General features: G+C 47.2%; 3 protein-coding genes across 11 annotated transcripts; 1 reads left to right on the top strand and 2 right to left on the bottom strand.

The window, feature by feature from the left end:
- Nucleotides 1-6173: 6173 nt before the first annotated feature.
- On the bottom strand, nt 6174-35124 carry nkd1 (NKD inhibitor of WNT signaling pathway 1). The gene is made up of 10 exons (XM_070833311.1): nt 34983-35124; nt 34849-34881; nt 34566-34705; nt 14827-14884; nt 11121-11227; nt 10889-10984; nt 8907-9054; nt 7915-7996; nt 7351-7478; nt 6174-6851 (listed from the first exon to the last, which is right to left on the bottom strand). Exons 1-10 carry the CDS (start codon nt 35005-35007, stop codon nt 6316-6318), a joined length of 1353 nt encoding a protein of 450 aa, XP_070689412.1. The 5' UTR covers nt 35008-35124; the 3' UTR covers nt 6174-6315.
- A 49190-nt stretch (nt 35125-84314) lies between these two features.
- Nucleotides 84315-93864, top strand: brd7 (bromodomain containing 7). 5 transcript variants are annotated; one of them, XM_070835596.1, is made up of 17 exons: nt 84315-84388; nt 84780-84967; nt 85063-85156; nt 85249-85306; nt 85444-85588; nt 86064-86174; nt 86534-86703; nt 87670-87784; nt 88205-88280; nt 88999-89106; nt 89210-89345; nt 90595-90718; nt 90803-90850; nt 91488-91560; nt 92547-92690; nt 93311-93451; nt 93708-93864. In XM_070835596.1, exons 1-17 carry the CDS (start codon nt 84340-84342, stop codon nt 93776-93778), a joined length of 1851 nt encoding a protein of 616 aa, XP_070691697.1. In that variant the 5' UTR covers nt 84315-84339; the 3' UTR covers nt 93779-93864. The 5 variants fall into 5 exon arrangements, with proteins under 5 accessions (XP_070691697.1, XP_070691713.1, XP_070691688.1 ...); XM_070835612.1 differs by having other exon boundaries at nt 85246-85306; nt 90607-90718; XM_070835587.1 differs by having other exon boundaries at nt 85246-85306; nt 90598-90718.
- A 42-nt stretch (nt 93865-93906) lies between these two features.
- On the bottom strand, nt 93907-143598 carry adcy7 (adenylate cyclase 7). 5 transcript variants are annotated; one of them, XM_070834765.1, is made up of 27 exons: nt 143520-143598; nt 118988-119694; nt 114320-114517; nt 113108-113278; nt 112849-112998; nt 108778-108938; nt 106833-106944; nt 106121-106248; nt 105118-105276; nt 104633-104765; nt 104174-104362; nt 103835-103878; nt 101943-102002; nt 101117-101194; nt 100199-100268; nt 99999-100096; nt 99828-99912; nt 98965-99102; nt 98725-98832; nt 98234-98424; nt 97995-98106; nt 97631-97789; nt 96857-97003; nt 96527-96634; nt 96319-96433; nt 95140-95264; nt 93907-94790 (listed from the first exon to the last, which is right to left on the bottom strand). In XM_070834765.1, the coding sequence occupies exons 2-27, from the start codon at nt 119150-119152 to the stop codon at nt 94644-94646; spliced, it is 3351 nt and encodes a 1116-aa protein (XP_070690866.1). In that variant the 5' UTR covers nt 119153-119694; nt 143520-143598; the 3' UTR covers nt 93907-94643. The 5 variants fall into 5 exon arrangements, with proteins under 5 accessions (XP_070690866.1, XP_070690873.1, XP_070690880.1 ...); XM_070834772.1 differs by having other exon boundaries at nt 97995-98103; XM_070834779.1 differs by having other exon boundaries at nt 99828-99909.
- Nucleotides 143599-143871: the final 273 nt, after the last annotated feature.

Raw genomic sequence — 143871 nt, 5'->3', positions numbered from 1 at the left:
TTCTGCAGTTCCCAATAGCAGTTTTATTCAAGTCACAGAAGTCACAGGTAAAGTACATACAGCGCTGGGCTCGGAGTGACAGAGGCCTCATGGACCTCTGGCAGTGAGCCCCGACTCTTTCATGCATATGCTTTTTAAAGGGTTGGCTGGACCGAGTACTATACGTAACTGTCTCTAACTGGCCATTTCGGTGTGTGCGTCACAGATAGTGCATCCCTGGTGTGGTCATATAATATTCAAACACTTGTGGATGTTGTTTGCGTAGGCATGTATCTCTAATCATAACTTTAGAGTATGATTAGCACAACAAAATTATTACAATCAAGGTCCGTCTGGTACATTCTGTCTATCTTCTTAACAAAACGATACAGAAGAAGCCACGTCTGTGAAGGTCAGATTGACATATTCTGTTCACTCTCATGAGGAGAGAGTAACTTTATTTGAGAAGGCCTGAAACATTCTATGGTCATATTAAATTCAAATTCAACACTGTCATGGCTTTCATTAGGCAACACAGCACAGCAGTTTTCTGCAGAGCGAGCGGGAATCTACCAGACCTGCCAAGTGCTCGTGAAGGAGCACTACAGTATATCTTCTTGTTCCGAGTGTCACTGAGAACATTTCATCTCCATCTACTTTCAGCAGAGCTAACAAAAAGCTGTTGGTGAACAGACGATGAAGCCGAATGATTTATTTCTTGTTTCTGACTGATTTATTTCTTTGCAAGGCCCAGAGTAGAGACTGGGTCCCTTTATTAACCATCAACCAGCTCCTGTTTGTCAGCAGAATCACAGATAAACTATCTGCCCAACGCAGAGGAAGAACCCACAAAGGTTTGATGGTGCAAATGAACCAAAGATCTGGGATACTTTGGCTTCAGCAGGAGGAAGAATCTTTATATTCAGTCTGAGAACTATTCAACTGAAGCTTTTTTCATCTATTTTTCATTCGTATAGTTTTGGAGATAAATCCAGACGTGCATGAGGTCCTGTTTGCAGATTTGCAGATGATGGAGGACTGTTGGCCTCTGCTTCATCTACATATTATTCTGATGGGCAGCAGGACTCTGCAGGAGATCCTGTGCTGTATAACAGACCCGATACTTCGGGGCCATTTCTTTATTGTTTGCAATTTGTATGCGACGGTACGAGCCAGGACTATACTTCCTCTTATGTCTTTGAAAAAGAAGAATCTCCAGGATAAGCACAAGTAAGCCTTCCTCATCAGGGGGAGGGGGGCACTTTAGAAGTGCACATCACAGTTTAAAGGCCTCGGCATCTCTGATTGGCTTGTTGATTGAAAAAAAAAAAAGGTTTCAGGCAGAAAAATGTCCTTTGACAGTCAATCATTTGACTTGTTTTACCAGACATGACACGCTTACCATGTAGTGTATTTAAAGAATGTAATATTGCACACAAAGGTATTTCTCTGTAAAGTGAAAACTAGCTGTATTAAATACTTCCCCATAATCTTACTTGCTATTATAATCCCAGCGGTTTACTTCACACGTCGGAGGCTTTGAGCGGCTGAAATGTGTAAAGCAGCAGTAATAATAACCTGGTAAGCTGCGTTAGGATACAAACCATTTGTAATGATGATACAAGTTCTGCCTCGCTCACACAAATAGCCGTGTTCGTGAGAGGAAGGCGTATCACGTTGCCAAGAGGCAGACGGAGATAAGCTGCTAAGCTGCACATGAAAGTGTGTGTGCGTGTAGAGAGCGTGGCGTGGGGAGCAGCTGTGGTCAGCCAGATCTGGGAGCCCTGTGTGACACCACGGCCAAGATACAGAGGAGCCACACACACACACACACACACACACACACACACACACACACACACACACACACACACACACACACACACACACACACACAGCTGACTTCTTGGACATTTTAGAATAACACAGGAGATAAAAGGGAAAGCATAAAGAGTGAAAGGTGCATGAGAAACACTGGAGCTCCAGTCTGCTCACAGATCAGTGACGTCTGCTTTAGACAGAAGTTTTAAGCAGAAGTTTGACAGTAAACATGGCGTCCAGGCGGAGCAGGGCCTCTCATGGCTCCTGTTCTGAAGACGAAGGTCCCGCTCGGCGACGGCGGACAGAGGATGACATTTGTCGTGGCTGAAGTCTGCAGCGTGAGTTCAGACATGTGGTGATTAACAGCCGGAGAGTGAAGGAAACGAGCGTCAGACGCTGATTGGTGCAAACACAACCTGCTGTGTGGCCACAGCTGCAATTACATTAAAGGGGCAGTTCGGCATTTTGGGAGAAGATCAATGGGGCACACGTTATATCTCACCCTAAAATCATCAAAATATACTCAAGTAAAAAGACTAGATTATGTTTCTGGGTTCAAACTAGTGATCATTAATCACTTTAATGTTGCAGCTGGTGAAGGTGGAGCTCATTTTATTGACTTTATACTGTTTAATATGTGATAACACATCATTTATCATCAATTTATAATGTGCATTAATGATTTAAATGTGAATAGTAACCAGTGACTGAAGCACATACAGTGGAGTAAAAAGCACAAGTAGACGTAGCAGTAGAAGTAAACTCCAGACATGAGGGGGGTGAGGGTCGTCCCCTCTGACTGTCAGACACCCAGTTCTGTACTGGTTAGTGTATACTGGTTAGTACTGGTTAGTACTGGTTGGTAAATACTAATATAGCAGCGGTGGAGGTTCAACATGTGGTCACAGTAAAAACGAGGCGTGAGCTCCGTGGGGTTATAAGGAACGGGTTCATACTTTAATAAAAGGGTATTTTCCCTTGGCACAGATCTGCTATCAAATAAATAAAGCAATTAATCAAATACAATCTATATAAACTAAACAAAGTCATGAAAAACCATCAGGGAGGGGGGAGGGAGAAGGGAACAGCTAGTGCTAAACACTGTGTGTGTGTGTGTGTGTGTGTGTGTGTGAGTGTGTGTGTGTGTGTGTGTGTGTGGCGTGAGGAGGACTAGCTGACAGGAGGTGGGTGAGACAGCTCGACAGTTATTTCATTATAAATAAGCCTACATGATGCTGGCTGTTTCCTGTCTGCAGTCCACTATATACATCAGAGTTTTAACAATGTGGACACGAGGTCTAACGAAGCAGATTAGTGGTGGCGAACGTGCTGCGATGAGCTGGAGGAGAAACTCAGCACGACGGGACAGGAGGTGGTTTGTACAACGTGGTCTGAACATTTTGGCTTTCGTGGTTCAGAATAAAATCAAAAGGAGGAAAAAACAAACACTGTGGCAGATTTACATGAGTAGCTTACAACCTTTTGATCCCCAGACGTACTGCCACACTCCCCCTCCTCGGGGGGGCAAAGGTTACTCCCCCCGGACATCTGGTGAGCTCTGCCTACCCAACTCTCAACAGACACTGCCGGGGTGCTCTTGAGCAAGGCACCCCCCTCCCGGTTGCTCCGGCTGCTTTGAAGCGAACAGTACGAGTGTTTGTGGAGGGGAGCTGTGACTTCAGGTGATCGTCTCTGTGGGTGCAGCCTGGCTCCGGGTCTGACGGAGCCTTTCAGCCACATTCCTCCCCCTCAGCGTGTCCAATCGGACCACCCTGCAGGACCCACCGTGGCCTGCTCGCTGTCTGTCCACACAGCCAGACCCCCGTTTCCACACTTCTGACATGTGCAGTCACACTGGTATCAGCAGAGTTTTGGGTGGGGGGGGGGGGAAACCACCCACAAAGGAGTCACAGTGTCAGGAGGGCTGCAGCAGCGAGGACTCCAGTCCAGGAAAAGCAGCGTGAGGTGAGGAAGCTGAGGTATGGAGCACAGCTGTGACCCCCCTCGGGGAATGACGCCGTTTCCCCCCAGCGGCTCCATGAGATGAGCCGCCTGACTGGTGCCTCCTGCTGAAGGACGGCCTGCAGCTGTGAGAGGACGCCGCAGGGCCACGCTGGCATACACTGCATTCCTGTTCGTCGCAAACACACACGAACACTTATGGCAAACTGACGATCACACAGGGGGGGTGCAGTTTGAACGGTGGAGAGAAAACTACTGTCCAGGAGAACCTGAGAGGAGAACTCTGGTCCCTCTGTGTCCTCATCCTGGTGTCTGAGTGACTGGTAGGTAGTGAAAGTGTTGGAACTGGTCCAGTAGATCACCTCAGCCAGCAGCCACCAAACGTTATATCGCTCTCTGCACACACACCAGACTCCATTCACTAAAACAGGGATTTTAGAGCTGCTGCTCTGCTGCTGCCTCCATCAGTCAGTGTGACTTTGGTGTTTTTAAGAGTTACTTCAGTAACACAAAGAAACAAACTAATTCAGGCAGCAGCTTCACATCTGCAGCTCTCAGCCTCACATGTCGGTGGCATAAACATCTGCATGTTTATAGCGGTGCCCGCAGAGCATCATGGGACAGGATGGACAGACTGCTGGCAGGACAGCAGCAGTGGTGAGTTATGGGTCTGGTGGAGACCGCGGGCCGGGCCCAGTGTCATCCAGCACCAGAGGAATGGGACAGCTGAAAGAGCCGCACCACAAACAGAGCCTTGTTGGCGGAGCTCAGAGGCCACATGGCGGCACGGTGAAAGACCCGCTGACAGCTGGGGGACAGGAAGCTGCCGTGGAAACAGAGGGAGAAGCCACGCAACCCTCGGCCAGTCTGAGGGCCGGACGGCGAGACGAGAGAGCTGAGAAAAGGAGAGTCCGGAGAGTGAAGCAGTGGATGTGAAGCAGGGCGGGGGTGAACACATTTCCTGCATAAATAACTGTCTCCTTGAAAAGGTCAGACTCCATACCGGTGAATGACCACACCAACCGATTTATGCAAATACGGCAAAAGGCCGGAGTGAGGATCAACATGACAGCATCTCTGACGGTGCTGTAGCAGTGCATCATGGGACAGAGGCCATGTGATGTCACTGCTGACAAATAAAAACAACAAAGGAAGCGTCTGAGTGTCCAGGAGCAACACACGAACATCTGCAGAGATGAGTTTCATGTTGTTTCTCCTGCAGAACAGAGCGACAGACACTCGGCTCCGTTTACAGGAACTGAACTCCAGTAACTTCCTCTGAAATGTATTTTACACTACAGCCTGCTGTCTTAAAATAATTTCCACGTTTCCATGGCATCAGCATGTAGGACGCGCTGTGTAAAACGCTCGGCGGAGCTACCGAGCAGCACTGCTGAGAGTTGGGATCATTCAGTTGTAATTATTAGATCACAGCTACGTATGGAACCACACAGACGAACCGGAGGAGAGAGCGACACTCACGTCAGCGAGAGGCTGCTAGTGGTCTTAGAAAACGCAGGTGTGAAGGAAAAGAAACACAAAAGCTTCAGATAGTGAATACAAAGATATCACATTATCAATAAAGCTTATAAAATTGATACCAATATATACCGTATGTACAGTAAATGTTAGTTCATAAAAGTAAGGAGCTTTTCCACACTTCAGATTGTGACACAATTTCTCTTCTGTCAGAAAAGTTTCAAAGTAATTTGAAAATAACCTCTGAACGCTTCGTCAAAGTCACCATTACAACAACAATTAGGATAAAATTAGAGGTAGCAGCGGATGTGGGAGCTCTGTTCTTCTCTACTTCAACATTTTCCTTCCCAGTTTTGCTGACGGGGTTCTGAGCGCTAGAATCACAATCTTCATCTTCATCTTCAAAAACCTGCCTGACAGCCTGCTTTAAATACTCACGCACCCATGAGCGCACTTCAAGTGGTTTTCAACAGACACCAGTGTCGTGACACTCACACACACTCTCTCACACACACACTCACACACACACACTCACACACACACACACACACTCTCACACACACACACACACACACACACTCTATGCCCTGCTCTCCTATCGTCTATATTCCTTCATATATTTTCTTCTTTACATCAAAGTCTGTCTTCCTCCTTTTCCTTGAAACCCTTGTGGCTTAGTGGTCTGGGAAGGTCGTGGTGCTGCTGTGGAGCCGCACACGTCATCATCAGGTGGAGGATTGCCGGGGAGGGGGGGGGGGTCCCTCTGCGCCTCCTCTCTGACCCCCGCCGCGTCCCTCAGGCCTGCCGTGCTGTGGCCCCGAGTCACCGTCCTGCTGCATACCGAGCTCCCCCCCCCCTCCCCGAGTCTGACCAACCCTGTAAAACACTGATTAATAACCTCTCAGCACCCCCCATTATCCTCCCGCCCCCCCAGTGTCCACTACAGAGCCACTGCAGTGCTGCACAGCGTCGGGCGGCCGGTGTTAGACGGGGACGCTCCCTGCAGTGAGTCAGTGTCTGCTGTCCTGGGGGGGGCCTGCAGCAGTGCTGAGCCGTCCCAGGCCGGGTGGGGATTCATGACTGGTAGAAGTGATGGTAGTGGTGATGGTGTTCGTGGTGGTGGTGGTGCTCGTGGCGCTGCACCACTTGTGCCAGCCCCCCCTCGTAGAGCAGCACGCTGGGCAGGTCCCTCACCTGCTCCTTCTCCACCACCGTTCCTGGAGCCGCCAGAGAGCCCAGGGCCCTGTAGCCCTGGCTCTCCTTGGACCTCTGCTTGTGCTTGCGGTAGGGGGCTGTGGACTGGTGAGGGGGGGTCTGGCTGGGCAGCGCCGGAGGAGGGGGGACACCGCGGCTTCTCATCACCCTGCCGCCGACCTGCGCGGGAGGTGTGCGGCTGTGGGTCTTTGGAGACCGGAGGGCGTGTTTCCCTGAGTCCTGGCCTCGCGTGCGGGCGGGGGGGAGGCTGTCTGCGGCAACGGTGTCCACGACAGTCTGCAAGCGGCGGTGGTGGGGGGCGTGGGAGTGGCCGTTTTCTGGTTCGTGGGAGCGAGAGCGAGTCTGGTTGGATGGCCGGGTCTGAGGCTCTGCCTTCGCTGGCTCTGCGGCCGGGGCTGTGGGAGAGGGGGGGGGCAGACGACAGGATTTATTTAAGCTGAGAAAGAAGTTTGAAAAACAGGGAAGAGAAATAACCCATTATGTGCAAATGATTGTGCCAACAGGCGACTAACGAAGCCCCCCGATAAGACTGTGGCAGCGTTCCTTCAGCTTCTCTCCTCATGCTGATGGAGACACAGAGCACATCTCTGTTAGCCAACATTAAAATCATCTCATGTCATCACTGACCATCAGATCAAGGCTGCTGCTTATTAGACCCAATATTTCACTTCTCTGTGTGGACGGGCTTCAGCCTGAACACTTGATGTATTGTGCTTTCTGGAGCCCAGATGTTTGTGCTGGCGAGTGGCGCAGTGGGCTGGTAGTTACACCTAATGGCTCCAAGCAGGTGCCGCAGTAATGAGGGCCCCTGGATGCGGCTTCAAAGGGCCGCGCTCTGCGTCCCTCCCTCCCTCCCCTCTCCACCCCCTCCACCCCTGGCCTCAGTCCACTCACCGGCTCCGAAGCGGGATGTGTAGTTCTCTATGCCTGCCAGGTCCAAGTAGTGGTTCCTGCGTTCCAGGTTCTCATCCACACAGTGGCGCTGGCAGCCCGGCTGGGTGTGGTGGTCACTGTGGTGGCGCCTGTGGACACAAGCGGCACCTCTCATTAGGTAGCAGTTTGGGCCAGAGAGGTTCAGCGTGGTGGTGTTTGGAGAAAGTAAAACAAGTGCTCCTTATGATCAGGCAGTAATTGTTAGAGAAGTGAGATTGTGACTGGAAAATCACAGGTTTAAACCTCCGCTGGGAGGATTTGAACAGTTCAGTACGAGGGCCGACTCCCCCCACACTGGTGACTCCTCCTTAGTACAGTGGAGCTACTTTTGGGCAGCACTGATTAGAGGGTGGAGGATTATTACAGCTCCCAAGTGTGAATCCTTCCTCCAACAGACGGTACAATCAGTGACATAAGAGGAAACGTGGTAGTAATGAAGCTCACGCTCTTCTCCTGGACACAGAAGGTGGGGGTGGGGGTGGGGGTGGGGGTGGGGGTGGGGGTGTGCAGGGGAGGCGGGTTTACCTGAGGAGTGCTCGAGTCTTCTTGTCTGCACTCTTGGGGTCTTCTATGCACTTGTCACTTTTCTCTCTGGGGTGGGACATGTCTGTGTATGTGTGAAAGACAGGAGGCTATTATCAAAGAGAGCTACACAGAGCAGCCACACACACACACACACACACACAGAGACACACACTCACACACACACACACACACAGAGACACACACACACACACACACACGACAGTCACACAAGCCTTAGAAGAAAGCAACCTTTGTTTTGGGGTTTTACTTTGAAGATCTATAGAAAAGGAAAAACAACAATGCTTCATTTATTCTATTTTCAACTCCCAGCCTCTTATAAGACGTGGAATGAAATAAAAAACATGGAGACTTCAGAAATAGTTTATTAAGGACGCGAGATCTGATGCAGTTTCAAATTAGCATGAAGGCAATATTTTCAAAGCTCGCTCCGTTTGAATCTCAGCGGATATTTATAGTGGAAACAATAGGACCCAAACACACAGGAATATATACTTTTTGAGTTATTTTTCCCTGACTACTTGTTTACCAAGTCGTCTGTGAGAAAAGTTAAGTTGAACGTAGCTATATTTTCCCGGCAGCTCTGAGAAGGGGGGAGGAAGGGGAGAGGAGGGGGGAGGAGGGGAAAAAAGGGAACTTTGGAGAAAAGAAAAATGGCTGTGGTTATCAAAAGGACTCGGCACATCTCTTAAGGTTTCTTTCAGAGTATTTGAAGGCGCTGAGGGAGGGGGCCCTCTCATAGCTCTGTCACTCCCCCCATCATTAAAAATGAACCCCATTGAGTGGGAGAGATGGAGCGACGCCGAGACTGTGAGGAACAAAGCTCTGACAGGCCTGAAGCAGCCGCCTTTCTGCATGACAACAAACACAAGTCTGGGTGAGCTGACAGCAGGCAGCACAAGGGGGACCCCAAAATGCCCTCTCTTCTCCCCGCCCCCCCGCCCCCCCACCCACTGAGGTAATGCGAGCTTTACCTGCCGCACCCTGCGTGCAGCTCCTCCACCGCTGGCTGCAGTCGGGGGCCACCGAGAGCTTGACCCGCAGCGTTTTGCTGCTGCTGGGAGAGTGGTTGACGGAGGAGTCCACGACCTCGTAGATGGTGTGCAGCAGGCTGGTGATGTCCTGCAGGACGGAGGAGGAGGAGGAGGAGGAGGAGGAGGAGGAGGAGGAGGAGGAGGAGGAGGAAGAGGAGGCGTTAACACTTTTAGACCCACAGCTTCCATCCAACAAAGAATCATTTGATCACCAAGTTAAAAAAAGTCTTGTAGATTCTTGGTGACACAGATTTTCAGAACAAAAACACAAAGAAAAATGAACATAAGAGACTTTTCTCACCACTCCACTGTTTGAATTCAGAGCAGCTTTGTGCATTAAATCTAAAAACATAAACTTCATGCTAGCGAGGAATTTAAAGAAGTGACAACAGCGAACAGAGAAACACACTGATGTCAGTTGTTTTAGTTCAGCTTTCCAAGTGAGGAGATCAGACGGTGCAACGACAAGTTAGAAATTCATGAAGAGAAACGTCTTGGCGGAAGCAGACGAGACCGACGGGGATGTCGGGCCTGATACGAGCGGCGTTACAGCACCTCGCTCGCTCTGTTTAATTCCTCAACGTCTCTTAAAATTACATCTGCAAAGACGCCGACACCCCCGAACGCTTTGAAAGAAAACGCACAAGAGCAAGTGTGCATAAACTCAAACGGCACATGCAAAGTGCAGCAGACGTTTCCATGTAGCTGAGGAGAGGAGAATCATGGGAGGAGTGATAGAGTGATGACTTCAGCACAGGGTGACCACGTCTGCACATACAATAACCTACATCGTCTCTAGTGGCTCTTTAGGAGCTACATTTTGCACCGGTGAGCGTTTCTGTGCACCACGCTGAGCTAATGACTCCAGCTGTAGCTGGATGTTTTCATGGAGAACCCACTTCTAATTGTCCATAAAGGATTTCACCTGCTATGGATGTGAAATAAACTAGCTCACACACACACGCACACACACACTCATTAGGGTTCCACCTCAGAAGGTAAGACAGCTTCAACATTACAGCTGCTTTGAGAATGAAGCCACACAGACGCTGCAGCAGCATGGTTTCCACTCACTGTAGGACTCTGACTCATAACAAAGAGGACTATCGTGAATTCTTCAGGGACCGGTTCCACATACTGCTTTCAGACATAGAAAAATAAAAGGAAATAAAATAAAAGCTTCCTGTGTCATTTTTGGTTTCCTTCTGTTTTTTATTTGTGCGAAGGGATAAAAAAGGAGTTGGAGAAGAAAGCGTTTCTTTCCCCCTCCAAGCCGCCGCCTGCCGTCTCATGAGCCATGGAGCCACAGGCGATGCCAAAAAAGCTGCACAGCCAACCACACGGAGGACAGCTCCAGTCTCTTTGCGCCGTTTCAAGTTGTTTTCAAAAAACACGGGCCTTTCTGGATGTTCCCTCAGATCTGTACCAGGCAGACGCACGCCACGAGGTACCTCGCAGGAGCGGAATCACACAGATGTCGCCGGATTTGGTTCTCGAGGAGTCAGACTGGGTTAGAGCCTTTTTTCAGGGCGTACAAGGGGGGTGATGATACCATTAGATGTGAAGTTTACAGGGAAGTTGTCGAGTCATTCCCCAAACACAAGCAGGAAGGTGTTTTGTATCTGTGAGCTGCTGACCAGGACGTTTTGTGACACTTAAAATCTGTGGATTAAAAACTGTCCATGAGGAAGGACGGCGACTTTTACTGTAGTTTGTTTCTCCTCCTTTTGTGTTGGTGACTCTGTGTTTTGTGTGCATTTACTCAAAAACAAGAGTTTAATTAATAAAATGTTAAAACTCCTGCGAGTCAAATAAATGAACAAATAGAATAAGTGCTGCCTGTAACACTGGCGTGTAAAACACCTTCCTGCTGCAGCTCCTGTGGGATTCATGTGTGTCTGTGCCGGGTTACAGGACGTTACCTCTCTGGTGACTTTGCCGTTGTTGTCGAAGTCGTAGAGAGTGAAGGTCCACTCCTGCCTGTTGTCCTCCTCCACAGACACGGCACACTCCAGCTCCTGAAACAGACAGTCACTATCATCCAGTGTGCTTGTGTGTGTGTGTGTGTCAGCGTGTATTAGTGTGTGTCCTGCCACTGCCCTAGTTCCACCCAGAGGGGAGGTGATAAACGTCCCGTTCGCTGCCGACACTCACTTCAAACTGGAGCTGTTTCTGTGGCCCTGCGGGAGATTGGCTGCCCCTCTCCTGCATCATCTTCTCCTCCACGCAGCAGCTGTCTGTCTTCTCTGGGGGTAAAGCCACTGCAATGACACACACACACACAAAGATAAAAGAGAGCGCCTGAGGACGGAGACGTTGGGTGCAGTCATAACCTGAGGATATGTCGTCGCCTTCAAGTGCTCCTTGTAAGCTCCTACTTCCCAGTTTGGCATCCGCAATTAAGATGTGACACATTGAAGAGCTCCAGGTTGGAAAGAAAAGCTCCTCACAGTTATTGTCTCACTGCCTGTACTCAGAAACAGTAGTTTTATATTAACATCCACATATTCGTTGGTACATTACTAACGGCCTTTAACTCTACAAACCAGAAGGAATCATTTCACTTTTGTTTGGCTGCTCACACACACGGAGCTCACAGGGTGTATGTGATGATCATTTGTGATAAAGGTGACAGAAAACTGTCCATCAGCCCATCGTTGGCGGAGTGTGTGTGTGTGTGTGTGTGTGTGTGTGTGTGTGTGTGGTCCAGTCACAACAGCATTCGGCACATCTCACCGTGTTTCTGACTGAAAACACACTCGTGCTACCAGACGCAGGAGCAGAGGCTCTCACTGGACTCTTAGATGAGTGCCTTATCTTGCCGTGCGAACAGCTGCATCAGCACCGAGAGCAGAAGCTCTGCCGAATCAAAGCAGCGACATCAAGACTGAAACTGGGATCCAAAATGTCAATCCAGTGCAGAAAGAATAAATGTTGAAGCCGTGACGGCTCTCTAATTCTCCAAACGCTGCTCCGCCACTCACACATACAGTAAGAGTCTTTAAGCTCTTTGCTCCAGTATATCTGTCCCAACGGGTTCACGCTGGGAGGCGATGTCAGACATGACGCTGAATGACACCAACATGTCGGAAACATGGTGGAATATTAGGTGGCGCTCGGATATAAACGGTGGATGCGAACATCAGAGGGCCTACGGGAGACCCCCCCCGAGTCCCCGGCTCGGCGCAGCACAGCTCATCATTTCATGGGCTGACATTCGCCGTACATTACCATCCAGACATCGAGTCCAGAGGGAGCGCTAATCCGTCATGTGCACTTAAACTGACGGTTCCTACCACACAGACGACGGTGTGAAGCACAGGACGTCCAGGTGAGGAGGCAGGTGAGCCATCACGCCTGTGTTCTGCTTCATCGGTGTTAACTGAACGCTGTGGTAATGTGTGCTGGTGTATTCTGGGATCGCACCGTGTTGTGAGGTGAACCAGCCCGCTGCACCGAAATAACACGACTGTCTCTGTCTGCTTCAGTTTCAGCCTTGGACACGGGCCCAGCACTGATGCTACCGGATATCCTCCTCTGCTTTGAAATCCAGCATTTGTTTGACACATGAGGCAGCAGACAGACGCTCCATGTAACTGGGGGGGGGGGTGTTTGTCGGCTCCTTTGTGAGCCTCTGTGAGCTACAGTCACCAGGACGCCTCCTCGCTTCTTCTTCGTTATGTTAATGAGGGCTTCTGCAGAAGTCTGTCACAGCCCCCGTACGTTTTCACCTCTGTGCACCCAATCATAGTCCTCGCACACACCCACAAACCCTCACAGACCACACCCCTCTCCCCCGCCCGCCCCTCTCTCCTCCCGCCACACTTTGAAGTCCCATTCTCAAACCTTTTGGAAGAGGATCAGACCGGCTGTAAAACAGAATCAGTAATTAATTAAGCCAAGTCAAATCTGAAACACTGTTTGTTTGCTCGCCAACGGAGCAGACACAACAGCCCAATTTCTTTCCTCCTGATCCAAAGCAGATCAAAGCGGACCTGTCTCATCCCTGGGTGGGGGAAAATGCCAGAAATGAAAGGCATCATCCCAGGGAGCTTTTACCAACTTTTTGGAGGGGAGCAGCATTTGGGGTCCCGCTGTTTGATCATCTGAGGTGCTCAAAGGGAACATTGTGTGCGAGGGCAAATCTGTTCCGTAGCAGGCTCAATATGGTGGTGAGATGCTTATCTCGGAGCTAATGAAATGCCGGGAGGAGTAACAGTAATCTGCTATCACCCTCCTCCCCCTCTGACACCCCCCACCACAGACATAAGCCGTCTCTTTATGAGAGGAGCTGAGCCAGGGGATTGGCTGCACATCAGATCTGAGGGGCAAAACGAGGGCACCCTCCAAGCCGAGCCTGTTCCAGCAGCCACACACACACACACACACACACACACACACAGACACACACACACACACACACCAAGGCAGGTCGGGAACGCTGCCACACACTGTGAGCAATCACACCCAGCTTAGCCAGGCTACTGTATTACACTAAACTGGGCCCGCCACGCCTCGCACAGTCAGACAGCTGGGTGCTGAGGTGATGTGGAGATACCCAGGATGGAGGGGTGTGTGGGGGGGTAACCACCGGAGTACTCATAAGCAAGGCACTTGATCACGTTGTGTCGTTTAGCTGCTGGGTAATAAACAACCCCCCCACCCTCAACAGAAGGTTCAGCAGAAGCCACTGCAGGATGTTTTCTTCCTGCATGTTTGCAGTAGCGATGTAAAGTATCCAAGTATTTCTTTGGAAGTGCTTCCTCACACCCGGAGGACGGGAGGCTTTCATGTGTGCTGCTCTCACTGATATTTCTCTCTCCCTCGTCTTTGTTGGATGTGTGGACACCGGGTCTGATGCTGGGGACATCAGAAGTCCTCCACGGCTGTCTGTACGTGGGTGTGAGTGGGCCCGAGGAGGTACAACATGGCCGGCTATGTGAACGTGAGGACAGTTTATTCCAAACTAACATGAAGATAACAAAATGTTTTCATTAGAGGACATTAACTCAGCGGCTGCATTGGACAAAGCAAAAGTCTAAACTCTCTTTAAAGTGGGAAGCTGGACAAAAGCCTGCTGGTGTGAAACAAAAAACTGCTGAGCAGGGCAGCAGATCTGTGCCCCCCCCCTCTGCTGAAAGTCAGGCTTTGTGACATTTCTGCACCCGGTCGCTTCTCTTTGCTGACTGTCAGCGGATGACTAGTTCTGTTGTTCCATCATTCTGTATGACGGGAACCAAGGAGGGTTTTGCTGAAACAAATCCTTCAGACCTTTTGATCGCTGATTGCGAACAGAGCAGCACGTTCTAATCAGCTCCATCTGCAGAGGAGCCTCGGCCCCCCGACCTCAGGCTCAGAATCATTTCATACTCCATTCATCTCTCGTCTCTCTGATTCGTCTGTTATCCAGTGAAACAGAGACGGAATAAAAGCTTCCGATTCCTGAGCTGCTCTCGCTCCACTCTTCATTCGGGCCTCCACCTCACGTCCAGTCCGATCTTTAAATGGGAGGGGGAGACGTTCTCCTCCCGGAGCTCTTAATCCAGGATCACATCACATCGGGGAAAAAAACATGGGGGAACGGAGGCACTTTGCAGAGCACCACGGGCGGAGGGGCGGGGGAGAGATGGAGGAGGTGAGGAGGAGGGAGGGAAGGTAATGGGGACCTCATCAGCACATTGTTGGGGCTTAGAGGAAGGGTGTGGGGCAGGGGGGGGGGCAGATGAACCAAGGATATACAGAACCACACAAGCACCTGGAAGGCGACCATTCACATCAAAATAAAGGGAACACAGTCAGTCAGTCAAAGCCTTCGGTGGTGAGGAAGATGATGAAGAGCAGGGGGGGGGGGGGGGCCTACCTTCTAAGCGGTAGTGTTCGTCTCCGATCCTTTCCGCACATGCTTCATCCATGGAGTCCTGCAAAGAGCAAAAGAGGGAAGAAGACACATGCATCAACGCTTCAAGTCACATAATGGAGAAGAATCATATTTTTATCACATAAAAACAAACATGTTTAACGGTGCAAATCCACAGCACGGCCTTCCAACACTGACGGACAGGCCCGGGTCAAAATTACAGCGTTTATATGTCTATATATGAACGAGGTTTGACAACTGCGCACTGAGATTAAACGGCGGCGGAAAGTTTAAGAGGATGCTAATTGCAGGACTGAACCGAGCTGCGCAGGAGACTGGCAGTCAGGACTTCGCATCTGAATCACCGCCGCCGGCGCTGCAGGGAGTTCTGAGAAAGAGGGCTGCTAGTGGGGCTATTTCGATGCCGGGCTATCTTGCAGTGGTGCGTTCAGCGGCCTGTTTTTATCCCGGACCGTTTTTCAGCCCCCCCCCCCCCTCCTGGCAGCGCTGTCTGTTGGTGCATACCACAGAGACCGGACGACATGTGATCCCCCGGCTTCACTGTGGAAAAGTTTGGCTCAGGTATCCATGTGGCATTACAGTCATCTGGCCCAAAAACCATTACTCACGAGCTGACAAACACACACACACACGTTCACACACATACACACATGTACACACACACACACACACAAACTCACACAGCCTCATTTCAAAGTTTCCATCGCACCCAAACTACCACAAAAACATTTCTGTCTGAGATAAATCAGTAGGTGATGGTTAACCTTGATAATCAATAATTAACTAATAAAAGGCCTCCTTGGACATGAGTGTAGGAGTGTGTGTTTATTGTATACCTGCTGGTGTGTGTGTGTGTGTGTGTGAGGGGATTTCAGTGTAATCCAGAGAGGTAGAAGGTCAGACGGTGTGATCCGACCCTCCCCAGACGGGTGGCGGCCGGCCGGGCCGTGGCTCTGTGGGTGGCCTCTGGAGGAGAAGCACAGGACAGACCGCCACACTGATCACCCCGTGTTTGTTGTTGGTGTGAACGGGTCAACACACGCTCCCATCTGGACTCACGGCCCCGGGGTCCCTCCGTCATGGCTGGTCTTAACGTGGTTAAAAGCAGCCATGACGGAGGGGAACCGCAGGATTACATTCTCTATCGAATGCAGGCAGATGACAGCAGAGCCACACGGTGTGAACAGAAGCTCAGCACTTTGTGTTTCACTTTCTCACATTTCTCAGACTTTAAGGACCATTTCAGCATCACGGATCGGATCATTTTAAATGACTTAAATAACAACAAGATTCAAGGTGCTGAAATAACACGTCGCTGGTCGACTACAGAAGAGTGTTTATATTATAATTAGCTCTTTTCTGCTTTTGTCAGCATCACACACTGGGTCTGTGAGGATCACCACCATCTCTAGTCTGACGATGTCGGTGGTGTCCGGGAAGAACTACAGCCCGTTTGGATTTCTAGTCTCTACTACTGACTACTGACTCCATTTACAACAGTGAAAATGTACCATAATAAATATAAAGATGTATAAAGAGGCTGCGGAGAGGAGAGTGGAGGTCCGCAGTGCATCCTGGTACATGTAGGCACCGCCAACACGGCTCCAAAAACAGGTGAACTCAGCTTTCAATATCGCAGCACTGAGGTATCCGACCACATTTACCATAAACACTGACTGGATAGCCGCGTAATACGTGGTGAAATGTGCCTTTAAGCTCATGTATGATTTATGTGATTGCATTAAATCCAAAGGGAGAACCAGCTCTTCACATTTCACAGCCACACTGACCCTTCAGTCCATTAGTTCAACACAGTCACACTTGACGGATGATTTTCAAAGGCCACTTTGTTCATGTTAAACGGGAGATTTCTACTTCTAGCAGTCGTGTTTCTGATCCCGTTTGTGCAGTTTATGGTTCTTTAAAAACATCTGGGGAGAGGTTTTGCTTTCGTCATACGTTTTTAATGTAAACTGTGTAATAATGATCCACTGTAAAATGTTCAGTTTGTCTGAATCCAACTGTACAGTATAATAAAATAAAATAAAATACTGTGGATGTTTTACTTCCTCATACTGTGTGTGAGCCTGTGTGTGTGTGTGTGTGTGTGTGTCACTGGTCGTGTTGATCCTCTCGAACACGGGTACGACCCCGTGACAGACTGTGGTAACACTGACACTGGCCTCACTGAACAGAGAAATCACTCTCCAATCAGCAGCCTGTCCAGTTCTCTCTCTCTCTCTCACACACACACACACACTCTGATTTACTCCTGTTTTCTGATGAATGACCCAAAATTGTTCAGGGGTTAACCGAGAACATGAGAAAGACGGGGAGGAGGAATGTGCTAATTGGTTGTTGTCTGTGGTGATGGATGGCAGCCGTATTATTAGCCTGCTGGGGTTACTCTGGGGTTCAGAAAATAATATCCCATGCTTTTTTTTTTTTTACTTTACACACACTCACAAACATGCACTTCCTCCTCCTTTAGTCTCTAAACCACTAAATAGATACAGACGTCTCCTCTTCCTCCCACTGAGCAAAATGAAGCCAAATATCCCGGTGGATACAGGCGCTGCCATTTTGACCTGGTGATGTCATCTGGATCAGGCTGCGCTACGATCAGCTGTCAATCATGACGCCACGCCCCTCTCTTACAGCATCAAATTACTAATTAAAACTAAACCGATCAGAAAGATGAACACTTTTTGGGTGTCCCATCTAACATGGAGGGGGGGGCAGGGTTTATGGCCTGTGCTGCAGCAGCCACCAGGGGGCGATCCAGACGCTTTAGCTTCACTGTAGTGTAGCTGGAATGGCATCCATCTTTATGCAGTCTGTGGTTTATACAAGAAACAAGAATGTCAAAGTGCAGCCGAAAAGCCATATTTCTAACAATAAATCAGCAGATTTGCTTGTGTTTGTGTCCTCGGTCCTTCTGCGGTGATCCTGCCTCAGCAGGTCACGCTGGTCTGCTCTAAAACAGTCCCTGAGGAGCTGCTCCACGCTCACTGACCTGATGACAACACTTTGGAGCTCCTGACTTTGGCGCTGATGCCAAAAAATAACGAGTAGGAGCTCTAAAAATACGGAGTGTTTGTTTCTATGTTTCCTGTGTTCCCATCAGGCAGCTGGACTCAAGAATAATGAGCCAAATTCCTTTGGCCAGACCCAGAAAGGGCAGATTTAGAGGCAGAAGAAACTGTTCTGACCACATCGTTCAGGCCAGTGACATCAGATAAATCACCTCAACCCCCCCAGAGACGTAACGCCTCTGTCACACCCCCGAGGTCACAGGAGGAGTAATAGTAGTAACTGTAGTACTAACAGGAGTAGTTATAGTAATAACAGTAGTAGTAACAGCTGTAGTAGTATCTGTAGTAGTAACACTAGTAGTAACAGTAGTAGTAACACTAGTAGTTATGTAGTAACAGTAGTAGTAACAGCAGTAGTAATACTAGTAGTAACAGTAGTAGTAACAGCAGTAGTAACAGTAGTAGTTATGTAGTAACAGTAGTAGTAACAGCGGTAGTAATACTAGTAGTAACAGTAGTAGTAACACTAGTAGTAACAGTAGTAGTAACAGTAGTAGTAATACTAGTAGTAACAGTAGTAGTAACACTAGTAGTAACAGTAGTAGTAACAGTAGTAGTAATACTAGTAGTAACAGCAGTAGTAACAGTAGTAGTTATGTAGTAACAGTAGTAGTAACAGCGGTAGTAATACTAGTAGTAACAGTAGTAGTAATGTAGTAACAGCAGCAGTAACACTAGTAGTAACAGTAGTAGTTATGTAGTAACAGCAGTAGTAGTATTAGTAGTAGTAGTAACAGTAGTAGTAACAGCAGTAGTAACAGTAGTAGTTATGTAGTAACAGCAGTAGTAACACTAATAGTAACACTAGTAGTAACAGTAGTAGTAACAGCAGTAGTAACACTAGTAGTAACAGTAGTAGTAACAGCAGTAGTAACACTAATAGTAACACTAGTAGTAACAGTAGTAGTAACAGCAGTAGTAACACTAGTAGTAACAGTAGTAGTAACAGCAGTAGTAACACTAGTAGTAACAGTAGTAGTAACAGCAGTAGTAACAGTATGACCTGCATGTTAACGGCCCAGGCTGTGGAGCCACAGAGAGCGAAGCGTCGACCTCGCTCCCTTCAGCCTGACTTGAAATCAAAGAGCTCAAAGTGGATTTGCCAAAACTGCAATGTTGGTCACCCCCCCCCCCACATTACACCCCCCCACAGTGATTTCTGAGCTAATGAGTAAAGCCGAGGCTCAGCTGATGCAACATTTGCAGACAGTTGGTGAATCTGAAAACGGGGTCTCATTAAATTCCAGCACACGTGCGACTGGTGCACAGTGACCATGATGACGACGTGTCTGAACCGCTAACCACCAAAGAGGGGCTGCTCTCTGGGCGCTTGCTAATCCAGGGGTCAGAGGCCGCTGGGGCAGTCCCCTCGCCCTCCCACCCACAGTGGCTTAAACAATAAAGATGTGAGGAGGACCCCCCCACAGAGCCAACACTGGTGCAATAAATCACCACCGTGTGGCTCAGACGCACTGCTGGCTGCTACCGCCGCTCTGCGTTTCTGGAGCTCCGGGTCCAAACGTTTTCATACAATCTACAGCGAGGCGTCGCCTCGGGGCACAAGCAGGCCTCTCCGTCCTGCACTGGGGACCGGCTAAAACAATTTTCCAGACATGATGCTAAATGTTCTGTGGAGACGTGAAACATAAAGCATTCTGCTTTTTTCAGCCGAGTCCCTCAGAGCTTCTTCGGGGGCCTTCAGGACGGGGGCCCGCACGGCCCCTGTGTGTTTTAAAGCTGTCGGAGCGCCTGCACAGAGCGTGACTTATTAGTGGACTACAGCACAGGACGCAGCGCCCCCTGCCCCTCTACAGCAGCCGTCTGCTCCTCTCACCAGCCTGTTTGCTTTGGCCTTTGGAACCATTTGGCAAACCTCATCAATGGATCACTGTTCGAATATGAATATGGACACACCAAAGACAGATTAGCATATTTAAGAATGATAATATTTACTGAACAAACACTATAGCAAGTTATTTCTTTAAAAGTGGTGACCGCTCTCCTCCCCCCACTATGTTTTCCTTTCCAGTGAAAACATCAGCTCAAGCGTTACAGCGAGGAATGCTCATTCAGCAGCGGTCCTCTGACTGACTGATGTCAGCTACGGCTCATGAGGTGAGGAATAAAGTGCCGCCATGATTCAGGACGCAGACCAGCATCATCTCCGTTTATCAAGAACCGCAGCTCGCTGAACGTACGTTATCCCACTCTGATGAAGAATGGGACACAAAATACTGAGCTAAAAACTGTTTCATCAGGGTTCAGGTTGGTTTGGTCGAACCTGCTCTCACACACAAAGCTGGACGTCTCTCCCTTTTATCCGTTAACTATCTGAACCATTGACCTCCCTCTTTAGCTCGTTAGCTCGTTAGCACGCACTCTTGATCACATCACAGTTCAGGTGTCACAGGCTCAGTATGTGGTTATTCTGCATGTTTCTTTCTTGGATTGTAATTTCTGTTCTGTGAGAGCAGCTGAGCCACTGTAGCCCCCGGCCACAGCAGCAGTACAAACCCCCCCGGGGAACAAGCATCACTGGTAGAGAATCACTGGTGTTCCCTGAATACTATAGAAGTTAGAAGAGAGCCTGTCATTGACCCGTGCTGCGTGGCGATGTGTCTGTCTTATTGCTCTGGATGCAGAGGGCAGTGAAAAAGGCAGTGAGCACGCTGGCACAGGACCCACTTGGTGAGTTAAGACAGAAAGTTGCCTCCGGCGTCATCCCCACTCTGGCACTGCAGACACGGACCCACTGGGCCAAGTGCTTTTTCTGTTTGAAAGCAAAAGGGTACATTAAAGTGCAAATAATATGTACTTGTATGTGATTGTGGGAAAGTCCCACAAGGCCTCTTGGTCTCTGCGCTGTCTGCCTCCACGACCCGCCACACAGGCTGACAATTTATGCGGCCGACGACAGCTCCCCCTGATCGCGCGCCAGGGCTCAGTGGAGGCAGGCCTCCAGAGCAACGGCAGCGCTACTGGCACTCCATCAAAACCCAGGAAAAATCTCATTAGGGCTGCGGCTGGGTGCCTCCTGCTCTGTCCCCCACCCATCGCAAGAAAAAAACAGAAAAAAAACACCTTTAGACCACGACGTTTGGAGCAGCGGTGCCGACGTGAAGTGCAGAGCGACACACATGAAAGGCGGTTTAGCCGAGTGGGCGGGACGGGCACGGCGACAGAGACACGGGAGAATGTGTGAATAGCGGCGGTGCACGTCTGCTTCCTCTGCGCCGCTCAGCCGGGAGACGGCCGAGGTCGCTGACACTCTCTGAGGAGACGGCGAGCACCGGGGAGGCTGAAACAGCATCACACAAAGTGAGAGCGGATCATTCTCACCTGAGCCACGTGGAAATAAAATGGTACCGACGACCACAGGCGGTGAGACAGAACACAAAAGGACATGAGAGACACTCCACTCGTCACCATGTCTTTGTACTCCATCCTGCACATTTTGTGCACTTGGCAGATGAAATGATTCTGACTGACTCCCTCCAGCCTGGACAGCAGCCATTAGCTAAAATCTATGAATTACTAATGGTGAAAACAGCCGTACGACATGGGAATTTTCAAGAGCTCACACAGAGCTGGTGCTGAAAACCAAGAAGTAGAGCAACAAAAAAACTCCTATTAGTTTTAGAGCTGCAAATTAGCTTATAGGTGTAGAGTTACTCGCAGAAGAGCTCAAGAGAGGAAATACCCATCCCCCTCCGCCATCCCGAAGAGTAAACTGAGATACACCGGAGGCTGTTTCAAAGGGCCGAGCAGCACAACTCCTGGAATCTGGAGCGGTGCCTATCCTGCAGTGTGTGCCCAGTGTGATGGTGCTGCTTGGGGGAAGAAAAATAAAAACCAGCCCGGACCACCAGTCATCATCAGAAAGCAGTTTAAAGCCTGGTCCGGTTCTTTACGCTGGAGTGCCCCCCACCTTCCAGCAGCATTAAACGGCCGCATTCAAAGCCCCACGCAGCAGTAAAACATGACGCCCCGAGATGGAGCCAAGATAGAGAGTGTTGATGTGAGGTAGTGAAGCGCTGCGCTGCCTCTGAGTGAGGCTTCAAAGGGGATCGGTTTTCACACATGAAATAAAGATCTCAGATAATCATATGGCAGAGCAAAGCTGACGCGAGACAGTCCCATTTATGGAGGGAGGGGATGTGGGGCCAATTTTCATGCAACACCTACAGACTGAGAGCCATGGAAAATTAATGACTCTCTCCAGCCAAACAAGATAAAGCTCATTTCTTTCACAGGTTTTACTTTTCATCACCTGATGCGCTGAGGTAGCTTGGATCTCCTAAAATGTCAGAGCGTCATGATGAATAGAACAAATGCATAAAACTGATCTCATGAGCTGGCTGCAGTGCCAAGAGGAAGTCGTATCTGTGGCTTTTTACACCGATATGCCTCTGATAAGAACCTCAGAGAGAAACTTCCAGAGGTCATAAAGCTTTTGATGCTGAGCCCTTCACAAGCACCATTAACAAAGTATAAGCTATCTGCACCAAACAGTGGGATACATTTATCAGTGCAAATAGCACAAAGCACAAACTGCATCATTACCCACTTACAGGAGAACTCTGGGATTTTTAAACCTGGACCCTATTTTGGATATTCTGGTGTCTGAGTGACTGGTAGGTACTAAAAGTGTTGGAACTGGTCCAGTAGATCACCTCAGCCATCAGCCACCAAACGGGCTGCAACGTGATCCTTTGGGACAACTGCACCTGATCAAATCTGAATTCTTTAAAACACAACAGAGTCACAGCAGCTAGACCAGCAGCTCCTGTGTGCTGTGAGCTAAAATCCCTGTTTTAGTGAATGAAGTCTGGTGTGTATGCAGAGAGCGACATAACAAAGGATCTTCTAGGTCTCTCTCTGTAGGGATCCTTTCCATGATGCTGTCACACACTTAGAATAATGCTTTCAGTACCTACCAGTCATGGAGACACCAGGGTATGAACAGACAGGACCCGACTTTAAAAACACTGAAGTTATCCTTTAACTATGCAGCAAGAAATGAACAACAATAAGGGCAACATCAGGTGGGAAAACTGTGTAAAAGTAATGAAGTGGTCCAACATCACTACACAGGGGCCCTAAATGACCACTAAAGCTGTGTCTTCTGTGTCTCATCCTCTCTGGAGAAAGAGCAACACCTCAGTTTAGTGGATGACAAACTGGATAAATACTTGGACTAGTACGTCCTTTAACTGTGCCCACTGACGGGGGCCGACGTGTGATTTGATGTCTCAGAGGGAGCATCAAAGGCAGACACCCCCTCTCCAGACGCTGCGGCCCCAAGCCTGACACCCTTCAGTCACGGCACACCCACTTCTCTTCCTGCACCCCTGGAAGGAAATTACAGCCGTGGAGTTGGGATCCATCAGCAGGCAGGTTGGAGGAAGCCGCTCTATGATTAAAGTGTGCATGGTCAGCAGCACCGAGCCCGGGGGGGGGGGGGCTCGAAGAGGCAGCACATGCCAGAGGGCTTACCGTGTTAACTCTAGTTCACGACACAGGTCATGCAGAGATTCTCCACACACACAGAGTGAGGCTGCAGAAAAAGGAGGATGTGTGGTTCAGCAGAGTTTAGCTTTGTGTGCTATATATTAAGTCAAATTACACTGTGTGTCTGACTACATGAACTCTGTGACTCTGCTGTGGAGGAGGCTGCAGAGACACGTGTGTGAGCCCATGTGTGTGTGTGTGTGTGTGTGTGCATTCATGCGGATGTGTGAAATTGTGTACACGTGTTGTTTTGCTCTCTGAATTTATTGTTTTTCATTATTTCCTTTTTTTTTTTTATAGGACCCACGAGAGCCGCGATTGGACGCCTTCCCCTTGCCGAGCGATAGCGCTGAGCCACCACTCATTTCTCCACGTCAGATTTACATTGCAAACACTGCTGGTCACATTACCTCACCCACATCAAAGGCTGCCTCCTGAAAGGCTCGGTGGAATATTAGCAGAGATTTACAGCCCTCATCTGTACGCCTCAGAAACATGCTGATCTGAAGTAATCTCCCTCCCCCTCTCACTTTTTGTGTTTTATGTGTGAAGTTGGCCAACACTTTATGACCATTTACAAAACTTTTACACCTGCACAGATAAGCTTTTACAACTCAGCCAGCCCCTCGGGCACTGAGCCCTACCTGTTACTCAAGGTAACAACCTTCATTAGCTTTTGAAAAACATAGAGCCAATAAATAAATAATTAACGTTTATAACTCTGTTTATCGAAGCCTTATCTCACCAGAGTGGAGGAGAGGGAGAGGATACAAGGTGTCAAGATCAAGAGTCAAGCTGCACCAAATCTGCCGAGAGCGCTTTCATTTTCTACGACAGAAGCATCATTTCTCTTAAATGCTGCAACATGTAAACAGCGGCCAGAATTTTAGCTTAAAACATTGAAAAAAACTAACTAGAAATATCAACAGAATGTGAAGAAATAGCTGACAGGCGTCGAGGCATGCTAACATGCTAGCCTCAGCCCGTACCGTCATTGTAATACCACTTTGTACCTGAGGGGCAGTAGCGAGTCGCTGTAGCATCCAGTTTGTCCTCAATCCAACCGCAGAGGAAGAAGAAGCGTTGAACCAGCTGCCGCTAAACTGTACGGATCGAATTTGGTACCAAATGACGACATGTTTTCCCATACTGTCTAGTATCGAAGCAATTCTGTCCGTGCAATAAAAGTATCAGAGTTTGTTCCCGCCCCTGCTAACTGTACACAACCTGTAACAGTGTGAACGCTGCAGTGGAAGGACGAGGGGAAATGCTGCCCCCTATTTGTTTGGAACAGATGGTCACATCTTACATACTGCACCTTTAAAAACTCTGATGCCCAAAACTGCAAAACTACAGCAACCTTCAGTTTCCATGAGCCCGATGCTACGACTGTTACTACTCGTTAATTATTGTCATTTTGAGGCCTCTTTTGCCGAGCTGGCAGCAGCTGATCAAGGTAAGGGGGCTCATAAAGAAGACAACATCTGACACTTCTGTTTTTGTCCTCAAGTTTCGTTGGGAGTCCGAGAGTTAACGGGGGAATCTGAGCTAGAGGTGAATCCTTAAAACACATTCTCCACCAGCCAATGAACTCCACTTCGGGACCTTGCATTCCCAAGAGGAAGCTATGGTTTGGAGGGGAATGGAGACAGCCTGTCGCTTGGCCTTGATTTACAGGTGGTCTCCGCCTGCCAAGAGTAACAAATCACAACATTATGGCCCTCTGAATTCAGAGCAACACTCAGTTCCAAAGAATGAGAAAACGAGAGGAGAGCCGGAGAAGAGAGGGAGTCAAAATGACACACCTCATCTCCGAAAGCCTGTGCGGTTCGGGCAGCAACAGGATATCTCACCCTTCACGAAGGAAATGAGTTTGCTCTGGAGCCTTTCTACGTCCACGGCCAGCGTGTGCATGTGTGTCAATCATCACTGCAAAAAACCAGGATGGATTATACATTTGAGACGCCCCGCTGGCACCGCGCCTGCTCCCATGTGTGCTGTGTTTAAGAGCGAGAGAGCTGCACTGTGTCTAGAGGGTCTCAGTAATTAGCCAAAGCTCTCTTTGAGGAGAGACAGTCCTTCAGTCGTCTGGGTGGCTTCAGACGCCAGTCTCAAGTGCTGCACGGGGAGGGAGGAGCCCGGCTTTCACCAGGACGTCTACCTCGAGAGTGACAGGCACTTCAAGCATAACCACAGCCAGATGAGAGGAAACACTTGTGTAACTTGTCATGTCAGACGCTACAGCTTAAGGATCTCACTCTAAAATAGGACATGCTGAGACAACGGGCCCTTGATGTTTCCTCCATATTCAAAATTCAATTACCTAAAAGGGTTTTTTGCCTCTTGTAAATTATGTCAAAGTAAATTACTTTGCCCTCAAGTGCCTAATGTTTTTAACACAGGACATCAACTTTAGAATCCAAGTCCTGTCTTTAATGTGGTTTTATCATCTGATCAAGCCAAGACACGTGAGACTAAAACCAGGACGGCACAGAACACATAAACAGTTTTCTGTCTGAGTGAAGCCGTTTTGTCAGAGTGCTGCAGCCTGGGTGCGATCTCGCCCCTGAGCACAATTTAAGAGAAGCAAAGTGTAGATGAGGAGGTGTCATAAAAGCTTATCTTTATAATCAGATCTCTGCATTTCCACCAAACGGCAGTTGTCAGTAATTACTAGCCCATCATTGTTCATCCAAAGCCGGTCCCCAAATCTTCCCACTGCAATCAGCGGCGGAGCTCCGCGTGCTAGGTGGCACTTATGAAAACCTCCGACGTGTGCATGTTGACCAGATGGACCTGACCTCAACACCAAGGTGGCCATTCTTCCTCTCTGCCTATGCACACGTACTGTATATCCGCACACACACACACACACACTCACTCAGGCGGCATGTTTGGAGCAGACATCCTGCCAGCCACAAGCCACACTACCTCTAAACATCCCTCACATATGACCTTTTAACTGTGGACCTAAAATCTCTGTAATTACAGAGACCGTTTCAACTTTGCAAGTAAACACAGCAGCAGAAATAGACACTTCAACTACTATATACAAGCGTGCTGGTGCCAGGCGCAGGTTTCTATTCATAGCTGACTGGAATTAGTGGCCTGTGTCACTGCTCACCATAATGAACTGGCAGCAGAGTAGGTTACTGCTACCGATGCCATTTAACATGGCCTGTGTAATTCCATATCATGGTAACAGAGCATATATCACCACGCAATAATTGTTCTGTATATTCAATGAAGAGATGGTTTAAAATAGCCAAACTGTATTGTCCGAATGACAGAAGTCCTTTTAGCACCAAGTTCTTTTCCTTAATCTTGGCTTGGTCAGGATGCCTCCTGCTCTGTATTTATGATCATGTTACCCCGCGAGACAGCTGAATTCACGAGGTCATGCGAGAATCCAGCTCTGATTGGCTGCGTAGCTGCCCTGAATATACAGCAGGGACACTAAGGGCTCGCTCCCACTGTGGAAACGGACAAATCTCTACCGAATGACACATTTCTGTTTCAGTCTCATCACCAAAGACTCAGTGCACATGAAGCACAAGATGTAAAGACACACAAACCATCATAACAACATCATAAACATGCTCTACCCACTCATAGTGAACTGGCATGTGTCCTTAATATAAATAATCGCATCATCAGCATACAAGAAGCCACAACGACACCAAACGCCACATCTGACCAGAGACGGGGAAGCATGTCGGATTGTGTCCACAAAAGTAAACCAGCAGAGAGAGAAGGGCGTCAGCATCAACAGTGAGGACAGATGTTAAAACACACAGGACTCTTTCTAGATGTGTCTCTACTGAAGCAGGATGAATATAAGCTCTGCCCAAACACGCTGTTTTTCAAACTTGACAAAGAAACTGGGTGTGGGGGTGGCCGGTTTGACGGACAGGACAAGTGGCCCTTTGGGGAGCAGAGGGCTGGTCTGCTTCACTCAGAGTCCACGGGGGGAGGTCCTCTTTAGGCTACGGCACCTGTGGAGCATAAACACACCAGGGGAGGACAGCTTTCCTTTCAGCAGGGCCGCTCCTCTGTTTAGCTTTCCTTCCACCAAAAACATCCCCTAACAGACAATCCAGACCTCCTCCGGCCCCGACGCCACAGGAAGAGCTGAAGAGCCCTGGACCCTCTGTCTGAGGGCGGCACAATGCTCTCCCAGCTCTGTTTACCCAAATCCACTTCCTCCGTTCCCTCTGCCTCAGGTGGCCTTCCAGCCCTGCTCACAAGAGCTCCCCAACACAAGGAGGACAAACACAAGAGCAGCGCTCACGGACGCCGTGGAGCCGCCACTGGTGCTTCCCGCCGACCAGTTTGTAAGAAAAACAAGAGGAAGGGACTCATGCTGGGACTCCGTTAGCGGTGATAAATGGATTTACATATTAGGAAAACAAATGGCTGCTGTCTGGATGTATATCTGTGAGCGCCTGCCAGCGTCCTGGGACACGAGTGTGCCTGCACGGCGGAGCACGTGTTCGCTCTCCTGAGAGCTCTGTGGAAGTTTTATGCAGATGTTGATCACGTCCTGTCTGAGAGCCTCTTTGAGTGCTCAGTCAAATTATTCAGCACTTACTGCACGGGCCAGAGCACAACCCGCAGGGGGAACCTGATAAACAAACAAGAGAGAATTATTCAGGGTTTAAACACTTAAGCACCCACTTCAGCAGAGCCTTTTAAGTGGGTGATTAAAATGGGTACTGAGCTCCCACAGAAAGCTCAGAGCAGCTCAGCGCCACCACAGAGTCACCGCGATGGTCTCCCAGAGCCACGTCAACCCCTCACCTTCAACAGGCGCCTTACATCCAGGCCTGTCTTTGTCTTTTTAAATATCTGTTCAACATAAGCACGTGTCCCCGGTGTGTCCAGAGGCCCTCAGACTCTCTGTTTCTGCTCCATCTTTCACTAAATGTGCGTGAGTGCTGCTCTGGTAAAACTAAGACTTCTGTTTTAGCTTTCTTCACATCCTCCCCCCATCTGAGGAGGTGAAGATCAGAGGATTCACTTTATTTTGGAGGTAAAAGTGTCAAAAACGTCCTCCTAACAACTGGAAAACATGACCGCTGTGTCTGTGACCGGCTTCAAACTGAAGCTACAGTTTTGTTTTTTGATATTTTTGGGTTTATTCGCCGGATTAGTCTGTTGAACTTGGTGCTAACGTGCTAACGTGTTGCTGGACACGGGCTACCAAAATGTTGGCCGAGCTACCGACCTTCTCCTCACTGTTGTTTGCTGAAATAACTGAAACTGGTTGCATATTAAATGCTGGATTACATCATATTGTTGAAGTCTTAAAGTAAAGTGCTGCCTCTTTCATTTAAAACAACATTAACTTATCAGAGGAATTCTATATAAAATGTACATAGCCAGTGAAGTCTTTGATCTACCATATTATCTATCAACTAAAAGATTCATCGATGAACTGCTTCTAAATCAATATTTCAAGTCAAGAGTGGAAGCGACCACTTTTCAGGGGGCCTTTGCACGTCTACGTCATGGTTAAAGATTGGTGGGAATCTCAGCAAACAGGATGATGTCAGTAAACTGAGCTCCAGGATTTCATAATATTCATACTCATCAATAGACACATGAGTATCAGTTGTGAGGCTGAGTCCAGTTTTAGAGCAAAGGAAAACTAAATAACCCGACACACTAAAGATCTAACTATTTCTTAGAATTGTGAAGAAAGAAACACCACCCTCAAAAGTGGAACAAAACCCTGGAGCCTAAATGTAACCGTGAAAGGGTGGTGAGAGACACTTTGATCAACAGCGATCCGTTGCTCCAAACTGAGCGTATATTTGGGGAAACAAAGCACAATCTCAGCTGCTAATCCTCAGAGATTTAGAGCACATTCCCCCACAAGCCTTTGATCTCTGGAGTGCATCCGTACAGCTGACTCCAGACACGCTGCACACTCACGTGCACATGCATGAACACATTTGCTCATACATGAGTGCCATTTCTCTCATGCTATTAAGGTGCCAAACACATGGTTTTAGTCCTAACGACACCTACAAGTGACAGTCGATCACAGCTTTTGCCAACTTTGAGCATGTTGTTAAAGAATTAAGGCAGAACTGGGTCTATTTGCACATGTCCTGGTGTCTGAGTGACTGGTAGGTACAAAAAGTGTTGGAACTGGTCCAGTAGATCACCTAACGCTAGTTTCACCTCACAGAGCACAGGAGTTGCTGGTCCTCTGCTTTTCTGATCAATTCGTTTTTGCTTGTTTTATTGTGTGACTTTAGTATTTTAGTTAGTTTGGATGTGAACTAACATGTTAAAACAAAATCACTGCAACTAGAACAGCAGCTCCTGTTCTCTAAAATCCCTGTTTTAGTGAATGTAGTCTGGTGTGTGTGCTGTTTGTGGTTAAACCAAAAGGATCTTCCAGGTCTCTCTCTGTAGGGATCCTTTCCATGATGCTGTCACACACTTAGAATAACACTCTGAGCCTGTCAGTGGATCAAACAAGCTCTTTTAGTGGACCTACTGTGATCCAGTTGTCCCAAAGGATCACGTTGCAGCCATTGCAGCCCGTTTGGTGGCTGCTGGCTGAGGTGATCTACTGGACCAGTTCCAACACTTTTACTACCTACCAGTCACTCAGACACCAGGATGTGGACACAGAGGACCCAGGGGGAGAAACCTTTATCTTTAAAGACCAACCACACACACATACTAAACAAATTTGGTACTGCATTTCTTAATAAAATCAGGATTGCGGATGAACAGCTGCCGTAGTGAAATAAAGACAGAGATGCTTTAGCACACAAAGAGAGAAAGGTGGTTAAACCAGATCAAATGTCTACATGCCACTAGAGCTTTACTTTACTCTAAACCACCATCATTCTTTCACAGAAACCCTTTCCAGAAGGCACCATTCACAGCGAGCCAGAGTTATCCGCTCTGCTTTGTCACACGGGAGAAACTCTTCCAGCTTTTAGTAATCTATGTGACACACGATGCCGGATGTGACATTAAAGCCACCTGCGCCTCCTCGAACCTCCCAGTCCCCCAGCTACGCTGACGTCAGCCGTGGCTTCCACCCCATCTTCTCATGGGAAAATAAAAAAAAAACCTCGCAGAGCCCCTCTATGGCCAGGTGCTCCCCCTCCTCCCCAAAGGCTGAGGCTTTTCTTCTCTTTATGGAGTGCGGCTCCAAACTTTTCTCCCAGCCTCTTCAAAGAGCAACAACAGGCCCTCGGTCCCTCGGGAGCACAGAGGGGGTAGAGCCCGGTGGGAGAGGGGCATACGTCACACAGCACGCACAAGAGGCCAGCCGGTGGGAAAAGAAAACGCACAGGCAGAGCACAGAAAGAAGGCGAGAGAGAGGAAGAGGAGTCTGCATTTGAAAGGTGCTTTCAGCTTCCAGACAAGGGCCCTCGCTTTGTGAAGCGACGAGGAGAGAAAAAGCAGGAGCGAAAGACGAAGGGGGCGCAAAACCTGCCATGTCTTTTATCAGACTTGGAGGCTGAGGGAATGCGGTTAAAAGCTTTAGGCCTACTTCCAAAAAAAAAAAAGAAAACCTTTCTACTTTTAAAAAGTAAAAACATATCAAAGAGGTGGCAACCAGCTGCGAGACGAGGGGGTCGGGAGCCGGAGTCTCACTCTGATTCGCCTTTGAGTTGCACTCTGTCGTCAGACGCACCTTTGCTTTTTGTCTACGATCGAGAAAAGAAAATAGAAGCTGTGGAGTTGTGAGAGCAGCAGCTTGGTGGGACTGGAGGTGGCTTCTTCACTACAGAGGGGGGAGGAGGAGGGGGAGGAAGAGGGGGAGGAGGAGCCATCAGTGTCACTACAAACACCTCCCTGCGTGGCCCACTTCAAATGCAGTCTCATTTCATCAGCCCCAACCAACACAGGGCCACAGGGCAAACTGAAGAAACAGATGGAGGCCAGGATGGGTGGGTGGGGGGGGGGAGCATGAGAGTGGGGAGGGGGTCTTTGAGAAAAGAAAGGGGCAACTTTGTGAGGAATAACTATTAAAAGAGATTATCTAAGATGTTACTCTTGATGCGCCACACACATAAAGGACTTTTGTTTCATGTGACGCCAAGAGACGCAACCGAATGAGCCATCTGACAGAAATGTGACCCCCCAAGTCATGAGCTGGGAGAACCGTCCGGCCTATCGATGTCTGTGTCAGCCACATATTTCTACAGGGTGCACATGACGTATCAGATTTACACAGGGGACACTCGCATGACGTGGACCCACACATCCACCTGCCCACAGCACTCACTCACTGCCTGCCTGCCCACGCTGCGTCCCACCGCTCCACCCATGAACGGAGACATCATCCAGCCTTTACGTCTCCGTCCCTCGGCGCTCGACCGCAGTTTCAATCTGAACCCGCTAATGAAGACAGACTTCCTTTCCATCCAGGCAGCGACCTGGATGAAACCGGCATTGTTCCTGCAGGGAATATGGTTTGGAAAAGATCGGATCAAAAGAATTCCAGGCGTGGACTCCCTACCGTTGACACCCGACCCACATTCTCCTGGACCCTGGTCCAGCTGGGAGGGGGGGCTCAAAGAACAGCGGCTATAAATAACCGTCTCACCAGGTATTCTATACAACGCGGACAGCTTTTAAAGCCAGGACGGTTGACTGGCATTCTCTCACCTTGGAGGTTAGCTTCTGTTTCATCAGAGAGCACCGAGGGTCGAGCCTTTAAACTTCTTCTCCCTGAGAGGAGCAAACGGTCCCACCGGTTAGGAGACTTTACCGAACACGTCGGGCATTTTATGAGACATGTGCCGATGGTGCTAAGTATCTGTAGAGCGGCAACAATCTTTAACGTTTGGAGAGAACATAACTTCCATATCATGACGAGTAAAGCAGGACAGAAGGGTGGTTGGTGTACGTCACACACTTCAGATGCCGCCTGAAGCTCCCTGTGGTTCTGAAGTCGTCCTCTGTACAGCACCACGCCCAGAACCTGGGGGCCGTAACCCAGAGGGGGCAAAGGGGAAAGGGTTGGAGGTGGCGGACGCTTGAAGACACGCCAGCTCAGCGTGCCTTCGCTAACTTTAGCTAGCTAACCAAAGCCTCTCAGCTCTGTGTCGCTAAAGGTTGACGACTGATTGGCGGCTGAATGTCTTGATCTCACTGGTTGTTTCAAGTCGACATAAGCACACGTCATACTTTGTTCTATGTGGAGGAAGCGTCTGGATTTGGTATTTTTTGGTACATGTCGTTAAACAAGTGCACGGTGTGAGCGAGGACGTGCTGTAAGAGGGTTCATCTGAACTCTAAATCTGAAAAAGTTGACAATCAGTGATTTAGTTTTTCACAAATTCTCCACCATCATGGCGGCTCAGCTCTCCTTCCTCCAGTCACATGATCAGTGACTCCTGTGGCTCTGCTCGGTCACATCCGTCGTCACACTAAGGACTGATAACACGCCTTGCGATGCATGATTTGTAGTTTCCAGTTTGAACGTTGGTGCTGATGACGAACAGTAATAGAATCATATTTAGAGCACATCCTCTGAAGGAAGATGACTCTCACAGATGGAATTTAATCCAAACAAGCTCTGGACATTAAGTATTTGTGTAACAGCTCCCATGTGAGCAGAAACACATCAGCTGTTTGTCCTGAGACAAAGACGTGTTTGGCGTAGTGCTCACAACAACCAACACAGGATGTACTGGAGGTGCAGACGATAACCGTCCAGCTACAGGAAGAGTTTTCAGATCAGACGCTGTGTGAGAACCGACACCATTTTACTGTCCTGACTCCACCAGCCTGCCGCTCACGGCACAGCGAGGAGCTGAGAAACCAGTTTGAAGACCTCACTAATGTGTTTAAATGTGTTTTGCAACACGCACCATCAAATAAATGTCTAAGATTTCCTGATCACAAAACAAAAAGAGAAACTCCTTCCTCCTCCTCCTCCTCCTCCTCATTATTTTCCCCTCTGAGCTCTGAAAGGCTCCAGGACTGCACTGTTTACACAAAGTGAGCTCCAGCACCAACCACCGAAAGGTTTCAGAGACATCCAAGCAGCCTGCGAGCAGCCAGAGCTTCACACACACCTATTGTTAGGAGAGGAGGCTCGTGAATCCAGGAACAAAGGAATGAGTGTTTGTTTCTGTGCTAATCATGGACGCTAATAATGTGAACCACGAGCAGCCACGTCCAGCAGGTAAACACCGCTTCAGGTGCTCCTCGTGGAGACGCCCTCCGACACAGCGTGCTCCAACTACCAGGAGAAGTTCACCATCAGGTCGACATAAGTCCACCTGTACACCTGAGCTGTGGCCCACAGGGAGGAACCAGGGAACTGTGTTTGTCGCCCGCTCGTCCCTCTTCAGGCAGAGATCATTCCTCATTCTCAAGTGTGAATGTTTGCTGCTTTTCTGGCTGTTTCGCTCTCAGAAGTTGAATATTTCTGGGTGACTTGTGGACATCTGATGAGGGCTGCTGCTGTTTCACAAACCAAACCATCAATTAGCAGATTAACCTGCACCAAAACATCCCTCTGAGTCCAGACTGAAAGTCTTTTAGAGGGAAGCTGCTGCCACTCGACACCAGGCCGGCGGAGCGCAGAGGTCCTGGCGACGGGCTGCGTCCGACAGATATGTGCGTCTCCGCTCAGAGTGGGGACGGTGGGCGGAGGAGCTGCTCCTCCTTTTGTCTTGACGGGCTCCTGCTCCTCCAGCACGCCGCCTCTGAGGGAGGCATCGCTAACCAAAGAGGCTTAAGGCTCCTCTGAAGCAGCTCCAAAGGATTTCCTCAGCCGACAGCAGCAGCAGCAGCCAAAACACGAAACAGGCGTGACCTCCAACACTTCTCCCCCCCGGCCTTTACAATCCACGCCTGTCAGCAGACCGTCACCCTGCGGCGCCCTCAGACACCCACACACCTGATCCCCATCTGACCAGGTGACCCGACCAGGTGATGAGGAGCCAGAGCTTCAGTCTGACAGTCTGTGTGTGTGTGTGTGTGTGTGTGTGTGTGTGTGTGTGTGTGTGTGAAACTTTGTGCACCACAACATGAAGCTGTGAGTGTGTGAGGCAGCATCAGGGAGGCTCAGACAGACAGACAGGCAGGCAGGCAGACAGACAGACAGGCTGGGGGGGCACTCACCCGCGCGGTCAGCCCGCAGTTGTTCCTGTGGGGACAGTCCTGCTGCTCCACGCGGGAGCTCGCGCAGTAGTACTTCTGCTTCACGAGCCAGTCGTCGATGCCCTTCCTCGCCAAACAGGCGTTCACCACAAAACTGTCGCCTGCAACACAGAGGCGCGTGTCATCAGCGCAGAGTCCCGTCGGACCCCCCCCCCCCCCATCCCATCCCCGGAGCGGGGGGGCAGATAAAATGAGAAATAAAACCAGGTGCATGTGAATGAATGGAGAAGAGAGGCGCTCCTACCTTCCGGGCTCTCCCTCGGTTTACAAATAGCAGCTTGGGGGAGAAAGTGAGAGGAGACAATGAGTGCTGGAAAGTCTCAGAGCGGAGGAAGAGGAGGAAGAGGAGTGATTTCTCTCCGGAAAAACCTGCCTTACCATGTTTCGAGTGCAGTTTACCCATTTCTCTGCATCGAGGTGGAGTTTGAAACCATCCGAAGCGGTAAATCCGGGCGGAGGAGGCGGCGGCTCGCTGAGGATCCGGGCGGAGGAGCGTCCGTGGGCTCCGGCGGCAGACTGCGCTCCGAGCTCGGCCGAGCGGCTGCAGGAGCCTCGGAGCCTTTGATCCGGAGCGGCAGGCCGCACCGCGCTTCCGCCGGGCGCCTTCACAATAAAAGACCGCCTGTTAAAACTCTTCACTCTACAGCTCCTGTTGTTATTGGGGGGGGGGGGTTAAAATGTCATATCAAAGTGTCCTGTTTTAACCATGTAACCTACTTTGTAGTGCTATAAATACAGTTTATTTATGAACCAAAATATATGTGAATCTTTGGTTTATATGTAGTTTCCCTCACTTTTATACATTTTGCTCACGACGCTCATCGTTTTCTGTCATTTCATTTTATTATCTATTATTCTCAGTGTTCACATTTACAGCAGTGCCAACACGACACACTTTATTATCCTTAACCTGTATATAATTCTTCTGTTTAACTTCCTGTTCGTCTCATTCCTGTGTTTATCATGTGAATGTATTTTATGTGCAGCCCGTTGAGACGCAGCCTACTTTGACCTTTTGGCCTGTAATAAACTGGTAAACTCCTGTTTGTTCTTTCAATAAATATTTTCATTGATTTTACTCTGTGAAAGCTTTTTTTTGTGTGTGTATGATTTATGAGTCCATCAGTCATCTTGTCGCTCGTTTTAATTTTAAACCATTGAAACACACATAAACAGCAGCTCAGTTCATATCAGTGCTGTGTTTTCTTTTGATATCTCACTGTATATTGTTTATAATGTAGTTGTAATTTTTTCTTTAATTCTTTATGTTCATGTATTCAGCATTCAGAGATGAAGGAATGACATATTTAATTGTACGAAAACTTGTTTTTAGCTTCACATTTTTAGGTTTTTATTTGATCAGATTTTACTTCATTTCTACTTGAGCTCTCTCTTTGTTTTTACGATTTTATTGGAGACATTTGTTTTATTTGTTCTCTGCAAATACGATCAGCCTATTTTAATTGTCTTAATGGTGCGTTTGTGAGGAGCACATGGAGCACTTTGTGACGTGGGTTTATTATTATCATTATTAGTAGTAGTAGTAATAGTAGTATTAGTAATAGTGGTAGTGGTGGTAGTAGTAGTAGTAGTAGTAGTAGTAGTATTAGTAGTGGTGGTAGTAGTATTAGTAGTGGTGGTAGTGGTAGTAGTAGTAGTAGTAGTAGTAGTAGTAGTAGTAGTAGTGGTGGTAGTAATAGTAGTAGTAGTGGTAGTAGTATTAGTAGTGGTGGTAGTGGTGGTAGTAGTAGTAGTAGTAGTAGTAGTAGTAGTAGTGGTGGTAGTAATAGTAGTAGTAGTGGTAGTAGTATTAGTAGTGGTGGTAGTAATAGTAGTAGTAGTGGTAGTAGTATTAGTAGTGGTGGTAGTAGTAGTAGTGGTAGTAGTATTAGTAGTGGTGGTAGTAGTAGTAGTAGTATTAGTAGTGGTGGTAGTGGTAGTAGTAGTAGTAGTAGTAATAGTGGTAGTGGTGGTAGTAGTAGTAGTAGTAGTAGTATTAGTAGTGGTGGTAGTGGTAGTAGTAGTAATAGTAGTAGTAGTAGTAGTAGTAGTGGTAGTAGTGGTAATAGTGGTAGTGGTGGTAGTAGTAGTAGTAATAGTGGTAGTGGTGGTAGTAGTAGCAGTAATAGTGGTAGTGGTGGTAGTAGTAGTAGTAGTAATAGTAGTAGTAGTAGTAATAGTGGTAGTGGTGGTAGTAGTAGTAGAAGTAGTAGTGGTAATAGTAGTAGTAGTGGTAGTAGTAGTAATAGTAGTAGTAGTAGTAGTAGTAGTGGTAGTAGTGGTAATAGTAGTAGTAGTAGTAGTAGTAGTGGTAGTAGTGGTAATAGTGGTAGTGGTGGTAGTAGTAGTAGTAATAGTGGTAGTGGTGGTAGTAGTAGTAGTAATAGTGGTAGTGGTGGTAGTAGTAGCAGTAATAGTGGTAGTGGTGGTAGTAGTAGTAGTAGTAATAGTAGTAGTAGTAGTAATAGTGGTAGTGGTGGTAGTAGTAGTAGAAGTAGTAGTGGTAATAGTAGTAGTAGTGGTAGTAGTAGTAATAGTAGTAGTAGTAGTATTAGTAGTGGTGGTAGTAGTAGTAGTGGTAATAGTAGTAGTAGTAGTAGTGGTAATAGTAGTAGTAGTGGTAGTAGTAGTAGTAGTAGTAGTGGTAATAGTAGTAGTAGTGGTAGTAGTAGTAGTAGTAGTATTGCAATAAATGTCTTGCCTTTGACCTGACTGGTTTTATTGTGAAATCTACTGTCACAGCTTCCGGTGTGAGGTGCGTGTCTCTGTCAGACTTGACGCAGCCCGCTCGGCCCCACACTCCCCCCACCCTTCATGTCTCACTTCAAAGCGCAGAGGAGGCGTGAAGAAAAGCCTGATTTGAGGCGGGTTTCCGCCCCGGACCAGGCTGCGGGGGCCTGGACGCGCTCAGGCCTCAGTGTGGCCCCTCGGTGTGGCCCCTCGGTGTGGCCCCCAGAGATGAGCTCCGGGGACTTCCTGCAGGCTCCCAGCAGGACACCAGCAGCTTAATGGGGACCAATCACTCCATGTAGTTTGTGACATCTCCTATGAGAGCAGATAGAGTAAGAACCCCCCCAGAAATGAACCAGGAGTGACAGTTTGCCTCACAGGAGCACGAATCCTCCATGACTGATTAAATCACCTCCATCCGACGTCACAGTAGCTGCAGCATCTCCTCGTCGCTCCCCCCCCCCCTGTAAAGCTGTTAGTTGTAGTAACAAACCAGGGCAGTAATAATCCCGTCAGATGGGCCCACACCAGACATCATCCTGGGCTCTGTGGTCAGCGTCTGCTCGGGCCTCTGACATGAGAACGAGGTTCAGAAATCACAGTCTTATTAGAGCGAGGCAGCAGATGAAAGCAGGCCGAGATTCTTTTGAAGTCTTCAATTATATAAGAAAAGACAGAAGCTGCTGTGCCATGTGCCGTGTGCCATGCCAGGCTCAGTGTGACAGAAACACAAACTACACACCACACAAACCGCACACACTGCGGTGCTAAAGGAGACTCATGTCCAACAGTTATCAGTGCACGCTCCAAACAGGAGGCACGTTCTGGGATTTTACATCCAAGACTCAGTCTGCGACTCCAGACTGGCAACAGTGTCCCTTTTCGCTGCGCTCACGCTGTGACTTGGAAAAACAAAAAGCACATAAAAAGTTATATTTCTGCACCAGAAACAAGAGGAAACACTGATCTGTAACACAATGGTTTTCCTCTGGTTCTCAGTGGACGAGCAGCTCTGCTCCTTCGGATCATTATAAGTAACAAACAGCTGTGTTAAACATGAATATAAACTAAAAATGTTGTCAGTCAAAAGTAAAACCTGAGGTGGTTTCATAAGATGACAACACGTTCTCATACCGTTGGTTATTGAAGAGAGTGCAGGTCAGATCACTGCTGCTTAAAACATTGTTGTGTGTCAGTCAAGCTGCAGGAAAAAAAACAATGTGCTGTGCTTTTAAAATGCCTAATAGAGCAAAACTCTTCTCTTGTCATGTCTGCATTTTCCCTTTAAATCTAAAAACAGCTGATTAAAATCTAAAGAGAAGCTTTCGCACCAAACATCTGCAAAAGCAAGCGGACGAATCCAAGTGCCAAACTCCATCAGTGCTTCAGCAGACACACGAGTCAGCAGCCGACACTGTGCTTCAGTTTGCAGGCCTGGTTTTCTCCCCCACACAGAACTGTAGAAGATTCTCTGTGGTGCAAAGAGACGCACACACAGTGGGAAGGTGTAACGCTTCCTGCTGGAGGATCCGTCAGTCAGGAGAAGACGTGTCTGTGGGCAGTACAGTACGGCCTCAGTCACACTGCACCCTCTGATAGGACCATAAGATGATGTACCGCACACAGTGATGCAGAGCAGCGGTGGGCTGCACACATACGTATAGGAGTGGAGTTCATTAGTGGGCTGTTTATGTTTATGTTGTTTTATTCATGTCGACAGGGATCCATGCTGAATGTTTGCACTCTGTCTCTGACAGCATTATGGAAAGGATCCCTACAGAGAGAGACCTGGAAGATCCTTTTGGTTTAACCACAAACAGCCGTTATATCGCTCTCTGCACACACACCAGACTACATTCACTAAAACAGGGATTTTAGAGAACAGGACACAGGAGCTAGAGTGAGTTTGGATCCAAATGAACCTCCCTAAAATATGGTAGGCCCACAAAAACACATAGAAAGTAACCGACTGAGGCTGCAGGAGACCAGCAGCTCCTGTAATCTATGAGGTAAAATCCCTGTTTTAGTGAATGTAGTCTGGTGTGTGTGCTGTTTGTGGTTAAACCAAAAGGATCTTCCAGGTCTCTCTCTGTAGGGATCCTTTCCATGATGCTGTCACACACTTAGAATAACACTCTGAGCCTGTCAGTGGATCAAACAAGCTCTTTTAGTGGATCTACTTTGAGCCTGACGGCTGTTGGCAGTGGTGATCTACTGGACCAATTCCAAATCTTTTTGTACCTACCAGTCATTTAGACACCAGGATATGTAGAAATAGAGCCCGGACTTAAAAATACTGGAAGTACCCTTTAATCTCTACCCACATCAGAACCTCGTAGGAGATCATATGAGTAGCCTAAGATAATCAATCACAGTTCCTGCACGCCCTACATGGTCTCCCTGTAGCCGCCTTTGCCCAAATATGTAGTTACATCTTTAAGGAGGAGACCAGGAGCCTGGGCGCACACACCAGAGGCTACGTGACCCCTTAACGCACAACTGTAGATCCAGCCTGAGCCTTCACTGAGTTTAACACACCAACTTCCTGCAGAACAAGTCCCATAAACTCCAGCACATTGCTGAGCAGCCAGCAGCCCAAAGGGCAACACGTGACTGAGTTTTGGACGATTTCTGGCAATTTCTGAGAGCAAAAATGTAATCTGACCCCAATTTTCAGGGATAGAGTTTCAGATCTTTGGGGATGTGACTATACACAGGACACATGTCTCTAATGCAGCCCTCCGGTCGCATTTCTGCTAAACAGTGGTTTCCGCATCCTGACTCTATCATCACATGTCGTACCAAGAGGAATCAGGCTCCCCTTTGAACTAGTCTGCCACAGACACACAGATGAGCTTGTTATTATAGCAACTCGCCTGAATTTGCTGGGAAAGAGGGCCTGTCCCTCTGACACACTTCCTGTCCTTTGAAGAGGCCAACGGAGAGATGGCTTTGCGGGCCCTATTTCCAAGCTTCGCCTTTGATGCCTGCGAGAGAGGAGGTGGCGGGGGTTTAAAGCCTGAGCTCCATCTCATGGACGTGAACCCCCAAACCTCCAATCAATCCCCATTATCGTGGGATGCAGTTATTTTAGCCTGACACATCATCAAAACGGAGAATAAATGAAGTAAATATCTGTCTCCTATTGGGGCATTTGTCACATCCAGGGGAAATCTTTCTCCTCATTTCTGCGGGGCTCCTTCTTTTATGGTGGAAAAGCTTCCTGGAACAAAAGCTAAATTCTTCAGGCACCTGCCTGATTGATGTAGGTATTTATTGACCTGGGGGAGCTCCTACCTTGGTGGCCGGCTCGAGCTCATTCCACCATAAAACCCGGCACTCTCCCTGGAAACAGGCATAATGGGGGGCATTCAGACGGCCACATTTCGCGGGGATCTGATGGTTTGTCTGTGTTTATGTCCTTGTAACAATGTTAGGGGTCTGATGCCTGGAGAGCCCACCGGAGGGAATGCTGCCTGGAGGTGTGGGGGGGAGGGTGTGAGGCATATAGAGGCAGAGAAGAGCAGCTGCTGGGCGCTTAAAGCTCAGACATGTGACTGTTGCCTTTATCTCGAGGAACAAAAGGGCAAAGATGTTGTAAAGGGCAGAAGACAATCGCGACTGGAGTACAGTGTTGATTCCTGCAGCGGCGGTGACTCAGCCCATTGTGGTGGCCCAGCGTGTGATGTGTCAGGGGAAGGGTCTGCAGCCCCACATGCCACTCTGCATGCTGGAGGCAATGGAAGCAATAACCTGGACTCACAGTGCTCCTGGACACACTGGTATAGTTACAGCAGTGAGCCAAGTGGAATAAAATCAACGTCAAAGCACGTGCAACCGTACGCTGCTAATAACACTGTTGATGTGTTCGTGCAGACTCACCGGCAGGCAGGCAGGCAGGCAGGCAGCTCCTTCCTTTGAGAGCATTCGATGCCCCACGTGAGTCATTTCACATGGCTGTGTAAAGAAGAGACATAGTACGCACATGAGTATGGAAAGAAGAAAGGATGTGGTTTTAAAAACATCTGAAGTTGTTATCAGAATCTTTTTGTGAAGCGCACATAGCAAGAAAAGTCTAATTATATCATATTAGCTCACAAATTCATGAACAAAAATGATATTTTTACCTCACAGAGGACTTGACAGTGACAAACTGACCCTTTAAAACACCAAAGTGACGCGAAAGCACAAACACACCAACTGATCGAGACCAGCAGCAGCTAAAATCCCTGTTTTAGTGAATGTAGTCTGGTGTGTGTGCAGAGAGCGACAGAACGGCTGTTTGTGGTTAAACCAAAAGGATCCTCCAGGTCTGAGCTCTTTTTCTGGACCTTCTTTGATCAGGAGATCTACTGACCCAATTCCAACACTTTCTGTACACTTTAAGATGCACACAAATTACAGTGAAGGTGGTTTGACAACAATATATGCAGAGATCAGACTTAAAAAAGTCTTCCTGAGACATATGCTAATGCACTTGACATCACTGGCTCCTAGTGTGTACTAGGGGAATCCTGAGCATGCTACTCTAGTATTCCTTTTCATCTGAACGGCAGCACATAAACCAGCCATGAGAGGGTCTTAAACCCACCAACATTTCTTTTTGCAACATGTGTCCACAGCAATAGTGAACACAGCAAGTGATGATACACAAACACACACTCGTGCAGGCGCGCTGCTGAATGACTGGTAATTCTTCCAACGTCAAAAACTCTCCACATTTAGGCCTGTATAATCAATACTTTCTGCTTCTGTACTTCTCTTTACTATCTGCACTCGGCACTGGCTGCTTTTTTGAAGCGGTGGGGGTGTAGCCCCATCCAGAACGAGGACACAATTAGTGTATTCAGCCGAAAACAGTGGGGTTCCCCCTTTGATGTGAGGATCAAATGAAGGAGCTGTGTGTTTTTGTCCAAAATGACAGGCTTGCCAGGTTTACTAATGGGTAGCTAATAGAAAGAGAGGTTTATGATGCTCATTAATTACACAGTCTGTCATGTGTTGGAAGGGTAGAATAGAGGAGATAGGGGAAAAGAAAAAGAGAAAGGGGTGCAGCAGAGGGAAGAGAGTGGGGGAGGTGGTGAGAGCAGCGATGGGTGTACTCTGAAAGGGGGAAATGGGAACCGAGCAAGGGCAAGGAGAAGATGTCCTAAGAGATCCGCAAAAAACCTGAGTGGATGGAAGGCGAAAGAGAGAGAGAGAGAGAAAGAGAGAAGAAGAGAAAGAAAGAAACGGGAGGAGATAAAATAATCCTTTCCCAAGATAAGAGCAGCCACCAAGACAGGAGCTTCAAAGAGCAGGAGACACTCTCGTGGGAGCGTGCCATAAACCTTTTCCTCATCTTCAGAGGAAAATTCCCTCCCTGATCCAAACACGCCCAGGCTCTCAGCACCCACCGCTCTGCAGGTGTCCGCGGCCCGGCGACTCCCGGGGTGGCGCGCACACTTCCAAGCAACGCCGCCTTTGAACTGCTCGGAGTCATGTCGAGTGGCGATGGTGATCTGCACATAAGGTGCAAATGTGAATAGTTAATGAAGAGAGGAGAAAAAAGTCAGAGCCTGTCACTCCCACAACAGGGAGGACCAAGTGATCTCTGCTGTCGGCTGCTACCGGCACAGCTCCTACCAACCGTCTGCAGACGCAGTTTGTCATTTCAAGCTGAGCCACTAACAAAGGCCCGGCCAACAGGAGCCCGTCCTCTGTGACACAGCAGAGGTGTGACCTGTGGGATGCTGCTGGTGGATGTAACGGTGAGTTTAGGGTAAATGAGGCCGTCATCAACACTGAGCCCGTCCAGTGACCTGTGAGAAACCAGGCTGCTCGCGGCCCCACGGGGCCGGGCACCGGTGGGGCCACTCAGCCAGACGAGGTTTATTTAGCTAAGCTCTGAGTCTCCCACACTGAGGCCCGCACCGCCATGGAATTCATTATCCCGCTCCGTTAACGGGCCGCTGCTGTTTTGAATAGTTTCAGCAGGCTTTGAAATTGCACTCTGTGCTTGGGTTCAATCGCAGAGGCCACGATCGAATTGCACCGAGTGTTATATCATCTTCAGCCGGGCATTTTGAGACGCGAGGCCGAGGTCCACTCAGGAGAACAATGGCAGGCTGAAACCCAAATATTTAGCGGCACTTTCCGCAGCGAAGAGGCCTGTTTGGGAATAACACGGCACAGCGAGCCTCTGGGCTCTGGTTGCAGAAAGGCTTCCTGTGACCTTTCACCTACAGATCCACAGGAAACCCAGCAGGACACGTTCCAGCAGGACACAGTGGAAAATCTAATACTCACCATACATACAAGCATTTCACCTAATTCCCTCTGTAGAGTGTCAGGAGTCACCAGGTGAGCTGCACAACAGGTAGAAGTCAGTTGTTCACATCTGAAAGGTCTCCTTTACTGCAGCTAAGAGACTTCAGGGCAACGACACACGTGGGAGAAAGACACTTTGGAGGTTCATGCAGCTTTAAAATAGTTTTGTATATGTACCTGATTAAGAGGGAAGAAAAGGTGCATGAATGATCATACAGCGTTACACCGAGAGGTGATCAGGTAGAAGCTCAAACACTCAGCAGAAACATACAGGGATCATACGGGGCGCTTTGTGAACACAACTGTTCCAACGAGCATTTCACAACGCACCGTTCTGACATTGTTCTTTCTACGTGTTTACTTAAAAAACCCTTGTAAAGCATATCATTTAACCAGACGAGAGCTACAGAGCGCTGTCAGCAGGAGGAGGCATGCCTCAAGCAGCATTGTAAAGCAAGTACTTAAAATAATTTTTCCACAACAATAAAACATTTCTGAGTTGGCTTGTAGCCACCCCCACAGACTTCTGCCTGTAGCTGCTTGGCAAGAACGCAGCGAGGACATTTCAGAAGAAAAGCAATAAAAGCAACACTAATTCTCCACTGGCTGGTTTTTACCTCCATAAAATGCTCCAACGACTGTACGTTACAATGAACAAATAAATAATAAAGCATATTGATTCCTTTTACAGCTCTATTTCTGGCACAAGCCGAACTCGTTGAAGCTTGAACACTTGAACAGCTCCGACCGTACGACAGAGCAGAAATAGACTCTGAACAGCTTTGGCAGTTACAAACATTCATGCACTGAGGGAAAGAACCAAACAGCAACAGCAAACTTTCACTTTTCTCTCATTGCGTCGACTTTAGGGATCGTGTGATGCACTGGACGGCTCTGTGAATGCAGAGTTCTGCCTCAGAAACAACAGCCACACACGTGAACACGTGAGGGTTAAATCAGGCCGGGGACGTTTGGTAACAAACAGTTACACATTGAAACCTTCAGTGGTGGGGGCGCAACATGATTATTCCTTGAGGCCTTCTGCTGAATGAGGGTCTAATGTCCTCTTTTAGCTCTGTTTTGGTCTCTACCAACTCCTGAACCAATATGCGGCCATCTTTGCCAGCTAGTCACTCACTGTGGCCGTCTGCCGTCTGGAGTTCAGCAGGTGTTTAGAGTTTTTTATTATGAAGCCGTTGGAGTCAACCACAACAGTAAAGTTGTGGGTCTGGGGGCCAAACCTCAGCGAGCAGTGAGGGCCTTAGATTCAGGAGATAATCCTCTGGGGAGCATCATAACGAGCGCCCCCTTTGCTGATTGATCACAGTGATCACAGGACGCCGGTACGTTTAACGACATCAGGTACCACGCTGTTCAAAGAAGGAGCACAAACTTCCATTAAGACGGACCAGAGAGCGAGAACCACAGCTCCATAGAGCGTTTTTGATTATGAAAGAGACTCGTTCTCCGTATCACCAGTCAGGGCACCATGAGAGTTGATTTTAAGGTAAAGAAGAATCCTGACTATGTGCTGGTGTTGACTCGATGCCGTGTTTCCCTGCTCTGTTGACAGACGTGTGTGTGTTCAGGCTCTTGCGTGGACTGTGTCCTCCACAGGAGGAAACTGCTGCTTCCTCCAGGAGCTGATCAAACGCTCTCCGACCAACCTGACTCTTCATAACTCGTCCCACAGATGTCTGCGTGTCTACTGCCTGCTTAGCAAAAAAGGGCCGATTTTCCATTCACAGCTGATAATGTTGGCTGGGCCTGACGGTGCACATGCTTTACAAAGGAACTGTCCCTTTTCCACCGCGGTGGCGACCAAGGTCAGCTGTTAGTCTTCAAACAGAACCACCATCAAAGACGTTAAATTCTGCCTGTGCCAGGAAATGACCACCCTCACGCTCCTTTCATCACGAGAGGGGCCGTACCTGCAGGTCACACTGCAGAGTAAAACCAAAAATTCAAGAGCAGGAATTAAACAAGTGCTCACTGGTATCACCCCAGAGGAGGCAGAGCAGCAAAACAAGCAGACAAAGGAGTTAACTGACAATAACTGACATTTCTCCTACATCTAAGATGCACTAGCTGTAGAATAAGTCCTGTTTGGCGTCCACAAGTGTTCACTCATTAAATATTGTGAGAGACGTTCGGTGCAGGGATGCCTGGTGTGGCTGGGGAGGGCCCTCGGCTCAGAGGAGGGGGCGGCCATCCACTGATGCGTTACGTGAGATGCTTTTCAAACAGTGGGTGAACTGACCCCTGAAGCCGGGTCACCGCATGATGCCCCGATGTCCAGCGAGGCCCCACCCTCTCCTGCGAGAGGGGGCAGTTGGGTCCTCACAATAAGACAATTCATCTCTGTAATGAAGTCGTGTTCCCAGAGAGAGAGAAAGGCCGGCCGGACGGACGGCCAACGACTGGCTCTGAGGGTGGGGGTGGGGGAGACGGTAAGGGGGGAGGTTCCACGATGGCCGGTGATGTCATCCTGATGGAGGCTTTGGTGCCCAACACCACACGGAGGAAATACTGAGCGGAGCAGGACGAGACTTTTAGATACTTTTCTGAAATAATGATGAACCTCAGCCTCATTGAATGAAAACAATGTTGCCCAAGTCGTCCTGTGATTGATCATGAATATGATCAATTTAAATTAGATGGTAAAGGGACACCACCTGTCTGCAGTGAGTGCAGAGACTCATGTTTGTATTAAAAAATAGAAAATATTATGCTAAAAAAGCAGAGTTGGGGGTAAAAGGGGTAATAATCCAAGAAAAGAACTCCTCATTTCTGAGACTAGTGTGGTAAAAGACTGGAATATCCTCTTAGATTATAATCTGTAAAATGTGTGAGAGGGAGAGAAGTCTGGTGTTTTACAAAGTCAGCAAACAGGCAGCCAGTTTGGAGACACTGAACACAAAGTTCACATGAGACGTTACAGCAGAAGAGAGAGGGTGTAGTTTGCAGTAAATCCAGGTCCTGATGGAGACATATACGAGCTTCGGCCGCTGGAAGGAGTGTGAGCTCTCTGAACGCACTCTAAACTCCCAGATGTGTCCGACTGGTGGACGGAGCGGGGTCAGCCACGTCTCCCTTTGCATGTTGGGAAACATCTGGAGGGCGTACGGGTCACAACACAATCTCTCAGTGCGAGATTCTCAATGTCAGCGACCTCCACGGTCACCTGGATAAACAGTGTGTGTGTGTGTGTGTGTGTGTGTGTGACAACAGTAGTGGAGACACACACTCCATCCATCTGCATTATCCCACATTTCTACATTGATCTTTTCTTTCACGTTAAATTTTATTATTATACTATTTATATGATTGTAAATTATTTCAACAAATTAATACAAAAACATTTTTTCCTCCATTATTTTAAACAGATTTGACACGTTTGATCAGCCAAACACTTGTTTTACAGCTTTGTTGCACCAGCTGTTTATGAGTTCAAACTAGAACTATATAATTATCATTTAGTTATATTAAGGTCTTTACTTTAGCAGCACAGCACTGAAGACGAGAGCTTAGAGATTAGTCTTTACTAATACTAAATATGTATTTGGTGTAGCTGCTGTGTAGCGTTAGCTAACAGACAAAGTTCTGTTTTAATTCTTCTTCTAACCTTAATTAAAAAATAATAATGCTTGGTAGTTACCTTACAGATGTGACTCTTCTACACACATGAACCAGTTTACATATTAGATTCTTCATTAGCTGAAGTTTTACTGGTGGTTACTAATAACTGAAGACTTAACACACAAGCTGGTGCAGCCCTGTCCTGGAAACACAAGTATATTATTAAATATGATTATATCATATTATTGCATTGCAGCTCAGTTACATCTCAATGCGACTGCGGCCACAGCGGACTCAGAGAGGGCCTTCCACGGTGTCAGTGTTGTTTCTACTGTATCTGACTTTGATGCATGATGACTGCTCGCGGACCCCTGACCTTAAAATGGTAGTGCAGCTTAATCCAAGATTAGGCATGTTTTCTCAGTATGAAGTCCAAATCTCCCTCCATCTATCAAAGCAGAAATGCTTTTGAAAAATTGAGAAATGGCTCAGGATAAATCTGTGAGGATATAAAGATGTTGACACTGAACCAAAAACAGCAACAAATATGAAAAGGCCATTTGTGCTGCTTCGTTTCTGACCTCTCTGGATTTTTACGGCCTCCTACAGTATGTACTTGGCACGGGACACCCCCGGAGTTCAAATACAAGTCAGTCAGACCATCCGGTTTATTCTCACACTAATTCAGTGAGACCAAACACCATCACACTCTTTTACTGCACATCCAGAGTCCCACATTCCCACATCCAGAACCCTGCCTCTGGTCTCTCCTCTGAGCCCCGCTGATGCCTCCATCTGAGGCACAGTGTCGTCGGACGATCACGCCCAGGCCTCGCCAGACGTCGGCCGCGTCGCCGGTGTTTTCTGGAGGTCTCAGGTCCTTCCTCTGCGCTCCACAGCGGTTTGAAGTGTTTTCCGTGGAGGAGTTTGCGAGGCTGTAATTGGGAGCAGATGAGGAGGCCCCTGCGTGCCTCCGTGGTGATGTCAGCCCCGGTGGAGGGAAAAGCATGGCGGGATGGGGGAGGGCGGAGGGTGGGGTGGGGGCGTGCAGTCAGCCAGAATGTCTGAGAGGCGGCCGAGTCGCAGCAGGTCTACAGGTGGGCAGACTGGCAGAGCGCAGCCAAAGAGCCACACGTGTGTCAAAGGCTGTGATGGGACGGGAACACGGAGGGGAACACGACAATGAGTTGCTCGTTATCTGGTTCTGGAGACGAAGAAGAAAAGGCTCCTTTGTAACATTGAAACGCTGCTTTTCACCAGCCATTAGCTAATCAAAGAGACTTTGGGAAGCCATTTCTTATTTTAAGCACTGGTGTGGCTGCTTTTTGTTGTGCTCTGCTCGTTCACACTCTGTGATCTAAAATGTAAATTCGTTAAGCACTTTGCTCTCATCCTGGTGCACAAACTGTGCCCACCTAGCGCTGCCCTGACCCATTTCGCTGCATGCGGGATATTTGCATGAAAGGAATGAAACTCGATGCCAAAATAAACATCAATTAAAGCTGTCAAACACCACCAAAAACAGCTGCAGCTTTGAACAGCTCGACCAGCAGGCTTCAAACGCGAGCCGTCTTTAAAGGACTGCCTCGCGCGTACCAAAGGCCAGGCTGGAATTAGCACGGCCGGGGTTAAACCATCGCTGCACACAATCTTTCCTGATCTCCGTGATGTTTATGCAATAGGTGCATGGCTGCGTCTCTGCACATGTCCAAAACTCAGCATTTTTGGTCTTCTCCTCTTCCACTGCTTTTGAACGCCACTTAACCCCCGACCATGAGACGGCTTTACTCGGGGGGCTAATTTACCCCCCAGTGTCTGCACAGGCTCAGTCTACGAGGCGTGATAGTCGAAACTGTAGAAATCTGACGAGTTCTGTTTATTCTGACAGTTTGGAGCTGCTGTATCACAAAAACACCCTCTTCACAGCTACCAGACTCCATTGACTAAAACATTTCATATCAGGAGTTTCTGATCTCCGGCTACACTGACTGACTGATAGGCACCTCATACAACCACTTCAAACAACCCAAACTATCCCTCTAAGGGAATTGGTGGGGATTTTGCATATTGACAGAGTGTCTGTCGGTCCTCGGAGGGTTTCATAATGTGGAGCCTGGTGTTGCAGCACATAAAGGATCAGTAGGATTCTCCCGTCTTGGAAGAACGCACCCTTTTCCAGATGAGCAGTTAAAACAAAGAGAGTTTTGCCCTGATTTTTCTTATTGTTACTATTATTTCTTTACTTTTTTACATATTGTACTTGCATTAGAAAATTGGTACGACAAAACAAAGTCAAATGAGGAAACGTGTGCAGTTGTTTGTGGTGGGATCAGACTGTAATACAGAAACAGGTTTGTCGTTAATGTAAAGTAGAGAAAATCAAGAAGAAAGGGTTGTTTTTCATGCAGACATGCAGCACAGCTCTGACTTCTTTTTGCAGCTGTAGAGTTCAAAGGAAGTAGCACAGCTCCGGTACAGCCAACGGTGGTATTAACAGAACTGACAGGTCCTCCGGAGGAGCAGAAAGCAAACAGGTATTTGTTCCCTCCTGGTGATTCTGCTGAAAGCACAGGAAGAGCTGCGGTGATTTGTCAATACAGGTTTTTGTCTGATTTTAATCTATCGTGGCTCCTCTCCTCTTGTCCATTTGCTCATACAGAGCTCCCATTGAGTACCTGCCATGACTCATTACTGCTCCAGGACCAAACCACTTTCTGCCGGGACGAGCTGGATTAGGTTGGTCCTGAGGTCTCGCTTCTCTTCCACAAACCTCCCACTGGCGCAGACAGATGCTGTTGACCTTAAAGATTAACAAGAAAGAGCCGACATATTACTCTCTTTAAAGCAACCAGACTCCATTGATGAAAACAGTCATTTTACCTGTTCACTGACACAGGAGCCACTGCTCTACTGCTGCCTCCATCAATTAGTTTTAGAAGCATTCATCAAAGCCATAAGGATTCATCCTCTGGGCACCATGAATGTTTGTGCAAAATGTCGTGGCCATTTACGCAACAGTCAAAGATCGAAATGCAGTTTGCAATCCATAAAGCCACACAGCTAAAGGAATATCTTGGATTCAGTAGATGGTGGTCTCTTAGTTTGTATGTGATACTGTGGGACTGTTTTAAAGGGTTACAGCGAGAGACCAGCATCTCCACAGTTCTGTGAGGTAAAATGACTGTGGAGTCTGTTGCTTTGAAGAGAGCAAAGACTGAGAGAGAGAAGAGCTTCAGCTCCCCGTCAGAAAGGTCTGAAAATATTCTAAACACAGCGAACACGTAAGCTGATGTTGATTTTCTTTAGCTGGGTCTATTTTTAAGGGGTTTTCTTGCAGCAGTACATTGCTTAACATCTGTGACTCCCGCCTGCTTCCCCAAACTGCCGACCGCCATCCACTGTAGGTGAGACACTGACTATGGAGAAGCAGCCCACTGCGGCCACACTGCAGATAACATGGCTAAACAGAGGGAGAAAACAAAGCATAAACGTAGACGTTGCACTCCTTTTGCAAACTGCATGGACTGTGCCCATCTTTCTTTGGTGCTACCCGTTAAATTATGTCCCCGTCTTGTTTGTAATTTACTAACTCGGTATCTCTTCCAAATGAAAGCAGACTGCGTGCTGTCGGCAGTAATTCCTCTCAGACGTACACAGTAAAACACTTCTCGCTCTGAGAGGTTTACACCGTCACATACTGGGGGTGATATCGAGCACATTCAATCTCCCAAAGATCAAAATAAATGCTGGAAACTTTGTTGTATTTCATATGTAGAGCAAACCAAGCAGGCCCCCCGGACATTTCTCCAAACACCGCAGAGGTAAACACCTTCGGCCTGAGCGAAGCGGCAGCCAAATGACCAAATGAACACTGAGTCAGTGGAACGGCGGAGGAGAGGAAATAAAAGCTCCTCTTTGATCTGACGTCTTTGGGAGGAATCTTCTCAGCAAAATGTTAATCTACCCTCTACATTGCAGATTACCTCCAGCCGCTTTAAAATGTGACTGTTCTCAGATGGTCAAGGTAATTTTGACCCACTTAGGCTGCTTTGATCCGAAACCCCTTTTAACAGATCCTCCACACGAGAGTCCAAACTGATTTTGTCACCGCCGACCACAGCCTCTCTGCAAAGACTCAGAGTCAAAGCTAAAGCTCTTCCAAGCTGCCAGCTTTGCTGACAGCCAGCAGAGTTGAAAGCACTTTCTAATGCTGACGATCAGTGCGAGTGACTTGCTGCTAATGGGTTGCACTCCCACTTTTTTTGAGGGGTGGTGAGTGGAGGGGGGAGGGGGAGGAGGGTATGCCTGAGACTTAGTAAAAGAGCAGGTCTGTATTTCCTGTCGAGAAAATTATGAAGTTTGCAAATGATCTTGTTTGCTCCTGTGTTCCTGTGGCACTTGCTGAGCCTGCAGTGTGCGGCGCTCCCCTCTTAAAGTCGCTCCCACTCTGCTCTGAGGCGGCTTGGATTGGCGGCGGTGAGGTGACAGCAGCAGAGCTCTGTCACAGCAGCGTCACAAAGGAACACAGACGTGATTAAAGATTCAGATAACGAGACAGAAACACAGGAGCGTGTGGAGAGGCGTGTCCGTTCAGAGGTGATCTCAAAGAATGTCTGGGTTTCCTCAACTCTAGCAGCCAAGGAGCTAAAGCTTCACACTGAGGATGCTGCACGTGGTCGTCCTTCATGGCTGACGAGTCGGTCACTGAAGTACCTGTTTCAGCTTGTGGATCCATTACACTTGATGTGGAAACAAGTCGAATGAAGTCGAATTCTTCACACACAAGCACCTGGAGCAGGACTCTGCTCAACTGCCCATAAATATGTAGATTGTAGTGATATTGCATCACGGTTTTCATGTAGCTCTCCGTGCAAACGCACCATGTCGGCCCCTCTGAAGGATTCTGAGGCTTGGCCGGCTGGCGTGTTGTACGGTATCAATACTTCACATCAAACTGTCAGCGGTAACACAAGAGGCAACAAGGGCGAGGCGCTCTGCAGGCAGAGTTAAAAGGCAGTTTAGGATGTAGAGATCAGACGTAGGAGGGTCAGTGAGAGGCAGCCAGGGAGGAGCAGGGAAGAAAAACATCTCAGGAAATCGTGTCCAGCATGTAGTGAGGAGAGGCAGCGTGTGCCCGCAGGCGGAGGAGGTCTGGTGGCGGTGGACGGACCCGCCAGCATCCTCCACCCTGCAGTCACTCACATCGCATTATGAAACTAATGTACTCGACGTTCTGGCTCAATCACTCAGCTGCACCTCCTCAGAGATCTGAGAGAAGATAAAACAGAAGGTTAACCTTTTTATAGGAGGAAATGAATCTGTTTCTGTGGGCCTCTCAAATGAACTGTCTGTTTGTTAACTGCCATCACATTCATGTGACGATTAAGTTGTTCTGATTTAGCTGATTTATACCTGACATACGAGTTCATATATTTTTATTTAAAGTGCATCATTTCACTGTACTGTATAAATGGGGTTTACTGTGCATGACTGTGTGTCAATGTGACAGAAATACATGACGGTTTATTTAGCTCATGATCTTGTTGTGGTGTATATGCATGTATGTGCTGTAGAATATATTGAATACATGAATTATACTCACGGGGTTCTTTGTACACATTTATTGCGGTGCTCTGTTTTTTTATAATTCTGCTCGAGTTCACTATCTTGTAGTCACATGACCTGTCAGGTGACCCATTTGTGCAGGTACTCACAAGGTGTGTCTGCGGCTGTTGCACAACGGCAATAAACAACTCCATCTTTCACATCTAATTGTGTCCGTTACCCAGGATTCAGTGCGTAAACACTTTGGATCTCTGTCCTCTGCTAGTGTCCACAAGAAAAGACTCAAATGTGACGATCCTAATAACTCAGGGGCATTTTAATAAGAGTACAGAAGCTTTTTGTCCAGTTTTATCTCTACCACAACATGCAGGTTAGACGTAAAATGACTAGATTTTTCCCAGGCTGCCTGTAAATACACTGGAGTGAAGAGTGAAGGTGTTTGGAGGGGAAGAGAGCGAGCAGTCGTTCATCTCAAAAGGTTTATGACCGACACACTACTAATAAAACTAGTATAAAACTAGTTTTACCATTTGAATGACTGAGGAGATAAAAACACGCTCTTCTACCCGAATGTCACTCTACTTTTAAAATGTGAAAAGTCCACACACAGTTTTTGCTGTTTAGTGTACGTTCCCATCTGTTTATCATCCAGAAAACATAAATACTGGCACAATTAGGAAACAGGTGTAACTAATATCATTAGCAATGGCTCCGTTCCATTTAGGTGATCCAGCGAGCCAGCATGAATAATACCACGGCCCTGGATCTGGCAAACCTGAATGGAATACAGCCTTTATTTATTAGTCTGATTGGTTACAGCTGTGTTGGACTCCTCCAGAGACGTCTGCTGCATGGAGCATGGCGCTGCAAATTAGCTCAGGCTGTAAATCCTGCTACATACTCGTCTCTATACAAATCAACGCTCGATGAGAATAAAAACTGAGCGTTGCTACACACTGAGCATGTGTAACGTTCAAACACAATCAGAGTGATGCAGATGAGGTGTTAAAGAAATGAGTCAGTAAATGATGGCTGATATCACATTATTATAAGCAGTAATCAAACACTCTCAGTGTGACTATTATAACCTGCCATGAGCGGCTGATCCTGGTGCTGTGGGAGAGCCGGCCTGGTGAAAGTGGAACGTGTCTCGTGTTCCTCTACGAACCGTTTGCTGTGTCTGTCCACATCCTTCAGTCGGTTACCAGTTCACAGTCAGTTCAATTGTCATGTCAAGTCTCACCACACCAAGAAATTCTTCCTTTCGCCTTCAATGCTGCTTCTGGATTAAATAAAAGATGGATAAGTAGATAAATAGGAGATAAATAAAATATGCCTGTCCACCTTCCTTTGGAGTGCGGTTGTTAAAGTTGGTTGAATTTCCAGTTAATCACCTCCTACATCTGAGCTAACTAGCTTAACGAGCTAATTTAACAGTGTGTAACGACATCTAATCATGACGTAACATTGACGAACCACTTGTTACTTGAAACTATCTGAAGATGGATCACAGTGATTTAAACACAGACGTCTGCTGGTCATATCTATGTTGGTAGAAAACAGCTAGCGTTACTCTACAATGACAGTAGCTGCTCTCTCATTCACAGCGTTTGTGGTGGATACTGAATAATTTGCCGTACATGTCGATATATTTATGTGATATATGTGTTCACTAACAAACCAGCCAAAAATAAGTGTTATTTTATATTATGGACTGGCCATGGTTAGCTCTGGTGTTAGCTTTGGGTACATTGGCATGGATGAATGAAAAGACTTTACTGTCACTGCAGAAGCACTGAACTTATCACAACGACAACCCTGAAAAGAGAAACTTCTACATTTCTTTATTTACGGTGCTTTAACGCCTCATCTTTCAGCTAGCTCCTGCCGAAGTGGACGGTGTGTTAGCAAGAGCTAGCCAACGATACAACACTGGCTGCATCTGTGTTTCCTTTCAAAATCAGGGGGATAATGTCCAAAAACAGATTTGTTGTACTTTCTGATTACAATCCCACAATGTGTCACATTTTAAAGATGCAAAAATCACAGTCATGCTGCGTTGAATCTGATTCACAAGTGTCTTAACGTTATACCGGCGTGTGGCGTTCAGGGACCGGGTGCTGTGCACGTGGCCTCACTTCAGCGGCTTAATGGCGAACCTGTATGGAGAGCGCCAGAAAACATTGATTGGTTCAGAGATTGTAAAGCTGTTAATTTAATGAATGAAACGTTCACATCAATGAAACCCATTTCTGGATGAGGACACAGCAGTCCACCGCAATGTGAGACATCCTGCCGCATGCAGCCGACGTTCTTCATCCATCAGAGGAACCACGAGATAAACTTTGCAGGCTGAAGTGAGCGTTTCCACGACGTCACCGCTCCGCCAGATTTCTTGTCCACTTTGCAGTCTACCGTCGTTTTCTGTGAAATCGACTAAACAAACTATTTCACTTCAAAGGACTTGGTTAATGAAGCTGTTTATCATAATTTGAATAATCCCACAGCACAGAGCAATAGAATTTACACTGCAGATTTATTTTGTCCCACTGTTCTGAGCCCTGACAAACAAGAAGCCAACACGACAACAGCTTGAGTTTTCCCACCGCGCTCGCCTGAGTGGGAACTACTCTTTTTCCTCGGAGTGGAACGTGTCCCAGCTCTCCATGAGGAGCGAGAACGAGGCTTTTAACTTCCACTCAAAAATGCAAGAAATTCTGCTAAGAATTTATGTTTCTCCCCTGGGTCACATTTGCACATTTGTGGCTAATGAAAAACCATTTGCAGTGCGTTTCACTGTGCTCTGGAATGAAGCCCTAATGGTAATTAATTGATTCCTCGCACTCTGTGGCAATTACTACAGTTCTTGTGAGAAATGAAAGAGGCTGCCAACATGTTCTGCATTAATAGCATAACCTTCATTTGGACACAAAGCTGAATGTGTGATGTTGTACCACAGGGACGGCTAATTTGCAAAGAAACAAAAAAGAAAACTGTTGTGTTGTTATTAGGGGATTTTTTTTGGCCTTCAGGTTCCCATCTGCTAATATCAAGACAATGGAAACAAAAACCAGGATCCTTTATTTTGCAGAGGTTGTTCAGCTCTGAAACTCCAAAGACAGACGATTGGAGTGTAAATAAGTGTCCATTTAGCATCACTCTTTCATTCAGAAAGAGAAAAAAACCTTTGAAAGCTGTTTTATGCTAATGTCAAGCTTAATTGGCATTAGAAAAATTGCTCTGGCATACGGAGGGGCTCCAAGATTAGCCAGAAGAGAAAGAACAAGATAAAGCCTTCAAAAGGCCTATTTCAGAGGAATTATAGCGTCCTTTGAACATCATCCAAGTTTTAAATACATTAAAAGCCTGTTGGCATACATGTAAATTAAGCGGTACCAAAGTGTTCCAAAGAATTCATGGTGAATCAGACCAAGGGTGCGAGGATGAAATGCTGGGGAAATGTGTCCCGGAGGGAGACTGGGAGGAATCCTGCCATCTCCCACAAGCCTCTCTGCTCGTCCTTTCTTCTCCGTGTCCATTCTGCCGCGGGCCAAGTGGCTTAACTTAGATGAAAAGAACAACAGCTAGGAGCTCCCTTGGCAGCAGGGCCCTCACGCTGTCCAAAGCGCCAGTGATGGAGCATTGTGTACAGCACATACAAAAGCCTGTTCAGCAGCTCTGAGCACAGAGCACCGGGGACTCCTTATTCCTCACGCCGCCTCGGCCAAACACTGGCACAGTGGGCTCAGGACGGGCTCGGGTGCAGGAATGTTTATTCCACTCTGTCCTGTTCATCACGGATGGTGGATGGATGGACGGACGGAGGGAGATGGAGGTGGAGGTGGAGGGATCCCACATGCCTTACCTGAAGATAACAAGAAAACTTCCCGGGATCGATAGTTAATGTGGCAACGCAAAGAGCATCATGGTTTCCCGGTGCAAGGCCATCGTGTTATATTCAGACTGCAGACACCGAGCATCAGGGCGGAGGAGAGTTTAGAAATTAAGATGCAAACGTATGACAGCATGAGCGCTCACCAGCTGTCTCCGTCATGAGGACATCTTGATCCTGCCAAGATGGGTTCAGGCTTTAGGTCCGCCTGGCTGCATGTCACAGTGGGTGCCAGAAAATTAATAGCTGTACTCTTCTGTATTTGGCCCCTTTTCAGATCACAGACTTTCTAACCCTGTTTGAGCCAGACAGGGTCCTTGTGTGTGTCCCAGGGGCCAACATGAGACAAAGGGGGACCAGGTGTGTGCTGGGAGGGTCATCTAGATATGCCCATCTAGATATTAGCATTATCAAATATTAGCATAGAATAGACGGACAGAAATGAGCTCTTAAAATATCATATTCAGGTTTTCTATGAACACACAGCCCAGAGGAGGCTGCTGATGTCACAGCATCACTGAACATTTTGTAGTAAATTCAGACGAAGCTCCTAAATGGTTCGCATCCTAGCCGACAAACTAAAACATTTCCGTCAGCACTGGAAGATCCAGCTCTTCGTCAGCATTTCTTTACAACAGTGTTCCCCCAGGGCCCCGTCCTGGGTCCTCTACTACTTCTTTACAGCTCTTATTCTAAGTGTGTGACAGCATCATGGAAAGGATCCCTACAGAGAGAGACCTGGAAGGAACAGCCGTTCTATCGCTCTCTGCACACACACCAGACTACATTCACTAAAACAGGGATTTAAGAACACAGGAGCTGCTGCTGCCTCGAACAGTTTGCTTGTTTGCACTGTTGTGGGGTGTTGGCGTTTTAAAGGGTTAATACAACATATAGTACTATACAAACAAACCCGCCTATCAACAGTGGACTAGCAACTCTGCAACTCTGCTGCTAGCTGAGGTGATCTACTGGACCAGTTCCAACACTTTTAGTACCTACCAGTCATTCAGACACCAGAATATGTAAAAAGAAAAACAGCCCATGATTAAAATACCAGAGTTACACTTTCACTGGGAGTCATTACATCTCTTCCCATTGTTGTGTGAATGACATGTGGTTGTTTCCATCTATTAACACTGATGATAGATATCACATGCACATAATTGCAGCCTCCCTGACAGACTAATGTCTGTGCAGGTTGGTACAGGTCTTTATGTTTGGTTGTTGCTGCTGTTGTGCTGAAACCTGTAGCTTCTCACAGAGACGTCACCTCACTCCCACCGTCATGCTAATTTCAACAAGACAATAGCAAACAAGTGACTGACTTGTATATTTGAGCATCCATCGTGTATGTCACCATTTTTTAATTTAAAATTTATAGAAATTCGGAATGTTTTGGTGTTTTGCCATTAAAATTTACATCTCAAAACTCTTTTAATGTACATGTAGACTGAGCTTGTTTAAGGGGAATTAGAAATGTAAGAAATGTAATGCTGGGAGTGCAGCATGGCAGTGTCTTGTGTCTGTGCATGACGCAGAGGTTACTGAGTATTACAGTAAGTGAGTGAGGGGATCAGGAGGTTAAATTGATCCCCAGAATGTGCACCGTTGGTACAGTAACTACAGATCAAACGCAAACATCCAACAGATGTCAGACGAGGCGATGTGATGTTGAGCCCCGGAGTGAAACTGTATTCTCTTTTTGGTTATTAGACAGGTTGTGTTTCGGTGAATAGACCAGCCACAGACAGACTGAGTGTCCATACTTAAGTTCTGACCGTTCTTGATCAACAGGATCAAGTCATCACGTCGCCAAGAGGATTTACATCTCAAGACAAACAGTGACATGAAAGCTCTGAATCTTCAAGAGGCTGAAGCACTTCATTTAAAGTTAAGAAGATTTAGATCAAAAGGTTAGAGAGGGAAAAAAATACACTCAAAGGACGACCGTCTGAAGAAAAAGAAAAAATCGTGGCCTTCACAGCGCTAAGCTGAGCAAGTTCACAGCCATGGCAGGACACAGTCCGTTCCTTCACCGCCGCGCAGAGATGAAAGGGAAGATTGTCTGCTCGCTTTGATTCAGACTCGGCCAAACGGAGTCTAAAGAATGCCTGGCAAAGTTTGTTTTCTGAATCCTCAAAAGTTCCTCAGCACCCCCAGCTGCCCCCACTCCTCCTCCTCCTCCTCCTATTTAAAGCCAGAGAGCAGGGGGACTTTGTGCGATGTTAATTGTTAATTACTCTGCCTTGCTGGGATGCTTACAGTAGGTGAGCTTTGTGCCGCTCTTTAAGGCCTCGTTTTCTCTGGAGACCGAACGCCGGCTGTGCCTCACGGAGATGAAAAGCCCGGAGCAGCAGAGGGCTCCTTCATCCGAGCTTTTGGGACAAACAGTCTGAGATGCAGCGTGACCTCGGGGTCACGGAGCCCCCGCCACAGGGAGACTGTTTGGTTTGGTAGCAAGCAACAGTTGTTTCTTGTTAAAGTGTTGGGACTTAATCTTCTCACTGTTCACTCACTGAGAATCACACCAAATAAAAACATCAGATCAGGGCTCAGATCGGAGGCTTACAGTCCAAACTGTGCTTCAGGCCGCTAAAATGAAGGTATTTTAAAAGTTGACAGCTCAACACAAGTCACGCTCGTCTGCTGATGAAGACAAAGTGTTTGTTTTCCTTCTTCGTCGGGGAATTTTACAAATCCCACACACACACACACACACACACACACACACACACACACACACACACACACACACACGTCTGAAATCAGGCAGCAGATGTGAGAGAAAGCTTCCAAAGCTGGAGTGGGATACTTACTGCGGGTGGAAACAGTGTGTAAAACACCTGATGGGAGAAATGACGATGTGGTGGGAATATTGTTTTTGAAAGTTTGACATCTGAAGGAATTTTATTATTGATTATGTGGGTTTAGGATCCTGTTTACAGCATGTGGTCTGCATCTTCATATTCATCACATCATCCTCATCCTCATCTCATCTGGAGAAGGAGGAACACATTGTGATTCAGGGTCTGAACGCTCCCAGAATGCAACAGTCGACTTGCTATTGAATCTGACGACCACATGTGGAAGTTGTACGGCCGTATGCTTTATTAAAGGGATAGTTTGACGTTTTTAACATCACATTTTATGACAAATCACAGTTTCCCCTGCTTCAGGCTTTATGTTAAGCTAAGCTAATAAGCTTCCCATCATAAATGCACAGATATCAGAGCAGCGTGGAAGCAAAGATTAAGTGTATCTGAGGCTCAATGAGAGCTTTTAAAATGTTGCACTATTCCTTTAACAAAAGCATCATCCAAACCAGTTGAGTGGTCTTTTTATTCTCTATTATTTCATCTATATTATTTTATTTAACGGCGAAGCAAACATAAGTGGAGACCAATCACAGCAGCAGGTGCCGTGTTTGTTGACAAACCCATCGGCTCTAATTTGCATATGAACAGCGAATCTCACGTTTTTGAATCCGACGGCCCGAATCAGGACCCCCAGTTCAGAGGTGGACTGTGATGTTACATGAAACATCAGACTCAGAACAAGAAGAAGAAGAAGAAGAAGAAGCCCAGACGCAGATGTCCACTGTGCAGAGGGATTCTGGGAAGCCGACATGTGTTTGACTGAACACATGTTGTGGAAAGTTTGAGTTCAGTCTGGTTTGATGGTGGCTCTGGAGAGAATCACACATTTCTGAAATTCCAAAGCTTTAGATCAGCCTGACAAGAGTAACTGTTTGAAATAAATCTCTCAAATAACTTTCCATGAGAAAGCCGAAAAACCCAAAGCATTTGATTTCAAGTTCTCCCTCTGATGTGCAGCTCAAAGTGATTCAATGTGAGAGACTTTAGGAATTAACTTCAGAGAAATCTCCCAGTAAACAATAATAGGAAACAATATTTAATCACATGCATTTGCTTGTATTCATGCCTGCACATCAGAGGAGCTGCTCCCTCTGTAGTGGTGGATGATGCCAGCTTCAAATGCGGATCACTTTAATTGACACAGTGCTTCATCTTCAAACTACTGTTGACAATCCGCAATTCATGAGCATAATAATTACATAAATAACACATATGAAAGGCCCGAGTGAGCCCGCAGAGGGTCTGAAGCAGCATTATCAGAGAGTACACAGCTCGCTGTGATCACAGTCTCTCCCGACTCGGCCCGTTTGATGGAGATGATGGAGAGGAAGATTACAGCACAATGGATCTCTGCTGCCTGCAGCTCTCAAACACACATTATATATTTTCACAGCACTAATTAACTGGGCAATCACTTTCACCATGTCAGCTTTGTAGAGGGCTGCTATTACCACTCTGCCACTCCCAAGGCACTTCAGTGCCGCCATCAAACCACCGAGGGAGCCCCGCGCTCCGTCTCCCTGCTGCTGTGGAGCACGCCGAGAGGAACCAGCGCTGCAGAGTGGAGGCTAGACTGTTCTGCTGTTTCAGCGTGTGTGTGTGTGTGTGTGTGTGTGTGTGTGTGTGTGTGCACATCGACCTGTTTTCTGCCAAAAAAGGATGTGTTGAAAACTGTTTCTGAAAGACACGTGAGAGTTGGGTGTGTCCTGTGGTATTTATAATAGCTGAAAACACACCTCCACTCAGAGGAACCAAAAAAGGCGAGCGGATCAACGTGCTGGCTCGACGGTGATGCTTTAGATTGTCGGCCAAATAATACACTTCACTCCCTTAATGCCCTGAAATATGGGTTCATAACCAACGGGCTTACCGACATGTTTGAGCTGCTACTGTCCGGCATCACACCAATGTCTAAAGTCACTTCATGTCTTTTTACAACATGCGCTTTGTTTGTCGTTTGTCTCTGCAGAAGTTTACTGTGCAGAGATGTTGTGACGTTTTACATTTAAAAATCTCAGTGAGAAAACAGCAGAGCCTGGAAGTCACTGCACGGAGGAGGAGTCACTGCACGGAGGAGGTCACTGTACGGAGGAGGTCACTGCACGGAGGAGGTCAGGGTGGACTGAGGCTCATTTCAGTTAATGTTGAGACTAGATTTTAACTAAAGTCAAGTATGAAACTTCACGTCTGTGATAAACGTACTCATCTTAACTCAAACCATCATCTTCTCCTAAAGCTCACCTCATAGTTTAGATGTGTAGTTTTAATTTTGACGAAATGAAACACCTGAAATGTTTCTCAGCAAACTTTGTTTTGAAAGCGTGACCAGACTATTATTTCTATTTATTATTTCAGAAAACATCACTGATAAAAAGTACGTTATAATCACTGGCCAGCCTTTAAAATCTGGTGTATTCTACTATCTGTTCTATCTCTCTATATTCTGCACTTGTTTTGGGCTCCAACCACTAACATGACACATGTACTGAAGCATAATGCAGAATTCCACAAGATGCCAATGTGGCAAATGAGAGATTCAAACTTTACCCGATTATTCTTGTGTGTGTGTGTGTGTGTGTGTGTGTGAAAAACACAAAGCTGTCCTGATACCCAATAAATCTACGTGCACAGAAGGCAGCCGTCTAAAGGGAAATCAGGTTACACACATTTACATGCAAACAGCCGACGATTCATCTCTTGATGCTACTTTTTTGTTTTTGTTGTTGCGGCTCTGTTTTTCCTCCCTGTCAGAAGAACTCTGACTCTGCAGCTGAATTAATGCTCAGCGGTGGACACCAGCTCAGCTCGTAGACTTATTTGGATTTATGTTATGCAGAGAAGATCGTTTACATCCTGAAATCTTTGTTATGTTGCTGCTCTCTGGTGAAACCCTGAAACAAGATGAGCACAAAAGGCCAAAAACTAAATCTGAGGGTTTCTCATCGTGTTTTGAGCCGCTAAAGGAAACCAGGTTGTTCATCTGTATTCTTTAGCTGACAACACACCTGCCAGCCAATCAGAAACCATTCCCCCGTCCATGGAAAACAGTGAATGCAAATGCAGTGAAAAGCGTCCTGCCTGGTTGAGCCCGCAGGGCCTGCAGCCCCCACCAGCAGCCCCCACCAGCAGCCCCGCTCCGTCCTCACACTTGCTGCTGCAGGCGTGCTCCGGGCTTTTGTTTTGACAGGACGAGTCAGTGTTGTCCGTTCAGGGCGGCTGCCCAGCAGGCTCACGGTGTTTGACAGAGATCGGCTCGTCCCCCTCTGCTCTGCTGACTCTGCTCTGTCAGAGTTTTGGACTCATCTTACTTCACTCCCACAAACTTTGCAAGACAACTTTAGATTACTGCTTGATTTTTACGGTAAAGAAAGGCTCTCCCCATGAACACTGTCCCATCTTACAAAACTGACTGCCAAAACATCTGGCTGCAGTATCTTCCTTGTCGTTGGGCCCACAGAACATGGTGTACTGGCATCTCTGGCCTGCCGAGCCGGCTGACGTCCGGTTAGCCCTGTGCTAACTTGAATGGAGATAAACTGATTTAATCGTGTGCCTCTGCTAGACTTTCCGAATGTTATCGAACTGTGTAGACCCTCAAAAATGATATCATCAGGTTTACAGACGTCTTTTTCACAATGTAAGATCTTTTTGAGCCCAGTGGCATCACATGACGGACACCACTGTTTGGCACACTTGACGTGTAGTTTCAGGTGATTAAACACGATGAATGTTATACTCCATTTTGGCCATTACAGAAATCCTACAGTCTGCTCCTTTAAAGCCACCATAAAGATGCCTGAGACACAAGCAGACGTCCAGAAGACGGCCCATGCTGGACGTTGTAGTGTTGTATAATGAATCACACATCATCTCAGCGTGGAAACCGTCCGTGGCTCGTGGCTTTTCTCTGGTAGGACTCTCAGACTCGCTGCGTCTGCTCCCATATTGAACACATGTGTGGAGCATCGCGCTGCCAAGGCCAAACCCGGTGAACAGAACTTAGTCTGTGCATTCATGTCATTGTCTGAAGCCAGAAAAGAGATTTAAGCTCATCTGAAGAACACTAATTAATGACTGAACTGTTTATTTTCTGTCCAAATGTAACTCGTCTCCCTCTTTGGCGCCGACGTGGTAAAGTTCATCGTGTGCTGCAGGTCGCTGGAAGGTTTGCAAATGTTCTTCTTCTCTGTAGAGCTGCGTTGGAAATCCCGAGCAAAGCCGCGTCTCAGCCTGCGGCCATGAACGATGTTCCTGCAAGTGCAACACACCACGCAGTGTTTAGCAGCGGACACAATTAGCGGGCTTGTCTCCGTTGCATGGGTAAAGTGATTTAAGCCACGGCAGGTGCCTCTGAGCGCAAAGAGCCACCGCGCTACGAGTGGCTGCACAAAGAGCGCTGCTGTCCGGGCTTCGTAGGCAGGATATCCACAGATGTGGAGCCAGACCAGATGGCTTGTACATCTGAGACAGAGGGAGAGGCTGGAGACAGAGGGATAAAGACACCCGGAGTCGGAGGGGGACAAGGACAAGGGCCAGACACAGGCCCGCATTAAGCTATGCAAGCGTAGCCATGTGCGCCTGACATTTAGACTCTCCATTGACTCACTCTGCGTAGCTGAAAACATGCCTGCAGGCCACAGAGGACAATGACCGCCTTCTCCTTTAACCAGCATCAAAAGCTGAGATGAAAACGGCCACTCGATGGAGCGCCCGTCAGAAGTGTAAAAACGCAAATGTAATATATGAATATAGCTCTGTGGTGCGCCTCGTCCTGACGACCAGCCTTTAAACAAATTGGCCTTGTTCGACTTCGCCCACCCCCACCACTTCATATCTGGAGCATAATTTGTCTGGAGAGAATGCAAGATATGTGGAGAGAAGTAATGCATAAAATCAGAAAAAATCCTCTCTTTGTGCCTTTTTACATCTGAGGACGTGGTTGCATAACAACGGGACAAAGAGAATATGAGATGAAAGTATTAGAGCGATTTAAATAACTTTGTCTGCTTGTGAGATTCAGACAGAGATACAGAGAGAGAGAGAGAGCAACAGGAATGTGTGTCACCCAATTAAAGGTTCAGTGCAGCCTGTGGGAGAGCCAGAGAGAAACTATTACCCCTCTGCACTTACAAAGCCACGCAGAGACGCCTCTAATCTTTAAACGTGATTAGACGCCCTCCTCTGCCCCGCCAGGCTAAAGGTGTCAACGTTTTGAGTGTTTCAAAGGTCAAAGATCAGAGTTACAATGTAGATTTCACGTCATGAAATGAATCACACCTGCAAATGATGTTAAATAACAAAATAATAGGTGAGAATCAGCTCAGACTCAGCGACACGTGTTTGGAGATAATAACTCTGGTATTCTTAAAACTGAACGACTGGTAGGTGCTAAAAGTGTTGGAACTGGTCCAGTAGTCAGCAGCCACTTCTCTTTTCTACAGTGAGTCTGGGCCGAGGCCGATCACTGATCACCTTATTGATCCTCTTGTTACCACACTGGTTAAGATTCCCTGATAAAAAGCTTCCTGCTGATGTCACAGGATCGAGGCTGATTTCTGAACTGTGGTCAAAGCCAGAGTTAATGCTAAGCTAAGCTAAGCTAAGCTAAGCTAATCTCCTCCAGACTCCATGTTAGCAGTCCTCTCACCTTCACTGTCCTGTATATGTGCTGCAGACTCACCGGGCCGCTGCAGCTCCAAACCAGGAATGTTGTTATATAATGGAATCACTCACTCACATTTTTTTTCCAACTTCTATATTGCTGAATATTTTTACATGCACGGGTGTAATTTCGGTTTGGGCTCGGTCCAGCAGCCTCCGTAGTCTGATGAGGACAGATAGGTGACCACAGCAGATCCACGGGTGTGATTACAAGGAGCACTGACAGCCTGCGAGCGGCAGTTTAGCTCCACTCTCATATTTACATAAACCCCGCGAGTCAGTCCAAGTGACAGCGTGGGCTAAATAAAGCAACGACGAGGATGATGCCACAAAGACAGCGGCCGACAGCTCAGACAGACATCTGGGAGGCTGAGAGGAAAAGGGCAGCGGCCTTAACGGGACCGGCTGCCTCTGCCTCCGCTTTAAACACAAGTCTGGTCAAAGAGAGAGCCATTAAATATGGAATTCGGTCCAATTTGTCTTCAAAAGGGGTAAAAGAGCTCATTATGTGGACGCTGCTCTTTCTTGGCTATTAGAAAGAGACGTTAGTCATGCCTGCTTATCTCACAACCTTATGAGCGCGGGATTAAAAGATCAAAGGCTGACTTAGGTTTAATATTATAGAAAATGTAAGCTCCTTTTTCAGATGCACTCTGGACAGCGCCTTTTATCCCCCGCTCTCAATGCCGAGATCAAAATGTTGAAAATTCATGATCATTTTCTCCACTGTCCGATGCGAAATGTACGTCCACACCTCTCACATCCAGGCCGAGGGTGGATGTAAGCGGGCGCTGATCTATTTCAAAGTGGACCCTTTAAGACCTTCAAGCCAATCCCCCGTTGATTACACGGGCCTCAGGACTGACGGGAATAAACACAGAGCTAGGTTTCCAGAGAACTTTGAAGTACGCTAAGCTGGGAGCGGAGACGCGCCGCTTGCCAGGGCTGGACAGCGACTCCTGACTTAATGAAAATATTCTGTAACCACTCAGTTACACACTTGAAGGTTTAGGGGTGAGGGAGTGATGCAAACACAATGGCAGACTGAAGCCGAAGTCGGGAACTTTCTGTTCCCAGTAGCTGTGGACCAGTCTAACGAGGATGTGCGTTTCTGGCACAAACTTCAGAGCGAATCCAGCTTTGCTGTCTGATCGCCTCATGCTCATTATTCCCCCGAGGAGACTGTACTCCACAACAAAAGAGGACACTGACTCGTAGCAGACGGTGCAGAAACCCTGCGAGTAGTCGCTTTTACTTATTCAGACGGAAATGGACTCGATCTTGAATTAAAAAGAAAGATCTGACAATTTCTCTTGTTTCCAATTCTGTTTAATCGGTCTCAGAGCGTTACTATGTGATCCCCACACTTAGCTTTAAAGGGACAGTTCACCCTAACCCTAACCCTCTTACCTGCGCAGCTGTTTATCCGTCTCCATGGGTTTGGTGTGAGTTGCCGAATTTTGGAGATATCAGTCATATCAGTCTGCTGTCTCCCTAATAACTGGCCTGTGGACCACAAAAAACCTGCTCTGTCAAAAAGTCGACATCTCTTTCCAGAAATCATGACCCGGTCAGTGCAGATAACACGCAGGCTGCTGTGAACTACAGAGCTGCTCAGACACCGTTGGCTCGTGCTCCTGACAGCGTAAACAGTGATGGCGGCCTCCTCGGCTGAGCTGCTAACGTTAGCTAGCTCATCATGGAGCCTCTCGTCCGTCTAGATGGACAATCAGCTCCACAGGTGACAGGAGAAAATACCTGCTCTTGATTTTGGGGTGAAAAACACAAAAAAAACAAGCACATTGCTGCAGAAGCATAAAATAATAACTACATGTGAGGAAACTGTAGCATCTAAACAACGTGCTGCTTATTTCATCCACGTGGCAGCAGGATGTTTAGCAGTCCATCGTGTCTGACGACCTGTTAGCTAAATACAATAATGTGTTTTTATCAGTGTTCTCCCACCGAAAACCTTCTGTATGTGTGTAAAATAAAAAGGATTCCTTATAAAAGTGGTTGCTTGTGACAAATATCCCATTTATTCTTCAGCAATATGAGGCTGAGCTTTTAAAATTTTAACGGCAAACTTCAAACAACTGGAGGAGGAAAGTCTGCGAGGCTTCTGCTTTTTAGTTTTGTGCTTATTTCACTTTGCAGGGTAACAACTACAAAGGGGATGCTGATGCTGATTTGTTACGATTGACACGGTAATAATTTCCATTTTCAACAACTTTAGTTGGCTCGCCCTCAAGAAAAAACACCAAATACAAAATACAGCTCCTGAATATTCACTTTTACACTCAGAGATCATCAGTTCATGATGCTGAGTGGAATCCAGAAGCAGCTCTATGATTTATATTGTTAGTATCTACTTTTATTATCTGCTCGTAGTGTTTCTCCACATTTTCCCACAGCGGGTCCAAGGATAGGCGAACAGGCCCATAAGTCACCAGGATGTTTAAAGTATTCACGTGTAAACTGATGTGTTATCGTTCCAAGTATTCAAAGCTGCAGTCATCAGTGCTTTTATGTGTAGAACTGATCAGATAGACTATGAAATGTGAGAGGAGGCGCTCATAGTGAAAGCTCGTCCACAGACTGTACAGGAAGTGGACGGAGCCACTGTGGCATCACCCACTCGTTTGAAGCCTGAAGCTTGGCTTCACGGACAACGCCATCTTGATTTTACGGAGCCAGAAGTCAGACAGACCTCCCCTGATTGGTTAGTGAGCAGGTAACCCCGCCCCTAAAGCCCAGCCAGACCAGGTAGATGTATTTTCAGCTGAAGAACGACAATACGGTTAGCGACTACAGCTGGTGAACGTCGTGGAGCATTTAGCAGCTAAAGAGCCTGATATATACTGTGTATGTATGTATATATATATGTATATATATATATATATATAGAGAGAGAGAGAGAGAGAGAGAGAGCTGAGAGAAGGTGAATATTCACCTCTATGTGTATTAAATACAAAAGACGAGATGAATTGAGCTGAGTGACAAACAAATGTCCGACAAACTTTCTGTATGTAGGATTGAAAAGACTGATATTTTAAAGACGATAGTGTGTAAGTTGAATATTTAACTAACGTCCGTAGGAAGTTCTTACCAGCTCACCGTGGCTAGTCACGGTAGACAGAAAACATGCCTGAAGGTGATAATTTAATGAGATAAGCTTGCAAACATCCCCTGGTGTCATTTCTACCTCGTGCATTTGCATTTTGTGGCTGATAACAAAGATAAAGGGCTAAAAACACACCTGACTGTACAGCTCATGTAGGATTAACTAAAGAGGTCTTGTTTTCAGTTGGAGAGCAGATGATTTACATAACTGAAGAGTTATGTGCATTTATGTGCCTTATTGAAGCTGAACTGAAAATAACTCCATGTCAGGGGATCGAAACAAAACGAAGCCAGAGACGTAACATCTCTGCCAACGGCTGCATTTTTCAGCGTTGCTAAACAGTTTTAGGGCGGATCTTTAATTTGTTGGCGCTGGTTGAAGCCCCGTGGTGTTACGACCTGCCCTGGTAGCTCCTGGCCTCTGGGTCACAGTGATGCTCTTTGGTCTGGGATAGATGCACTTGGATCCATTAAGATAAGAAGGAGACTAAAACACGTCTGCAATTATCTCCAGTCCCTCCAGAGCCTCACATCTGCTCTCCCCTTGGAGAGGAGACGTGCCAGAAGAAAAGGCTGCAGACCAGAAGGTGCAGACACGAAGAAAAGGGGGTCGTTGAGTTTTCATCCATATCACCAGCGCACATTCCTCCGTGGAGGAACGTCCGTCCCGTCCCGGCAGAGGTCGTCTCCTCTCGATCCCGGCCTGACAGTGGACGGCAGACGGGCCGCGGGCTGTCTCTCTGCTCCCGGGCTGTGGTGTGAGTGAGTGGTGGGAGAGCAGGGAGACAGGCCTGGCTGGAGATCATTAGAGCTTGTTAGTGTCCCCGCTGCCTGGGGCCTGGTGAGGGGCCTCCGTTTGGGGAACCTCTCCCCTGATCCCACTGAGAGCGAAGCAGCGTGGAGGGGGGAGGGGGCCGAGGAAGGTTGAAGGGGAGGGCGATGGGGGTCTTTGCCACTTACAGTACAACAAACCCCGGAGACGTCCCAGCAGATCTGCAGGTCTGACTTTCATCTGCCTCATCCCCGAGGCCATTAGGCAGTTTAGCTGGGAAACGGCTGCTGAAATATACATCTGTCTTAGTGTCAGCACACAGCAGCTCTCCTCTGTCTGCACGCCGCCGCTGGTCGGTTCAATATTTAAATCATCAGTCTCCGTAAGCGTTTGATGTCAGCTCCTAACGAGCTGTGTCTCTAACACTGACAGGCCCGTGGACGGAGCGGCTGTTTACTGTCAGGGAAGGCAAACGCTGCCTTCCGTTGTTTCGTCATGTGTCGATAAGATCCAATGAGACTACTTTGTTTGAATAACTGCATAAAGGGCTCCGAGCAATGTGCGCTTCAGCAAGTCTATTTCATTCTTTCAGCAATTCTGATGACACTTTTGCCAATACTGGATTTCTGTCGGAATCAAAGAGTCGGTGTCGCGTATATCAGTCGATGCAAATCAGCAGGAAACTCTCAGATTATATCACAGCGCAAATATTCACTTTCTTCCAGGCGAGAGGTCTGGTGGCAGGGAGGGTTTCAGCGGTGTGTGCTGACGTTTACATTAACGTAACTGCACGCGCGTGATGTTCTGCAGGTAGGAATTATTTAGCAGCATATTTTCCTAAACTCTTGCGGGCCTGGTCGGGGAGGGCGGGGGGGTCTGGTGTGATCTCAGTTCAGTCAAACACTCTGCCTCTGCAAAGCGTCTGTACAAGATTTACTGTAATGTTTTATTCCGTAAGTACAAAGTGGAACATCTGATTGGTTCCTCCATCTGACGAGAATGCAATTAACCAATTGCAAAATAAATATTAACTGCCGTGCCTGTTCCTCTCATGTGTCACGTCTCATCATGTTACCGTCATGAGAGTGGAGTCTTTGTGCGTCCGGAGGGGGTACGAGTGTGTGTGTGTGTGTGTGTGTGTGTGTGTGTGTGAGTTCACACTGGAGTATGCGTGCAGATATGTGCTTCGTGTGCAGAGCTCGACTGTTTCCACTGCGAGTGGCTCTCTGACATTCAACATGCAAGCCGCCGCCCCCCCCCCCCACACACACACACACACACACACACACACACACACACACACACACTGCTCCGCTGTCTTACACCACATAACCTCTGACCTGTGTCAACGTGAACCTTTAAAATCGGACATTTTCCACAGAGGCTGTCAGCGGGGGCTCCTAAATCTGCCTACTTACAAACCGTCTTCACGAGCTCCTGTGAGATCTTTAAACCAGCTGCTGCACCCTTGGACTGACGCACAGCATCGTCTGCTGCCTGTTGATGTACCACACGTCTTCGTTTTAAAACAGAAACTAACGATTTTTCACTTCTTAAAGCTTATTAATTTCATTCTTTGACAATTCGCACTATTGTTTTGAGGTGACCAGTCTCTCCTGCGATACCAGTTACCAACAGACGTATTTTGCCGTTATAAAAGCAGGCGAGGTGATTTGGAAACGAGGTTCGGTGACACCAGCTTCACTGAAAGTCAAAAACAGGTCCGCAGTGATGAAGGCGCCATATTTGGTCGGACTAGAGAGACGAGTTTACCTGACGCCATCCTGGCCACCATTGTCACACGATGTGTTTTTAATTTTTGACTTTGCCAATCAGTGTAGTGAATTATGTGCATTTGTAAATTAGATACAGTCATGTAAGACAACAGCAAAGGTTCTCTGGAAACCTTCATGCTAAGATTTCAGTGGTGGGGGGGGGGCACTGACAAAAGGGTCATCAAAAAAAAGATTACAAAGAGGCCAGGAGTGCTTCATCTTCAAAACCCGTCTGATCAATATTTCTGGCCGGGCCAGAGCTGTGGCTCTAGGGAGTGTTGGTGCAAACTGAAGTATCTCACCAACACCGAAGGATTCAAACCTTTTCATACAGACTGAGGCCGACAGTTATTGTTGTTAGCTTTGGTACAGAAGTCCAGGGAGAATTAATCTCAATGACTCTGGTGATCCTGTCGGTTCCTTTAGAGCCACCACGAGGTCGACTGTGGTGGGTGTGAAGTAATAATGTCCCCCACAGGAAGAAGTGTCATAACTGTATCTGCAGCAGGACGTATCACAGAAAACTGTTCGCTGAGCGGATTACAGGTTTGCTTCCACATCACACATTTTAAAACTGTAAATTTAAAATAGCTTCTCAGCTGTTGGAAAGTTTTACATCTGTAGATCTTCACGGATTATAAGTCCACAAGACAAAGAATAAAAACTGTCTCCTGTTCTCACAGCTAATGTAGAAGTGCTGCCTCCAAAAGTGTGAGTCATGTTAAATGCCCCCACTTTACAGCAAAAACAAACAAGTCTCTAAAGATCATTTTTTCATGCGTGACAGTCGGGAGTGGGCGGAGTCAGGCGCTGCCAAGATGGCGACGGCCAGAGAGCCGCCCACTGAGCTTCACTTTGACTTTTCAGAAACCTTCGGGTGACATCACAGAGCCGACGTCCATGTTTTATTCAGTCTGTATCTCAATCTGTCGAGGCTGGAGAGCTGCCAACGCTGCTGGAGTCTCTCACTTCCAGTGGATGAAGTGACTTTATAATGTGAACGGTGTCACTGACAGAAAAACAGAGAGAGTGGTGGACTACCTGGTGAAGCTAGTGGAGCATTCAGCAGCCACACATCCACATATGTCCCTCAAATCAGAAATCAAACACGACGATGCATCTCCACTTCCTCCCACGGTACAAAAATGAAGCCAAAATGTCGGCGTAACACGGCTGCTGCCATCGTGCACCGGTGACGTGATTTGGAACCAGACCCCAGTCGGGATTAGCTGTCAATCAAGATGCCACACCCACTTTTTTATTGCATCAATTAAACCAATAAATATTAAACAACCTGATGTGACAGAAACCATCTTTGGGATAAATTAATTTAGCCCATCCGCCAAAAAATGTTTGCATGAATCTAACTAATGCAGGTTTAAAGGTGCAGTCTGTAGGATTTAGAGGATCTACGGGCAGAAATGGAATAAAGTTGGTCCTCTTCCTCAGAGTCCGCCATGTTGCACCGCCACGTTCCTACGGCAGCCCAGAACGGACAAACTGAGCCTATTCAGTGTATTCAGAGACAAACGGAGGATCAGACGTATTAAAAAAGCAAAGGGAGTGTGAATCCTCGTGGGCCACCGTAGCTCCTCCTACAGCTTGGACAGGGCACGGGGGTGGGTGGGGGGGTCAAGACGCAGCATTGGGAGGTGGAGAAACCAGGCGGAGGAGAACAGGGAGGCATGGAGAGAAGGCCGGTGTGTTATTTTAACATTAGCGCTCATGACCTCACCACCAAGACTGAACCAGTTTGGAGGGAAACTGAACGATTATCATCCCATTAATCCGCAGTGTCCCTTTGACCTGAACCCCTCTGGGCCGCTATCGCTCTCCCCACACCCGGCGCCTGTCCCCCGGAGGAGAGAGCCGTCCCGCCCCCCAGCGGGACCCCTCCCTCCCTCTCCGTGGGCCTCCCCTGAGCGAAGGAGAAGATTAAAACAAACAGGACTTTAATCAGTGGGTCCCGCTTCCCTCTGCTCAGCTGCCGACAGAAGGAGCCCTCTCCAGGAAGGCTGCCTCAAATCAAAGCTTCCTGCTCGCCACTTGCTGCTTCGCCGATCCGTATCACAACAACAAAACCAGCAGAAACAATTATTTATTCCTTTTGATGTGGGTTTTGAAGTTACCCCACCTCTTCCACTATGCTCCCCTCCACCCTCCTCCTTCCTCCACCCCTCCTCTTCCTCGCCCAGCCCCTCCAGCTTTCTGTGTCTTTTACTCCCAAAGAAACAAGGTCATGCCAGCGTCTCCGTAAAGGAGGCTGCTTTGAAGGAGCAGCAGTTCCACGCTCAGCGGCTTTTTCTTATTTCACACTGAGGAAAGTGTGTCGTCTGAGGGGAAGCCGATCGGTTTGCCCCCCTCGGTCCCTCCTGCTGGGTGTGTCAGGGTGTAAATGTCACTTTCACAGTGTTAGGTCCTGCACATTCAAATCTCATCCGTTTTTCAGCATAATGGGATGATTCAAAGTTACTTCAGCACTCTTGTCCCTAAAAAACAGAAACTGTGTGTAGCTGGAGCTCCATCACTACAGACTGAAACGTTAAACCACTGGTGAACGTACACACTGTTTCTGCAGCTACATTTGTCGTGCGAAGGTGCAGGAATAGAAATTAAATTGGAATTAGACAAAGAAATGTTGTCCCGTCCTCCTCGAGCTTTTAAAGCATGTGTGTGTGTGTGTGTGTGTGTGTTATATGAAGGGGTGTGTGTTTGGTGTGAGAGAACAAGGTGCGGAGACGACCACAGATCTGAGCGACGCTGCTTGTCGCTGCAGCGGATCCCAGTTAACCTTTTTCTTCGATTCAAAGCGTCGCAGTTGAAAACAATCTCTCCGCAGGACCGAAACGTCTGAGAGCTGCTTTTCAGCTCAGTCTACCACAACATCTGCTAAAGCTGTTGGATAACTCTGCAGCCGCATCAAAAGGCTTGGCAGAGACGGAGCTCCTCAAACGCACAGATGGTAATCATGTTTTTATCATTTGCTGAAAGTTGTGATCCTCTAAATTCATTTAATTGGGAGGGGGGCGTCATATAATTCCACCTTAAACGTCTGCCAAGCTGATTTTTACTGGTCACATATTATATACTCTGAAACACACCAGGAGAATTGTGGGTAATTTTTTTAGCATTTTGGATGCATGTCCCCGTGGCGTGTGTTTTCATGGCTGGGTGGTTCTGTCTCACATTTTCACCACTTTTTAATGAGTTGAGAGATTCCTGGTTTAAAATCTGCATCGACTGAATCATCCTGAACCGTCACATTTCCTCATTTAACCCATCAATTACAGGGTTCAGTGCATTCTTTCTGCCCTTTAATGCCCCCAAACACCAGCTACATCCGTAGATTACAGTTTAAACCATCTGAGACTCATTAGGAGCTTTTCTATCATTTCCAGAATTGGCATCGTCTTCATGTGAAGTTTTTAGCAAAAGGAAAATATTACCAAACACACAGCAAATTCAGAAAAATACAGAACATCATGTTCTCACAAACAAACCCCGTCAGTAAAGCTCTGTGGATTATTATCAGCTTCAGTAATACTCAGATATTATTGACTGTTTTTACCTTTTTAAAAAAAATCACGGGGACCCTGATATTTTGGATTTGAACTGACTGGTAGGTACATAAAGTTTTGGAAAAGGGACAAACTTCTTTGATGAATAAAACTTTTAGTTAAACCAGAAACAATCGTTATATGACCTACCAGACTCCTTTGACAAAAATGGTAATTTTACCTCAGCGAACACGGGACTTGCTGGTTTATTTGCAGAGACTTTGGTGTTTTAAATGATTAGTTCAGATTTGAACTAATCATTTAAAACACCAAAGTCACACAATAACACAAACTAACTAACTGATGGAGGCAGCAGTAGTCCAGCAACTCTTGCGTTCTTTGAGGTAAAATTGCTATTTTTGTGAATGGAGTCTGGTGCGTTTGAAGATATGCGCAATGTAACAGCTGTTTCTGGCTAAACAGACTTTAGTGCAGAGATGGACGTGAGTGACGGTGAGAGAGGAGCTGCTGTGACCTCACTGTGATACTGTGAAGGTGAAACACTGAGAAAGCAGTGCTGTGTTCATCTGTCCCGACCCCAGGCTGCTGCAGAGTCTTGTCCATTTTACTTTCTCTCTCTCTTTCTTTGTGTTTGTATATATATTTATTTATTTAATCATTTTTATTCTTTATTATCTATTCATATGACTTCTAAGACCCTGTGCCAGAGAATTTTCTGTCTAATGTATTTTTCTGTTCATTATATGAAAAATGATGTCAAAAAATAGATAATAAGTGAAAACTGTGCAGCACCCAGGGGCCCCCAGTTTGCCGTCAGTGTGGCGATGACAAGCGGCAGAGCAGCTTGTGGACTCCCTCCGGGGCAATTAGCCTCAGTGAGGGGAGACGGCTCCTGTTTCCTGCTTATATTAATTATCACAGAGTTACGGCACGAGAAACTCATCGGTTTGGTCAGTAATTAATTTGGGTTGTTTGACTATAAAGATCATGAAACGTGAGCAAATGTTGGAATTCTTTTGTTTTAATCAATGAATTATGTGTGCGGGATCAAACCCACAGAGGACTTTTTATATTTAAGGTGTGTCTCGGCCTCAGCAGGCTCGATTTGGACGTGCTGTAAAACGTTTGCTGTGTTGTGTTTCAATAATAGAGTCACATCTTTGAGGCGACGGTAACAGTGAACCCACAGAACTGTAAACACGCTCACTGTGAAGGTTCACCGTGTGAATTAGGTCTCTGAATGGTGACGCTGAGCTTGTTAAGCGTTTCATTCTGTGTTTTACAAGTCTCTTTAATGTGCCTTTTTGTCTGCCTTTTTTTTTTTTTTTTTCAAATCCTTTAATTAAACTCCAGCTAATTACACAACTCTTGAATGACTTGTATCCCAGCTGGGCGTGGGGAGGAGAGGAATCTGGCGGAGCTAAAAGTGAAACAGCAGCTGACACCCAGACGTTTTATGCCGCCCAGACTGAAAACCAGAGCTTTATGGACATGGTCATCTACGGGCTTAACTCATTGTTGTGTCAGATAGATCCTGTGGCTATAAGATAATAACGAGTTATCCGGAGAGTGAAGATAACAGACATTGAGGATTTTTATTTTCAGGTGTGGCACTCCTTCCTGGATTTGTACCCAATACCTTCGCTCTGAGCACTAATGGGGTTGGAATCATGTGGAACAAAAACAATAAGGAGTGCTAACATCAGCATGCTAACATGAGACAGACCCTTGTGTTCAAGACAAATATACTTTTTGTTCAATCAGAAACAGCCCTTATATCACTATTTTCAAAGCCACCAGACTCCTTTGGCAAAAACAGTAAATTTACCTCAGTGAACACAGGACTTGCTGGTTTAGTTTCTGTGACTTTGCCGTGTTAAGACATTTGTTCAGATCCAAACTAGACCTTTAACACATGAAAGTCACACAATAACACAAACAAACTCATCTGTCATGGAAGCAATAGACCGGCAACTCTTTTTGTCCTGTGAGCTAAAATCCCTGTTTTAGTGAATGTAGTCTGGTGTGTGTGCTGTTTGTGGTTAAACCAAAAGGATCTTCCAGGTCTCTCTCTGTAGGGATCCTTTCCACGATGCTGTCACACACTTAGGATAACACTCTGAGCCTGTCAGTGGATCAAACAAGCTCTTTTATTGGACCTACTGTGATCAGGTGCAGTTGTCCCAAAGGATCATGGGAGAAGAACAAGTGTGAGATCCACGGTGACCATTCAGATGTTTATGGTGGCGCTCTAGGCCTAAACACCCCCCTGATTACACATCTTCATCCATGTTTCTGTGATAGATAAATATTTAGTTAGGCACATTTAGTTTAGCTTTTCTTAGCCAGTCGGAAATAAACCATCAGCAATTCCTACAGTTGTTCGGAACATCAAAAGTAAGAGTGACGGGTGGCAGACGCAGAGCCATGCCACTCAGACATAAGAAGGAGCAGCAGCAGCATCTGAAGCATTTCACTTTAAGAGGATTCAGCACTGGCAGGCAAGGTTAATCCATATCAGAGCCAGGATCCCAGTAATTGCAACAGATATGTCACCAAGAAGAAATCCTGAACGGGTGCAGAGACAGGCTGACTGACACACACGGGGGGGGGGGGCTCTGGAGAGGCCTCCCACTCTATCGATCATATTGATCTGACACAACTGCTTAAAGGTATTGGACTGGTGTGAGTTTAGGCTCTTAGCCCTGTCAGCCTGGCTGTTGGAGCCTCTGTGGTACACGCCGACAGGATGGACGAACACTGAGTGCACTCCCTGAGAATGAGAGTCATCTCCAGCTCTGACAGGCCGACACAGTCCGGCGGCCCGTCAGAGCAAACAGGCAAACGTGTTGAAACGGAGAGCAGCTAACAAATCCCCCCCGGCTGCAGAGCCGAGTGAGGGTCTGCGAACTATGACTGATCCCTCCTGCTCCACTGACCCCGTCCGTACTAAACCAGGGGACGCCTCCAGAGAGCTGTCCACACCCCCCGCCACACCGTGTCACGGGGCAAAGTGATGCTGACGCTTGGACGCCCACAGGATGACAACTGCTTGGCTTCCTTATAATAAACTAAATGAGGCTGTTGAGCCTGACGTCACCCCACTGATACCTGCTACTGATGCAGGAGCTGTCAGGCCTCGGCGTTACCTGGAAGGAGACGTGGACCTGCGGCGCACTGAGATGTCACTAAAAAGAAAGAAGTGATTGGTCCAAACGAAGGGACGTGGCTCCTTCCTGGGCGATAAACCAATGCAGCAAAGTGTGACAAAGAGCCGGGCTCCTCTGATTAACGCCGCGGCTGTCGGCGAGCGGCAGGTGTGACTGGCACATCAAAGCCAGCTGAAAACACAAGGAAGTGGTGGCATTTCAAACTGAAAGAAAAAAAAAAAAAAGAGCACAATGTTCTTCCTCCATGACGGCTGACTTCACCCCATACTCAGCGCTGACCATTTAGACTGAATGGAGTCACACTCACTGGGGGAGGAGGGCTTTGAAAACAATTCTTTATCTGTGTGTTGCTGTTTTTCAGGGGACACAAAAGGACTGACGAGACCATTTATCTGTAGATTCTTTAAAAGAAAAAGAAAGGCAGAGAATAAAGGCGAGCCTACCTGATGTTTTCTCTCTCTCTCTCTCTTTTTCATGAGGCGCTGTCTGTGCCTGCAAATCCTTTATCTGCCTTTCATTAGCGCCTCGCTCGCCCTCTTAGTAGGGCGGGTGGCTGGGAGACAGTCACTTTCTCGCAGCCTGTGATGTTTCTGCAGATTACAGAGGGCCTTTGAAGCCGCTGCACTCCTCATTGCCGGGGCCTCAGACGGGCCCATGCCATCTGTCAGATTGACGGCAAAGTAGCGGAATGGGGCTGAGACACCCTCCGTTGATCCACGCTTTTGTCTTTTATGTGTCACGTTTGGATGTCGCGCGAGAGCCACACCTTTGTAATCTGCTGCAGGGCCCCGCCTGAAAACACACACACCCACGGACAGCAGAGAATAATGGGCCTCCGTAATTACTCTTACCTGTGGGCATCAGGCTCTAAATGAGACAATTATCGTCATGCCCTCACAGTGAGCTCTGGTTTCCTCCCACTTTTCCAAGGCCCTGGAAATCACTGTCATGTGGGTCTTTTTATGCCTAACCAGTGGGAAGGATTTGATTGTTGGTGAGCTTGTGAGTCTGTCTGGTGCAGCCTGACGGCAGAACAACCAGCCCCCAGCAGCTCAAGGCTCACTTTACAAGACACAGAGAAACACACTGAACCGAATTTTCCTCCAGTTGTTGATGAATGCTGAAAGACGTTTGTGTGGTTTATAATGGCGGCGGTGGCAGATTTCCCACCTGACACGTCACCGGTTGACGAAGGACAATACAGACACGGCTTTGGCTTTGGTTACTGAGCCCAAGACCAGAAATAATGTGACTCTACAGCCTGCTTTAAAGTTCACATTTGACGGCTGCGTTGCGACACGTCCGCAAGATGCAATACAAGCACGAACTGTAGGGGGGGTGTCTGGGGGGGGGGGACAGTGATGGGAAGCTTTGAAGACAAGCCAGTGGACTAAACCTGCAAGCTGCAGCATCTGATTGGTGGAGTCCTGCACTAACGCGTAGCTACGTACACAGTGACTATGTGAACAATCTAACATAAACCTATCCACACATATCTGCACACGAATGTACGATATCAGTCACATTTGAGCAAAAGAGGCCAAAAAAAGACAACCTCAGAGCCCATCGGCTGCTGTCTGCTGACAATTTAGCTGTTTTTAACGTCCGATCATGGAGACGAAGCCCCAGACGTCTGTTCAGTGGACGTGGAGGTAAAACACGGTGGAATGAGGCGTTAGCTCACAAATTAGAGTCGTATGAGAAGCTTTTTTACGTTGCGTCTTTTCATTACTTTTATTTGTTTTTATCTATATTTACATTTTCTGATGCTTTTTTAAATTGTCTGCCGCGTCCTCATCTTTCCCCGTGCTTTCGTCTCCCTGCTGTGTTTTTGCATCTTTTGTCTTCTTGTTTTAACTTTATCTGAACTTAACCTTCGTTTTGTTTTAGTCACTGTTTGACTGTCAGTTGTTATCCTGCTCTTGCTTTTGTCTGTCAAAGCTCGTTGTTCAGTCTGTTTTTAAAGGTGCTATAAATAAAGTTATTCTGATTATTACTGTTCTTGTTATAAGCACGCTGTTTAATCCGCTCTTCACACGTCTGCTCGTGTGTTTTTGGCTTTGGAGGCTAAAAAAAGACTCTCGCCATCCAAAGCTCAGAGGGCCCGCGTTACGGCTGCTGGGCTGTGATTGGACCAGGGCTGTTAGAGGGAGGGGCTTAACAAACATTATTCTATATAATATAATAATATATATATATATAATAACGTGCTCCAGCCTTAATGCGACTCATCGACAGATAGAAATACAGTTTTGTATTAAAATAAAGACCCGTTTCCACTGCAGAGCTTCTTCTAACTGCAGAGTTCCCAAATTATCATCCGGGTTCAGCAGCCGCAGGCCTCAAAGAGGAGCTGGGCTGTTTTTCGGGGGCTACGGGCTCAGACGGATGACAGCTGAGGAGCCTTGTTTATGAGCACCCAGGTTTACCCGTTTTGAGTGAGGGAGGGGTCCCTGATAAACCTCTGCAGGAGAGCGAGATCAGAGGCGGTGCGTTTCCACCTCAAACAGTGCCTCTCCCTGTGTTGAGATGATAAATTCTCATTGAGTTTGCAAAGACCATTTCCCAGTGGCTGTCTCTCAGTTTATATGAACTTTTCAAACGGCTGAGGATCTGACGGAGGATCGTCACCGAGCTCGCGGGCTTTTAACACGTCTCCCCTGTGTATTTTTCCCTCCCCAGGACCACTGTCTTCAGAGGCTCGGGGAGAATAAAGGCTCATATCGACAGAAATCAGCGGCCGCCTCCTCCCCGTCTCCCCCCACCTCGCTTGTCCTGTCACACATATGCTCACAAACACACACTTGCAAATTTATGATGTATGTAAGCATTTTGATGTGTGTGCTCCGTGGAAATAAAACAAGCATCCCCTGTAGAGTCACACATCAGACCAGCCTCCTCTCACAAACCCTCCATTATAATGGAGTTCTGGAAAACAGAATAATACATTAAGTACCTTAAAGCAGAGGATGGTGTTAAACTACAAAAACACTAAGCAAGCCCAATGAAATATACATTAGAGTAATTGGATCAGAGAGGACTGTGGCTAACAATTTGAAGAAGGCAGATGCTTAGATGAACACATTAAAGGATAACGTTGGTGTTTCTAAACCTGGGCCCTACTTTTACATTATTTTACAGCCACCAAACAGGCCAAACACTGCCGTTATGCTGCTTCCTTCACACACACCAGACTCCATTTACAAGAAGAGCAGAAAAAACAGTGGAGTTGCTGCTGCCGCGATCAGATTGTGTGCTACAGAAATATTGTGGTGAATCTGAACAAACCCTTTAAAACAACGAACCAATGGAGGCAGCAGCAGCAGAGCAGCAGCTCCTGTGTCCTGTGAGCTAAAATCCCTGTTTTAGTGAATGTAGTCTGGTGTGTGTGCTGTTTGTGGTTAAACCAAAAGGATCTTCCAGGTCTCTCTCTGTAGGGATCCTTTCCATGATGCTGTCACACACTTAGAATAACACTCTGAGTATACTGTTTACCATGTTCACCATCTCAGTTTAGTGTCTTAGCATGGTCGACTCTCTTGGTACCCTCCAGTCATTTAGATGTAAAAACAAGGCCCAGATTTAAAGATACCAGAGTTCTCCTTTGTCCTCGTCAACGTGTCCTGTTGGGTCAGTGATCCACGATCGCAGGAAACCTTTGGTGCATCACCGTCACCACTTTTGTTTGCCTATGAAAACGTCTAAATTAATCTTCTCTGCTGGACTGGTCGTGGCTGCTGTGGGCGTTTTCTGGCAGGATAACCCGTCTGCAGCACTGGTGTCACTGCGGCACAGGATCAGCCCGACCCTCCTCCACAGATCTGGGTGGGATGTCGGAGGACCACACGACTGGAGCATCACGGAGACGGTGGCGAGCTGTAAAAAATTGGTAATCAAAGCCACGCACACGAGGTGTCCTGGTTGCAGATAAAAATAGAGTCACCATACACAAAACGCTTTGACGGGATGAGTGAGTGGTGCTCAAAGATGCTGCCCTGACAGACTGGCAGGCGGGAGAAAAACACTGAGGCAGGATGATTGGCTTCTCCTCTTTGATGTTTCTGTCTGACTTACTCGTGACGGCTGGTTACATCTTCAAAACCGTTCTGCGTTGACAGTTGTAATGACCCCAAACATTTCATCTGTCATATCTGAACAGCCCTCTGACAACTTCCAGTGAGAAGAATATACTTGTGTGTGTCTGTCCACGGGGACAGAAGTTAATCATTTACATTTGTCACAGTGGGCTTTAACTTTGACGTAATTACTCAAAGTAACTTTAGGATCCAAGTTTTCAAGCAGTCCAAATGTCAAAGCTACAAAAGCGAGGCAGACGGTGCCACAGATATTCAGATTTACGACAAATCTCCCTGCTCTCGTACAGAGTGGATTGTTCCAGCACCTTTAAACGTGTGAAATGACCGCGGTGCTCCGGCTCAGTGGCGTCCAGACAGCACGTTTTATCAGTCGAACCATGTGCGGGACAGATAAACCGTTCAAAGCCTGCCTTTGTAGGCCTGTTTGTGTATTTGTTGTGTGTATGTCGAGAGACCAAACATCCCCGCTCCATCCCGTGTGCAGAGCGGGAGGCGGTTTCCCATGGTTCTGCTGGGACGCCGCTTTCATGTGGAAACAGTCTCTGGGTCCCTTCAGCCCCTCTGTTGTGACAGAGGATAATGAAATTCACAACATCTGCCATTTGTTTGCCCTGTTTGGTGTAACCGATCTCCTTTTAATCCGTGGACTTCCAGCGCGTGTGCAGCTCTGCAGCTGGACCGAAGCAGATGGATCCCACGGCCCCTCTGGGGCGACAGCGGGCCGGGGGCCGGCCGGGGGCTGGCACGTCTCCGGCCCTGCCCTCCTCAGAGACTCAGGGCTGAATCACAGCCACTGCGTGCTTGTACTGTGTGAATCTGAGCCTGTTCACCTGCTGCACAACGTTTGCTGGATGCTTTAATGTGAGCGTGAAAGTCTGCGTGACCTGATGGGACTTCCTCCTCAGTGGAAACCACAGTCACTCATTTTAAAGGAAGCACGCAGGATCTAAAATGTCTTCCTGTGGCGCCATCAGGCGGCAGGCTGGGCTCAAACCCACTCGGATTCATTTTCTAGACACACAAATGTCAAATTGCATTTGTGCAGCAGATCAAAGTGCTTCACATGAAAATAAAACGGCCAAAAAAAAGTGCTTAAAGACTGAAACTTCCCCGTATAGATGCACAGAAACACACCCAAATGTACCCACAGACAAACCATGTACTGCACAAACACAGAGATCCTTTAACAGACTGAAGAAAGCGTACTGTGCACAGTGTAGTGAGTCTGTAAAGGTTCTTTCTGTGAAAACAACAGGTAGGACTGGACTGATGTGTGTTGAGTTCCTCTGAGTCAGACAGGACAGGAGGGATCTGAGTCTGGAAACGTTCCTGAGCTGGATTCATGTGACCATCAACACTCAGTGAGTCCGCTCTGCTCGCTGAAGCCATGAAAGACACTTTAGTCACAGTGTGAGGTGTGTGTGTGTGTGTGTGTGTGTCAGATGAAACAGAGGACTCAGTCCATCCTTCAGCTTCAGCCTCCTCATAAAACCTGGAAGTGCTCCAGAGAACACACCCTGTCTTTGCCCCATGAATAAAACATCCGTCATCCATCAGCCGGTACAACGTGAGCCGATTTGACTGCTGATGACATGAAGACCTCGGTTCGTTCACTGCCCACCATAACACCTGCACGCACACACACACACACACACACACACACTTTACACTCCTTCTATTATTGTAGGTTTTACTGCACAGCTACCTCACAGATCACAGCTTTCATCCTCTTCCTCTCCAGTGAAAACCACAAACCTCCACACGTGATGATGACGAGTGAAACTGAAGGATGAAGAGTCCCTTTACAGGCCGAGAAAATCCTAAACAAACAGTTTCAGCTGGAAAAGTCATCGTCACAGAGCTGAAAGCAGGCTGGGCTTCTTTCTACAGATTAAACTACCAGGAAGAGGATATAAAGGAGCTAAATGACTCATAAACACATCAGTGCAGCAGGAATATTCATCAGATAGGAAAATGAAACACTGGCAGGGAACATTTTACTTTAAATACTTTAAGTACATTTTGCTGAAAGTATCTGCTTTTACTTGAGTAAAATAAATTAAATGCAGGACTTTCACCAGGGGAGTATTTTCCCTGTGCCGTATCAATACTTTTACTGATCTGAATTGTTCACTCTCCCAGTGAACAATAAAACAACTATTAACCATTTTAAATTAACATTCTGTTGGACTTTAAGTCATTTGTGGGTTGAAGTTGTAAAAAGGTCCTCTGTGTAAATCTCAGGTAACCAAATCAAACAGGCTGCACACCTAAACAGTGTCCAAGATGACCTAAAGGTGTTAAAGGGCACCGACTTCACATATTTTACTCACATTTGAACTATAAACAGACAGATATGATAAAGCCCATCACTGACTGCTGTGTTTCCCTGCAGGAGGTCATTCAGTGTCAGATCCTGTCTGATGGTCCATGATGCACACTGACAGTTAAAGCAGGATGAAGGTGTCCTGCAGCTTGAAGTTTATTACCGAGCTTACTTCTCCCCCTACCGACCAACAACCTACCGGGGAGGAGGGGGGGGGAAATGTCGCCCCTGCAGTACCACCGCCTGGCCGGCAGGTGGCGCTGCAGGCCCGCGCTGGTTCCCCGGTAGAGCCCGGAAGTCAGAGGGATTCACCGGCCAGTACTGACCAAAATACAAACAATGGGCAAGAAGCACAAGAAGCACAAGTCCGAAAAACACGGATATGAAGGTATTTAACGCGAAAACAGTCCCAGCTCTTCTCCATGTTAATATTGACTGATGTGTTGTAGATTAACCGGTTTAGCTCGCTGGTTTCTCGCTTGTTAGCCGCGTTAGCACAGCCATAGCACTAGCCTAGCTCATTAGCTAGCTGCGCTGCCAGGCTATGCTAGGCTAGCTACCACCGGGCTCACTTTGTTAGCTGTTTATTTCCATCATGTTTCAATCAATATGCTGCAATTCTTTATGAATACAAGGTTTAAATTACGATTTAAGACGAGCACGCAACGTTAGCTGTAGCTTCACTACAACCCGTGCTAGGTAAAAGCTAGCTGTTAGCGGCTATTGTGTCCAGCTGTCAACAGTTAGCTGTGCTGTGAAATACCTGCTGGTGTGTGCAGAGTACGGGGAGAGGCCGCTGAAACTGGTGCTGAAGGTGTCTGGAAACGAAGTGACGACGGGAAGCTCCAGCCTGGACACTTTCTATGACGAACAGCCGGCGGACAAACCCAAGGACAAGAAGAAGAAGAAGAAGAAGGACAAGGAGAGGAGCTTCGGGTCCCCAGAGGATGACAGAGGAAAGAAAAAGGTGGCGCCCCTCCCTCTAGATGGAGTAGTACAGCAGTCTCTTACAGGGGGGGCTGGTTTACATGTTAGATTTAATGCTTGTTGCTGTGATGTTAGATGACAAAGAAGAAGAAAGGACAGGAGGCAGATGGAGATGAGGACCAAGAACGGAGCAGAACTCCCATCCGCTCAGAGCTGGACAAGCTGGAAGGTATTCTCCACTTTCCTCTTCTCACACCGTTCAAACCAAAGCTTTCCCCCTCAGATCCTCCTGTGATGTTTTGTTTTTCGTCTCTGCAGCAGAGAAGGAGCAGACTCCCCTGCAGGAGGCTCTGAACCAGCTCATCAGGCAGCTCCAAAGGTGCAGCACTGACTTTTCTCTGATAGGAGACAACTGTGTGTCTGCTCGTCTCCAAGCTCCTCACAGTGGTTGGGATTATATCTCCCTCCCTTCGTCTGTGTCTGTGAATGAATGCTGTGTGTTTGTTTTCTATGCAGGAAAGATCCCAGTGCGTTCTTCTCCTTCCCGGTGACGGACCTCATTGCTCCTGGCTACTCCTCCGTCATCAAACGGCCGATGGACTTCAGTACGATGAAGGACAAAGTAAAGAAAGAGTGCTACCAGTCGTTGGATGAACTCAAGGTATCTGTCTGTGTTTACACACTGTTTTCTGCCCACAAACAGTCTAAATACTGTTTTTATTTCTCCGTACGTAGTTCACAGAGAAAATAGATCTGTGATTGTCACACTGACACACCAGCAACATTTACACCTTTCAATCCAGCTTTGATCCCGGTTAAACTCTCCCTCATGTCATATTGTTTCTTTAAGCCGATCAGCTTTATGGTTTTAAATCAGGAGCTGCAGTGTTTGGATCAAGAAGCTTAGGTTGTTATTCCAGTGTGTCAGATTTGATCAACATTTAGGTCAACAGAGATGTTTATGGGATATAAAAGGCCTGGGATAACAATAACTGCAACCAGGCAGATGTTGATCACGTCGGATTAAAGCCAAAATAAGAACAAGTCCTCTTATTCACAGCGATGAGTCATTTAGACCAGAGCATGTTGATTATCAGGTTGACGAATGTTTGACGTGTTCTGTGTTGCTGATGCAGGTGGATTTCAGGATCATGTGTGAAAACGCCATGATTTACAACAAGCCAGAGACCATTTACCACAAAGCAGCTCGGAAACTGTTGCACTCTGGAATGAAGATCCTGAGCCAGGTAGGAAACCAAAGACTCGGAGGAAGACTCCCCACACTGGGCCGTCCTGTTCAGGCTCCTGTGATCAGAACAGTGTCCCAGATAGTATTTACTGGACGTGTTAATGTTCCTGTTCTCTGACACAAAGCTTTATGTCATTATTTATCTTCCTGCTTGCTGTAAATGTCAGATTGAGGACTGACACAGTGTGATGCGTTTGCATTGATGCACCAGACGGGGGCAGCAGATAGTCTCAAATAGTTCTCAGTTCATCTTATCATTGCTACTATCAACAGGTTTTCTCCTCTCCAGTCACTCTCAGCACTTTTCCTGATCCTTACTGAAAAGAATAAATCCTCTTTTAACTGTCTGTCCAACAGGAAAGGCTGGAGAGCCTGAAGCAGAGCATAGAGTTCATGTCCGGCCTCGACGATTCTGCCAACCAGCCCGGGAAGTCTGAGGACCAAGGGGGCGCCAGCCGGGACCAGAACCGAGAGAGACCCATGACCACAGACAGCAGCGAGAGCTCCCAGACGCCCAGCACACCCAGGTCCTGACTCTGCACACCAGTTTCCTCCAGTCAGATAGCACAGAGCTAGGAGTACCCACAATTCAGTGCTTCACCACAGTGTTTGTGGTTAAACCAAAAGGATCTTCCAGGTCTCTCTCTGTAGGGATCCTTTCCATGATGCTGTCACACACTTAGAATAACACTCTGAGCCTGTCAGTGGACCAGTTCCAACACTTTTACTACCTACCAGTCATTTAGATGCCAGGATATGAACAGAGAGGACCCAGCTGAAGAAAATATTGGAATGACCATTGAAGCTTTACATTTTACATTATTCTAAAGTCAGTTTAATGGGGTGACATGAGAAGAAAGTCAGATCCCAGTCAATAAATGGCCAAACGCTGTCTCTTTAAATGTAATGACTCCAGCTACAGTCTCCAGTTTTCCTGCCAAAGTCTCAGATTTAAAAAAAAAACAGAATAAATGCTGACGTTGTCACTCAGGTAATGCTGAGGTGACTAACCAGCCAGAGGTAAAACAGCAGCATGATGGTGGACAGTTTTCTGTGAGCTGGTTTTCCTCTGGCTGTGGAGCTGGACGTGCCTTGCGGCGTGCTGGGGCTCGTTTCCTCTCGTGGCTGCACGCCTTGTAAATCAGCGCTGTTACCCAGTGATGTAACAGAAGTTGACCATTGAAGTCACGTGTCGGACTTGACTCACCGTGAGAAGAGCAGAGAAACCTTTACCGCGCCGTTTCTCATTCAGCCACTTCCCACCTTCTGTAGCTCAACAGGAGACGCTGAGGATAAAAGCCCGATGGCGTTTATTGACGTCAGCAAAGCTCTTCCAGGTAGATTATCTGAGGAATGGAAGTAGCACGTAGGCGTCTCTCTGCAGTGTTTCGCTGCAGTTTGAAAGCTTATTATTCTCACTACAAAGTGAAAACCTTTTCATTCACGGCCAAAGTGTTTCATCTGCTGCCTTTCAATGTGCGTTTCATTTGTAGACAGGACAAAGACTCCAAGGACGACGCGGCAAAGGTAGAGAAAGAGCTGGAGGAAATCCGCAAGGTCATCGCAGAGTCTGGAGGGAAGCTGTCCAACAGAGTGCTGCAGTGTGATGTGAGGAAGCACGGTTCAACCCAGACTTCACTTTTCACACATTCTTTATGCTCTTTGTGCAAAGCAAAGTCCCCCAGAGGGGCAATAAAGGTTTTCCTTCACTCATGTATTTCAGTTTGACAAATTCATCGTTAAAAACACCAGAAAGACTCCTGCTCTTTCAAAGTGATGACGTGGAAAGAAAAGTTTTAAAGGCTTTTAAAGCCCCCAGCGGAGATAATATCCCTTCTTTTCTTTTATCCTCACACTGCGTTGGTGTTTCACACATTTGGAATAATTGGCTCATGAGAGTTTTCACCCCTTCATGTGTTTTAGAAGTCTGTTCTCCAGGTCCAACCCAAACGTTTCACCACAGCACCGCCAGTCCTCGTGTTACGGCTGTGTCCTGCCACTGAGCTCTCTCATTTATTTGTTGTGTAGTTGGAGTTTGCCCGACGGAAGTCTGATGGCTCCACAACCCTGGCCATCCTCAACCCAGCAGATCCATCAGCGGGAGGTGAGTACGCCTGGAACCTTAAAGGAACAGTCTGTATTATCTGCAGTGTTGGGCGTCTGAGCTCCTTCTCCACAGTCAGTGTGTTACCTACCACACAGACACTGAATAATGTACTGCTGTGGACGGGCGGGGGCAGCAGGAAAACAGATCTTTGCCCCCTGAAAAAAGTTTATGCTGCATTTAGAATAATTTCACTGCTTTACATCACCGTCAGACAAACCTTTCTGACAGGGAACTGAAGCCGCTCCCTTTCTCTCTTTGCTGTCCTTCAAAGCCACCAGACTCCATTGACAAAAACAGCGATTTTACCTGGTAGAACACAGGAGTTGCTGGTCTACTGCCGCCTCTATCAGTTAGTTTGCTTGTTTTGTTGTCTGACTTTGGAGTTTTCACTGATAAATTTGGATTCCACACTAACATTTTAGTTCTTTGATGGACGCAGCAGTAGACCAACAAACTACTGTGCTCTTTCAAGGTTGAATTACCGTTTTTGTCAGTGGAGTCTGGTGGCTTTGAAGGGAGCAAAGACAGTGAGCGTCTTCAGTCTGGCAGCAATGTAAAATGTTGTAAATATGATGCACACATTTTTAGGACAACATCACTGCAGATAATACGGACTATCCCTTTAATTCAGATACTAGGAAGTTGTTTTTGTCTTTCTGCCTTTTCTGATGGTACGCTGGATGTCCAGTTTTTCTTAATGTGTTTCCTGTTTCAGACGCCGGTTACTGTCCTGTGAAACTGGGCATGATGTCCAATCGGCTGCAGAGCGGCGTGAACACCCTGCAGGGCTTCAGGGAGGACAAGAGGAACCGGATCACTCAAGGTACCGTCCTCGCACCATCGATAACCTAACGTCAGGCCTCTCCTTCCTGCCGGCTGAGTCACATGACCGACAGCGAGCTCATAACGAGTCTCTCCCATCACAGTGTCCTACATCAACTACGGGCCGTTCACCTCCTACGCACCCACCTACGACTCCAGCTTCGCCAACATCAGCAAGGACGACTCTGACCTCATCTACTCGTTCTACGGCGAGGAGTCCAGCCCGCAGGGCTCAGACAGGTATGTGCAGCACGACCACAAACGTACTCCAGCTCCGTGTGGCGTCCACACAAGACGTCACTTCAGGCATTCCTGGCTCTCTCTCTCCAGATGTTTCTGTTTTCCTCTGAGGTTAAGCAGTCTGGAGGAGGTCAGCTGCACGCCGGGCCTCATCCTGACGTCAGCCGTCAGCTCTCACACTCCGGTTTCATCTTCTGTCTGTTCACTGTGATTATCTCAGGGCGCTCTGGAGCTGCAGGATAAACACTGAAGCTGAACAAACGGAGAAATTCAGACCCAGTTTCATCGGTCTAGATTTTAATATATTTTGGATTTGAAATACTTCTGTGTAGAGCTGCCAAACGGGCTGCATACGTAATCCTAAAAAGTGTCTGGCAGCATTATGGAATGGATCAGCCGAAACAGCCGTTATATCGCTCTCTGCACACACACCAGACTACATTCACAAAAACAGGGATTTTAGCTCACTGAACACAGGAGCTGCTGCTCTGCTGCTGCCTCCATCAGAGTGTTTGTTTGTGTTATTGTGTGAATTTGGTGTTTTAAACAGTTAGTTTGGATCCAACACAACATCTGTGTAACACAAACAAACTAACTGACGGACGAAACAGTACAGGAGAAACTTGTGAGTTCTGTGAGGTAAAATTACTGTTTTTGTAGGTGGAGTCTGGTCAAAGGATTGGCCAGCTGAGGCAATCTACCGGACCAATTCCAACACTTTTTTTTCCAGTATTTATACAGCAGGATATTTATGAGCAGGACCCCGGTTTAAAAGGAAACCTTTTAAGAGTGTTTTTTATGATTCACACTGACCATAAGTATTCAGATGTTTCGTCTTATATACATCTTACGTGGAAGCATTCTTTGTGCGTGAGTTTGTCGTCTGACTCTTCAGACTCGCTGCTGTTTTCAGCTCCAGTCTGTTTTCCACCGTATGAGCTGACAGCAGGTATTCAGCTGAGCTTCAGTCAGTGGTTATTGTTACTGCAGAAGTCCTTGAACACCGACGGCTGTTTTACTGACTAACTAAACTCCGAGTGAGTTTGAGTTTCCTCTGCTAAAGCTTTGTCTGGGGCTTTTATTGTGAAAGGTAAGACCAGGTGGTTTGGATCTAAAAGTGGTTGAGAGGAGCGATATCATGTCTCCACAGACTCCATGATGATTTCTGTCCTCACACACCGTCTGATCACCTGTGACTTTCAGAATAAGTGAAGAAGTGTGTGTGTGTGTGTGTGTGTGTGTGCGTCAGCAGCAGCAGCAGCCTGTCGGCGTTCCTGGCCAAGTCAGACGAGCACGTGTACAAACTGGCAGACAACCTTCTGGATGCTCTGACGAACGGAGAGCACTCCAGGGCCCTGAAGGAGACGCAGCCGGTAAGCCGCCACGACTCATCCACGCCGCCTCCGAGCGCTTAGCCAGCCAACTGACCGACGAACGATGTGTCTCTTCCTGTCCAGCAGGTGGAGGATCCGGCGGATCCACCGGAGACCAAGGACCACATGGAGGTGAGGGTCTGCACACGGTCAGACGACGACTCTCGGCCCTTGAAGACAAACGGCGTCCGTGCACATCACACGGAAACAGACGCCAGGTTTATAATGAGTAATACCAGCGTGTGCACTGTCACACCAAACCACCGCCCGCTCGCTCTCATCAGCGTTGGATGTGAGTGGCGCCGTGGTGCCGTCGTTTGGCGTGCAGCGCTGCGCCTCGTGTGAGAGATGCAGATGGTTGCCATGTCAACCAGCTGTGTCAACATAGCAGAGGCCGTCGTTAGCCGTGATCCGTCCACGCATGGAAAGAACGTTTCCCCTCCAAACAGCCGTGCCGCTCGCCGTGGGAGGACTGGGGGGGCCCGTGTTTTCCTCTCCTCAGAGCGGCGGAGGACACCAGAGCGCCGGCCCCTCCAGCAGCCACACAGCACCCCCTCTGTCCTCCCGGCTGTTTGCTGCTCTTGGCCGCTCTCCAGCTCGCCGTCCCCCCTCCGCGGTGTCGCAGCTTTTCATTAGGTTTGATTTTAGTGGAGCGGAGACGCAGCGTGAGCGAGGAGGCTTCAGACGGCTGCGTGTTTCTGAGCTGCGTCAGCTGTGCGGTGAGGAATGTGTGATGCTCTGATCTGACCCAACATGTCGTCTCTCGTAGGTAGCTGAAGCGTTCCACTGCCACAGGCTCGACTTCCTGCGCTCTGCTGAGGAGGATGAGGAGCTCTCTGGGGGTAAAACTTCTCTCTGACTCTGCCGACAGTTACAGTAATGGTCTTTATTACCCTGCGTCCTGTCTGTCCACATCCTGGTGTCTAAGTCACTGGTAGGTATAAAAAGTGTTGGAACTGGACCAGCAGATTTGGGGCTTGCTTGTTTGATCCACTGACAGGATCAGAGTGTTATTCTAAGTGTGTGACAGCATCATGGAAAGGATCCCTACAGAGAGAGACCTGGAAGATCCTTTTGGTTTAACCACAAACAGCACACACACCAGACTACATTCACTAAAACAGGGATTTTAGAGCTGCTGCCTCCATCAGTCAGTCAGTGTGTCTGTGTGACTTTGGTGTTTTAAAGGAGTTCAGATCAAACAATATTTACAACACAGACCAACTAAGTGTTTGAGGAAACCACACCAGAAACTCCTGTTCTGTGAGGTGTCAGTGAAGTCTGGTCAAATGATTGGCTGGCTGAGGTGATCTACTGGACCAATCCCAACACTTCTTGTACCTCCCAGTCATGTAGACACCAGGATGTGGACAGGTTTAAAAAAAAGTGTTTGTTTACTTTCCTGCTACAGACATAAACATTAGCTTTCATTTTTCTTTGCTACACACCTATAAACTAGAAGGGAGGCTGGTGTGGAGGAACTTTCAGCTCCCCAGTAATAAGACATCGTTCTGACAATGAACCTGTGCAGCTGAAATAAAGCTGACGACAGGTGTGATCTGCCCCGAGAGCAGCACACACACATCCGCTCAGCCCCGAATGTGTGTGAGGGGAACACAGACTAGAGATAAATCCACTGTAAACTCTGCTGCCTTGGAGGTAATTAAAGACAGACCCCTCCCCCCCGCTCTCAGGTATGAATGGAGCAGTAAACCTGAGGACAGAGGCTGCTTTGTGTTTAATCCCGGAGGGGGGGGGGTCAGCCTCTGTAACAGGAGCAGCTCAGAGGAAGTGTTAACAGCGTGTGTGGTGTGTGTCTTCCTGTCAGACGCTCTGCACTTCCAGCACAAACTGGACGAGACCACAAAGCTCCTCAGAGACCTGCAGGAGGCCCAGAGGGAGCGTCTGAGCGCCAAGCAGCCCCCCAACATGATCTGCCTGCTGGCCCCCACCGCCAAGGAGCTGGAGCTGGGTAAGTGTCTGAACGGGACACACGACACTGCACCACGTTAGCGTAGCTTAGCATGAAGACAGGAAGCAGCAAAGGTCGTCAGCCGTGAAGCTCATGTGTTTAAAACCCATCTGTTAAACCAGTCACAGAAACGTAGACCCTTTGATTTGTAATCAACACGAGAAACTGAACATGGTGCTGGTGTCATGTTGGATTATACTGTAGTATGTCAGGGAGAAACAATGAGGCTGCTCACTGTAAATAATAATTAGAGATGACTGTGTGTCCGTAGCAGACCGTACAGTGACTGATTTACTGGAGAGCACCAGATGTATAAATCTACATTTCAGCAGCAGCATTGTGTTCACGTTCTCACGTTTACGACAAACCAAATGAATGAACATCTGTTCAGAGTTCAGAACGGTTAACTGGTGGATCTTGACCTCCCAATATGGCAGACAGGTAGATGCACGGCGGCGACAGACGGCAGCAGCCAATGAGGCGTCTGTGTTTCTGTGTCTGTAGCCACATTCACCCCCCCCCCTCCGTGCTACATGCAGCTTCTCTAAATGTGGAGCTGCTCCTTTAACTAACTAGCAGACCTTCCTGCGTGATCCAACGTCTTGTCTTTCTGTCCGCAGCTGACAAGGTGACTGGGAACCTGGCGGAGCTGACCAGTCAGGTGGCCCCGAGTGACGTCAGCAGCGTTTACGGCATCCGGAGGGCGATGGGCATCGCTGTACCCCCAGACCCCCCCGGGCCCTTCATCGACCTCACCACAGGTAAACGCCTCTCTGGACGAAACGGACTTCCTGTGTGTCTGTGTCAGCCTTAAAGGGACAGTCCGTATTCTCTGCAGTGTGGTTGTCTGAGCTCCTTCTCCACAGTCAGTGTGTTACCTACAGTAGATGGAGGTCACCCCAAAACAAAGGCTGCCTGCTTCTACAAGCCCCCCGACTCCACAGATGATACGGACCGTCCCTTTTTCAGGTTAAAACCACAGTTTGTTGACGATCTTGTCACATTGAATGTTTTCAGTGCAGGAGGTGGCTGAACCGATGGAGACCACGTCCAGCTGTCAGGAAATGGTTCCAGTCGTCGCTGAATAGCTGAAGTCGGACGCCTCCACAGTTTAATAACTTAAGTTTTGTATGAAAGGTGCTTTTTGTGTCACATTTGTATGCATTTCAGTCAATAAACCTCTTTTTATACAAACCTTGGTTCCTGTGAAATCCTGCAGACTTAAGAAAACATTTATTACATTCTGTTACTGTACAAAATTCAATGTCACATTTGTTCACATGAAGGCCAACACATCATCATCATCATCATCATCATCATCATTATGTAACCACAATTACAGACAAGATGAGCGTCTCATAAAGGCCACAAGACGAATCAAGTTTTCAGAGACACACAGGGCGATCCAGGTCCAGGTGGTCGTCTGAGCTGCAGCCACAGAAACATTCACAGCAGGCGGCTGACGGCGTCCTGGACGACCAGAATAAACACCTGAACACGACACACACGGAGCACGTGGGCTTGTCCGTCTTGTCCAAATATCCTGTTATGGTTGTAATATGTGTTCACATGAGGGCGGTCAGAGGTGTGCTCCATAGAAATGTCTGTCTGTGTCTGAATCTCCCCTTTGTGACTCGTCAGGCGGCAGCAGAGCAGCCGACCGTGACCCAAACGGTCCGTCGTCAAAAGTGACACATTAACTGTATTTGGCGTTAGAACGACACACACGGTTTCTACCACGAACAACATCTAAGTTAAAGACGGAGAAAGTAGAGAAGTGAGCGATGGTGACTGTACGTACGGAGCGTCTCTGCACCGCCCTGATCCGTCCAGCAGGTCCAGAGTCCGGCACCACTTCCTCTCAGCTCTGTCTCAACGCTCGTGGCGTGCTCGTGCTTTGAGTCTGCCTCCGGTTCCGTGGGCCGTGGCGTGGTGTGGCGTAGCGTGGCGTGCTCAGCTCAGGCCCATGCCCTGCTGCTTGCTCATGTCGGTGCACACGAAGAAGGTCTTCAGCTCCCCTTTGCCCTTCACGTTGATGAGGCCCCGACACTCGCACGAGTAGCCGAGCTTCTGCAGCACGTCGGACGTCTCCTCCGTCACCTGGAAGCAGACGCAGAGCAGCTCAAACATCGTCTGACACCCATCATCCTCCTCCTCCTCCTCTTCCTCAGTGCTCACCTACAGACTCACTATGTTACAGCTTCAGTGCTGTTACACATCAGCAGAGGGAAACTCCTTCAAGTAGCTTTGAATTCACAGTAATAAAACAGCAAAGTCGGGGAAAAGCAACTTCAGTGTTTGTCTGAAGATGGGGAATGTTTTTAATCAGTTCACAGCAGATAAAGAAAATCTGATCTGGGCCACAGTCACAAACTGGATCCCTCTAAATTCAGCGATGGTGACTGCGGCTCAGGACCTCTGGGACCTTTTAGGACCCCTCTGGACCCACCTGGATCTTCCCGAGCTCGCCGGTGCTCTCCATCCTGCTGGCTACGTTCACCGTGTTGCCCCAGATGTCGTACTGAGGTTTTCTGGCCCCGATCACTCCGGCGATCACCGGGCCGTGATTAATGCCTGCGGAACAAAACACAGGATGAAATATTACAGAGACAGAAGAAAGAAAAATGAGACACTGGCTCAGAATGAAAAACTGGAGAAGCAGCAGACTTCTTTGGATCAGAGAAAATTACAATAAAACTTCCAAAAGCACCAAATTTCACTTTCATAGAAGAAATAACATTGACTTCCTCCAACAATTCACAAATAAAACACACACTTACTCGCTCAGGATGATTATTTAGACAGTTTTAACAGTTCATTCAGTTTAGCACGTCCAGCTCTACCTTGAATTTTAATCCAAGCGATGAATCCTGTGAGAGGCCGCTCACAGCTGACCGCTAGCAGCCTGGTGTGACGGAGGATTTACAGAATGACGTCGTCGGTGTTTCAGGCGGGTGGATTTTAGTTTCAGAGTCTCGGGGTGTTTAGACAGAGCTGCTGATAACGACGGCATTCCTTTGAAGGATTATACCACTAAATTTCACTGTTTATGCTTCGTGTGGGTTTTTATCTTCAGAGAAATGTAAATGTTTGAACCAGGAGTTTCTATCGGAGTCAGGACAGCAGACACAACAGACGGCGGTCCGGTTTCCTCTGAGCCTCAGCTGGCTCCTGTCCTGACCGTGACGTCCACCTCACGTCTTACTTCATGTCCTTAAAGGAGCTAGTTCATGTTTTCATGTGCTGGACTAAAAGCTGCATCAGAAATACACGTTGGAGAATAAAACGCAGGGTTCAGATCAAAGGCAGCGGATCAGCAGCCGGGAGGAGAGCCGGGGTCAAAGACAGGATCAGGATCAGACATTTAAATTAGAAACATACATCAGCGTTCTGGCTGATGGTCTCCTTCACTCATGTGGGTCACATGACCAGTCAGGACCAGTTAGCAGCTGGTTTAAGTTAACCAGCCATAACCAGTTCTAACCAGTCATCGTCGGTCCTGAAGGACGTTTGATCTCCTCAGTCCTCACTGAAGTAACTGAGCGTCGGTGAAGGCACCCCCATATATCACGCTCAGTGTAACCATGGCAACAGGTCAGGTTAACCGCGTGGCCCTGAACACACTCACCCACTCGGAGCCTGAAGCTGTTGAAGGAGTGCCTGTTGATGCCGTCCAGCTTGCCAATCAGAGCGATGGCGAACTCCACCATGATCCCGATCTGGGCCTGCTGCCGCTCCCGGTCCTGGAACGACACACCGGTCAACGGCCTCGTTAGACCGACGACGCCACGCTTTACGCAGACAGGTCAGAGAGTGTGAGTGTGGGGATACTCCACCTGGTTGTTTTCGTGGCCGGGCGTCCCGCTGAGTCCCGCTGCAGCCATGTACGTGCTGCCAATCGTCTTGATCTTCTCCACGCCGCTGAACTTGGGCTTGGACAGCAGCTGTGGGTGAGAAACAAAGAGTCCCCAGTTACAGTCCGGCTCTAATAATACAGAGCTGCTGCAGCCCGATCCTCCAGCTCCTCCAGCTCCTCGGGCCCCCCCGGGGTCACGTTTGCAGAGGAACAAGTGCGTTAGAGCAGAGCTGCGATGACAGAATGGAGCTTTACAGACACTCAAATCAAAGAGAGATTTTCTTTTGCTTTTCTCCTGCGTGTTCCTGACCTCGTCAAAGTCGGCGATGATCTCGTTGAGGAGCCTCAGGCACTCCAGGCCCTCCTTGTTGATATCACACTCGGTGTAAAACTCTTTGAAATCCGGCACCGAGGCGAACATCACACACACGCAGTCGTAGGACTTGTAGTAGAGGTCCTGTCACAGAAACACACAACACGCACGGTTAACGCTGTGCCCCAGAGGGACGCCACCGCGGCAGACAGACCTCCCTCAGCTAACACACTTAAAGGGTTATAAATCATTTTGGTATAACTTTATGTCCATTGGCCTGTTTCACAGAGCTCACTGAAAACCACTTCATAAAATAAAACAAAGCCTTTTGTTTGGCTGCAGGTTTAGAGGAAGGCCTGGACCCTGGAGGTTTATTGAGTCTTTATGGTTCCTGGTTTTGGGATTTGATGTCAGTGTGTCAGAGCTCATTAGCTGATAAAAGCACACAGTGAATGTGTCTCAGTGTTTGGTCTGAAAAAAACACAACACAGAAGAATAAAAATAGACAAAAGTAAGTTAATAAAATAAAGAAATGTTAAATTAAGAGGAAATTTGAAGACCTTTTTACAGAATAGAAGAGTAAATTAAATACTGACATCAACGTTTCAGTGCTTCATTGGACATTTAATATTACATTTAAATACCCAGTAAGACAACCAGGAAGATAAAAAGTGATGAGTCACAGTAAACTGTGATCAATCAGTTAGATTTGGATTGATTGACAGCCCCGGTGTGATGTAATGTTTGGGTGCAGTGGCTCTGCCCCCCCACCTCGTTCTTCTTGTTCTCCCCGACGAACAGCGCGGCCACGTGGGCCGGCAGGACGTTCTCCAGCAGCAGGCGGTTCAGGTTCTCCCGGGTCTCGATCTCGTCCTGCTCTGTGCGGTTCTTATACTTGAGCAGGAAGTCCTGGCGGAAGCAGGACTCGTTCTGGCAGACAGAAACACAGTGAGCTTCACTTTTTACTGGGAACGTCCTGGATTTGTTCTGCAGCAGTTCAACATCTGACTTCACTGATTTAAATGGACCGACTCCACCAGCACGTTTCTCTGTTAACCTGTTAATGTGTCTGTCTGTCTGTCTGTCTGTCTGTCTGGGGTTTGAATGGTAGAGACATGAGAGGTGACGCTGTTACCTGCTGTGAGATGATGAGCATGGTGACCAGGAACAGGGTGATGTATATGCAGCTCATCACCTGTGGGTGTTTCACCAGCCCGATCCATCTCAGGATGGACTGATCCTCTCTGCTGCACGACAACAAGCACAACATTCATGGCTGCACTTCGCACATGATCCACCGAGCTGACATGAGTTAACTGACCAGCAGTGCTGATGGATAACACGTTTAAGAGGAGGCTCTGACTGACTGCCCACCTGCTGCAGTTGGTTGTGGCCTGAGCGTACAGGATGTTTCCGTAGGCTACGAAGAACTCCCTCTTGGTGCGGAGGATGATGTAGTAGTACGCTGCCGAGGCCACGGTGAGGAACATCACTTTGAGCTCAAAGCTCACCCGCAGGAAGACTCCACAAGCGATGAGCGACAGGATGCAGCAGTACACCGAGTACTGAGGGGGCGGAGGCCAGGATGGAGTCAGATAACAGCAGCAACAAGTCTACAAACAATTCATTTTAAAGGAGAATCCCAGTGTTTCTAACCCTGGGTCCTCTCTGTCCACATCCTGGAACTGGTCCAGTTGACTAAGACATCCATAAACACCTAAAATGTCGTGATATCTGCTTACTGATGAGGATGGTGCCACACCAGGCTGACCATTAAAGACGTGCCAGAACGATCTGTAAACACCATTTCATGAGGTCTGGTGTGAAGATGTCATTACTGTGTGTGTAACAGACCCGTCACTCACAGGCAGGTAGTAGAGGTCTCCCTGTAATCCCAGCTCATCGGAGTCGTTTGTGTGTCGCAGGTCGATCAGATGACTGGAACAGTTTGCCACACGCGTCTGTTCGAAGCACTGCGACGGGATAAAAAAGGTTTGACAGGCCTTTGAAGTTTGGCATGGCAGCTATGAGGAGCGGCGGCGCTAGAAATAGCAGAGCACATAACGACCCTCTCTCAGCACTAAAACACGTGAGCCTGCTCTCACCAGGTTGAACACCGCCATGATGACGATGACCGCAGTAGTGACGGTGGCCAGAGGGAGGCGCACGCACGGCCGCTTCACCACCGCCTCCGACACAGCCGGCAGCCACTGGCACCGAGACAGCTTCTCTGGAAACAGGCGCTGGAGGGGACACGGAGAGGTGAGGAGAAGGGTGAGGGCAGAGGGAGGAAGCTCTGAAGGGTCAGGAGGTGAGCTACAGACAGCCTCCGTGTTCCTGCTCTCACACAGGCTAATTCTGGCAAGGACACACACACACACACACACACACACACACCAAGCACCTGCCTGCTGTAAAATGTGTGTGTTATTCTGGCCGATGGACCTCTGACACTCAGCTCATCTGTTGCTGCAGTAAAGCAGCAGAGCGCTGACAATGACCTGCCTACAGCCATATGTAAAGATGTCCTCCGTATTTAGAAGAATTAAGTCTCATCGGTTCAGTGCTTGTTGGATAACAGCACAGATAATGGAGGGGGGGCTTAACAGATGTAGAGTGAAATGACATTGTTCCTGAAGCAGAGCTGTGTTTTATGGCATTTATGTTGATAATCTATAAAGAATTTCACTTTCCACTTTTCATGCACAAGGAGATTAAAGTCACTGAACAGCACTTTAGAGGAAAACAGTCACTGCTGGTCTGAACCAGGCCGGCATCTCATAAGGTGGGACTTTAACACCTGTTTCTGCGAAAAAAGACGGCTTTTCAACACCAGCCTGCATCCAGTGTGGCTTCACAGGTTGTTCTTAGAGGTACTTTCCACTTCCTACAAACCCAGACACAAACTGGGACAAAGCTTGAAAACGTTAACGGTAGAGTGTGTAAACATGCGACTTGGCACACTGACCTGTAGGTGACCTGCGAAACAGATGGCCAGGGTCAGCAGCAGCACACAGACCAATACTCCAAATGACATCCCCAACATCTGTCTGCTGAGGGAGATGAAAACCAGAACACGTCAGGAAATCAGCCTCCTGCCTCTCCTCCTCTTCCTGTCACCATCCCGCTGAGTACTCACCCCTTCGCCACCAACATCTGGACCAGAAAGATGCAGAGGAAGATGAAGGTGGCACAGCCGACGTAGTGTTTGAACATCGGCAGGTCCAGGTCTCGGTACTGAGAGGAGGACAAACGGAGCACAGCTGAGCCTCAGTGTCTGATCTGTCTGATCAGGTGGACCTATAGACGCTCTCATTATCTGCTCTGTGTCCAACCAACCTGTTTTTCCAGATGTTTCTTTGGAAAGAACAGAGAGAAATTGCTGTTCTCTTCAGACTTCGACCACTGCCTGACAGAGGGGAAGAAGGAGGGAATGATTACTTTGAGGTTTAACCACAGTGTGTCCTGTGGTAAATCAGCACCGGGTCTCTCAGGACGTTACCAGCTGCTCTCTTCACACACCACTTGAATGAGTATGAATCCATTTCATAGTTGTTTTGGTATTTTAGTCCAGACCAAAGTGGGTCACCGACCTACCAGACAACCAGCACACGGCCACCCAGAGCCATCCTGTTAGCCGTTAGCCGTTAGCATGGCTTTCACATCGTCTCTGTTCCCCTGGTGACACAGCAGGTGTTTCCGTTTACCTGTGGTCTCATTAACCTGCCTGAAACCTTCAACCCACAGAGAGCAGTGCAGCAGAACAAACTTAAAGGGCAAGTTCACCATTTTTTATGTGGTTGTCCTGGATGGCGCTCCAAAACAACAGTTCCTTGTTCTCTTTGTCTGTGATGCAGACCAGCTACATTTCCACCAGTGACAATGGCATCCCAAAATATGAGTGTAGAGGATGTTCTGGACGAGGACACGGTTTACAGTGTGTTAGCCAATCAAGTTGTAGTTAGAGGTTTAGGGTGGTGATACACGGCAACATTGGAAGAAGCATCAGCAGCTTGCACGTAATGTACTCATGTACATGTGGGCGCTGTCAGCACGGCTCAACTCAACTTTCTCTATGAATAGAGCAGCACTGATTTACTGCTTCAGCTGATCACATTTACTACCAGCACTGACTGGACATCCACATGAAACATTGTGAAATGTCCCTTTAAGACACATTGCTCATACATTTGGGTTACATCATTTACTTGTTAAACTAATTAAATGTGAGTTGACTTGTGGTAAAAATGGACCTACTTGCTGCTGAGCTCATCTATGGTGGTGGTCATCTCGTTGTGCACCTCCTCATCAAACTTACTCTTCTGGGATTTGTTCCTGCACCGGAAAGCAGCGAGACAATTAGGAAGAGGCAGACGGCCAGACCCTGAAACACATCAGTGGACTGCAGCAGATGCTGGAAAACCAGACCCGGTCATGCAGGTTACTCAGGTCCAGTTTAAATGTGCTTGGAGGCAACGTGGTTAATGCCATTCTGAGCATTAGTGAGCAAAGAGGCACGTGGTTACGTAGAGGGAGTGTGCCGGATGCAGAACACTGTGTGTTAGGGGATCCAGCGGGAGTGTTTCTGCCGTGCTTCTGCTTGGAAACCCCCTACTCTCTCAGGAAGGAAACACTCCCACAGACACACACAAGCCCCAGCCAGTGATCAGTGTTAATAGGAGCGTGTCTGATGACGTACGACGCCCCGACACACAGAGGGAGCAGTGAGAGAAGAAGACTCTGTGCTCAGGTTAGTGTTGGGACGGCAGGGCTCTCCGCTCAGGCAGCAGTTCTCATCCCGTGGGAGAGGACAGCACATGGACACTGTCTGAGGAGTCTGGGCAATTGAATTCATGGTGTAATGTTTTATATCTCAAATTACTGTGATAAATGACTCATTTTAGTGGATTTCTGGGTAGTAATCTGCAGAAGGAAAAAGCATAATGACGTAGAGTCAGTGAAACCTCGTTTAAACACATGAGAAAGCATCCATCTGTTTCCGTTTTTGTGTCACAAGCCGAGAGGTTGAGAACTGCTGCGCTGAGGGACGGAGGACCTCGTGGGCCATGAAGGCCCCACTCACTTATAGCTGCTGAACGGAGAGGTGGGCAAGGTGAAGGGCTCTTCTAGAGACTCATCAAAGCTGCCAGGGCCCGACAACGAGACACAAACACAGGTTCATCACAGCAGAGCAGTGGGGAGCCAAAAACACAGGGCCACTGGCCAAACACATGTGAAAATCCAGCTCAAACTGATAATGACAGACAGACATGCGTGCGTGTAAACATCTTGTGCTACGCCATCACGTCAGACGTGTTCACCAGCTCCTCCTCTGCTACAGCGGGCTGTACATACATGACGAAAGTGAACAATATCCGAGATAACACGAGCCTCCATTCACACGGGGAATGCTTGTGCTTTCAGGCACACACTTATCTCTCCTAATCACATCACTGCTGCCCACACTGTTTGTGTAGGTGAGTCCTGCCCACTAATCAGCAGCTACACTTTAAATATTTCTCCGTATGCTCACCGCCTGGGCCAGACAGGGACCGAGCATTAACCATCGTCAGCTACGACCATGATCAGTTTGTCATGTGAAGCTAATGTGAAGCTAATATGAGGCTAATATGAGGCTAATATGAGGCTAATATGAGGCTAATGTGAAGCTAATATGAGGCTAATATGAGGCTAATGTGAGGCTAAGGCCCGTCGTAGCTCAGCAGGGCCGAATGCCCGTGCAGCACAGCTGTACTCAGCACACGTTTAATCTGCAGCTCCAAACACTCTTTGGAAACATGAACTGTCCTACTGTCCAAATAAAGCTGGATTTTAAGAAAAATTCCCTCTAGAGGTGTTTTACCTGCTCAGTAATGACTCATCAGCTGTGGTTTCCTCAATCCCACTGAAATGTTCCAGCATTACTGTTTAAACGGACACTAAATCAACAACAATATTTACACCCAGGATGGAGCCAATGTGGCATCAAGGAGCATATTTTGTTTTTAATGTGCCCTAACTTTTAAATTTGTATTTGACTTTTTATTTCAACCAAAACCGAAACAAGTAGTTATTTTCTCTATTTCATCAAACTCCTCTCTACCTGACTGAAAGTGGCTGAAGCTTTGGGAGAAAATGGCTGAATATCAGGGTCCATGTAAACGCAGCTGCTGACACAGCATCATTAATAACATGATTCAGTCATTAGTCGATGCTGATTCATGCATGAAGTCGAGCACCGATCAGTGACTGTTCATAGTCTAACTTCTGCAGCGGGGCAGCTCACCTCCACCAACACTTCAGGGTTAAACAGTAATTTTCCCTCTCTGCTTCCTGGCATTTACGTACAGCGGAGCAGCTCAGACCTGGTTTATGACCTGTAGCTCCACATCGCTGGGACACTACACGTCCTGCCTGTAAATCACTTTAGAGAAGCTCATAAACTGGATATTAAGCAGTTAAAACGTGGAGCATTCATCCACAAGTAGACAAGTGAAGGAAAATGTGAGTCAAAAAGGAAAATCTCACACGTGACGAGTTGTCTAACGTGACTCTTGACCCTGACAACCATCATAAAATCACCCAAATGCTAACCCACGAGTGACATCACTCCATTAAAATGTCTGAGCTCCCATGAAAATAATCCATCTAATACTGTATGATAATCTCTGAGTGTAGAGCTGAACATTGGCAATAATGTAATGACTGCCAGAAAAGTAATAACATCTGAACACTTTGACTCAATGTTACACAATGTTATTAATGAAATACGATGTCCAGTTCAGACGAACAGATGGGAAAGTCCTGGCAGGGAGAGTTGATGGGAAACACTCTGCCATTGAGACGCTGTTGAGCAACAGTGCTGTTGTGTGTGAGCACACACACTGTTCCAGATTAAAATACCGTCAAACATTAACATTATTAACAGCTAAAAGGACTTCACCCATGGATTCATGTTGTCAGAGGTGTTCTTACCTCTCAGTGACCTTGGAGCTGGGCACCGATCGCAGAGGGATGTCCTGGAGACGACAGGGACACTCTCAAACTACTGCGCAGTCACTCATCCGCACATCAAAACATCAATTAAAACAAGTTTAATGTCTGAAAGCTTTAAACATCCTACAGCAGGTTTTTCCACTGAGGAGCAAAGCAGAAGTGTTTTACAGGAGAACTCACCAGAGTTCCTTTCACCCAGCACACAGTGAAAAGGTCTTTCAGTGACACCTCTGTTCGTAGGTAATCTCCTATATTATTTGCTTATATCTTCACGCTATGATTTAACGTCGGCTCCAGCAGAGGAACAGATCTGCGTACCTTTAAGCGTGACTTGCCGTTGACGATGGTGTCTGTGGTGAAGCCCTCTCGGTTCTGAAGGTGGGCAAAAGGTTTGACGGCCCCCCAGGATTCCAGGTAACGGGTCATACGCACAGACGCCCGCATCTTTAGGCCGTCATTGACTCGAGGTTTGGGCGCGTTACGGCTGTTCAGTGATGGGTCCTTAGACTGCAGACACACACACACACACACACACACATATCAAATATTAGATTAGCGGTACACTGCAGGCATTCAGCTGAAACTCTGAGCCGTGGAAATTAAGGTGATGGTGTCCCTGAATCATAAAGTCATTAGGTATTGGCTGTACTCAGAACAGGCGATTATATGTGATCATTTTTCTACGCTTAATCATCACACCAGCCGTTATTTGTGAGAGCTGGTGTAAATACTACTATACTCTCTCCCACTCTGAGGTGAGACGGGCAGAGAGCTTACCCGTGGATCAATGACCAGGTAGGTCTGGATGTTGAGCTCCTTCAGGTAGGGGTCCCTGAGGTGGCCGTTGCCCTCCTCCACTTCGTACGCCTTGTTCAGGTGCTTCAGCGTTGCCTCTGTGATGTGGACCCGTCTGGCAGTGAGGAGAGGAGAGGCAATGAAACACTGGAGAGATGATGTTTATTTGATAATCTTGATTACATTTGAAATAATTCAGTCACTCAATTTGTTCATTTACAAAAAATAAGTGAACCTCAGACAGCGTCGACAACGTGACTTAGACTTAGACTTAGACTTTCTTTATTTGATCCCCCATAGGGGGAAATTTTCTTGTTACAGCAGCGACAATATAAACAGGGAGAGTGAAAAAAACAAAGCAATAGAAAAGACAAAAATAGCAAAAATAAATATAAATATAAATATAAATACACATACATGTGTACAAAGGTTTCTGAAAGCCATCATACAGAAGTAACACAACCCACCCTGGAAGGCCTCCCGACTCCATGTGATTGGCCAGCGTGACGTCATGTGACCACACGTCAAACTGCCACTTGCGAAGGCCGATCACGCCGCAGAGCACGTTGCCCGAGTGCACACCCACTCTCATGTTGATGTCCACTCCTGTGGCCTCCCGCACCTGCCTGGAGGGGCGTCAGAGCAACACTGAAACACCTTCAAGACAGTCCTGTCCACATGTGACCCTGTGGAGCCCTGCTGTCTGTCCGTGTGTCCACATGGACGTTAAAACTCAACAAGACAAACTCATGCTTGACTTTCAGTTAAAGGAACATTTCAATTTAAAGGAAAGTGGCTCTCTAAGGTCCTATAGCGGTTATAAAACATCCTCCAGTCAGCGTTTACTTTTAGCGTTTTACTCTTTTGGGTAATACAGACCATGGTGTCCAAAAGCAGAGACATGACTGAGAATGACTCACAGATACACAACACTAGTCTCTGAGAGCCTCCACAAATAGCTTTCAACACTTTTATTTACATAATTTATATCAACACTAAGAGTGCTTATCACACCAATGTTAAAGGAGAACTTTTGTCTTTACTAAAAGTGTTGGAACTGGTCCAGTAGATCACCTCAGCCAGCAGCCACCAAACGGGCTGCAATGGCTGCAACGTGATCCTTTGGGACAACTGGATCACAGTAGGTCCACTAAAAGAGCTTGTTTGATCCACTGACAGGCTCAGAGTGTTATTCTAAGTGTGTGACAGCATCATGGAAAGGATCCCTACAGAGAGAGACCTGGAAGATCCTTTTGGTTTAACCACAAACAGCACACACACCAGACTACATTCACTAAAACAGGGATTTTAGCTCCCTTTCACTACAGGGATCCTGTACATAATGTTGTCAGACACTCAGACTCTACTGGACCAGTTCCAACACTTTTTGTACCCACCGGTCATTTAGACACCTGGATATATAAAAACAGGACCCAGGTTCTCCTTGAGGAGTTAAGCTGAGAGACTCACTTGATGGCTTCACACATGTCCAGGCCCATTTTAACGCAGTTCTTGGCATGTTTAGGCAGAGACACCGGCAGCCCTGACACACAGTAGTAGCAGTCTCCAAGAATCTTGATTCTCATGCATTCATTTTCCTATAAAGAATGAGAAGGAGGAGAGGACAAAACAGTTGTTAAAGATGTCGCCTGGCTGCATTAAGTGTGGGTAAGTAGACAGACAGGATGTGAGTGTACACATGCCAACACATGGCAGCCACTCAGCACAGCCGCAGTCTTGTGCTTCTGAGGTTTAAGTGCCTTGGTCATGGCTTGATAAGAAGAGAGTGATTCCTTGTCCAGCTGCCCAACCCAGATTTTCCCAGCCAGTCTGAGGTTTGCATTATCACTGCTACAATCTTGTAAAGAGACAAACTGTCAGCTGCAACTTAAGCGGATAAACTGTGGTATTTTCAATAGTTAGGTTGTGTTACTGACTGCGGTATTTTAAAGGGTTAATTTGGATCCAACAACAACATTTGTGTAACACACAATAGCACAAACTAACTAACTGACTGAGGTCTACCACTAGGTAGACCAGCTTCTGTGTTCTGGAGGTAGAATTGGTATTTTTATCAATGGAGTCTGGTGTTTTTAAAGAGTCTGATTCAACACCTTCAGTTGCCTGTCTGACAGCAAGGTGAAAATATTCTAAATATAGCGTACGCTGTGCCGGGGCTCACCTTGGCAATTTGGTCAAACTTGCCAAACAGTTCATTGAGCATGATGACCAGCTCTTTGGGAGAACAGTCACTGGCCAATCGGGTGAAGCCAACGATGTCAGCATACAGAATACTGAAAGACAGACATGCAGAGTTTAACACACACAAACACAACATCAACATATCACCTATGTAGCACTGATGAAACGAAGGATACTTCATTTCTGTTTTACTAACTAAAGTACTTTTACATTTCCACACACTGGCCATGAAGCATGCACCTTTCATGTCCTCCAGATTTGGCTTTGACGGCCCACTATGACCACTATGACCATTATGACCCCTGAAATGGGATGCAGGACCGGCCTCCCATCAACCTCCAGTAGTCCTGACCAGTGGCAGAGCAGCTGAGCCATCATTAAAGCTGCCGGTCAGCACTGACACCTCATGTGGCCTCTGGACGACCCCGACACCTCCAGGGAAAGCAGCTGGGAGTCTGGCAGAGGCCCGACCCAGACGGAGCACCTGACCGGCCGCCGTGCCTCAGCATGTCTAGCCTCAGGGGAGCGGACGCTCTGCCCGCTGTAACACTAGCCTCGGTGAACCACACACTCAGCCCGTCAGCAGCTGTGATGAAGGTCGTAAACGACAGGACGAGGGCACCGACCTGACTGTGACATGCTGCCTCACTCCTGTTTTCTCTGCAAACTAAACTATCAACCAAATCCAAGAAACTAGTCTGATGACTGACGGATCATTTAACTCCTTTTTAAACACATTAATCCTTAAGTTCGATTGTAGTTGTAGTAGTTGGTGTAGTTCGATTGGACTGAAGGACAAACCATTAATCGATTAATTGAGAAAATATTCAGGAGATTAATCATACACACATGAGTAATTACAACAAATATCACTGATGTGTGCACCAGCAGAGGGACACAGAGCCTGGTCCGGCCAGGTGCTTCATGAGACAGGCGGCCCAGGTAATGACTGGTCTGACTGGGTAATTACTGGGACAGGTCGGGCTGCAGCCTGTCATTCAGCACCTTCTCCCTGAACGTGGCAGCTGCCTTCATAATGTCCTCCTGATTAAAGTTCAGACGCACTCTGACAGATGAAGATCGCCTCAGTAAACACCAGAGGGGCTGCTGACAGCTGCTGGTCTGTGTTACCACTCTATCCTCAGACCAGCTCACTCCTCTAAACTGATCAGGACTGAACCTGAACTGCTCCACACTGAAACATCTGCATTAAAACACAAAGAAAGACACTTCTAAATGTCCGCCCTGTGTGTCGCTCTGCAGACACACTGGAGTGAAGTCCTCTCACTGAGCTGTGTGTCTTGACGACGTTTGTCTGAAAAAATGAGCCGATGAGCCATCTGCCAAAGTTCATTTTAAGCTGACCCAATATCTGTCCGCACTCGCTAAATTAATGAAACCCTGGAAAGACAAAGAGCTGTAACTGGGTCAGTGCTCTGAAAACAAACAGACGTACTAATCTCCATCGTTACGCCAAGTGCTCGGGGAAATCTGCTGTTTGTGTGCACTTTTTTGGCTTCTGTGCCTCATCTATGTTTTCTGAAGTGACGTGTGTAGAGGTGCTTCTTTGAGAAGAACTGGGGATGAGGATACAAACGAGTTGGGCAAATGAAATCAGTTTGCTTCAAAGTGCAACAATCTTAGGAAATATAACAAAGATAATGTGATGACTGAGCTAAAACAGATGTATAATAAAATGTCTTTTTTCATCCCTCACACTTGTTACTAGTCACAGCTCATCTGAAATTATTCTTTTTATGTTTTCTCAGATGTAGTCTTTGATTCTGGTCTGAGATCTGGTCTCCTGATACACCAGCTGCATGTACGCAGACACTTTTAATCCCTTTAAAAGTGCAGGTTTGACCAGGTTTGTCTAATTAATGAAACTCCCTGTGTTCTGTGTTCGGAGGCGTTTGTGGCTGTACCTGACATTCTCGTGCCTCTTGACATACAGACTGTGGAAGTTGTTATCTTTGACGAGTCGCTGCTGCTCCTCTTTGTCTTTGCAGTCCTGCAGGCGCTCCATGATTGCCAGCTTCATCTTCATGGAGATGTAGACGGGCAGCACAGACTGCAACAGGTTCTCCTGCAAACACACACACACACACACACACACACACACACACACAATTAGTTACATAACTGCAATTTGGGTGAGCCAGGGAATGAGGCTTATTTGACTGTCACACTCTGAGTGTACATCGGTGAAACCCTGACATGAAAACTATCCAGAACACACACACACCCACCTCATCGACCTCTCACTCTTTAATATCCAGCTACGAACTTGAATCTCAGCTGACAACTGACAGCTGTCAAGCTTTCTATTCAATACAATCATTAGTGAGGGAATATGAGGTTTTTTTCTTCAGTTTCAACTGTGCCAGGCTTCTATGAGGCCATTGTGTTCATACACCACAGTACTAGCACCGATCTGTAGCTGTACTGGCTCTACTAGTGCTTCAGTGCTATGGCCAGACCTCAGAGACACCAGGAGTTTGCTGGTCTAGTGCTACCTCGATCAACAAACTAATTAATTAGTGCAGGTCCAGACTAACCATTTAAAAACAGCACAGTCAGACAATAGCAGAAAAACTAACCGATCAAGGCAGCGAGAGACCAGCAACGCTCGTGTTCTGTGAGGTAAAATGACTGTTTTCGTCAATGGAGTCTGGTAGTTTTGAAAACACAGAGTCAAGGAGTCTAAAATCTGTTTTCCTGCCACCCCCCACGTCCACAGCAGTACATCGCTTAGCGTCTTTGCTGTGCCGACCTGCACCTACTGTAGGTGTAATACACTTATAATAATATACAGACTGTCCCTTTAAATCAATATCATCAAATCACAAGATTAAACACAAGTGCATTCTAAACCATTTAATCTGTTCATTATCAGATAATGATAAGATCAAATGTCAAACAAGTCTGACTAAAATAATTTGGTTCCATATCACATGGTGAAGATGACAGAGGATTCAGCACTGTGTCAGTGAGGGAATGAAATCCCTCTGGAGTCAGTCCACCACAGTAACCAGAGGTCCGACAAACACGGCTGGATTAAGACTGAAGAGGGAATTTCTGAGGGAATGATTAATCCGTCATGTGACCACGCCAGCTGACTCAGAGCCAGCTGAATTATCTATCTGAACTATCTACAAAATGATTTTTACATGATGCAGCCCTTAAAGACACACACGTGGATGTAAACAGAAGTGAGAACAAAGCTATGAGTCTGTTTTAAGGTATGAGGCCAGAGCTCTGTGTGTGTGTGTGTGTGTGTGTGTGTGTGTGTGTGGTCATACTTTGGGTTTAAAGCAGCTTTGAGAGGACATTCCTGTTTTGTGAGGACAGTTTGGTTCCAACAGCTTCAAAGAGCTGTTTCAGGGTTCAGACTTAGTTTTAAGGTTAAGGTTAGAATAAAGTTAGGCTTAAGGGTTAAGTTAAAGGTCGAGATTTGGCATTTAGTCGTGATGGTTAAAGGTTAAGGTAAGGGGGAATGAGTCAACCATACAAAGACAAGAGTGTGTGTGTGTGTGTGTGTGTGAGAAAGAGAGGCAGATGTTTGTGTGTGTGTTAGTATTCACTTCCTTTAACTTCTTCCACAGTTTTCCTTGTTGTAAAAAAGTGAATTCAAAAGTTTATTTGTCTCAGATGTGTGCTTGAAAACAAAAATATAAATGTCCCGTGTAAACAGGCATTCAAGGAACACAACCGAGTCCTGAATACAAACTTCAGCCAATAAACTCTGGATTCTGTCGCTTCTTCTTTAAGTCCTTCTTTAATATCTGCTTAAGACAGGTCAGGTGGGATGAGATGTGTGTGCGTTCAATTTCAAAGGGATTTAGTTCTGGGCTTCAGTCGGGCCACCTAAGGACATTCACGCTCTTGTTTTGAAGCCGTGCCAGCGTTCATTTGGCTGCTGAACTCTGGTCTTGTCTTCCCTGAAGAGCCTCCTCTTGTGGAGCCCAGTTTAGGTCCGACGCTGTGCTGCACTCAGAGCTCAGATTCCCTTTAATCAGCCCAGGCTTTGACATGTCTGAGTGTTTTTTCTGTGTGCTGTCACGTTGTTATTTCCCTGGAGGGTTTCTGGACCCTCTGCAGACACCTCAAGGACAAAAAAATAATGAAACTGCACCTCATTTTAATTTGGAGCATTGCTGCAAAGAGGTGAAGACATTTTGACTCAAAACATTCCAGCTTTTCACCTTTTTTGATTAATTTTTAGAAGAAACATAATAAATATGAAAATGGAAGCGGACGGTTTGGGTTGGCAAACTGAAAACAAACCAAATGTAATCTCTCTTTTTAATCAGGCTGTGAGAACAGAAAATGTGGGAGAGGTGACGAGGGTTAAATGCTCACCTAAGGCCATGAAGTGTGTGTGTGTGTGTGTGTGTGTGTGTGCGTGAGTGTGTGTGACCTTCACTCTGCTGCAACCTGAACTGCCTCCATTCAGTCCGCCTGACCTCTCACAGGGTTCAAAAGACCCTTTCAGTTTCCCCCAGCCTGAAACGTGGAAACTCACCTCTCATGAAGCGGCCTTTGTGCAGACGACGGAGGAGACTGCTGGATGTGTCACATGATACAGGGCTGCAGCGAGTGCTCTGCGCTCCTCTTTTATTTACAAAGGAGCACTTTAATTACTGATGTATAAAACATATGTTAAGAACGGAAAAAGTCTGTGCTGAGGGGTCAGTGGTGTTGGGAGAGGCTCGTGAACGGGAGTGTTTGAGTCGCTCAGTTTAAACGCTGCGTTTTTGACATCCCTCTCACCCTGCCAGGAAACGTTTCCTCCTGCTGAAAGTAATGTGGGAACAGTTGCTCATTGGTTCCCCCGTCGGAGCAGCTTTGGAGAGCCCCCGCTCCTTTGCTATTATGTCCTAACTTTGAGCACCAGGCTGCCCTTTTTCAGCCCCAATTCAAATACAGCAGGAGGTGTAAATGTTAACGATCGCACCATTCCTCTCTGTCCTGCTTGGCAACGCCACAGCTTCTCCGTCAGCCAGCGCTTGTTATGGCCCATACTAAGCAACAGTCATAACAAATGACTGACAAAATAGGAAAAATTGTCTTAAAAATGCCTCTGAAGTCAAAGGAAGTCAGCACAGATGCATCTAATTTAAAAGGCATCACAGGAAAATCTAATTTGAGAAGGATTTGTTAGTCGCAATGAAAACATCCACGGGAGAGTCACCATGGGGCCAGCCAGAGGAAAAGCTTAAAGAAGAAATAAAACTACAAGAGCACAGCTATAACAGCCACTAACGAGCTGTTCTCATCATTTGTCTGTAATGTTTGTCTCCACACAGGGACAGCCGATGCAGTAAAATAGAAGGCATTAAAAAGCTCAAAGCATTTCACTTTTCCTCTCTAATGAGATGGTGGCTTTAATAAAGAAATACTGCATTGGTTCTGCGTGATATAAGGGATCATTACCAGTGTGTGTGTGTGTGTAATGAGTCTGTATGGGTGCAGGAAATGCTTCATTCAACCAAAAGTGTGTGATGGGAGGCACCTGCTTAACAATCCTAAAGCTGGCTTACATTTTGCCTGAATTTTTATTACTTATTTATTACTTATTAGAGCAGCAGCTTCTGCTAACTGTTCTCTAAAATCCCTGTTTTATTGAATGTAGTCTGGTGTGTGTGCTGTTTGTGGTTAAACCAAAAGGATCTTCCAGGTCTCTCTCTGTAGGGATCCTTTCCATGATGCTGTCACACACTTAGAATAACACTCTGAGCCTGTCAGTGGATCAAACAAGCTCTTTTAGTGGACCTACTGTGATCAGGTGCAGTTGTCCCAAAGGATCACGTTGCAGCCATTGCAGCCCGTTTGGTGGCTGCTGGCTGAGGTGATCTACTGGTGATCTACTGGACCAGTTCCAACGCTGACCAGTATTATATCATTACACATATGTAAAAATAGGGAGCAGATTTCTTAGTGACGTACTGTGACAGGTTGTTCAGCTCTTTGTTACGATGTGGTGTCAAACTAACCTGTTGTCTCTTCTCTATCTCCAGCTTCATCCGCATGCTCAGGCACCTCAGGGTGTCCTGAAAGGTCTGCCTCAGGGTTTTCTCCATCAGGACCTTATGAAAGGCTCCCACCACACTGCCGCACAGGAACACCACGGCATTGGACAGCAGCTACAGAGACAGACACAGTGGCAGACGTTAGAGCTCAACACGATTGTTTGGTTATTATGTCTAATTATTGTCTAAAAACATTTCTACATCAGTCAGTTTTTGGGTTCACCTGGTTGGCGAGGTGGAGCGGAGTGGACTTGTTGTCACCATAAACGGTGAGGTGCAGCGTGAGGACCACGATGTGGGACAGTGAGGAGATGACGCTCAGCACCACAGCGTACCACAACTGGAACGGCAGCATGGTGTACACGGTGAAGATGATGAAGAGGAAGAAAGGCACCTGGAAACACAAGATTATTTCAAGACGTCAACTGTTGTGTCCCGACTACATCAAATTCTACTGAACGAACGCTGCCTTCATTCGCTCTTTTTATTCTGGCGCCGTAAAAGTGACATCTCCAAATCAAATTATACACACACTACAAGATGTGATTAACCAACCTGTCATTCAAATATTAGAAATCAGAAATGTGTCAGAATGACAGCTCATCAATGAAGTGTGAAAATATTAAGATTTCCATGAAAGCAAATTTAGGAGGATCATATATCACCATATACATAAAACAACAGACATTAAACAATGTACTGCCGTGGATGGGGGGGCAGCAGGAAAACAGATCTGAGACACCTAAAGAAAGACCCACCGAGAATAATCAACATCGGTTTAAGTGGAGGTTGTATTTAGAATATTTTCACTGCTTTACATCACCGTCTGACAGCCTCCTGCTGCCCCCATCAGCTATTGTGTTTGTGTTATTGTGTGATTTTGGTGTTTTAATAATTAGTTTGGATTCAAACTAGTGTGGTTGGTGCAAAGTGGTAGACCAAAGTACTCTGTGAGATAAAATTACTATTTTGGTCTGGTGGCTTCACGGCGAGTGAAGAGAAGGATAACAGCTTGTGTAGGTGGGCCTTTTGTTTGGGGGACTAGAACCTGTTTTCCTGCTGCCTCATGTCCACAGCAGCACATTGTTAAGTATCTGTATCAGGACTCCTGCCTGCTACTACTACCTGACTACTGAATACTACACTGACTATGAAGAGCTCAGACAACCACACTTCAGATAATACGGACTGTCCCTTTAATTTAATTTCTGTTCCTAATTTTCTTTCCTTTCCTGATTTGTGTTCTGTGTGTTTATAAATCCTCTATCACACTCAGTGTCATATTGTAAATCTGTGATAGTGCCGTAGGTTAGTGTTACTTGTGGGATGAGATTTTGTTAAAATATACCAAACTGTACTTTGTATGAGCCAAAAAAGCCAACAAAAATACTGCGAACAAATAAAAGAACATAATCTTTCATGTGGGAGAAGTTACCTGGTCCCACGGGAGGATGATGGGGCTGCTGAAGATGAAGGTGTAGCCCATGGTGAGGTGTGTGGCCCACACAACGATGCCCAGCAGACGCCTCCATCGCTGGGAGAGCATCTCCGTACACACCAGCACGAACACGGCCAGGAACACACACAGGCTGCTGCTCACCACGCTCACAAAGGCACAGTGTTCCCCTGCGTTCTGCTCCGGCAGCGAGGGACAAGCAGAAGGACAAACACACGTGTTATTACAGAGACGCAGTCAGACCGGCAGGCTCAGTGTGGACCAGGCTCAGGTTATCAAAGCCGTTTGTCCTCATGCAGGTTTCCTGTGTTTACAGACACTGATTCATGTGCATTTCACATCTGTGTACAAAAAACATATTACAGTTACTGCTATGTGTCCCCTTTATATCATTTTATTTTCATTCTACATCATCTTTAGTCAGGCGGGCTCACTAAGATTGAAATCTTTTCAACCTGAGGACGACCAACCTTCACAAAAAACACAATTGAGCGAATTAATATGAGCCATTTTTATAAACCCCCACGTCCTAAAATAGTGAAAAGCAGAGGCCACTGGGCTTATATCAGAGACAGGTCATCATTTCTAATTCCCTCTGTTTGATAAGGACATTTGGTCACATCTCAGTCCCATTTTCCATGTTGAAGTTTTGTTCCTGGACTGATATTTGGGTAATAACACTTAAACAGAGTGGTCAAGAACAACAGTTAAATTAAACTGATGGAAATTAAGCCTCACTGGTAGCACATAACAGACACCAGGAGTTTATCCACTCTGGTTTTCAGCCCCCAGCTCTTTATTAGAGACCCGACTTTTATTTGAGGAAATAAGTTAATTTCTCAGAGAACATTAGAGGGATATAGAGTCCGTGCCGTCTGATGTGCAGGTACACTGAAGGGTGACGTAACGCATCAAAAATCACCCTGAGGAGATCCTCGCCAACTCCGACTGAAAAGATACCAGATACACCCTCACACCACTGGTTTAACTCTACGCCACAAACTGGTGTACTGCAGAGCTAATGTGTGTTATTTTGTCCAGCTCTCTGCACAAACACTCAGGTCTTTTTTAATCAGTAAGTTATTGTGTTGACTGAACCTGTAGTGGAAATACACCTGTGGATTTAGACGAGTCTAACAAGTAAGATTTTCTGTCTCTGCTTCACGTCCTGTTGGCTGCAGGATCCTGTCTTCCTGATTGAGTTACTGCACTGAGAGAGAGAGAGTGTGTGTGTGTGTGTGTGTGTGTGTGTGTGTGTGTGTGTGTGTGTGTGGGGAGGTTGTCTTGTGGGAGAGAGAGTGGGCGTCGGAGAGCACGAGAGGAAACAAGGGGTTAAAAGAGAGCTCTGAAAGTCAGCGTTAATAGATCTGTGCTCACAGAAGGCCATCTCTGCATTGTATGTCGAGCTTCCTGGTTGCCATGGCAGCGCTGGAAAAGGCCAGATCTCAACTAAAGCACTTTCTCCTCATTATGTAGCTGTGAGTCTTGACAAAACCTTTTTGTAGGCGGAAAAAGAACAATTATTCTATATGAATAGGAGCTAAAACCATGTGAACAGATGCGGCTGTGATGTTCGAAGCAGGGCACATCAAAACTCTGAAGATGTACCTCAGCTGACCGTCAGCATCATGTCTGCCGGCTCTACTATGTCTATAGAACAGTAATATTTACAGCGTCCTGTTGGCAATATATTCATGCAGTAACCTCACATTTCTTGCAGCTTTTAACAACTTTATTAATCAATTAGTTGTCCTCAAACGTCTTGTTTCGTCCACAACCTAAAGATATTCAGTTTGCTGTCACAGAGGAGGCAAGAAACCAGGAAACATTCACATTAAAGAAGCTGGAATCAGAGAATCTGGACTGATTAATCGATTACTAAATTAATAATTAATATATTTGGTGATTGGTCTAATAGTGGACGACTAACTGGTGACTTTATTCTAGCCTCAACTACCAGATCACCACGGTTGTCAGCCGTTATAGACAACAGAGGCAGATGAGGAAGCCAGAGCCGTGTGTGGAGGACACTGACGTCTTTATGAAATATACACTCCACAAACATCCTCTCACAGCCCCTAGAAACACACAGACGCGCTCAGTTTAGACACACGTTTCAAAGCCCAAACAGCAGACCGTCTCTCCGTCCAATCAGAGCCTGAGTCTGGAACACGGGCTCGTTCCTCTCAGCGTCGCTCTTCATCCGACGTGAGAGGAGTTATACAAGTTGTTGGTGACTTTCTGACACCCCTAACAGCCCCTCCTTTACAGTGTTACACAAGCTCCATCCCAACATTTTCTCTGAACTCCTCTGTGGCCCCGGCAACGGTGCGTGCAGGACGACAGCCGAGGAGAAGGACGAGAGAGGAGCACAGGGAGAGTCACGGTGTGTTCGGGGAGGGAGGACGGAGTACGAACAGGAACTAAAGCAGCCACGAGGCTAAAGCACTAAAGTATGAAAAAACTCAAGTACACAATCATTTTTTATATCTGATTTCCAAGTGACATCCTGTTGAAGAAAAGCAGCGTTGTAGTTTATTGTAACGTGCTCAGACACTGTTGGACAGACCTGTGTAAGCCGACTGTTTGCCCTCGCAGAAAACTGATCAGGAATCAGAAAGGGGATCAATAAACAATCAGGCCGATACGCAGAAACAATGTGAACCCTGTGAGTGAGCTGGTGAGTGAATTCTGCCTTCTAGTGTCACAGTTTATAACCGAGGAGTAACAAAGGACCTATGAGTGTGTGTGTCAGTCGAGCCTTTAGAACGGCTCCGTGTGTGAGGAGGAACGATTTTTATGAACAAGCACAAAGACGCCGGCGTGGAAGAGAGCCAGAGAGTCAGCAGCCACACAATAGAAGGAAGGTTAAGACGGTGTTTCCATCAGGGGAAAATAATACGATCTGGGGTGACAGAAGCTGTCAGTTCACCGCCGGCCTGACTGACCGCTTCACTACCTGCCATCGTGCCAACATCAACAGCACGCCGCCGATCGGCCCACGGGTACCTGCCTTTTCCTGCTGCCGTCAGGCGGCGGTTACCTCCTCTGCTCTGTGACAGCTGCTTTGTTTTAACCACCTTCTCGTGCCTCCGTCCTTTCTCCACTCCGTTTGCTTTGTTCAGCTTACTGACAAAGCTCACGAAGGTGCTTCTGGTTTGAAGTGCGGCAGGCTGGTGTGTTCAGCAGTGCGTGCAGGCAGATTGACTGTAATCACAGTGAAGTGGTTTCAGGGCTCAGTAGCTCCTCCTGACCTCTGACCCCTGTGTGGAGAACGGCAGGCCATGTCGTTCAACAGATGCATTTCCAACCCTTCTCTCCATCTTTGCGTCTATTTCAGCGATATCCTCCTTCACTTTTGAGCAGGTACACAATCACCCGCTCATTCACGCCTCTGGGCAGCTGCACTGCCACTGGAGGGGAGTTAAGTGTCTTTTTTAAGTGGCCGTCGACAGACAGGAGGGAGTTTTTCATCTGTCGCTTCTCCACAGACCGACCGTCCATCCAGTCACATGCTGCTTCTCTAAACGTTAGACTACTGCTGCCATCACATTAGGGACAGGGACACGCCGCAGGGCCGAGTGCTTCTCAAAACATCCTCATTTTTGATTTGCATGCTTTTTCTTGGTGTATTTTGATACTGGATGTCAGTAACATCATTCTGTGCTGTCGTACATTTCACAGTCGTGTTCAATCAGTGGCCACTTTCTCAGTATCATACATATCCCACAATGCACCGCTGTAGGGATGCCAACACCAACACAACAGACGATGGCGAAGAGCGTCGAGGTGGCTGTGGTGTAACGTCAGAAACACTTCAGTTTCAGGTTTCACTTTGCTGGGTCTAATAGATGTTTTAAACCAGCTCATTGTTTGGGTTTCCATGGTAACGGAGACTTCAGATGCAGCATAATAATTCCAAATAGAGGATTTAGTTTTCAAGCTCTTCCATTATTGCATTCACTGAAGAAGGCGTGTGGGTAGCGGGGAGTCCCCCGCCCTCTGCGAGTGCCACACACACACCTGCACGCCGGCTGTGGAAAATTTTTAACATTTTGCACATTTTGTTCTGCTTAATCTTAGCTCTTGGCTACAATTTTTTGTTTAAATGGCACATCCGAGGGATCTTCAGAATATCAATCCTGGCCACAAAAATCCACCATCGGCCAGGCTCTGATGAACGATCCATTAGTGGCTGAAAATAATACTCAAGGCAGGTTTTCTTCTCTAGAGCATCTTATGTGATAGCAGTGCCAGTGATCTGATCATAATGGTGTCTTTAATTTGCTTATGTGACATAATTTGATCAATTAGCTGTCATAGAAATACTAGAGAGAGGAAAGCAGAGATGGTGTGGTCTGGGTTATAATTACCAGGGCTGCTGTGTTCATACAGACTCGTCTCAATTCACTTACTCAATTCCAACACTTTAAGTACCTACCAGTCATTTAGACACCAGGACATGTACAGATAGAGCCCGGTACCAGAGTTATCCTTTAACAGTGGCTCACGGGCAAATAACTAGTGGTAAAATTGAGGACACTCAAACATTTGCATCAGCAACCTAATCGTCATGACCAGAGTGAAATCTGCAACAGCTCAAAATCTTTCTCAGTTTTTAACAAACACATGGCTGTGAGGACTCACCAGCTGAAGGCTAAAGAAGAGGATGAGGAGGATGCAACAGGAGAACATGGAGAGGCCCAGCAGGAGCACCAGCGGCTGGTACTGGCTGATGCATGAGAATTTGCGGTACAGCGCCTCATTTTTCAGCTCCTGGTCGTTCAAAAGGTACTTCCCCTTGGCTGGCATGGCTGATACTTGTTACAGACGCATATCAGGTGTCAACCAGGAGCCCCAGAGAGCAGGACAGTGTGTTTGTGTGTGTGTAAAGAAGTCGTCCACAGTTCTGGGTCTGTTCGGGGCCCTTTGCTAGCTCATGACGCTCAGGTGAAACTTGTGTTTGTCCTTCGGCGTGGCATCTCGAACGGTGTTGTTGCTTCTCTCCTGGCTTCGCTGCAGCTCTCTCTCCGCAGGCCGTCCCCTCCGTCACTCCCTCCCTCTGATTCTCTCCCCTTCGCTGCTCCCTTTGTGTCCTCTATCCTCTGTCTGCTGTTGGCAGGCAGACCCGCTTCATCCTTTGCCAGCTACTGTGCTGCTCCCTTCAGTGGGTTTGAGTAATAAGTCCGGGGCTGAGAGACACGGGGGAGGAGGGGATGGGAGTCTAAGACAGGGGAGGAGAGGGATGAGGAGGAAGAGCAGGACGAAGAGTGCGGGAGCTGGTGAGGGCAGCAGCAAAGGTCATCGGTGACCACACCAGGTTTTGGGTCGGCAGCTCCGATCCTTAGAGGCACCTGGAAGGAGAAGACGAATAGTTTACCAAAGGTACACAAACACACAAAAACAAACACAGTACACGCCAAGACCTCGACATGAACACCATATCAAAATGTGTCTACGTGGTCCGAGGAGGGACCGTAGTGTGTGTGACTCACTGGGGACTCTTTGAGAGTGAGACATTAATATCCGGATCCCTCGATGAGCACATGCTTATTCACACCTGAACTTCCCAGATTTCCACAATCCAGAAAGCCCCCGTCTCTGTTTGCCCAAGGCCTGCTGTGGGCCGAGGGTTCACGTGCTGACGGGCCGCACTGCTCATGAGAGCAGCGGCTCTGGAGCCACTTACTGAACATCACAACGTGGTGGAGTGAACTTGTACACAGCCACAAACCAGTTAAAGCTCCTCCACTGAACCAACACACACCACAGATCCATGGCCAAGGTCACAGCGACACCTGGAGACAGCGGGCCGGGTGGAATCCATGGTGACCGCATGTGTCACTGCTGTAGGATCAGTTTGAGCATCTGTGGTGACTCTAAACAATAAAGGTTCAATTATCACCTGAAGCAAAACAGCAATCCAGTGGTCTCAGCTCCCCCGTCATTTTTATTGTATCTTAAGATCAAAAACCAGCTGGAAACATATAAAAACACACCGTGCACATCCTGCTGCTGGGCCATGAAGACCTGATCGTGACAAAATGTACGTCGATAACGATGATAACATCTGGGTGTGGATCAGACTAACAGCCAATTAAACAGCAGAAACAAACAGCCAGTATGGACAATATTATCGTGGTCATGTTTTCTGAGCCCTAATCTACACCTGAGTCTGAGAGGAGATGCCAGCCAGAACACACACTTTGTTAACACAGTGTAAGCTAAAGATAAACACACCTGAGCCTTATACTGTCTACCACATGCTGTGGTCCTGCTTCCCTCTTTCTGGTCTCCGTTATTGTCACCATCTCCAGGACTTATGGCTGTAATATTACACCTCCTCCCACAGTTACTATTTTCGGTTTGCTTGTAGCCCCGTCCAGTCTCCCTGCTCACTCACAGACAGTTATTGTTATTTACTAGCAAGATGCTAAACTCTGTATCCAGTGGAAAGATGCATCGCACAACCAACGCAGCAAAGCTGTGACGCAGAACATCAGCTGGAGAAAATCAGATGCACCCTCAACGGCTCTGGGGATGCTACAAAACCTGGGACACACTCATGTGAATAGTCTACCTGCCCTAAAACTATGGACTCACATCTTTACAGAGACGGCTGTTCAATATCTACCATGTTCACAACTAAATCCTCACATTTCATCACTACAACCAGAAGCTGCCAGCTGGTAGCTGATCAGAGCTCCATAGATCTGTTTGGGAGAGAGGAGGAGACACCGTCTGAGGCTCAATAGGAACAATGTGAACTTCGCTCTGCTGTCAATAGAAACCTCATTTCCTCCTGTGGTTGCCAACATCACTGCTGTGTGCAGTGTCTAGGTGTGTGTGTGAGAGGCTCTGCTTCATGTTTGTCCCTCTCATAGCAACAGCAACAGATGCTATGTGTCATAAAAAGAGAAAAGCAGAGCAAAACACAGGACCACACACACACACAGTGCTGCCGAGGCGGCGCGATGACTTTCCCTTTCACTGCTGCTGCTGCTGCTGCTGCTGGACAGAGCAGCATCCAGCCGACGGCGCCTGAACTCAGCAGTGCGAGGACCGGAGCAGCGGGAGGGCGAGCGGGGAGGGTAAAAATGCGTCCTCCTCTAACATCAGTCAGAACCAGCTGGCCTGTGAGGAGGGAACCCTGAGGAGACGTTTACGGTCTGTTCACACCGTGGAAGTCATTTACTCCACATACCTACTACACAACACATCTGGATCTCGTATGTAAGCTCATATCGTATGTCATCATCAGTGGTAGACAAAGCAGGAAGTCACACATATGGATATGTTTTCTGATCATGGGGTCGTTCAGACCAACATCTACTGTAGGTAATGTGGAGAAGGACCTCAGATAACCCCACTGCAGATATTACAGACTGTCCCTTTAAACGAGGCAGTAGCATCACTTAAGAAAAACCTAAAGGGAGGGTTTAGTTTAGGCACATGAACTACAGACATTAACCACAGAAAAAACTCAAGGGAACTTTCTGTATGAATGGACCACAGGATGGTGCTTCTCCTTCCCACTACACCAGTAAGTTGACAGAAATAAAGGAGGAACGCTGAGGTCTCAGAATGTGTTTTTCCTGCATCTTCCAGGAAACAAATGTCTGTTTTTTCACGGCTTCTTAGAAACTCTTGAGCTCACTGATCCACCAGTGACTGACAAGACTGAACATGACCAGGAAACCAGCAGAAATGCAGTTGTGGCCCAGAGCCAATGAGCCCGTGAGCTGCTGCACCGAGCCCTCAGTGTGAGTACAACAAGGGCAGGAAGAGTTTAATAAAATGTTCCTGTATCGCTGCTCGAGGTCAGGTGACTCAGCATCTGAAAGGTTGGTCTGGTCTTTGGAGAGCCGCCTGACAGTGTGAGAAGCCTCGTTTAGCAGATGTTAAAGCTCCTGGCCCTGACGGCGCTCTGATGTCACCCTGGTAAAACGCCGTCAGACCTGTGGCTCTGAGCTGGAAGACGAGGGGGGGGCTGGATGTACGCTTCAATGAAGCTGAGTCTCTCAGCGAGCGCCAATGAATGGCTGACACTGTGCTGCATTGATTGCCAGCTCTTTTACTATGAAAGCCTGGCAAATGAGAGAATGGCATGGCAGCCTTGTAAACTGGCGTCACTGAATCCTGAACAGCAGCCACACAAAACCAACTAACGTCACTGCACGCCATCAGTGCAGGCCTGCTGCTGGGGAGCAGCAACGCAGAGGCCAAAGAAAAGAGGAGCTGAAGTGTGACAGAGGCTGGGAGCTCTGAGTGTGTGTGTGTGTGTGCAGCTTCACAAAAACAACAATGTGACCATGATTGGTGTGGAGACCCTGTGAGCGGGTGTCATTTTTCTACGGTGAGCCCGTCACCATCCAGTACCTACTGGGAGTGATTAAAGTTTCTAAATGTGGCACTGGTGGCGATGTGATCCAGCCCACCGTCGGTAGCGTCTGCTGCATGCACACTGTTTCTCACTCTGACTAACTGACTTCAGCTCTGGTGCTCACATGTAGTCACACCAGCTGCAGCACACGGCCTGAAGTGATCAGTTCTTTACGAGTTTGTATAAAAAATAAACTGTACAGAGACACTGAGACAAACGGCGTGTGCAGAAAGAACGCAGCCAGACGTTGATCAGGTTTGATCATTTACACGGTAGTTCCTCTGTTGATGAATGAAAAAGTTTTAAACTGATTATGATCAGAATATCAGGCTCCATGTAAGCTACAACAAAACAAACTCGGCATCCAGACGAAGGAACACCATCAAAAAAAGAAAGTGTTATGGTTTTTGGTTACAAACAAATATAATAAAAAAATATAATAAATCCTCTAGAGCTGGACGATAAATCCATTTTATTAATTCAAATTTTTGTTTGATGAAAAGATGTTTGAAAATGAAAGTCGATTTTCACTTTAACTTGGTTAACACAAGCTTCCCTGAGCTCCTGCAGTCCATCGTGACTCTAGAGGTTAACAGTGGACGCCTCCTCAGACAATATAAACATGGCAGCGTGTGCTACTCAAAGTGAACAGTGAGCTCCAAAAAAAGCTCTCTCTCCTCAGCTGTCTGGAAAGAGTTCGGTTCAGCAAACAAACCGCTGTCGGCCATAAAGTTGGTCTGAAGTCCGTGAAAAACTGAGATGCTGAACAAACAGGTCCTGAGCAGCGTGAGACACAAAGTTTGTAGGAAAAAAAACATCTTTTTAAGTCAGTTCCTAGACTGTAGTTGAACCATGGACGCCTCAAGGAAGTGACTGGAGGATCTAATACAGTCCTCAGTGTTTGGATGTGCTCTGGCTCGCTACTCTGGCATATTGGAGCTGAGATGAATGGCTGTCACACGTCATTATTATCATGAATTAATTTGAATCTTCCTCCCACGTGAGGCTGACTGAAGGTTTTAATCTGAAGGAAGCAAGGGAGGTTCGTGATTTGAGACATTCATCCTGGGAATGTTCTGGCTGAATGCTGCCTGGGAATAGCCAATCCATGTTCCTTTGAGCCAAGTAATCACCTCACGGGTAATAAACCAATCTTATCTAAAGACCTGGTCAGATCCTCACCAAACCACCGCCCAACTCAAAGCCTTTTCATGAGCAAACAGGCAGGTCTGTTTCCTAAGCAAATCACTCTGCTTTTATGGCCGTCTTTGTGCTGGCATTCAGTGAGCTCGGACAAAAAGGGGACAAAGAGTGACCTCTGCAAAAGAAAACAGCCAACCACATTTCTCAGCCCATGCTGCACAGATCCAGTGTTTAAGGCGACGTGGGTAAAGGTCAGCTCGACCAAAGGAGCCAGGCTCGCAGACATCAGCAGTACAGCTGCCCATCAAACATTCATCAAGCACTAAAATATACCTTTTTGTGTCTTAATCGACCTTTTGTTTTTCCACTGACAGGCTCAGAGTGTTTTTGCCAAGTGTGTGACAGCAGTATGGAAAGGATCCCTACAGAGAGAGACCTGGAAGATCCTCTTGGTTTAACCACAAACAGCACACACACCAGACTACATTCACTAAAACAGGGATTTTAGCACAGAGAACACAAGTGGCTGGTCTACTACTACTACTACTGTCTTAATTTGTTAGCTTGTTCCCATTATAAGTATTGTGTTGGATCTGAACTAACTGTTTGAAACACCAAAGTCACACAATAACACAAACAGCAGCAGTAGACCAGCAACCCCTTTGTAAAATCCCTGTTTTAGTGAATGTAGTCTGGTGTGTGTGCTGTTTGTGGTTAAACCAAAAGGATCTTCCAGGTCTCTCTCTGTAGGGATCCTTTCCATGATGCTGTCACACACTTAGAATAACACTCTGAGCCTGTCAGTGGATCAAACAAGCTCTTTTAGTGGACCTACTGTGATCAGGTGCAGTTGTCCCAAAGGATCACATTGCAGCCCGTTTGGTGGCTGCTGGCTGAGGTGATCTACTGGACCATTTCCAACACTTTCACTACCTACCAGTCATTGTCACACCAGGATATGAACAAACAGGGCCCAGGTTTAATAATAGCGAAGTTGGCCTGTAAATTCTTACCAAGTATAGTTAATTTCAGTTTCAGTTCTCTGTGAGCGCCGGCTCCCCTTCACTCTGTCGGCCTACAGTGTTCAGCCAGTAAAATGTCACTACTGTTTAATTAAGTTAAGACTCGTATTCACCAGGCCAGCAAATGTCCAACCAGCATTCAATCCAGTTCATACCCTGAGATCTCTCACCCAGGCTACAGCACGGTATAAATTCAATGAGTAGTTAGTTCTTTGCGTCAGTTTAAATTACAGCTGTTGGGATTTTTATCTTGTGTGTAAAAATCTTGGCTCTTTAAAGAAGATTTAACAGATAAAACAGACTTCAGAGTTTAAGGAGTTACAATGGGCAGTAAGTTCTTTATTTTTTTCAATTATCATTAACATTTTTAGGCATTTGTGCCTTTATTTTAACAATTTATCCTCATGTTGTTGAATTAGGAGGAGAGCTGTGCATCACTGAGTGCATGGAAAAAGAAAGAAAAAACATGCACGACGTGGGCTGCTTTGGAAAAAGGTTGTTGTCAAGATGTTTAAGTTCATCCTAACTTGAAACTGATAACATTTGGGAAATATTTTTAGCCTCCCAAATGTTTGTAATGAATTGTTTTGTGGACAGTGAGGCAGGGGAACCTAAAAGAGGATTCATGTGATGATTAAACTGCAGATAATAAACGTTTAAGTGTCCTGACGGAGCAGCTCTGATGTTTTATATTACAAATATTAACTTAAGAGTAAATTAGTAGGCAGTGTTGTCTCCAGTATGTTCTGGAGAAAGAATTGGGGAGGGGTACAGGCCTCCTTGCTCACACACAGAGCCTTTCCATAAACAGATGACTGATGTATGTACAGCAATGCACGAGCCAGATTAGATTAGGCCTCCTGTCCTCCCAGTTCTGTCTGCTGCTATTAAATTAGCCACATTCACCAGAAGGAGCTGCTGAAACCAAACAACATTAACAGGATGCCATCTCAGCGCTGATTTAAGCCCCAAATGCCACTGCTTATAATAAATACAGGAAGTTCAAGCGGGAGCACCGCGTGCTCGGAGGACGGCCGTTGCTGCTTAAGTGTTTCACGTCTACTTCCACAAACTGCAGCCGAGTCGCACCGACACAAGTGAAACCATCAACTCTGCTGCTGGACACAGGCAGCAGTCCAATGAGGGGTTTATTGATTTAAAGATACATAGAGTTTAGAGCTAAACGTATCAGCCACGGGGCAAATCCAATACTGAAATGGCATTCATTGAATTAGTCTTTGCCATTTCCTTCTCATGCGCCGTTTGGATCTGAAAACACCTGCACAATCACAGAGGAAAGGAGCTGTCCATCAGTCACCCGAGTCGTCCTGAGCATAATGTCAGCACTGAGGAGAAAACAGGAGGCTCAGACGAGGTCCACTCACTCAAACCGGTTATGGTTAAAAAAGAAAAAAATGATTTCATCTGGTAACAAGAGTTTCTCTAAGTAACAAACTTGTTGAAGGGGAACGCTCTCTTCTCTGACAGATGCGACCCCGACCAGAAAAGGATTTTACTGCTGAAGTTCATCTTTGACCAATAAAACTTTTTGTGCATCTCTGAACCTCTGTTCTAGTCTTTAAACCTGTGGGCCTTACATTTACATGTCCTGGTGTCTGAATGACTGGTAAAAGTGTTGGAACGGGTCCAGTAGATCACCTCAGCCAGCAGCCACCAAACGGGCTGCAATGGCTGCAACGTGATCCTTTGGGACAACTGCACCTGATCACAGTAGGTCCACTAAAAGAGCTTGTTTGATCTACTGACAGGCTCAGAGTGTTATTCTAAGTGTGTGACAGCATCATGGAAAGGATCCCTACAGAGAGAGACCTGGAAGATCCTTTTGGTTTAACCACAAACAGCACACACACCAGACTACATTCACTAAAACAGGGATTTTAGCTCACAGGACACAGGAGCTGCTGCTCTGCTGCTGCCGTGATCCTTTGGTTTGTTTGTTATTGTGTAACTTTGGTGCTTTTAAGGGTTAGTTTGGCTGCAAAGTAACATATTAAAAGATAAAAGTTACTGCAACTAGACCAGCAACTCCCATATTCAGCGAGGTAAAATGCCTGTTTTTGTCAATGAAGTCTGGTAGGCTTGAAGAGAGCGATCTAATGGCTGTTTCTGGTTAAAAATCAATAAAAGTTAAGTCTTCTCACAGAGTGAATTCTGAACGATACATCTTGCCAGAGAAAAAGAAATATTCTCCATTATTGGTAGTTGGCGCTACATCTTATAGTGCATAATGAAACTTGCACAATGTACATTCACACACACTGAAAGATGATCTCTGTACAAGGATTTGTGTCTGTGTGATTGCTTTCCAAAATATACATCATTTGGAAACAAACTTGAGAAGAAAAACAGGGTGGAAAGAATGCGCTGCAGTGAGAGAGACCATTGTTTCCAGCTGGTGCAGCCGGCCACATCCCCATTTCAGGTTTCATAACTGGACCCGCTCCATCCTGTGACTGTGGAGCAGAGGGCCCCTCTGTACGCCCAGCCCCTTCCACCACCACCAATAAGAAAACCATAATTATCCCGTAGTCCGCCAGCCAGCTCACTACCAGCACTGCCGCTCAGAGAGAAACCTCAACATCTGCGACCAGCACAAGCACAGCTTAGCTGTTTACACAACTAAACAAAACCTAACGTGGGTATCACGCCGAGCGGCTGCAACAGGACCGGGTGGCGGCATCGGATCAGCCTGATGATGGTGATTTTCCAGGCTGTCATAAAGCCCCGGCTGCTGACGGGGCCATCTGGTGCATGTTTCCTACAATCTACTGTCATAACTACTGTTGTTTTAACTGATCCATACTGTACCCGCTCCCATAGCGACTTCTCACTGTCAAATAGCACTTTGTTAAGCAGGATGAAATTCCTTTTGACACGTGAAGTTAAACTGTGAAACGTCAATAAGGTTTAGACCTGCAGGGTGTAAGATTCTCCGTTTTACATTGCCATCAGACAAACCTTCATGGCAGGGAAGTGAAGCTTAAACGCTGCCAGACTCCATTGACAAAAACAGTCATTTTACCTGCAGGCATTTACCTGCTGCACAGTGCTACTTGCTGGTCTGCTGCTGTCTTGGTTAGTTAGTTTGTGTTATTGTGAGATTTTGGTGTTTTAAAAGGTTAGTTCGTTCACTGCTTGAGGAAGCAGTAGCAAAGTATCAACGGAGTGTGGTGACTTTGAAGAGAGTGATATAAACACTACAGCTGTGTTGGAAAGGGTGATCTGATGCAATGTGCTTAGCGTCTGTGCCGGGATTCCTGCTTCTCCAAACACTGTCTATGGAGAAGGAGCTCAGACAACCACACTTCAGATAATACGGACTACCCCTTTAATAGAGAGGCCTTTTGAAGCTCCAGAAGCAAGGATAAAGTATTCCCCAGCAGGCATTAGAGGGAAACATATTCCATGATGGTCGTACTTCGACACATTCTCTGTTATCTTTAGGAAGTGCCGACAATGGAGGCCACGCCAGGACTTTATCGGAGTGACAATCCCTGTGGTGCTGTTATAGTTGGACCAGTGAGCCATTCTTCTTCTTCTTCTTTTGTGTGTGTGTGTTTGCGAGGCGCTTCGTATCACCGTCACGCCCTCACGTGTCAGCTGTGATGGGCGGCCTGCATCCTGCGGCGCTGTCACTGAGAGATGTGACCCCTTACAGACAGAGCCCCCCCCCCTCTTTCTCTGACTGGCTCTTCTGGGGGGAACAAAGGTAGTGAGATTTAAAAAGTAAACTGTCAGATTAAACGTACAGCAAACGTCTTCCGAGTGCAGTGCCTTTTCTGACTTTAAACCTGCTCCCTTCTCAGTATTGGGTCATAATTGTTTGTACAACAGGGTGAGGTTTGTTCCACTTTAAAAGCAAATTAAGGTTAATGGGACCTTGACAGCAGTGATTTGTACTGACACACTGACAATGGAATTACATAATATCTATTATCACAGTAACACAAGAAAAATGGGAGGTTACCGATCGACTTCCAGAGGTATTCGGTGTGTGTACACTAGAGCTTGTTCTGTTTCCCCAGTAGACATATTACGGACTATGAGTGTCTCAGGTGAAGAAACTATTTAATGAAAAGAAATTTGGCACAGGTGCAGCATAAATGACGTCACATCTATGTGGTTTGTGTCAACTGATTACTGAGGGTTAAATTCAGCCGATGGTGAACGCTGGACTCTGCTTAAAATTAGAAATTAAAGTTGACTGTCACATTAAAAACATCAACAATGAAAAGTTCCACCAGCCTAAATAAATGTCTTTGTAAAGCGTTCCTACATATTCTTCATCACAGGCGCATGTCAGATACACGCCACAGAGAATATTCTAGTTTTTGTAGTAAAGCCTCATCCTGATATCCCTCTGCTGAAGGTCAGTACGTCCTGTGCAGCAGGTAGAACCACACCATGTACGTGGTTCAGTGTCCTTCACGTCAGGGAGTGTTGTGCTGCTGCTTCAACGCCACTAAGGAATGACTCCAGAGCTGCAACCATCAGTCAATTAATCAATTAGTCAAATGACAGGAAACTGATCGGTAACCAGTTTGATCATCGACAGATTGTTTCTGTGCAAAAAAGTTTAAAAAAAATTAATTGTTCCAGGTTCTCATATGTGTAAATTTGTTTTTCTTGACTTTATATTCCAATAAATTGAATAATTGAGGGTTTTGGACTATTTGTGGGACAAACTGAGACCTGTGATGAGGACTAACCAGCTGCCTCGGTAAAGGAGGCGACCGCGCCGTGACCTGGTGAACAAATACAGTGCCACAGTAGCTGCTGAGGCTGCAGACGATACCACTGTGGTCCACAGCAGGAGAGCGGCTCCCACGCGGCTCTCACTGCAACACAAAACACTCTCACACCGGACCTGATGTTCGGCGGCGGCGGTGCATTAGTGCAACATTAGACCGAAGCTTTCAGATCGAGGGGATTAAAACTGGCCGGGAGCGTCTGTGCACACACTGTGGCTTCATCCCCAACGCTGTTCAAGTCTTGTGTTGGGAAATGTGAAGTGATGTGGCTCTGAGAGTGTTCACTGCTGCATTATCACACTCTCCTCTCTGCCTGCAGCCCTCAAGGTCTCCAACAGAAGCATAGCCGGCAAATATTATGTAAATCGGAGCTGGTTGGGTTTGAAACAGCAGTTCAATGTCTGCCTCTCACAAGGACACATCCTCTATCGTACCTCTGAGCAACAGAAACACATTCCTGTCGCTCCCAGAATGAACCCCTGACATCTGAGGCTCTGATTTGATTTTTAATCTCAAGTGATCACATTATATAAGATGTTACATGTATGTATGTAGGTTTGTGTGTGAGCGGCGACAGGTGGGAGCCGGTCCAGCAGAGTGTCGCCTTAATTCACAGGGATAAAAGCAATGAACTGTACAAACACACACTGATCATGTGACCCTCAGAGGTGCAGGACACCGTCACAACAACCCATCTGGACAGAGACCTGATCCACGTCTTCTCTACAGATACACATGTAATCCAAGTCCTTATTTTCTTATTCTAATGACTCACAGGATCTTTTTTAGTTACACTGGCACCATTGGGCTTCCATACTTTTCTATGATGCTAATTTGGTTTGATTATTAAGAGAAGTACTTCATATCTAGATGAAAACAGAGCCCACTGGCTGCAGCGGATCGACCGTGCAGGTCCGGTCACACGGGGAGTGCTAAAGGGTTATGAGGCAAACAATGGATTCAGCCACCGTCAACGTCAAGCTAATGTTTCAGGCAGCAGTCAGAGAGGCAACTGGAACTGAAAAACTATTCAGTATTAGAACAAGATGATCATGATCATCAACATACCTCAGAGTCAATCACAGGTTTTATAATGGCCTTCGTGGAGTGTGGAACCCAGACGGAGATTAGGTTAGACCACAAACATGCAGCGCACACAAGACAAACAGAGAATATTTCAGTACTACAAGTGTTCAGTGCAGATAAGGGTGGGAAAACTATTTCTAAAGCAAAAACACACAGACTCTTAGCTGCAGAGGTTTGCTGTGATGGGGTGGGACTAACTGCAGCTACCTTTAACTTGTATTCAGGGTATGGAGTGAACCCGTCCTGGGACTCTGCGGTCACCGTCGGCCTGCCTGAACATGCTCACGTGTGCAAGTGTTTTCCACTCTGGCTCATTTTCGTTGCTACAGCTGTTTCAGGCATTTGTGGGTGGGAAGCCAGGAAGGATGCCCGAGCACGTTGTTAGTCACAGTATCAGTGTGAAGAGGAGGAGAGGGGCGGTCTAGATGGACTAGAATGAACCTGTGTACATGGAACTGATCCAGAGAAAATTATACATGCTTTTAAAATGAATCTGGGAAAAAGGTTTGACTACCAATGTGTTTCAGCACAGAAACACACATTTAGCAGAGCTAAAGCAGCTCCTTCTTCAGCGTGGACCCTCCATGACACTGGGTGTGCGAGCAGGGCGGAGTCAGTCTGCATGGGCTGCAACAGCTGCCTGGCTCCGGCTCAAAGATACAGGCCCGACAAGTGCCGTCAAACACACCCCGTCCTCACACACTGCATAGCATCCAGCCAGAGCCAAACAACACAGCTCAGGCAGGACGGCGGCAGCCAACGGTGCTATTATAAGACGGGGGAGGAGACGGGGCACTGAGCGACGCTCTCCCATGATCCCTCAAAAAACTACTGATAAGTTGCCCTTGCGCCAAGCAGGTGCCACAGCAATAAAAGCCTGACTGGTGGTAGAGCAGTGCTGCATTGTGGGTTTCCAGGTGTTAGGAATACGCCTGAGGGGCCAAACTGCTCGATCCAAACATTTAACGGCTGACAGCAGCAGGCGGGTGGGGTGACTCACTGGTGTAGGTGTGTAGCAGGAAAACACCACATGTGCAGCAGCGTAAAGAAATGCTGACTGCATGTGCTGTAAGCGCGGCACGTTCTGCTAAGCCTTCAATTACAGCTGTGAGAGGTCGGCCGGTGGGAGTGACGCAGAGGGAGCTCAGAGGGATCTCATTACCTGAAATGCCTCCTGGGAGCTGTGGATGGAGGCTGAGGATTTAACTAACAGCATCTCGTCTCCTCACCGAGCGTCTTCATTAGCGCTCTCTGATGTTCCCGTATCATCATCGAGCAGCCTCAGTCAAACCTCCTCACTCTTTACATCGGCTCTGCCTTCTCCAGCGGCTCTCAATGGAGGCCTTGTCTGCGGCCGCCTTACAGCGCAGGTCACGGCTACAGTTACACTTCTTGTGAAAGCCACCTCCTATGTTTTTCCACTGCGAGCCAGAGAATGTGCAGGGAAGCACCGCCGTGGAACAGCCACACAGTCAGGAATGTGTGCAGGCAGCAGCAGCCGTCCTGGGGTTTCTGCGGCTGAGTGGGAAGAGGAGTTTCTGGCTGCGCGGGGTGAAGGAGGGCGAGGTTAGGGACCGGCTTGGGATGACTGGAGTTTCGCTGCAGAGCCTCCCAGATGTGAGTCACCGTCTCACTGAGGGCAGCATTTAGAAAAACTCATGCAGGTGTGAGGAGCTCGTCCTGTGTGTTGAGGGTGCGACCCCAACCAGGAGCACAAAGAGGACAAACTGAGAGTTTCCATGTGTAGCTTGTGGAAACACTCCTCAAGGCCAACACCGATTCAGCCTATTGCTTGGGCTGGGTGCCAGACATCTCTACTTTTTAGGGAAGAATACAGTATTTGACAATTAGAGGCAACGTTACCAAATTCAGCACCAGAGAAATCCAAAGAAAAGATTGATTAACGAGTGATCGCTCCCTACCGGCCATGAAACAGCTTGAAGTCAGAGACACCAGAGTTCACTAAAACCACAAGTGTCATTCTTCACACACACACACCCACACACACACACACACACACACCCACACACCCACACTGTTGCATCACATAGGTTTCATATGAAAGAGGAACACGGTGAGCTCTTCAGCTGTTAGCAATAACTGAGCGACTGACATCTATCAGTTAGTCTATGGCCGATTGCACAACGTTTTAAGTTTCCAAATATTGTAAATGAGCCGACAGCACAAAGACAAACGTATTTAAACAAGCTCTACAGTTTCCTCCCTCCCACTCGCTCTGCACTCTCCTCCTCTCCACTTTCCTCTCCCTCCCTCTCTCAGTTCCTCTGAAATCTGAATGCATTTCTGCAGAGCGCTAACGTTAGACAGGTTCTCAGCGCTCTGTTAGCTGTCTGTCTTGAGTGAAGGCCAAGCGTACCGTGAGACATACAGTCGACCGCACACTCCATCTCACTTCCTTGGCAACCGTGACTCATTTCCCTAACAACGCTGCAAGGACAGCTTCACAAAAAGGGAACCTGCAGCCACTGCACAATTAGTCACTGATGGATGCTGTTGTGTAAGCAACCACCGGTTTTAAGTTATGTGAAGACAAAAGGTGATCTGTTTAGCGTAGATAAGCACAGACACAGATAAGGACCAAACATTCATCACTGATTTATGAGCACATGACACTTCTGTCCTTGTGATGGCAGTTAGTGTCCCTTGGCTGTAACAGTGAAATCTCTTTCTCTCATACTGACTAATGAGGGGCAGTACACTGCTGCTGTGCTAAAACTTTTTGGTACAGTTCCTGTATCAACCAGAAGACGGGATAACGTCCCAGGAGGGCCAGTCGACCATAATGCAACCTTTTGACTCTGCACGACATCTGAGCCCAAAGCTTTGGGCCGCTTCACCAGACCGCTGCATCCCAAATGGTGACAGCAGTGGCCCGGTGAGAACAGCCTCACAAAGGACGCAGTGAGAGTGTGTGTGTGTGTGTGTGTGTGTGTGTGTGTGTGTGTTAGGTGACACAGCAACAGAAACCAGATCTTGTGAAGACAGCCGTTGCCATAGCATGGTCAAAAGGGTGCATCAGCAAAACAAGGAACTGATTCACTTTGCTGAAATTGTGTTAGATAAATAAAATGATTCCCACAACACAAATTAATGAGATTCTACTTGTAAATGTCACTCTAACTCCTGATTTATCTCCCTATAATCAGCGTGGGCAAGTCTACAGTTCACTGCTGATTCCACAAGAGCAACAACAGGACTCCTCAAAGAACCAATTCAGGTCATCTCTACTATGTGCACCACCACCACAGGACAGTGCCAGATTCTCACCACCCAGGGTGATTCTGTCCTGTACTTTTCCCCATATGGTGGCTGCAGTGACACAATCTCGATTTAGATCTTTATGTCCATGCGAGTCACTAAGTGGAAGTGGAAATGGTTTCTGCTGTTTCATGTTGGTGGATGAGTGTGCACTATTTACAGACAGAGTTTGACAGTCTGAAAGCCTAAAAGTCAAATCCTTCGCAGCAGCAATGTTAGCGTGCCTGTAGCTAATGTTAGCGTGCCTGTAGCTAATGTTAGCACACCTGCAGATGGCACAGAAGAAGCTGACAAAACCTCAAGTGAGACATATCGACAATTTCGAGTCATTAATTAGCTGGTTGGATAAGCTGTTGTTGGATATAACTGGCTTCTTTCATTGTCCTGGTTGACATTAGCTTAGCACTTTTACTACATTAGCAGACACTCATTTCCCAACATGCTGTTTAGGCACCAAAACAGTACAAGAGGTTTTTATGTCCCAAACCTTGGTATGAAACCAACAGTACATGAGGTGCAGACTATTCCCAGAGAGAGGGAGGAAGAGAGGGCTTTATTTTGTGGTGTTTGAAATGCTTCCCATCTTTATCTTGTGGGGTCTCCTCTGTTTTTACTGATCAGGTCATCGACCAAAGAGCCAATCTGGCTAATCAGCCGTTAACCAGCGGAGCGTAACAAGCCTCCCTTTGCCATGCAAACACTACACATCACTGGAAGAGCGAATGCACACATATCACGATATCAAGACAACACAGCATCCATTAAAGAGCAGCACTCTGTGTACCAACTAAATAGACACCCACTCACTAAAGTGAAGCTGATGTTGTAGAGTTGATTCAGACTTACTGTCAGACACAGTGAAGAATTACTAACAATACGCTTGTTTTCTTAAATCAACACTTACCAAAACTCCATCAAGAGTCTGCCAAAGAGGAAATCATCACAGAGCTACAAAGGTCCTTCATGCCTGAGAGCTGTTTACCTGCTGCACTGCAAATTCCTCCTTCCATTTAGTGTCCTCACTCAGTCCCTAATGTCTTTCACAGGTAAGCTGCTTTCCAGTTCAAAAGTGAGTTCTGCAAACTCTGCGTCTCAATGGCCCTTCTCCAGATGGGGTGCTCTCATAAGCATTACATAATGTCCTCGAACCACAGCAAGCACAAAAACACTGAAAATGAAATGGGGAAAAGAGAGAGAGAGAGAGAGAGAGAGAGAGCGAGACACCCACACATCTGCACCATCCACACTCAAAACGAGCGCTCACAGGAGGCTCGCTGTGGCTGCAGGGGCTTCAACGCTCGACGCAGCGTTCAATCCAGAAGGAAGCCACGCAAGGTTATTTCATAGGCACCCATCATCTCATCCCACTGCATTACAGGCATATTATACAAGGTTTAGGAGTCTGGGTGTGTGATTGATTCCATTGTTTTGGTTATAAATAAATGATTCACTATGAGTGTGCGCTCACATTGGAGATCATTTCATCACCAATCTGCTGAAGGCAGATTGTAATTAGTGTTTTCACAGAAGGGCTGTGGGCGGGGAAGGTGCTCAGGAAATTGAACAATTTAACAGACAACAGGGTGAAGAGGCATTTCTCTAATGGCACTCCAGAGCATCCCATCTCAGCGGCAGCCCTCCTCTCCAAACAGCTCAAGTAAGAGAGGGCACGGCCTCTTACGGCCCCTCAAGAGCTTTCCTCAGCAAGACACATTAGCAGCCTTCAACAACAACTGACTGACAATTAAGGGTTAGACCATGTCACTAGAACAAAGGATGAAAAAACAGCACGTAATTAATATCCGTACACACACAGGGTACTACACTGCTTTGTAGCATGAGTGCACCTGAAGCCCAACTGGTCCACTTGGTAGCATTGTATTACTAACGTGGGCTAGCATTAGCTAACTTAGGTTTGAGATAAAGTAACCACGGCTCAATTTGGGTCACTGATTTTAATCCATATGTCCCTCTGCCTGTCTGAGCCCCGTTTTTAGCCAACTGGTCTACATTTCGGAAAATTGATGCCGTTAAAAGTGGGCTGAATTAGCTATTGGCAGTTCCTGGTTGCACTGTAGGCATGGATGTACAGACAGCTGTCATTGGAGTCACTGGATGACTGTGATACTGAGGAAAACGTAAAAATGTGATGATTCTCAGGCTGTACTGTCGTCACATGATGACGTCCTGTTTGGACTCTGCTCTCCAATAATATCAATTATTCTATCTGGTAGTACCTCAGCCACGACAACACGTGATCAGAAGGACGAGTGTCTGAGCACCTGGTACCAAGCGTGACTCTCCTGATCCCCTTTAATGGCAGCGTTTCCAGGGAGCTCCGGTGGTCCTGGGCTAAGGTGCCGACCAGGAATGTCCCCGCTTCATGTCCGTCCATCCAGGGACCTTTGATCCGGGTCAATTGCCATCTCTCCCCTGTGTGGTAGTTTGGTCTGCAGCAGCATTTCTAAGAACTAAAACTTGTCCAGGACGAGCTGAGCTGCATTTACAAGCATACATGGGCCCAAACAGCCACGTCGCCAGCATCAGACTGGCAGAACATCCGGTGGTCACCAAGTTACTGTGAGTTACGATGTGCAATTTGGACTGGAATCACAGTCATTCCCACACAACCACACCGCTGAATAATAAAGGACAGTAAAAAGAACAATGTGGCCTATTGTTCTGTACATTAGCTTGACTTTTTCTATAGCTGTAAGTATATGATTAATAACAGATACTTTCAGTAAAACTGGGGACAACCCAGGACCTTTTCTGCAGAGTAATAATGCTGCTCATCATCCACTCCGAACGGTGGATTTTATAAAATCACACATGAACACAGACATATTCTCTGTTGCATCATGTTGTTTATCACAGCCACAGGTCAGAAAGTTTGGGGGGCCCTAAGACAGACCAAAGACAGACCAATGCCCTAACATCTCTGATAATTAAATATCTCTACATCCATCCACCCATCCCTCCATCCTCTACCCTGCCTACCCTGATCAGAGCCCTGGAGCAGCCCTCAGGAGCTCATTCACCAGCCAGCCAGAAACCCAGACACACAGAGACCAGACGTCCTCCACAGAGAAAACAGTGAGCCAGCCAAGTCAGCTTCAAACCCCGAACCTCCTGAAGGGGGGCAGGAGTGCCGGAAATGTTGTGTCTCCTTTTGCTAACTTCCGCTTTTCAACAATCTATCTGCAGACTTGTTAAAGGATGCTTCTCTGTGTGGCGTAGTTCACCACATACACCAGACCTGACTGATCACTCTGGTGTGCTGCCGAGGCAGGACGTAGCTCATAGATGTGAGCACGGAGCTGGACTGAGCTCGCCTGTGGATGGGCTCCGTTGGCACTGATCCCAGATTATTGGCTGATATCTGTTAACAGTATCAGGATGGGTGCATCCCCACTCTGCAGGGTTTCAGGATGGGCAGGCTTTTTCTCCATCAGTTCTGATTGATTGCTGATTTTAGCAGCATGAATGTGTGTTGACGCAAACTGACAGAGTCTTCTCTTTCAAGCTGTCAAGAGGTTAAAGAAACACAAGTGTTGAACATCAGACAAATAGGCCGGCCGCCCAGAGACTCCACTGCTCAGTGAAAACAGTGAGACTGAGTCTCCTGCAGATCTGATGACGTCAATGACACAAACCTCTGAGCCCCGAGTGACTTTAGAGAACCCGTCCCAGCGGCGTCCTGCTCTGACTCCTTATTTTCCTACAGTGGGGAAGCTTCCTATGATTTCACAGCACAATATGGAGGGAAATCCTGGGAGTGAGAGACGGAGAGAGGCACCGGCCAAGTAAAGGTCACCCCCACCCTAGAGCCTCGCCTCACACCCTCACACCAGTGACTACTGAGGTGAGGTTGGGCTCACTTTAAATAGATCAAACAGGCATAAAAACAATCCAGACACGTTGGTGGAAATGAATCACTAACCGATGACCTGCTGACCGGTGATTCTGCTCCGTTTTTAAACATGGATTTACATCCCAGCCTCACTTCACACTCTGAGGTGAAGACAAGCTCATTTTCAGGTGATGTCTGCAGCTAAATGTGGGCCACTGCGTCCTTTTAAAAAACCTCTTTGTACAGGTAACGTCATCTTTTGATAAAGATAAATTAAACTCAACGTCTCTGTTAATTTGCATTAAAAAGATGCACAGGAAAGGAGAAAGGGAGCTCACAATTACAGCATGAATGGCAAAGGCTGTGCCGAAGACGGATTAGCGGTGATCTCTGGCTGGAAGCACCAGAGTCAGAGTTAATGAGTCCGATTAGTCCCCAGTGAGTGTTCAGGGATTAGCACACTGTCCACAGAGAGAGAGAGAGAGAGAGAGAGAGAGAGAGAGAGAGGAAACCCTCTCATGTCAAGCCTGAGGAGGAGAGAGAGAGAGAGCTGCTGGAGAGGCAGAACAAAAGATAAGAGACAAAGAGAGAGAGACAGGATGGGGGAGACGGGAGAGAAATGGGTGAAATCATCAGCTTTATGAGTAGCTAGAGGCATTTGGAAAACATCATGGGGTGTAATGACAACAGAAAATGAGTATTTCTCTGCTGAGGCGCAGAGAGGAAGGAAGTGTTCAGCAACAGAGAGGTGGAGTATGTTTAACATGACACACACACAGATCCAAAATAACTCTGAATAACTCAAATCAGATCAACTTTATGCTGCGTGTGATGTTGTAGGCTTTGTAAGAGAAAAAAAGAGGGCGGTTAGCAGCAGAGTAGATGCTGCAGCACGAGAAGAGAGCGTGATATAGATGGAGTGAAGACAACCTGTTGCACTCACGCTTCCTGGTGTTTCCTGTCGAGGTCACGGTCACAATGTATGCGCTGAATGCATGTGTGTGTGTGTGTTTAGGTAAACCACAGGTCAGCAGCAGTGCTCTCTTTAGCACCACAGACGAGGTATAAAAACAACTAACGTGACCACTAATGGGTGTGTTGTTCGTGTAACTGTGACAAAACTCAGGAGGAGTCAAACTCAACAGACCAAACACCACTTCTTCTTCTCAGAGGACAAAAGGGAGGCAGACTGGCGATGAAGAGGCCTGTCTGATTGGGAACTGAAGCCATTTTCTCACCAGACTCCATTAATAAAAACAGCAATTTTACCTTGTAGAACTTGTGAGTTTGCTGGAAATGGAAATGACTGTTTTATCAATGAAGTCTGGCGAGAGAGACGGAGCGGCTTCAGTGCCTCATACAACTGCACTTCAAAACATCCGAACTATCCCTTTAATATGTGAAAAGTAAAGACTCTCAGTTCTGGACGAGCTTTGCTGCTTGAGCGTGATGTTGGGAAGCACTGCCTCCACGATGAGCTGAGGCTGCATGACGGAGGAGAAAGAAACACAAAACAACTCCACCACTGCTTATTAAGAGACTCATCGCAAACAACGGCAGCGAGGCCGCACTCTGTGGCGTCGTCACTGTCCCAGAGCTTTTTGTTTGTGAGCGCGCCCAGTGCTGCACAACCCTCAACAGACGGGCCCCTGTCCCGATCCATCAAACTGTGAAATTATTGTGATAACATGCACAATCACAACAACAAGCTGCCCATCGTGTCAGGATGAGATACATCACAGCGTCACAGCGGATAATTGCACACCAATGGCAAATGCCAACGTATGTGTCACACTTCAGACTGCGGCTCCTCTGTGAAAGGGCCCGGGCATCGCAGCGGAGCATTGATCCGCTGATCCATAACCAGGAATGTAACCCCGGCCCACTGTTGTGCCGCTCAGCGCTCTTACATCTATTATACACTGACAGTCCAGCTTCAGACCTCCACACCAGTGCCTCTCACTTGATTCTTAACCGCTCTGATCAGACTCACACTTTTGTTTTACTCACTATTTAATTAACATTTATAATGGCGCCATAATGATGACGAAGCTCAGTCCTCCTCATCACCCCACCCCATAAGCTACCTCCATTTACAAAGGGATTAGTGATGCAATCATCCAAATGATGCTCCACCCATACACACACACACACACACACACACACACACACACGCCTCATGGCTGTGATCCACGCGCAGATGGTGACCCCCATCATGTTTGATCCACATGGACAGAGACGTGAGGACGAGCGCTGCATCCATCACAGAGGCAGAAAACACCGTTAGCACCTAATCCTGACCAGAGCCTAGGCATCCTTCCCATCAGCTCACAGAGCAAACACACCAGCAGCCATCAAACCTGAGGAAACGGCTCCGAAGCAGCTTTAAAACACGTCTGCTGCTGATCCTTTTATATTTGGAGAGATGTTGTGATTCCTGAACTATCATACAATCTAATTACTATTATTTACCACCTGTATACTGTAAACCCTGTGTGAATGTGACATGATCCTTGTTGTGTAGCCTGGCTCACAGGGTCGGGGCCTTTTTCACACCGGTTTGATATTAATCCAAATACGGGAATGAAACCGGTAAAACCAAATGTTACCACCTGAACCGCTCGTCCTCTGGAGTCTAAAATTAAGGAATCAGGAGAGGCTGGTCTTTGTGTGAGCCTCGGAGGCTAACCAGGCTAACGTTAGCATGTGTTGTCGTGTCTAAAGCCAGCCAGGTAAGACCAGAGCCACGTGAGAAACATGGAGCCAGGTCGCCTTTTTAAATTTACCAGTAACTGATTCATCAATTGACTTGGCAACTATCTTAATTATCAATTAATTGTTTTAGCATTTTTTCCAGCAAAAGTGGTAAATAATCTCTGGTTCAAGTGCTGATTTACTGCTTTTCTTCTATATTTTAATAGTTAGTTTTGATAGTTGCTCAGACAGAATACGACCTTGGTCTCAGAGAAACTATGAAGGGCATTTGTCACTATTATTTTATAAACTAAATGACTAATTGACTACACTGGCCTTTCAGCTAAACCCAACCATTCTATGAAATGTCTTCCTCCCAGCACACACTCTACACCTGCTAAATCACACGTTGGGTTAATAAAACCACGTTCAGGCATCAATAACCGATTCAGGGCTTCATCAGAAAGTAGTGCCCGAGGGCTGGTCCACAGTGTTCATATTACTGGAGCGGCTGCAGACATCTGAGCGGTGGACTGATCTCTGAAAACCTGCCACACAAACGGAAAGAGGGTGACATTTCTGTTTTTCTCCACACAGGCCGTCTGAGCTCCGTGCTCTCTGGCTGCAGTAGTGGTCGTGCCGTCAGTGAAGTCAAACCGACTCACTTTACAAACTGCTCTAGCTTAATGTTAAAGCCACCAGCTGCACTACAACAGGAACTCCTGCTCCGTCCAAAGCCGCCGCTTCACGCTGCATGCAGCTTTCACACAGACCAAGATGGCGAGGAGGCTCGGTGTAGGAGGAGATCATGAAGAGATAAACTCCCCCCAGCCAGCATCTCCGCTCAGCTGCAGCACTTTAGCACACTTGTAAAAAATAAACATTTCCTGCTCTGAAAATATTTGGGGTCAGGCTCAGCTGGAAGAACACCAAGTCACGACGACGAGAGGCGGCACAGGCCGAGAGAAGGTCCGCGGAAATCATCCGCGATTACACGACCACAGAAAACTTATGTGAGCGCGCTCAGATGAGAGGAGACGCCATCACAGCGCTTCACTGCCTACGTACGGCTCAGAGGTACTTGTACCTGACCTGAGTACTTCTACTCCAGCACATCTCAGAGGGAAACACTGCCACTGCACCACATTATTACATTATCACGATTACTGCAATCATCATGATGCCATACTAGAGGTGGAGATGGTACGTGATCGATTAAAAAGTTATTAAAGATCAATGATCAGTCAATATAATGAATAAATAATGAGTACTTTTACTTTTGGTACTTCATTCCTTTCTACTTTAACTTCAGCTCGTCTGGATGAGGAACTTTTAGTATTAGTACACAGAGTATTAGAGTAGTTTTACTTCACTGACATGTTAACAGTATTAGTACACAGTGTATTAGAGTAGTTTTACTTCACTGACAGTTAACGGTATTAGTACACAGAGTATTAGAGTAGTTTTACTTCACTGACATGTTAACAGTATTAGTACACAGTGTATTAGAGTAGTTTTACTTCACTGACATGTTAACAGTATTAGTACACAGAGTATTAGAGTAGTTTTACTTCACTGACAGTTAACAGTATTAGTACACAGAGTATTAGAGTAGTTTTACTTCACTGACATGTTAACAGTATTAGTACACAGAGTATTAGAGTAGTTTTACTTCACTGACATGTTAACAGTATTAGTACACAGAGTATTAGAGTAGTTTTACTTCACTGACAGTTAACAGTATTAGTACACAGTGTATTAGAGTAGTTTTACTTCACTGACATGTTAACAGTATTAGTACACAGAGTATTAGAGTAGTTTTACTTCACTGACAGTTAACAGTATTAGTACACAGTGTATTAGAGTAGTTTTACTTCACTGACAGTTAACAGTATTAGTACACAGTGTATTAGAGTAGTTTTACTTCACTGACATGTTAACAGTATTAGTACACAGAGTATTAGAGTAGTTTTACTTCACTGACATGTTAACAGTATTAGTACACAGAGTATTAGAGTAGTTTTACTTCACTGACAGTTAACAGTATTAGTACACAGTGTATTAGAGTAGTTTTACTTCACTGACATGTTAACAGTATTAGTACACAGTGTATTGGAGTAGTTTTACTTCACTGACAGTTAACAGTATTAGTACACAGTGTATTAGAGTAGTTTTACTTCACTGACAGTTAACAGTATTAGTACACAGTGTATTAGAGTAGTTTTACTTCACTGACAGTTAACAGTATTAGTACACAGTGGTACTACTACACATGTACTTCTGATCAGATCTATATTTTGATATATTATATATTATCTAGTATTGATGAACTGAAATAAACTATTGATTAAACAATTGATAGTTATATTATTAACGGCAGGCTAATGTCAGAGAAACGACGTTATATTAACGTTAACTTGGATTTAAAATGACCGTCAGTTTACCGTCAGATTACCGTCAGTTTACCGTCAGATTACCGTCAGAGAAAAGTAAAGTTAAAGTTAGAGGTTAACGTTAAATTCCTCTGAGGTCACCGATGGAAAAGTTACCTCACCGTTACCTCACCGTTAGATTACCGTTAGATTACCGTCTGGTTAACGTTAAATTAAGTTCATGAACGCTGTGTTTCGTTAAATCATCGTCCGGTTACCGTTACCGCCTGGTGAGCTCCGCAGGGCAGAGACTCTCCATCCGGACGGTGGTGGCTGGGCTCCGAGCTCCGGGCTCCGGGCTCCGTGCTCCGGGCTCCGGGCTCCGGGCTCCGGGCTCCGAGCTCCGGGCTCCGGGCTCCGGGCTCTCCTCCAGCTCCGCCGGCCGGAGGGGGATGTTTCTGCGCTCACACACCGACTTCCAACCGTCTCTGCTCCGGCTGAGCCGCAGTCAAACCGCTCCTCCGGCGGCCGGTACCGGACCCCCTGCTTCCCCGGACCCCAGAGTCTGTACTCACCTGTCAGGTGTGCTCGGGGCTCGCGGGTTGATCACCTGTGGCTCGGTGCGGTGGGAGCGCGTGCTCCGCTCCTCTGTCACAGCCGTTAGTCCGCGCGCTGCTCCGGCCCAGGCCCCGCCCCCTCCGTCGCTCACACGCGCCCTTTTTTTAATATATTCATCTGACAGAAGTTTTACTTCCTGAATCTCACCTGGCGGCATCACGTGGGCACATCACCACAGTCTCACCTATTTAAAGTACTTTAAGTAGAAGTACTCAGACCTGCAGACCAGTACTAACACCTCTGTTACCTTCCTCTCCTCCTGAAGTTAAACAGCAGGATCAACACTTCACAATATACAATAATATACAT

This window comes from Pempheris klunzingeri, chromosome 1 (genome assembly GCF_042242105.1).
Source record: "Pempheris klunzingeri isolate RE-2024b chromosome 1, fPemKlu1.hap1, whole genome shotgun sequence".
Taxonomy (NCBI): Eukaryota; Metazoa; Chordata; class Actinopteri; order Acropomatiformes; family Pempheridae; genus Pempheris; species Pempheris klunzingeri.
The sequence above is the reverse complement of the archived record's forward strand: the minus strand, read 5'-3'. Positions and strand labels throughout refer to the sequence as shown.

Coding starts and splice junctions, on each gene's coding strand:
- nkd1 (XM_070833311.1), bottom strand. CDS start 35,007: ATGGGTAAACTGCACTCGAAACATG. Junction 10,985..11,120: donor AGAAACAGCTCCAGTTTGAA/GTGAGTGTCGGC, acceptor TGTCTGTTTCAG/GAGCTGGAGTGTGCCGTGTC. Junction 6,852..7,350: donor CACATCCCGCTTCGGAGCCG/GTGAGTGGACTG, acceptor CCTCTCCCACAG/CCCCGGCCGCAGAGCCAGCG.
- adcy7 (XM_070834765.1), bottom strand. CDS start 119,152: ATGCCAGCCAAGGGGAAGTACCTTTTGAACGACCAGGAGCTGAAAAAT. Junction 113,279..114,319: donor TCATCCTCCCGTGGGACCAG/GTAACTTCTCCC, acceptor TTGTGTTTCCAG/GTGCCTTTCTTCCTCTTCAT. Junction 97,790..97,994: donor TGCTCATCATCTCACAGCAG/GTAACAGCGTCA, acceptor TCTGTCTGCCAG/AACGAGTCCTGCTTCCGCCA.
- brd7 (XM_070835579.1), top strand. CDS start 84,340: ATGGGCAAGAAGCACAAGAAGCACAAGTCCGAAAAACACGGATATGAA. Junction 86,704..87,669: donor CAGACGCCCAGCACACCCAG/GTCCTGACTCTG, acceptor TTTCATTTGTAG/ACAGGACAAAGACTCCAAGG. Junction 90,851..91,487: donor AGACCAAGGACCACATGGAG/GTGAGGGTCTGC, acceptor CGTCTCTCGTAG/GTAGCTGAAGCGTTCCACTG.